The following is a 142,436-nucleotide window of genomic DNA, read 5'->3' on the forward strand; positions in this document are numbered from 1 at the left end:
GAATTGGACCGGGAAATGATGACTTAGCAAGTGACGGGCGCTGGAGAGAGCGGCGGCGGCAGCAACGGGAGGGGCTCCTGCAGCAGCTCGCCGGTCGCCCCCCGCCGGGCTCCGGGTCCCAGCCCACCCTGCCTGGCCCCGAGCCCGCGCGCTCCCCGCTCCCCGACGGGGCATCCGCAGCGCCGCCGCCTCTCGCCAGCCCCAGGGCGCTCTGGCGAACCCCGCCGAGGCTTTCTCCGCCCTCTGGACGTGCGCCGGTGCGTGTAAGTTAGGCGCTCTGCACACGCTCTCTTTCCCAAGCCTACCTTGGAAGCCAAGTCAGTGCCAAAGCTGGGAAATGGGCGTCAATGGAAGGCCCTCCGGGATCCGGGAACAGTAATAACCCACCTTCCAGGGGCGCATCGCAAGTCAGTGCTCCCCTGCTGTGCCACATCTCTTTCTGCCCCGTGCCACATATAAGGAAGACAACATATTATTAAATCATTGGATGCCATTCTTTTAAATGAAATTTAAGTTAAAGAGCAAAATGTTTCGCGGAAAGGAAAACACTCAGAGAGAGAGACCACCTTTACATTTTCACGTGAGATACAATCCTGACGTGTGGTGGAGCAGTGACAGCCCAGCCTGATCCTCAATCCTATGGATTGATACATGTGTACAAGTCTCTAGTTTATGCCCAGGCGTTGTTTGCCTTTTCTCGTTGTTTTTTTAATACCCCAACCCTAATCAGTTCAATCTGAAGTGACACAGTGAAAGGAACTGATTTTTTTATTTTATTTATATATTTTTTTAAAAAATATTGGTTTTCACAACATTATAAACAAACAAACACACAAGAGAAACAAACATAAATCATAGCCTTATTGAAAATTACACTTGTTCACATTGTTAAGTGACTTCCTCACTTCCCCTTGGTTGAATTTCATTGCATGTCCTTATAACGGTTTTCCAAAAGGAACTGATTGACTCTTTATTTACCTCTTCTTTTTGTTTTATTTGGTCAAACCATTCTTGGAAGTCATTGCTTCTCAAAAGACTGTGCCGTCTCTCCATTTCAAATATCCTTCTGAGTAGTATCTCTTTCCCCTTGACTGGGGCTTGAGGCTTGGGGATAATAAATAATAATAATAATAATAATAATAATAATAATAATAATAATAATAATAATAATTTGTACCCCGCCCATCTGGCTGGGTTTCCCCAGCCACTCTGGGCTGCTTCCATAGAAACCAAAAATACACTAAAATATCACAGATTAAAAACTTCCCTGAACCTTAAGATGTCTTCTGAATGACAGCAATTTGGCCTAACAATGATAACTTCGAATTTGTCCATATTTCTAAATCCTTTTTCACTTCAGTCCAACATTTTTCATAATTATCTTTAAATAAATCCACATTTTTGGCTGTCATATTAACCCCTAAATATGTCACTTTCTTAACCAATGTTAATCCTGTCTCCTCCTGAAACCTTTCTGCTCTGATGGTGTTTCCTGCTTGGCAGGGGGTTGGACTCGATGGCCCTTGTGGTCTCTTCCAACTCTATGATTCTATGATTCTATGATTCACAGTTAAATTTTTCTCTAAAACCTTAGTTTTCATCTTGTTCAACTTAAAGCCTGCTACCTGTCCAAATTCTTGAATCAGTTCCAATACCCTTTTAGTACTAGATTCTGGCTCCTGTAAAGTCAACACTAAGTCATCAGCAAATGCTTTCAGTTTGTACTGTTTAACTCCCACTTGTATACCTTTAACCTCTTGGTCCTTTCTAATAATATTTAACAAAACCTCAAGGACCAATATAAAGACCAATGGAGAGATTGGGCAACCTTGTCGTGTCCCTTTCTCAAACTTGAATTCTTCTGTCACCACATTGTTCACAATTAGTTTTGCCTTTTGTTCTGAGTAAATTGCACCTATACCATTTTCAAAACCTTGGCCTACCCCCATCCCCTGTAGATTCTTCTTCATAAAACTCCATGAGATGTTGTCAAAGGCTTTCTCTGCATCCACAAATATCAAAACTGCCTTGGTATTGATATTCACTTGTAATTTTTCTAGAATATTAATTATATTCCTCATGTTGTCAGACAAATGTCTGCCCAGGAGAAAGCCCGCTTGGTCTTTATGAATTTCTTCTACTAGAACCTTTTTTAGTCTTTTAGCCAAGATGTCTGCAAAAATTTTGTAATCCACACTGAGCAGCGATATGGGGCGGTAGTTCTTAAGCTGTGTCTTTTCAGTCTCTGTTTTTGGTATAAGTGTAATATAAGCTTCCTTCCACGACTCTGGTGCCTTTCTCCCTTCCAAAATTTCGTTACAGACTTCCTTCAATGGTTGTATTAGCCATTCTTTCAAAGATCTGTAATATCTTGAAGTCAGACCATCTGGTCCTGGAGATTTACCTAATTGCATATTCTGGATGGCCCCTTCCACCTCCTGATCCGTTATTTTATAATTCAACATTAGCTGTTTTTCCTGAGAAATTTTGTGTAGTCCATTTATTTTCAGAAATTGATCAATGTCTATTTCTTTCTGCTTCTCCTATGTATAGAGTTGTTTGAAATATCTCTGAAAACACTTCCTGATCTCCACTGGGTTCTAGAAATCTAGAAAGATATTTCTAGATTTGTTTGGCAGGGCAAGAAGCCTCGAATAAAATTTAAGATATTAACTGATGCTAAAGAAAGAGGTGGATTTGCCCTGCCAGACCTTAAACTATATTATGAATCAGCTGCTTTTTGCTGGCTGAGAGAATGGCTGCTTCTTGAAAACACTGACGTGTTGGATTTAGAAGGTTTTAATAATGTATTTGGCTGGCATGCATATTTGTGGTATGATAAGGTAAAAGCACATAAAGCGTTTAAAAATCACATTGTTAGAAAAGCATTGTTTAATGTTTGGATAAGATATAAGGATTTGTTAGAAAAGAAAACCCCAAGATGGTTGTCACAAATGGAAGCGAAGGCACAGAAAAAACTCAATATGGAGGCCAAATGGCCGAAATTTTGGGAAATTTTGGAACAAGATGGAGACAGAATAAAATTGCAGAGCTTTGAAAAATTGAAAAATAAAGTGTGAGATTGGCTTCATTATTAACAAATAATGGAGGCATATAATTCAGATAAAAAAGTTGGCTTCCAAGTGGAAAAATCAAAACTGGAAACAGAATTGTTTGATCCAAAAATTAAGCATTTGTCAAGAATGTATAACTTGTTGCTGAGATGGAACACTCAGGATGAAATGGTGAAATCAGTTATGATTAAATGGGCACAAGATGTTGGACATAACATAATGATGGCTGACTGGGAACAGTTATGGACCACAGGTTTGAAATTTACGGCATGTAATGCCCTAAGAGAAAACTTAATGAGATGATTTATAACGAAATGAAAAAGGTATTTAAATATACCTTCCTGAAGAAACCAGAGGCCTTTCTCCTGGGCATGGTCTGCCAACTGGTGCCAAAGAAGAATAGAACATTTTTTATGTATGCAACAACAGCAGCAAGAATACTCATCACAAAATATTGGAAGATACAAGATCTACCCACCCGGGAAGAATGGCAGATGAAGTTGATGGACTACATGGAATTGGCGGAAATGACTGGCAGAATCCGAGACCAGGGAGAAGAGTCGGTGGAAGAAGACTGGAAAAAGTTTAAAGACTATTTACGGAAATATTGTAAAATTAATGAATGTTAGAAAAATGTTGGAATGAAGTTATATGGCTTTAGTAGAAATGTTATAAGGAATTAAGGATAAATAGATTAATAGAGTATTAAAGGGAAAATAAGGTTAGAATGTGTTAAGATAATTATAGGATTAAAAAGAGAGGAAGATGGAAAGGAATTGCTGAAAAAATTGTGGAATACAAAAAGGGAGGTGTGAGGAGTACAATTGTGGAATACAAAAAGGGAGGTGTGAGGAGGTCGCGGAAATAAGGGAATGAAAGATAAGATATTGAAATTATTTGATGTGTTTTAAATTGTGTTTGTTTTGTTTTGTTAGTTTAATGTTAGTGTTTTGTTAGTGTAATGTAAAGGGTTTTTTTGTTCATTTTTTCTATTGTATTGTATTGTATTGTATGGTTTTTATTTTTTGTAGTGTTTAAATTGTTGGAAAAGGTAATAAATATTATTATTTTTTTAAAAAAAGATGTCTTCTGAATGTCAGGTAGTTGTTTATCGCTTTGACATCTGCTGGAAGGGCGTTCCACAGGGCGGGCGCCACTACCAAGAAGGCCCTCTGCCTCGTTCCCGATAGCTTTGCTTCTCGCAATGAGGGAACCGCCAGAAGGCCCTCGGCGCTGGACCTCAGCGTCCGGGCAGAATGATGGGGGTGGAGACGCTCCTTCAGGTATACTGGGCCGAGGCCGTTTAGGGCTTTAAAGGTCAACACCAGCACTTTGAATTGTGCTCGGAAACATACTGGGAGCCAATGTAGGTCTTTCAAGACCGGTGTTATGTGGTTTCGGCTGCCGCCCCCAATCACCAGTCTAGCTGCCGCATTCTGGATTAGTTGTAGTTTCCGAGTCACCTTCAAAGGTAGCCCCACGTAGAGCGCATTGCAGTAGTCCAAGCGGGAGATAACTAGAGCATGCACCACTCTGGCGAGACAGTCCACGAGCAGGTAGGGTCTCAGCCTGCGTACCAGGTGGAGCTGGTAGACAGCTGCCCTGGATACAGAAGTGACCTGCACCTCCATGGACAGCTGTGAGTCCAAAATGACTCCCAGGCTGCGCACCTGGTCCTTCAGGGGCACAGTTACCCTATTCAGGACCAGGGAATCCTCCACACCTGCCCGCCCCCTGTCCCCCCAAAACAGTATTTCTGTCTTGTCAGGATTCAACTTCACTCCATTAGCCGCTATCCATCCTCCAACCGCCTCCAGACACTCACACAGGACCTTCACCGCCTTCACTGGTTCTGATTTGAAAGAGAGGTAGAGCTGGGTGTCATCCACATACTGATGAACACCCAGCCCAAATCCCCTGATGATCTCTCCCAGCAGCTTCATATAGATGTTAAAAAGCATGGGGGAGAGGACGGAACCCTGAGGCACCCCACAAGTGAGAGCCCAGGGGTCTGAACACTCATCCCCCACACCACTTTCTGAACATGGCCCAGGAGGAAGGAGCGAAACCACTGTATGACAGTGCCCCCAGCTCCCAGCCCCTTTAGACGGCCCAGAAGGATGTTATGGTCGATTGTATCAAAGGCCGCTGAGAGATCCAGCAGAACTAGGAAACAACTCTCGCCTTTGTCCCTAGCCCACCGGAGATCATCAACCAGCGCGACCAAGGCAGTTTCAGTCTGTTCACCCAGCCTCCCAGTGGGCCGCCCGTGAAGCAGAAGCCAGCAGCACTGTTGTGTATTGAGTCAAAGGATTTTATATCTGTGTTATTATTGTCTGTATTTGCATTAGGGTAAAGTAACTGCCTTTTGGTTCCAGAGGGTACAGCTACTATTGGTTCATTTAAGCTGCTGTATTTGGATCCTCTGTCTTATTGGTTGCCTCCAAAAGGCAGGACTGTGATTGCCTGATATTGTTCCCTCCAAAATGTATCCTTTATAGCTAGTTCCCTGTCCCTATAAATGTAGCTCTCCCCTCCTCAGGTCTTAGTCTTGTTGCTTTAATAAAGAAGTGTTACTAGAGAACTGTCTCCAGCATATTATGTCAAGAGAGCTGAAATCACAAACCCCACATCACAACAACTGGCGACGAAGGTGGGATCCGGAATGCTGAGGAGCGGTTAAACGCAGCCCTGCCTCAGAGTCCGGATTGTAGCTAAGAACAAGACTCACTGGCCAGCTGAGAAGATGACCCTGCCCACAGGACAATGGAGAGTCTAAGGGTATTGGAGCCCTTCCAGCCATCAGAGCCCCACACGTGGGAAGACTACGTCGAACGCTTCAAGTTCTTCGCAGTGGCTCAAGGGATCACCGATGCCAGCAAAAGAAGGGCCACATTCCTGAGCTACTGTGGGCCTGAGATCTTCAAGCTGGCCAAGGCATTGCTTGCCCCAGCGAAGCTAAGTGAGACACCTCTCAAAGATATTCTTGCCTGCCTAACAAGCCATTTAGCGCCTACTGAGACCAAGATGGCCCGGCGGATGGAGTTTCATAAGAGGCAGCAGCGTGCTGGGGAGTCTGTATCTGCATTTCTAGCTGAACTGCGGAAGCTTGCTCAGCACTGCGACTTCCAAGATCTGGAAGAGACTCTCCTGGATCGGTTTATCGGTGGTCTGAGCAGCAAGAAAGCCAGAAGACGCATCGTGGCTAAAGAAGAGGTTACCCTTGCTTCAGCCTTGAAGGAGGCCACCGCCACGGAGAATTATGAAAGAGAGGAGCTTGATGCCAGTCGCAGGGCCCCTAAGCCACAGATAGAAGTTGCGCATGCCATGGACGAGCTAGAGGCTACTCCGAGCCAGAGCCCAGTCCGTGGGGTCGAGTCAGTGCGTCAGGCCTGCACAGTGCACAAAGATCACAGAGGCAGGTGCCCTGGTTGTGGCGGAAACCATGAGCGGAAGAGTTGTCGTTTCCGGGATGCTATGTGCTGGACGTGCGGAAAGACTGGACACATCGCCAGGGTCTGTAGATCGGCGGCGTTGGGAGCGACAGGAGCACCTAGACTGGAGCATCGCAGATCGCCCACAGCAAACCATGTTCTAAAGGACTGCCACTACGTAACGGAGATCAACGGGAGGGTCGTGCAGTTTCCAGCGCAAGGCAAGGCACACGTCAAGGTGAAGATTGAGGGTCAGCTGTGCGACATGGAGGTGGACTCCGGATCTGGATTCACTATCGTGTCGGACCAGACCGCGAGGACATTTTTCCCCAGGGGTAAGTTGCCCCCTCTGGAGCCCTTCCCGGCAACTTTGCAGTCATACTCAGCGGGCCGCATCCATGTCATGGGAATGTGTGCCGTGAGAGTACAGTTCCGGGACAAACAGGCGGTACTCAAACTGGTGATTGCAAAGGGCAGTCGCCCCAGTCTCCTGGGCACTGACTGGTTCCCCACCCTGGGACTGAGTATATCAAGGCTTAATTCAATCCAAACCTGCCCTGAGATGAGCGAGGCATTATGCAAAGAATTTGCTGGTCTCTTTAATGGAAAACTGGGTTGTTATAAAGGGCCCCCAGTTGACTTCGAATTGGACCCTGGGGTGGCCCCAATCCGACTCAAACCAAGGCGAGTGCCATTTGCACTGCAACCCAAGATCGAAGCAGAGCTGGATAAATTGGTCAAGCAGGGAGTTCTCTCACCCGTGGACTCCGCTAAGTGGGAGACTCCAATCGTCACGCCCCTTAAAGCAAATGGGGAAGTCAGGATCTGTGCTGACTTCCCTGTGTTGTATCCCAAGAATTCAGGGCATTCTTGGCTGATAACTTCATAAGAGGGGTCACATCCGCGCCCTTTCACCCATCCTCCAATGGGCAGGCGGAGCGCATGGTAAGAACAGCCAAAGAATCCATTGCGCGCTTAATGGAGGGTAACTGGTCAGCTCGCATCGCGCGAATGTTATTTTTGCAGCATGCGACACCGTGTACTGCGACGGGCAAGTTGCCAGCTGAGCTGCTCTTGGGTAGAAGATTGGTAATGGTGCTGGATTATGTCCACCCGGATAAAATGCCAAACCGTAATTCAAGAGCAAATCCCCAGGCTGAGACTGACACAACAAGGTATTTCGCCCCTGAAGATCTGGTCTGGGTGAGGAACTATTCACGAGGTTCGCGGTGGGTGGCTGGTGTGGTCACCCGGACTAGTGGACCTGTGTCCTATTATGTGACCTTGGAAAATGGGCAAGTTTGGAAGAGACATATAGATCAGCTGAGGCGCCGGGCGCTCAGCAGGGAGGAGTCTGATAATTCATCCCTGGCTAACGACGCAGAGCTGCAAGACCAGAGTGAAAATGGCCCAGAGGTGCAATCACCAGGGGCTTCAGCAAATGAACCAGGGTCTGCTAGTCCTCAGGAGGACGAGGTACAGGTAGGGGACCCTGAGATGTCTGGGACTCCATCTGTTCCTGACGAAACCCCTATAGCAGCCCCCCTACCACAGGTGACACCCAATCCAGAACCGGCAACACCTGTTGTCAGGAGATCAAGTAGAAGTTGTAGGACCCCACAGTACCTGAGAGATTACGTCTGCTGTGCTCACTAGGGGGGGAGGGGTGTTGTGTATTGAGTCAAAGGATTTTATATCTGTATTATTATTGTCTGTATTTGCATTAGGGTAAAGTAACTGCCTTTTGGTTCCAGAGGGAGCCCACGGAGCGCAACTATGCTCAAATTGACAAAGAGGCGCTTGCAATTGCGGCAGGAATCAAAAAGTTCCATGATTATGTGTATGGTCGTCATTTCTCCATTGAAACGGACCACAAACCACTGTTGGGGTTGTTCAACTCGAACAAACAAACGCCACAAATTCTCTCCCCCAGAATGTTGCGTTGGTCTATATTCCTGAACGGGTTCCAGTACACCTTGACCCATGTGCCGGGGAAATGGTTGTGCCACGCTGATGCACTGAGTCGATTGCCCCTTCCTGGCGGGAGCAATGAGGATCCTGTTCCAGCGGAGCACATAATGATGCTGGAAACACTTCCGGGGGCTCCTGTAACGGCTACTGATATTGCTGAGAAAATGAGGAAAGATGCTGTTCTCTCCCGTGTGCTCACTTGGGTGGGGAGGGGGTGGCCAGGTGGTCCGCATGAAGACAAATTCAGGCCTTATGCGACAAGGCAGCACGAGTTATCCATGCATAAGGGTTGTCTCCTGTGGGGAGATAGGGTGATCATCCCAGCACCACTGAGAAACAGGGTTCTTGAGACGCTTCACATGGGACACCCGGGAATGGTCAGGATGAAGTCGCTAGCCCGATGTTATGTGTGGTGGCCTGGAATGGACCAGAACATAGAGCAATGGGTACGAACATGCAAGGCATGCCAAGAGGTGCGGCCAGAAGTGGCCAGAGCACCAGTTCACTGGTGGGAGCAGTCCAGATCTCCCTGGAGCCGGCTGCACTTAGATTTTGCTGGGCCATTCCAAGGGAAGGTCTTTTTGGTTATCGTCGATGCATATTCCAAATGGTTAGAAGTGGCGATGGTCCCTAGCATGGCATCAGCTGCTGTAATCAAGGTGTTGAGGCAGCTGTTTGCAACCCACGGGTTACCTGAGACCATTGTATCAGATAATGGGGCAGCACCACCACTGCTTTACAGGGCCGAGCTGACACACCCCACATGGCAGCCCCAGCCTGCCTTTCCCAAAATTAGTGTGCACATGGGTGGGGGGTGGAGAGAGCAAAACAAGATGAAGATCAGAAGCAGACATATTTTGTTACTGTGGGGAAGGAAAGCGAGGCACACAGCACAAGACACACAGGCAGACGTGGTCCTTTCTTACAACATTCTCCCTGTCTCCACAAAGCTGGGTGACCATTAAGGAGGAGGGGGATGCCTGCAGGGGGAGGGATGTTGGGGGGAGAAGAGAAACTTTCAGGGTTATTTTTAAATCTCTCCTTATAGAGAACACACACACCCTCAAGCTAGTTTACTATTTTCTTGCATTTCTCAAGCCCTCTGTGTAAAACTGAGGAATTGTTAGTTACTGAAGCTGGGGAGGATTTTTGTTTGTGGGAGGGGGAGAAAAGATTTTAAGAAGACACAGTAAGCAGTTGTGCAAAAGGGTTTTCCCACTTTTCTTCCCAGTATTTTATTTTGGGAAGATAATGAGCTGCAAGTTATAGCTGCCAGCTCCCTTGAATGTTCCTCAGAGAGAGAGAGAGAGAGAGAATGCAGGAAGATATGGGCCGCAAGTTAATGAAAGGATGCCCCCCCCCCAGGTTCTCCTGAACATTTTGAGGAATGGTCACCCCAGGTGCCACAGCACACTGGTTGAAAACCAGTGCTTTGAGAGGAAAGGTGTGCTTCCATTTGTGAATTTCCATCATGCAACTGTGATCACCAATTGGTTTGCAGCTGTGTTTTGCTTTTGAGTCTCAAATAACATGGAAGACTAACTAGGCTCAGTCAGGTAGAAGGTGAACTCAGGAAAAGGGTACGTGTGTTAAACTGGGCTCTTGCAAGTTGTAATTTAAGCCCCCAGGTCACTAATAATAATAATAATAATAATAATAATAATAATAATAATAATAATAATTTATTTGTATCCCGCCCATCTGGCTGGGTTTCCCCAGCCACTCTGGGCGGCTTTCAACAAAGACTAAAAATACACTAAGATGTTACACATTAAAAACTTCCCTGAACAGGGCTGCCTTCAGATGTCTTCTGAATGTCAGGTAGTTGTTTATCTCTTTGACATTTGATGGGAGGGCGTTCCACAGGGCGGGTGCCACTACTGAGAAGGCCCTCTGCCTGGTTCCCTGTAGCTTTGCTTCTCACAATGAAGGAACCGCCAGAAGGCCCTCGGGCTGGACCTCAGTGTCTGGGCAGAATGATGGGGGTGGAGACGCTCCTTCAGGTATACTGGGCTGAGGTCATTTAGGGCTTTAAAGGTCAACACCAGCACTTTGTTGTTGTTTTTTTAATGATATTTATTAAATTTTTAACAGAAAAGAGTTACAAAGTAGTAACACACAAAAGAAAAGACAAAAAATACAAAAACCAAAATCCAACATAAAAAGAAAATATAAAAACAAAAAATCCCTCTTTTATAATATCTTACATTCATTTACCTATTTTCGTGACTTCCTCACACCTCCCTTTCTTGTATTCCATTTAAAAATTTGTTCAGCAAATTCATAGCCTCTTATTTTACCCTTAAATTATTTATCCTCACATATTCAAACTTCAAATTTTCATCTAATAACAATCCCTTCTTGCATATTCTTATTTTATCTTATTACTAGAACCACTTCGTTTCATTCCAACGTCATTAACATTCAATAATTTTATAATGTTTCTGTAGGTAGATTTTAAATTTCTTCCAATCTTCTTCCACCGACTCTTCTCCCTGGTCTCAGATTCTGCCGGTCATTTCAGCCAATTCCATATAGTCCATTACTTGCATCTGCCATTCTTCCAAGGTGGGTAGGTCTTGTGTCTTCCAATGCTTTGCGATGAGTATTCTTGCTGCTGCTGTAGCGTACATAAAGAAAGTTCTATCCTTCTTTGGCACCAATTGGCCGACCATGCCAAGGAGAAAGGCCTCTGGTTTCTTCAAGAAGGTATATTTAAATGCCTTTTTCATTTCATTATAGATCATTTCCCAGAAAGCCTTAATCCTTGGGCACGTCCACCAGAGGTGAAAGAATGTACCTTCAGTCTCTTTACATTTCCAGCATTTAATATTGGGCAAATGATAGATTTTTGCAAGCTTGACTGGAGTCATGTACCACCTGTATATCATTTTCATAATATTCTCTCTTAAGGCATTACATGCCATGAATTTTATACCTGTGGTCCACAACTGTTCCCAGTCAGCAAACATAATGTCATGTCCAATATCTTGTGCCCATTTTATCATAGCAGATTTTACCATTTCATCCTCAGTATTCCATTTCAACAGCAGGTTGTACATTTTTGATAGTGTCTTAGCTTTGGATTCTAACAATTCTGTTTCTAGTTTTGATTTTCCCACCTGGAAACCAATTTTTTTATCTAAATTATAAGCCTCCCTTATTTGAAAATAATGAAGCCAGTCTCGCACTTTATCCTTTAATTTCTCGAAACTCTGCAATTTCAATTTGTCACCTTCCTGTTCCAAAATCTCCCAATATTTTAGCCAATTCATAGAATCATAGAATCATAGAGTTGGAAGAGACCACAAGGGCCATCGAGTCCAACCCCCTGCCAAGCAGGAAACACCATCAGAGCACTCCTGACATATGGTTGTCAAGCCTCTGCTTAAAGACCTCCAAAGAAGGAGAGTCCACCACACTCTTGGCAGCAAATTCCACTGTCGAACAGCTCTTACTGTCAGGAAGTTCTTCCTAATGTTTAGGTGGAATCTTCTTTCTTGTAGTTTGGAACCATTGCTCCGTGTCCGCTTCTCTGGAGCAGCAGAAAACAACCTTTCTCCCTCCTCTATGTGACATCCTTTTATATATTTGAACATGGCTATCATATCACCCCTTAACCTCCTCTTCTCCAGGCTAAACATGCCCAGCTCCCTTAGCCGTTCTTCATAAGGCATCGTTTCCAGGCCTTTGACCATTTTGGTTGCCCTCCTCTGGACACGTTCCAGTTTGTCAGTGTCCTTCTTGAACTGTGGTGCCCAGAACTGGACACAGTACTCCAGGTGAGGTCTGACCAGAGCAGAATACAGTGGCACTATTACTTCCCTTGATCTAGATGCTATACTCCTATTGATGCAGCCCAGAATTGCATTGGCTTTTTTAGCTGCCGCGTCACACTGTTGGCTCATGTCAAGTTTGTGGTCAACCAAGACTCCTAGATCCTTTTCACATGTACTGCTCTCAAGCCAGGTGCCACCCATCTTGTATTTGTGCCTCTCATTATTTTTGCCGAAGTGCAATACTTTACATTTCTCCCTATTAAAATTCATCTTGTTTGTTTTGGCCCAGTTCTCTAATCTGTCAAGGTCGTTTTGAAGTGTGATCCTGTCCTCCAATTGGCCTCCATATTGAGTTTTTTCAGAGCCTTCGCTTCCATAGGTGATAGCCACCTTGAGGTTTTATTTTCAAGTAAGTCTTTATATCTTATCCAGACATTAAACAAAGTTCTTCTGACAATATGATTTTTAAAAGCCTTATGCACTTTGACCTTGTCATACCACAGATATGCATGCCACCCAAAAGCATTATCAAAACCTTCTAAGTCCAAAATGTCTGTGTTCTCAAGAAGCAGCCATTCTTTCAGCCAGCAAAAAGCTGCTGATTCATAATACAACTTAAAGTCCGGCAGGGCAAATTCACCTCTGTCCTTTGCGTCAGTAAGTATTTTAAATTTTATTCTGGGCTTCTTGCCCTGCCAGACAAATCTAGAAATATCTCTGCCACTTCTTGAAACAGTCCATCTTGTCTATTATTTGCAATGTCTATTATTTGCAAAATCATTATTTGCAATGATTGAAACAAAAACAGCATTCTTGGCAGTACATTCATTTTGATAATGGCAATTCGGCCTAACAAGGAAAGCTTCAGGCTTTACCATATTTCAAGATCTTTTTTCACTTCTGACCAACATTTCTCATAATTATCTTTAAATAAATTCACATTCTTAGCAGTCATATTCACCCCTAGGTATTTTACTCCCCCCCCCCCCAATGTTAGACCTGTCTCCTTCTGAAACCTCTCTTTCTCACTTGGTGTTAAGTTTTTCTCCAAAACCTTAGTTTTTAATTTATTCAACTTAAAACCAGCCACCTGACCATATTCCTGGATTAATTCCAAAACCCTTTTAGTACTAGATTCTGGCTCCGGTAATGTCAATACTAAATCATCTGCAAAAGCTTTAAGTTTGTATTGTTTAGCTCCGACCTGGATACCTTTAATCAGATGGTCCCTTCTAATCATGTTTAGCAGGACCTCCAGGACCGAAATAAAAAGCAATGGGGAAATTGGGCAGCCTTGTCGTGTCCCTTTCTCCATCTTGAATTCTTCTGTCACCATGTTATTAACTATCAATTTAGCCTTTTGTTCTGAATAAATTGCACCTATACCGTTTTCAAAACCTTGACCAACCCCCATCCCCTGAAGATTTTTCTTCATGAAACTCCAAGAAATATTGTCAAAAGCTTTCTCCGCGTCTACAAATATCAAAACTGCTTTAGTGTTAATATTTGTTTGAAGCATTTCTAAAATGTTAATTATATTCCTCGTATTGTCAGACAAATGCCTACCCGGGAGAAAGCCAGCTTGATCTTTATGTATCTCCTCCATTAGAACTTTTTTCAGTCTTTTAGCCAAAATGTCAGCAAAAATTTTGTAATCCACATTAAGCAAGGATATGGGGCAGTAATTCTTACATTGTGTCTTTTCAGACTCAGTTTTCGGTATAAGTGTAATGTAGGCTTCTTTCCATGACTCTGGCGCTTTTCCCCCCTCCAAAATTTCATCGCAGACCTCCTTTAGTAGTTGAATTAACCAATCTTTCAAAGATCTATAGTACTTAGAGGTTAAACTGTCCGGCCCTGGAGATTTACCCAACTGCATGTTCTGGATGGCACCTTCCACCTCCTGTTCGGATATTTTGTAATTCAGCAATAACTTATTTTCTTGAGAAATTTTTTGTAATCCATTGATTTTCAAAAATTGGTCTATATCAGTCTCTTTCTGAGGCCCTTGTGTATATAATTGTTTGAAGTATCTCTGGAAGCAATTTCTAATCTCCTGTGGATTCTGTATGTTCTTACCTTCCACTTTGAGGTTTGTAACAGTGTTTAACTTTTCTTCATCTGCCACGCTAGCAGTTTTCCACATTTATTAGCCAATTCAAAAGTCTTTTGTCTCATCTGTTTAATTTTCCATTCTATGTCCTGATTTATCATTTTCATATATTGTACTTGATATAACTTTATTTCTCTCAGAATCTCCTGCGACTTTGGTTTCACTCTAAGTTTCTTCTCACCTTCTCTTATTTTCTCCAAGATCTTTTCTTTTTTCTCATTTTGGGTTCTCCTTTTTATTGCATTCTGTTGAATCAGAAACCCTCTCATTACAGCTTTACTTGCGTCCCAGATTACTCTTTTCTCAACGGTGGTTTTCATATTTATCTCAAAATAGTCTTTCATGATTTTTTGGGCCTTCTTGGTAATTTCCGAATCTCTAAACAAGGTGTCATTCATTCTCCATCTGAAGGAACCAATCAGTATTAGTTTCATCTCCATTATCACAGGATTATGGTCGGAGCAAGTTTTGGGGCAAATTTCCACTTTCCGAATCTTAGGAGCCATTCCCCTGGTTATCCAGATTTGGTCAATTCTTGTCCATGTCATTTTGGCTTCAGAAAAGAAAGTCCCCTCTCTACCTAGGGGTTTTTTAGTTCTCCAAGTATCAATTAAGTCCATATTGTCTGTCATCTCAAAGAAAGTTTTTGGTAGTCTTCCGTCTTTCGTAACTACCTGCCTTTGTGACTTATCCATATTTGTAGACACCACTCCATTCATGTCTCCCATCAAAATAATATTACAGTCCATATAGTCCAACAATGTCTCATGCAGTTTCTTGAAGAATTCAGATTTCCCCTCATTTGGTGCATAAACTCCTACTATCAAAAATTTCTCTCCTTGAATTTGAATTTCAATTGCCACAAATCTTCCTTGATCATCTTTGAATATAAATTTTGGTAGTAAACTCTCTTTTGCATAAATCACAACTCCTCTGTTCTTGACCTTGTCTGATGAAATAAATTCTTGACCTAATCTTTTGTTAATCAGTGCTTTCCTGTGTAATCTAGTTACGTGTAAGCAAATCAAGTCCGATTGTTCCTTTTTCAACAGGTGAAAAAAAAATTCCTCTAATCTGGGGAATTGAGGCCACGAATATTCCAACTTAATACCTGCAGAGACATGGTGTAATTGTTTTGCTTTTCCTCCGACTGCTCCTAGTAATTGTTCTTGTTCTGTCGGTGGTGTCACTTTCTCTGATTTATCCAATCCCAGAGGTGGTCTTGCTGGGTCTAGTATTCCTGGTTTTGGTGCCTTTGGCTCTTCTTCTTTCTCAGCCTCTTTTTGTAGATTTTCTCCTTGATCTCTCAAAAATCTCTCTTTGTCCTCCACTGATCTTATTTTGATCTTTCTCCCTTTGTAAGTAAAAGATAGGCCTTGGGGAAACTCCCACCTGAATAAAATTCTATTACTTCTTAACAGGGCCACTAAGTCTCCGTAGTTGGCCCTAAGATCTAATAAGTGTTTTGGAATATCCTTAAATATTTCTATTCTTGAGTCCTCTATTTCCAAGGATTTCTGGTAATGGAGACTCAGTATTTTATCTCTCGCTTCCTTTGTTCGGAGAGTAATTAAACAGTCTCTCACCCTGTTCTTTCTCCCCCCTTTTCCAAGTCTGAAGGCACTCACTATCTTAAAATCTTGTTTATCTGAGTCAAGGCCCCAGAAGTCTTCGAATTCCTGTGTAAGATAACCACTTAGGTTGTCTTTCTCAAGTTCTGGTACAGCCCTGATCCTCAGATTGTTCTGTTTCTCCCTAAGTTCAATCATAGACAATTGTGACCTATGGTCCTCTAACTGTTTGCTTATTGGCTGTATCTTTTCCTCTACCGCCAATGCCTTCTCTTTCGCTTCTTCTGCGATTTTTTTATTTAATGTAGATTCTTGCAGTAGCCTGTCAATAGCCTCTGTATTAGAATTCACCTTCTGCCCCAGGTTATTAATACTTGTAGTGTTTTGATCAATTTTGGTTGATAATTTTTCCAAAGATTCGAATATTCTGTTTAGTGCTAAGCATAATCCCTCTTCAGATACCATTCCTTTTGGTCCAATCTGTACAAGATCTTCCCTTTCTGGAGCAGAAGGGCCAGATGCTGATTGTCTGTCTTGCTGCAGCCTGGTTTTAATCCTTGTTGTTTTTTCCTGATCTGTCATTGTCTTGTGTCTGAGGATCAAGGTCACTCTCACAGCCCAGACTTGTTTTTGTAATGGAAGTTTCCCTGGCCAGCTGGAATGGAAAATTCCCAGTTGTAACAATTTCAAAGTTCCTCTAGGGGGACACAGTAACAAACTTATTTCAACAGTACTTGTTTCAAAAGAGTATCTTTCCCAGCTTTTCAAATCCCCTTTCAATGGTAGGCAATAGTCTCAAATTTAGTGAAAACCTTCAAAATCTTCACTTGCAGAGTATCTATACAAAGTTACATTGTCCATAAGCAGTGCGACTCTCAGCACAGCAATTCTGTTATCCCTTTGCAGTCCGATACCAAGGATTAAGTGGTGGTCTTATTCCCTTTCCTCTCCTTTTCTTTTTTTCTTTCTTTCTTTTTTTTTTTTTTGCAGGCAAAAGAAATATCTTTCCTCTCCTCCCTCCCCTCTCCTGCAGCTCAGGGAGGGAGTCCTTTTACTTGGCGTCAAAATTTAAATCCTTTCAACACAATTTTTCCAGTTCTTAGTTTAGAAAGTCTTTGCTTTTAGTCTATTTACAAAAAGCGGAAGGCGGACTTCCTGTTTACACCTTCCCGCTTCAGTTCCAAATTCAAGTTTATTCCTTTGATCAAACAATTCCTTTGATCTCCCGATCTTTCAATTGTCCTACTCACGGGTTGTTGTTTAGAAATCGAATTGTCACAGGAAAGAGGACAGCGCTCTCCAGCATCAGCTGTGCAGCTTCGCTCCGCAGAAGTAGCGACTGACTCTCAGCACCGCGCCAAACCCCCGTCCCGCTCTGGAGCCCTTTGCAGGGTTCCTTTGCCGATCGGGAGGGGGCGCAAAAGGTCCCGCCGAGTCCCACGGTCGCAGGCTTCACCCGCCTGCGGTTTTCGAGAGGATCCCCGCTTCGCTGTAGTGGCAGGACCCGATTTCTGCGGAGCTTCTCCCTCTAAGTCAGAGGGGAACCGCCATTGCCGATGGCGCCGCCTCCGGAAGTCCAACACCAGCACTTTGAATTGTGCTCGGAAACGTACTGGGAGCCAATGTAGGTCTTTCAAGACCGGTGTTATGTGGTCTCGGCGGCTGCCCCAGTCACCAGTCTAGCTGCCGCATTCTGGATTAGTTGTAGTTTCCGGGTCACCTTCAAAGGTAGCCCCACGTAGAGCGCATTGCAGTAGTCCAAGCGGGAGATAACTAGAGCATGCACCACTTTGGCGAGACAGCCCGCCAGCAGGTAGGGTCTCAGCCTGCGTACCAGGTGGAGCTGGTAGACAGCTGCCCTGGATACAGAATTGACCTGCGCCTCCATGGACAGCTGTGAGTCCAAAATGACTCCCAGGCTGCGCACCTGGTCCTTCAGGGGCAAAGTTACCCTATTCAGGATCAGGGAGTCCTCCACACCCGCCCGCCCCCTGTCCCCCAAGAACAGTACTTCTGTCTTATCAGGATTCAACCTCACTCCATTAGCCACCATCCATCCTCCAACTGCCTCCAGACACTCACACAGGACCTTCACCGCCTTCACTGGTTCTGATTTGAAAGAGAGGTAGAGCTGGGTATCATCTGCATACTGATGAACACCCAGTCCAAACCCCCTGATGATCTCTCCCAGCAGCTTCATGTAGATGTTAAAAAGCATGGGGGAGAGGACGGAACCCTGAGACACCCCACAAGTGAGGGCCCACGGGTCTGAACACTCATCCCCCCCCACCACATTCTGAACACGGCCCAGGAGGAAGGAGAGGAACCACTGTATAACAGTGCCCCAGCTCCCAGCCGCTCTAGATGGTCCAGAAGGATGTTATGGTCGATTGCCTCAAACACCACTGACAGATCCAGCAGAACTAGGAAACAGCTCTCACCTTTTCCCTAGCCTGCCAGAGATCATCAACCAGCGCAACCAAGGCAGTTTCAGTCCCATGGTGAGGCCTGAATCCCAATTGGAAGGGATCCAAATGGTCTGCATCCTCCAGGCATGCCTGGAGTTGTTCAGCAACCACCCACTCAATCACCTTGCCCAAGAATGGAAGATTTGAGACTGGGCGATAGTTGGCCATACTGGCCGGGTCTAAAAATGTTTTTTTAAGAAGCGGTTTAATGACTGCCTCTTTCAGCAGATCTGGGAATGTTCCCTCAGAGAAGGAAGCATTCACCACCCCGCAGAGCCCATTGCCCATCCCTTCTCCCAGCTTGCTTTTATTAGCCAGAATGGGCAAGGATCAAGGATACAGGTGGTTGGTTTCATGCGTCCAAAGCAGCCTGTCCACATCATTGGAGGTAACAGATTAGAATCGATTCCATGCAACTTGACCAGACAGAGCTCTAGCACTCTCCCACCCCGGCAATGCTCCCACGGTGGTGTCTACCTCCTTCCGAATATGAGCGACTTTATCTGCAAAAAACTTTGCAAAATTGTTGCAGGAGATCTTGGGGTCTTTACAAGGCCCCGGTGGTAAAGGTGGTTCTGTTAAATTGTGAGCCACCTGAAAGAGTCTCCTGCTACTATTTTCTGCAGATGCAATAGAGGCGGTGAAGAAAAGTCTTCTTCATCATCGCTATTGCCACTTGGTAGGTTTGACGTTGAGCTCTAACCCATGTCCAGTCTGATTCAGAAAGAGTTTTCTGCCACCAACGCTCTAGCTGTCTCAGCGATTGTTTCCTCACCCTCAGCTCCGAAGAAAACTATGGGGCTGCCTGGGCTCCATGCAATCGGAGAGGGCGCTTTGGAGCCTGACAGTCGATAGCCCTGGTTAGCTCCGCATTCCAGCTGAAAGGCCATCAACATGGGATAAAGAATCCCCTACCACTCTCTGGAAACCATTTGCATCCATTAAGTGGTGGGGGTGAACCATCCAAATTAGTCCCATCTCCCTGCAGAGGGGAAGGGTCGCGGAGAAGTCCAGTTGCACCAGGAAGTGATCTGACCAACCTATGACAAAGAGGCATTCCGGGGTAGGAATGGACTGGTGTGGGGCTATGTAGACATTAGCAGCTTGAAACACGGCAGGCTCGTTTTCCCCTGCTGCGTTTCAAGTCACAGTTTCACATTGCTTTGCATGCTAAAGAGGGGTGGAGATGTCTTCACCCAATGCACATTGCCTGGCTTGTTTTTCCCCCAGCCCCCAGAACTCCTATTCCACGGAGCCATCATCTGCACATATACAGCGGCTGCCACAGATGTAGGCACCTCAGCTTAACTGAGTCTTAAGTCTTCAAATCAGATGGAAAATGGTTTCAGGGAAGACGCATCAAACAGCAGTGTTTCTCAAGAAACTACAGGGTGCAGATGGATTGTGGCTAACGTCATGTGTATTCAAGCTTTAAACAACAGTGGTGGGAGAACACTGGAGCTGGAGTAAGCAGTATGCAAGAAATGCATGTGCAAGTATCTTTTTATTAAAGTTAACATTTAGAAACCTGAAAAATATTATTCTAAATATTTCTCCCCCTGCCCCCTTAAAATTTTAAAAGTGGTTAAATATCAAGGTCCCTAAGGGGGAAAATAACTAGACAGCCTGAACCCACCATTTATAATTCTCTTTTCACGTGCTTATGCCAGCTGAACTCCATCATGAAGTAGAATCATTCTGGCCATGATCCAGAGAGCTCCTTTAGTAAGAGCATGTAACCAGAAGAAACTTTGTCCTTTTTAAGTAAATGCCCCTCTTACACCATATGCCAAACTGCTGTTGAAGCTCTCCATGATCTACTGCAGCCCCTTACTCTTCCCAGATGTGCAGTTCTTGGCAGTTTCCACCATTCTGAACTTGTTTACATCTCTGTGTGGAGTCCTTTAAATTGTGTAATTTTGCTGTTTGCAGCTCAGTGCTCCAGTGCATCAAGGTTATACATGGAAGAAAGCAGCAATTTGAAAAACAAAAGCTGAGATAATTTGCTATCTCTCCCTTTCAGCACCTGCAACATCACAAAATTGCATCCTGGAAGGGTGCAATTAATTGCATCACAGGACCAAACAATCCTATACATGGAAAAATTGGCTGCTTCCCACAAGCCACTTAAACTGGCTTGGAGCTGCTGAAGTTGATGGGTTTGAAAACAATTTAAGTGCAATGTGGACACTTTAAAAGGCTTGTGGTTTGTAATGATTAGACCCTGTAACAGTTAAGAGTCTGTTAATTAATTAAGGACCAGCATGTGAACCCAGAAATACGCAGCTATGACATGTGTCTCCCTAGTTTAAGACAAGATCACAAACATGGAAGGAGTAGCTTAAGCACTCTCTCCTTGTGCTATTTTTCTATTTGTAGGATTGTTATGCAGGGGACCATTAAAAAGTAGCCTGTCTTGTTCCTTCTACAGGCATTGGTATCAGAGACCAATGTAATTATGTTTAGGATGGTGGTATGAAGTCTGCAAAACTCAGGAGAACTGTTACTAGCACAAAAGTACTTAGGATAACATTTCCCAAGTGCTACACCAGTACAACATCTCTGCAATTGTTCTGTGCTGTCTGCCAGAAGAGCCCAGTGAAGTCAATAATTGTTATTCCTGTTTTCCAGATATGCAATGAAATCTGAGAGCTAGCAACTACAGGACTCTGAAAATCCAAGCAAGCTAATAAGTGCTTCCCACAGCTGTCTTCAAACTGGATGAATGGGCAAGAAAATAACCAATTAGATTTTCAGTTAGTGTAAAATTATTCAACCTCCCCCCACCCAACTTCACATATATACTGATGAGGCATGAACTGGTAGTGAGAAGACTAATCAGGAAGAAGATAACTTTAGTTTAGTTTAGTTTTATTTATATACAGTGGTACCTCTGGTTAAGAACTTAATTTGTTCTGGAGGTCTGTTCTTAACCTGAAACTGTTCTTAACCTGAAGCACCACTTTAGCTAATGGGGCCTCCCACTGCTGCCGTGCCGCTGCCGCACGATTTCTGTTCTCATCCTGAAGCAAAGTTCTTAACCCAGGTAATATTTCTGGGTTAGCGGAGTCTGTAACCTGAAGCGTATGTAACCTGAAGTGTATGTAACCCAAGGTACCACTGTATACCCAGAGGTCTCAGGGCGGTTCACATAAAAGGATCACAGTATATAAAATAAAAATAAAAGCAATAACCCAATAATTCCCCCCCCCCAAAAAAAGAGCCACATTTTAAAAGGGTATAGGATGTTGGTCAGGTCAACCAAAGGCCTGGTTAAAAAGGAATACGGAGCTTGTGTGGATGGCTCAGTGACAATGTCAGCTCCCTGTGTAGTGCAATGAATGAAAAAGGCACCACAGAGGATTAGGAAATTGAAAGTATTAGGGATTAGGGATTGAAAGTATCTTTATATGCTTGGTAATCTATAATACAACCATACTGGCATATTGGGTACTCTCCTGATCGCCTCATTTCAAGGTGGGAGCTAGAAAAGGTGCAGAAAAGAGCAACCAATTTTTCAAGGGACTGGGGCAACTTTTTTTATGAGTAACAGCTAAATTGTCTCAGCCTGAGGCTTTTTAGCTCAGAAACATGTCAACTACAGACCAGGCCTGACAAGAGACCTCTAATGTTAAGTGTAACATAATGTTAAAGTGTGAAGAAAGTAGATCTATGGGTCCCCCGCCTCCTTTCCTCTTGGAAAACAACAAAACTCAAGGTCTTCTAATGAAACCAAATGCCAGTAGACTAAGGGCAGACAAAACAATGAGCTTCTAAACAAATCACATAACTATTTTATGGAATTGGTTGCAACAAGATGTGATAATGATCAATAGCTCAAATGGATATTAAAGATGCTTATAGTGCAATCCCATACATTTACTTGGAAGTTAGGTTTAGTATGTGCAATTTACTTACTCCCAGGTTGCAGTAAAGGGTTGCAGCTGGGAGGCAACATAACAGGTATGTTAGTAGATACGTAACATCAACTGCTGTGGGCCATGATAACTAAACAAGCTTCCATGTTCAGAGGTAGTATACCTATGAATACCAATTGCTAGAGAGAGCCATTGTTTTCATGCTATGCTTGTGGCCTTCCTAAAAACCTCTGGTAACCTACCGTTAGAAACAGGGTGCTGGATTTGACCTCATTCCATACAGGCTGCTCTTATATAGATTTGTTCAAGGCCGTACAATAAATCCATGTTACTTGCCAAGCCTAACCAAAACTTGCTATTCATAGATCCAGAAATACTATTCAATATTATCCTGTCACTGGAAATAGTAACTGCTCCAACAATAATGTTTCAGATCACAGTGCCAGGTTTGGAAATAAATTCCACTGGAATTCATGAGACTTGCACCTCACTTTGAGACCACCAGTGCCAGGACCATTCAGTGGCATCCAAACTGAAAATTCTCAAACTCAATTTTATAGTGCAGAAAAGAATACAACAGAGTTATTGCTGCCGTATCCATGTGGAACCGGGAAGGGTGGGGGGCTTCTGACACGTGAGGTCCGGCTGCTGTTTCAAACGTGCCAAGGCTGAGCCACATGACTGGATGTTATACAGGCACTGTACAAACAAAGGCCAATTCAACTTGCTGAGAAAAATTGCTGCACAGCAAAATACATGTCCTTTAAAACAAAATGAAAGCACCATACATAAAACATAACAATTAGCAAGGAAATGCAAGAGTTTAGCTTAGTCCATAATTATTCAGCAAAGCTATTGAGAATGATACTCTCTCCCCTGCAGCAATCAACTTTGTGGGCTCATTACCACTGAGAATCTAACTAGAAATACTGACATGTAAACTGCACAAAACAAGCACGTACGCGGGAGAAACTTGAGCTCAGTCAGTCAGCAGCAAGAAAGGCTCTTTTAAATTACTTCATCCAGCAAAAATGTATCTTACCTTTGCTTGCTATAAAGAAGCCATTTCAGTAAAATGCAAGTCAGAGCTGCATATATAGCCTTTGAGAAGCAAAGGTTCCACTCCAAAATTTGATTTGTGCTTCCTCCTGTCTGAAATGGCGGGGGCGGGGGGATTGATTAGCGTATTCCTGTGGCAAATAGAATTAGTTTCTGAGCATGGAGCTTCAAAAAGGGCCTGTGTAAATTGACAATCTGAGTGCCCACCTATTGTCCATGTAATCCAGCACTGTTGTTCATTCCAACAGTCACCAGCAAGAAGTTTCTAGGAAACTCATAAGCAGGGACTTGTGGTGGCTGCCCCCAGATTTTGGTAGTTACAGGACTACTCCCTCTACACAGAGAATGAAATACTATTTTTAGCCATCATGCTTAAAAGCCAGAGGGTTGTTTCTCACACACTATAAAACAGCATGCATGAAACTATAATGAGGAGCAGCCCTAATAAAAGTGAATGGGTGCACAGTTTAATGTATTTTTTAATTCTTCTGTATCAATGGCCATCTTAACATCTTGTAGCAATGAATTCCACAGGCTACTTCTGTACTGCATGAAAAAAGTATTTCATTTTGATTTGAACAAATTAAATTCATTGAGAGGTTCTAAATTCTAGTGTTTCTGACATACAGAGAGAAAATTATTTCAGACTGTTTGCAGTCTCCATATAATTAACAATTGTACAGATCTCAAACATAAAATGATTGGCCCATTTTTAAATGCATTGTGCAGAATTTTGGGGCTCAGCAGCTGATATCAATGGTAGAAGAAGTTAAAACATCTAATTTATTTATTTAACAACATTTTACCGCTAGATTGTAACAAAACATTTAAGTGTTGTTTTTTTAAGAAATATGAAAATAATCAGTAAAAATAGTTAAAAGCAAGTGTAATGGTTGTAAGGGGGTTACTTGTGCGTAAATTGCCTTCGGTTTAGTTTGATTGCTTGCCCAACCATGCTTAGGCTCACAGCTCGCCCTCCGTGACCTGCTAGTCACTTGCAGAATCCGTCAGTGGGAGTTTCTTGAATCTTTTCCAGCATAAAAGCTGTTTGACACCAAGTCTCCTCCTATGTTCCCTGCGCGGAACTCGTCTGCGCAAGTAAGGGGAAGGCTGGGGCGTGCCAGCGCTCTCTCCACTAGCTTCTGGTGAAGGGTCTCGGAGCCCTGTGGCCAATTCCTCCATCTCCCTCTCTTCTCTACTGGTGTTACACTGAATTCCTTCCCCCCTGCTGGTCCCTTCTCCGGCATCGCTCTGGAGCTCTGCCTCCGCCTCTCGCTCTGATGTCAGTTCCCTGACAGCAAGGAATAAAAAACCATTCAAATTAGCAGCAAACTAAAAAGAAATTAAAATACATCAGCATTTTTGTGTCTGGATAGGCTTGTCTAAACAAAATGTTTCAAGAAGGCCCTAAAGAGAAGACACCAAAGGCACCTACCAGGTGACAATAGGCACGGAGTGATAGTGCTGCCACACTAAAAGAATGATTCTACACATATTCACAGGGGGTTTCCATAATTTAGCTCACCTAGTGAGAGAATTGGCCCATTTACCTTTGTAGGAAAGCTGCTGAGGGAAAGGGCTTGCTTCTTCCCGTAAAAGAGGGCTGGAGCATCACCAGCGTAGGCACATGACACTTGGCCGAGTGTTGGCAGAGCAACAAATGGCATCAGATCAAGATGCAGAGTATCCAAGGCCAGCCGTAGTATTTTGGAGGGGTGGGGGGAACTCACAAGTGCTTCTCTCCCTTCCAAGCAGTAAAAATGCATGAAGGAACAGATCAAATCGTTAACAATCTGCTGCCCTTTCATAACACTCAAAATGAGCTGTCTAAGGCAGCTGCCTCCCTCTGCCTAACTGCAGGGCTGGCCCTGAAAACTTATGCAGAAGAAAATAGAAACCCAATGAGTGAGAGGACTTCTTTTGACACATTGACCTGAGAAGCCTTGAGAAACAAAAGTTCCACAAATATGCTTTCACAGAGGGCCTGTAAGGGCTGGGGGAAGATGGCACAACGCTTCCTTCATTTTGTAATATACACCATAACAACAAGGGGAAATGAGACAGATTTGGAGGAGCCCCTCCCCCCTCAGCCAGGATGGAACCCTTCTCCCCTTTGCACAGCATCATTCTGGCAGAACTCCCCCTCCCACCAGCCCCCTGCAAGATTCTGGGTGCTGCAAAGGACAGCCAAAGGAGGGGCTGAGCAGACCCTCTCCCTACACCCCTTCTCTTAGATCCCTCTCCAGGCCTTGGCCTTGGCCTGCTCTGGTGAACTGACTCCTGCCTTTAGGGCTCCATCTTCCCCCAGCCCCCCCATTTAATCCCCCAAAAGGGGGGGGACTGGCTGCTCTTCCTGGGAGGGGGTGTTGCGATGGGCTCTCTCTCCCTCCGATTCTTTTCCAGCTCAGCCTTGCCAGCTCAGGGAATGACCAGCAATGCTCCTGCAGATGATCTCAATGACTGAGCTGGAGTGCAAGGGTTGAGGCGATTCCTCTGTTAATACTTAGCATTTCTAGAACATATTTTGCATATTTTTATTACAGCTGTCATCTAATTAAAAATAAACACTGTAATCCTAAAAAGTTAAGGCTATCCTAAACTGACTGATTTTGGGAATTCAGTGAATTCAATGGGATTATTTCTCAGTACACATATATGATCACATTGTTGAATCAATTATTTCATTAAATACAGGTTTGAAGGGGAAACAGCAACATACTTTGTTCTCAGGCAATGTCCCAGGAGACACCATCCTGGATAAGGGATTCCCTCTTGTAGCAGGAGAGCCTTGCAGCAGCTGGATGAGGCCAAAGGGGCTCATCTTGACCAGCATCCTGTTTTCACAGATGCCCCATGGGAGGAAGCTCACTCGCAGGACCTAAGCACAACAGCCACCTTTTCTGTAGCACTAACCCCCCCCCTTCAGTCCCCCAGATGGGAAGAATGCCATCCATGTGTTTTATAAGTAAGAAGGCTCTTTTAAAAATGTTCCACCCAATTAGTCAGAAGCACCTTTTCCTCAAGCAAAAGGCTTTTCTAATCGGTTCAGTGTTGCAGCCTTGCTATCATCTTTAGTTTTCACTTAAGTGTTCAAATGCACCATCCCAGTGATCCTTGCAGCAACCCTGTAATGCAGGCCAGGAGGCTTCCCTAAGGGCACCCTGAGAAGGCTCAGTTTGAGCCACGGACTTCCTGGCTCAGGAAGACTTTTTTATACAAGCATTTCAGTTCTTGTGAGATTAAAACTTCTTTATTCAGACGACTTGCCTTTCAATACAGAATACAGAAAAGAAAGCAAAAGGGTGATTTGTTGCACAAATGAGAATCCTGGCCAGCTTTGGCTTCTAGTGCCAACAGGAAATCTATCCGAGGAGCAACCAAGGTGTCCTCAAATGAAGGGATGGGGACCCTGTGGGCTTTCAGATGCCATTGGATCCCACCAGCTCCAGCCAGTGTGGGCAACAGCCAGGGATGATGGGAACTGCAGTCCAACAATCTATAGGCACGACATGCTTCCTTTCCCTGACCTAATAGGTAATACTGAGGTTGGTCAGTGGAGAACATGGACCCCCCCCCCACACCCGACAACCCTTTCAAAGTTACCTGGTATATACTGTAAATGGCACAGCCTCTCCTATCCGTAAGTGTGGAGTTTTTGCCTCTCTCTCTCAATTAATGGATGGGATGTTTTGTTGACCAGTCACACAAGAAGCCTGTGCCCACCTTCTCTGACCATCTCCTTTCATGTGTCACCTCTGCCTGTGAAGCCCAAGTCGCGATTGGGGAAGGCGAGGGGTTAATATTGCTGAAGTGGAATGAGGGGTAGTTATTAGAGTGGATACCAAAGTTCCTCTTAGTGAAGTGGTTCGGAATATGCTCCATTCACAGACTCTCTCCATGTAGTCCATGTTCCCCTGGAAATTCTTGACCAGCTCAGAAAAAGATTCTCCACTTGCTCAGTTGGCCTCCAGGCTTCTCTGTTGAAGTACACACAAAAGTCCTTTAACATGAGCAGCTCTTTATTCTTTATTTGCACTGAAGCCTTAACGGATTGCTAGGAAAGGGCACAAAACTGCACAATCCAGATGCAGAAGCTCTCTGAGGGAGGAAGTCCCTCACTCGCTCCTTCCTTATCCACTCTCCTTCATCACTAAGAACTCTGGGAGCAGGCAGCCTTCCCTTTGCCCTCTTCTCCCCATTTCACTCAGTCCTCTTGATTGTGCTTTGCAAACATTTTAGGTGGTGATTATTCCCTATGCAGAGCTAATCGCCCTCCTTACTTTTGTTCTTGGGTGTGCTCTGATGAGGGGCAAGACAGAGTCAGCCAGAAGTACACAGCCCCCTCAGCACACATGTGTCAATGGCAAAAGCCGGGAGAGAGCTCTCAGAAACTGATTAACTTTCTTCCAACTGGTCACCCACAGCTTCTGAATTCTCTTGAGCTGAGAGGAGTGTTCCTAGAGCAGAATGTGAAAGGAAGGAGGCTGGGGAACAACCAGGAGGCCATCCAGAAAATGTTAACTCCAGTAGTGCAGGGAATTGGACAATGTCACTGGGATCCCTTGGGGAAAACTGCTCTCCCCCAACACACACAAAAACACACCCCAAGCTTGGTAGCTCTTCCAGGCACTGGGGACTCCCAGACATTCAATATAACCACAACTAAGGATTCAAATAGCCAACACAGGCAATGTAGCTTTCAAAAACAGCTGCTTCCATGCATATAGTTCTGAGATTGCCGCCTGTCTCTTTTAAATCCTGATCATTCAGTACAGGAAGGGGGTGAGGAGAGGAAGCAATCACAATTCTCTGTGCACTACATGCATCCAACTCTCTGCAAGCAGAGTCCTAGGATATTATATACAATCTAATTGCTTTCCATTTTATAAACATGCAATCTGCATTTTCACTCCATGAACAGCTGCTTTTGGTTAAAGTCCTTCAATATGTGTAGCTGGCTTGAGTAGTTTGTGTAAAAGCAGCCGCAGCAGCCGTCTTCCTTGCCCCTCTGTCCTACAAGGAGTGATCTTGCACAGTGAAAAAACAAAAAAACGATCAGAGGAAGTCAGGCCTATTCTCACATCCTTCACCACCACCTACTGGTCATTGGACTCAAATACACACGACTCTCACACAGATAGAGGAAAGACCATCCAAGGAATGACTCTGGGAAGGTGACAGGAGCAAAGAGAGATGCCCCCAAAACCCATGTTCCCTTCCACACTTTAACTATTACTTACCTTGCATAGTTCAGCAGTAGGGTCCTGCCCTGACAACACCTCTAGATAGGGCTGGGAAAGACATTCACGTTGCCCACAATCCTGAGCTGCTTGGACCAATGACCAGACAGCTTCCTATGTCTGAGATAGCCGCTAACCCTTAGCCTGTTTGATAGATGGATGACTTCATGCAATGAATTCTTAACTGGTTGTGAGGTGTTGGTTATCTAGCTCCGTTGGGAAAGCATGAGATGCTTACTCTCAGGGTCATAGGTTTGAGCCCCACACTGGGCAAAGGATTCCTGCATTGCAGGGGGTTGACTAGTGGTTCCTTCCAAATCTACGATTCTATAAACAGTGATTTGCTCCTGTGCCCAGGTGGGCTTGTGTCATCCAGTAGTCTGGTGTCTTTGGAAAGCATGGAGTGTCATGTGAAACAAGGACACATTGGGGGATTAAATTATTGAAAGCTACAGAAGAATCACACACACACACAAAATCAGTATTCTCTGTACAAAGGAAAATCCTGCCTCATTGTATGGCACCAGCATCCTTGTGTAATTGCTAGGGTCCCAGCAGAGCCCACTATTGTTGATGCCTGGCCATCTGAGTCCCCTATAGAAAAACTGAGGTGTCTGGTGCTTTAAGAATACCAGGCCCAGTGGAACTGCATCATGAGGAAATTAAAGTGGGGCAGACCATGGCAAGTTCAGCTGCTCAATCCTGGCCATTCACAGTCACTACTGCAGACTGAAGGCTACTCATTGTTACCTGGTAATCCTTTCGCTGGGCTGTGAGGGCACTTAGGGCCTCCTGAAAACTTGTGCCACCCTTGCCAACCCCTGAGCATTGTGGCAAGACAGCAGGCATCATTTTAATTCTAAAAATCTTCTGACACAGTCCTTTGCACAGCCAGGCATCTGCTGAGGTTCTGTTGGCTAGACCTGAAGCAAGAGGGCCCAGAGGCCCCCCAGAACCTGGAGCCAACACAAAGTCCTCTGATGTATTGGTAATTAGGAAGAGGAAGGCGAGGATTAGCAACATATGGTCCTTACAGTCAAGGGATGTTAGCAGTGGAGTTCCACACAGCTGTAACGCAACTGGTGTTATTTAATATAAAAATGATCTGGAGTTAGGCACATCCCGAGAAGCGGCCAAGGCTGTGGAGATTCAGCAGAATGCTGAGAGCCCAAAGACAATGGGGTCCCTCAGCCCAAGCCACTCTCTATAAACCAGGTGAATGGCCAATTCCATGTTAGGGATCATCAGGAAAATAAAAATGCTTTGACCCATGGTGTGGCCACCTTTGGAGTGCAGTGTTCAGCTCGTGTTGTCCCATCTCAGCTGCAGGAAATGATCAAGGAGTTGGGAGAATTGTTCTGATGGCGTCTGGGGCTTTTGGTTACAAAAAATGGGTTGTAAGCCAATGCTAGTTGTCCTCAATGTAGACCCATTGAAATTAATGGGCCTAAGTTGATCGTGCCCATTAAGTTTGTTTACACTGAGTAAATAACATTAGACACAACCCCAAATCAACATCTAAGAAAGAGGGAGGATAGTGGAGGCTTGTATGATTCTGAATGTTGTACAGAAAGGTGATTTTTTTTCCTTCACATGAGAACTTGAAATCCAGCCACTTAAATCAAGTATGAGAATAGCTAGGCAGTTATCAGTTCTTGGTCTCTGGGCATCTTACCGAAAAGGCCACTCATGTGTCTGAAGCAACTTAGCATCTGATGACACCTTAAGTATTAAGACATTTATTATAGCATAAGCTTTTATGGACACTAGCCTATGTCACCAAATGCATGCAGTGTTGCTGTGAGTTGCTGGTATATGTAAGTACACATAAGTTGTTTTTGGGATGCAGGTAGAATTATAAATACTAAGGTCAAAGGGAAATGAAATGTAGTGAGCAAGGGTTCTTAACCAAGGGTCTATTAATTTGGCACAAACATTTATTTTTCCAACGTAATAAAATCAGTTGTATGCAAATCTTTGTGTTTGTGTGTATGTCCTTTTCTGGGAAGAAGGTCCATAGCCTTCATCAGATGGTGACCCCCAACCAACTGGCATGGACAGTGACAAACATGCTATTAACAGTGGCAGCTGGCAACAGAGCTGGCAATAACACAAATATATTGGCATTGGTAAGCCATTTAACACTTGTCCTTTGTCTTCGTTCAAGTCGCAGCTGACAGAATTTAGTATCTTTAGAATTTGTAGTTAATAGGTTGCAGTAATTTGAAGTTCCTCTATTGCTTGACTCTTCTTTAGGGGTGGGGTGATGTCTGTTCTGGAGTGGATTTTTGTTGTTGTTGTTAAGCAGAAAGCAATACAGATGAATGATATCTGGAACACAAGATACTTTAGAAATAATCGTGGCCTAGCAAACCAAAGCCTGAAAAAACTAAGTAGGATACATAAAATAAAAATAATGCATTCCAAGTACAGATGAGGACTCTAGAGAGAATGAACTCAATTATTCTAATGTGCCACAGGCTTCATGGAACATACTTCATGTAAATCTTCCACACTTATAGGAGATAAAATTAGAGTTTAATCAAGAGAATCAATAAATAAGAGTGTTAAATCACCTCCAGGCCCAGGAAGGAGACACTGCAGAGCACTTCCTACACTCTCACTTTGTGGGGACAATGAACATGATGGTGAAGGCTAACACTTAATGGGCAGATCATAATAACTTCAAACTCATTAGCGCCCCAGGCCCACCTTTCAACTTTGTCACTTGGACATATTAAAAAGGACAAAGCTGCATTGCTCGAGACGGCAAGCATTGCTTTCCTCACCCTCGGCCCAGCAGGCAGCCAGGATGCCTTTGGGACGACTGGGCTGCTTGAGCTCAATCACCAGAGAGGCTGCAGATCCACTGGGATGCGCTGCCGGGCAGAGCGTTCTCTAGAACTGAGCACCAAAACGGCACCTTCATGGATCCCTCATATGACAGGGAATCCGGCTCAAAATGGCACACAAGCCCTTTCCTGAAGGGACTCCATCAAAGGATGCACAACCAACTAAGATTAGGATGCCATTGTGGATCTGGTGCTCATGCCAAGGCAGCTTCTTCTATTATTTCATCACCACCATTATTAATTTATTTAGAGCATTTGTACCTATTATTCAGGCAAAAAGCTCCCAGAGCAGCTCACATACAATAAAGTCTTGCAGGCTTGCAATCTCTGCCTTCTTTGGTGCACAGTCTCTTTCCTGCTCCCTTCACCTGCTAAGTGGCCTCTGTCTCTTTTGCTCCCAAATAAGAGGCAGCGCAGACTGACTCCTGAGCCACACTCACTACAGTAGAGGATGAAAAGAATCAGAGAAGAAGGGAGAGGGGAACCAAATCTCAGAAAGAGGCCAAAAAATGTATTCATATATGATAAAGTGACATAACCCCCCAGCCCCGGCCATAAACACTAATGGATAGCAAAGTTAAGATGGCCAAATTTCACGATCACAGGAACATCTTCCTATAAACGAGCAGCTGAATACTCAGTTTTGCCTGTCCCAGGGCCTTGGTGGCATAATTGGGGTGGGGTGGGGTGGGAGGGACTCTAACCAAACCGTTGCTTTTTCTTAGCCTGTGTGGATATTGCCTTCTTTGAGCATCACATGAGGGCAATTCTAGAAGGACTATTGGCTGCTGCTCTTTGGCTGATAAAATGGCCATTCTGTGAGGCTTCAGGCAAAGCAACCTTCCAGACTGAAGGCTCTGCCTGCCCCTCCCTCTGAACCAGTTCTACGCCCTCCACTGCTTCTAATTCTGCCCTTCTTCACCAGAGCCGAACACAACAGACAAGGAGTATTTTCTGAGCAAATTTATTTAAATGTTCTTAATACAGTTTAGAAACTGCAGAAGTAAACTAAGTTTTACATTCGCTACAAAGTTCCCCCTCTTCATTTATTATGAACCGCCCCCCCCCCAACCAAACCCACACAACTGATGCATTGTGTAACTTGCTGTTTGGGGCAGGTACTGGGGCTCTCCTTTGTATTGGTGGGAGCAGACTCTTGCATGGGAAAAGCCAGCCCTTCGATTATTTTATGAGCAACAAGTCTAGAGGAGCAAGTCTCTTAAAAACAGTATTTATATATTTACAAAGCTAATCATCTGGTGGGGTGATGAAGCAGCACCATAATCCTGGAAAGGTCAGGCTCCAGATGAAAATGCAGCAAGCATCTATTGCACTTTAAGTGCCTCCCCCCGCACAAGCCAGTGGCATGCTTGCCTCATTCAAAAAGAGGGTGAGCTCATCAGACCTCAGCGCCTTTCGACCAAACAAACAAAAGTCCATTAGCTCTCAAACAGAAAGCCAAACCCAAACTCTAAGCTTGCTTGGGGTCCTGGAATATTTGCTGCTGAGCTACTAAGCACTGTGATAGTTATATCCAAGATACAATTCACCTTCCTCAACTGAAAACAGCTTTAAGAAATTTCTATGGAGTGCCAGCTTTATGTGATCATGTGCTTGGTGCAAAACTCCTGAACTTCTGCATAGCTTCCGAACGAAACTGTTGGAAAAGGCAACCTTTCCAGAAAGCAGCCGCTTTGGTTCTTTTTGGGCGCTTTGCTTTTATGGTAATTTATGCTTAAGGACAGAACTGACAAGGTTTCAGTAATGCCTTTACTCCTGATGCTTATGACTTATAAGCATTTTCTTATTTTGCCAATTATAATGAAGAAACACTTGATTTTCCAATGTAGAAAACTCCAATAAGACAGATCCTTTTGCAGCAGACAGATAAAAGTTGTGTTTGTATTTTTCACTCAGTAGAGGGGGAAATGATCCTTACTGCCAATAAAAAGTTCTGATTTGATTCCAAGATAGTGACAATCTAGAAATAAATAGCTATAAATACATTCAGAGTTCCTATTACAAAATCATGAAGGAAACACAAAATGGGGAATTAACTTCTGATCCAAACCTAAGCATAAAAGACAAGGCATGTCCTAGCAGGAAGAGACACTCAAGACAGGCATAAAACAAGAGGGAAAGAATTGGTCCAGCATCAACAGTCTTGAAACATACCAATTAGCATAATTCAACAATCTCTTCCTCTCTTAAATGACACTAGGTGGCTTTATTTGCTTTGGGTATACATAATGAAAGCAGCTTCTGTCTTTTTTGGAAGAGATTCAGTACCTTGGAGAAACTGCAGCGGTCTCTCTGTACAAATGCACACCATATGTGTGTGTGAGCGTGTGCGTGTGCATGCATGACTGCACGTGCAAAAATCATGCACCCACATGCACACACACACAGTTGTATCAACACGCCATGTATGCGACTTGAGCACAGATCAGTCTTCATTCGTCATTGGCAGCACTTGTCCCTCTCACTTCACCTTGGTTACGCAACTGTATGGGGGGAGAGGGAGGGAAAAGAGTCCGTCAGTCAGTGACCAGTTTTCACTGATAGACAGACAGACAGACAGACAGACAGACAGACAGACAGATGCTCTTGAACATTTCTCCAGGGAAGCCATCTTTACATTGTGCAGCTAAACCACCAAGATAAAGGAATGTTGTGAAGCTGATGTGAATGTCAATTTACAATTGAAGCAGCATTCAGCGATTTGCAGGGTGTCCCACTCAGAATAAGAGATCCTGATGTTGTGCATTTAGGTATGAAGGCCAAACTTTGGGGCTCCAGAGGCTGTAGTTCATTCAGTAGGAAGATCTGGCCTTCCTGGAATTCCTCGGGAGCCCAAACATGCTAACTTGAGAGAAACAGCCTAGAGTGTGACTATGGCTCAGATACACCTTGCAAAATGAGGAAAGGCCTGCAGCCTGTTACTTCTTTTCCAGTTTAACCACCACGTTTTTAGCGCCTCTCCTACTTCAGAGCAAAGTCCTGAGCGACCCAGATAGCTCTGTCTAGGGTATATCTAGGGTGTGGCAGGAAAGTATGAGGTTCTGCTACTGGGGTGAGGGTGGGGCTTGTTTGTTTTTTAACATTCTGATATAAAACCACAGCTGTCACGTTCACAAGAAAAGCCACTCACTGTTGGGGTGAAGCAAGGACCCAGAGTGTGTCGCTCTGAGGAGATGCCTTTGCCCTGGAGTGTGTCGCCATGTTGGCTGGCGAAATGCCCTCCCCTGACAGGCCCACCAGATCCCCAAGTGAAAATGCGCCTCCTTACCAAGGCTTTTTAGGTTTTTAGCTTCTTCTTTTCTGCAACTGTTTTCATCACCTTTTGTTTACTGGCATCTTAAAGAATTATTTCTTTGTTTTACTGATCAGTTCTTTATCATTTATATTATGCTGTACCTCATCATCATGAAAGGTGGGCTATAACTCTTTTAAGTAAAGTAAATAACAAATGAAATGCCTGCATTGAGGTGCCAGCGCCTGAGCTGGGAAAGGTGGAAAAGGAGGCTAGAGGAGCACTGTGGCATCATTTGAGTGATACAGTAACTCCCCTTGGCAGGAAATGTCCTTTGGCAGGAGAGGCCTGAGATCCTCAGCACCCAAGTCACTTACACAGCTTCATTTGGCCTCTGACCCTACAGAAGATTCCTCTAGACATCGGCAGCCAACGTACCTCGGACGGAACCCTTCTTACGCATCTAGATGCAAAATAAAACTGTCAGCCACTAGGCAGTTAACAGAGGAGGATTTAGTTGGAAAGGATTACACTGGTCAGAGAAAAGCCTCTGGTAGCCAGTATCAAATAGCCTTGTGCCCTGAAGCAAGTGAGAGGAAGGAAGAGCGCTCCATTTGCAACCAACGGCACACAGTTCAAGCAAACGGCAAACTCCGAGTTGCCCAGGGGAGGAGAAATGGAAAAAGAAGAGGAGGAACTACCACCAAGCAAATATATATTAAAAGGTTAAGAAATGGATCCCCAAATGTATGTTAGGGTTAAAAGTGGTCCCTGGGTCTAAAACAGTTGAAAACACCTGTCCTGCAACATCTCTCCCCTGCTGGGGCCTCCTATGAAGGGCAAACAACCACCAGATGCAAGATGTTAGTCACAACAGACAGAAAGAAGGTGGGATGCAGGAGGTGAGATGAATCAGAGAAGAAGCACACACAAGATGTCAAGAAGAAACAGAAAAGCTGGCTGAAGAAGAGATGAGCCAAGGCAGCCAGAGACCTTCAAGGAAGGAGGAAGGCCAGAAGAGCTCAAGGCAAGAAACCGGGTCCTGAGGGGGCAAGAGGTCCGTAAAGCCCATTCCCCCTCCCTCCAGGCTAGGCAGTCTTGGCACCCCTCAGCACCCCCGTGCCTCTGATCACATGAGGAAGCATCTGTGCAACTGGGCTGCCCAGAGACACAGAGATGCTTGTGAAGAGGGCAGCAGCTTCAAGGAGCACCGCAGCAAGGGCTGGATGGGCTGCTGGAGGTCCCGGTGCAGAGCCCAAGAGCAACCTGCATTTACCTCCATGGAGGGAGCCCCACAAAGCAACATGCAAGAGGAGACAGACAGCAACAACATGACAGGGAAGGACAGAAAGGAAACACAGGACAGTCTCCATGATGTACATGTACTGTAAAATCCTTGTTCGCTGGAGGATTGAACAAATGAGCAGCAGAAGAAGAATGTGGCAGACACCAGGGGGCATGAAACAAGTAGCCCCTTGCTCTCTTGGGGATCTTCCTTCCTGCTCTGACTCTTTCCTCAGGTTTCTCAGCCACTCTGCTCTTTGGGGAGATGTCCCTTGTAGTGTTAGTAGCATTAGCAGTAATTCAGAAGCGTACAGAACAAGCACACATATCCAGCAAAAAGCCAAGGCAAGTTTTAATAGCCAAACTTCATACAGGGGAAAGGAAAGCCCTGCAGACTGGCCAGGATGTCCTGGTCAAAGAGGCAGCTAGCCCATCAATCTGTGGCTTGCCCTTTTAAAAAGGGGGGCTGGCTCAAGTGAGCAGCCTGCCTACAAGCTCTGTTTGCCACTCTTGTCTTTTTTGCTTCAAGAGTGAGCCTCCAGAGGGCTGAGCAGTCTCTCCCACCACAGTAATGCTCCAACAAAGTGCAGTCCTGCATTTCCCAGAAGGCCTGAATGCAGCAGAACATGGCAGCTGCGCCAAGTCAGAAACCTCTGCAAGAGCACTCTTACCGCTTCCAGCTCTCTCTGCGTTTCATCCTCCATCCGCCGGATGTCCTCCATTGTGAGGTCAATCCACCTGTCAATCCAGCAGAAGAGCTGGCGATGGAAGTTGGTAAATATCCTTTTTTCTTGCTTTAGAGAGAAAAAAAAGCAGGCTGAGGCCACAGTCCCTCAGGTTCACTAAGCAACTGCTGTTCTATTTCTCCTGCAGCCTTCATAGCTGCCTCTCTCACAGGACTAAGGGAACAGTCCAGAAGCAGATCTACCCCCAAGAAGGCAATTCTTCCAAAGTCAAACCAAGCAATTCAAATCAACACACGAGAAGCTTGTCTCCTCCAAGCTCTGACAAACACTCCCAGCTTCTCACCTTCTGAATAAAGTTCTCTATTTTGTTCTGCAGTCCCCACCACTTAAACTTGATTGTCACCAGCTTGTAAGCACACATTTTCGGACAGTCTCCATCAGCAGACAACTCCTTCTGTTTGCAGAGAAGCAAAAGAAGAAGGTGAGTGGGGCGTTTCTGTTTGACAGGCATCAGGCAGACTCTGGGAACTGAATTGAAGTGTCTTACCTTGAAGTCATCCCGACTAAAAAATCAAGCCACAATTCTATGGAACAGGACTTCCTCTCCAAGGCTGCTTTGGGCCCTCACTGTCAGTGCTTTTCGATGGCTGATTAAGATGCACCCAGGAGGCCTCTGGCCCAGTGGGCAGTTTTCCTTCCAACATGGCTGTGCAATGCAGTTCTAGCTGGTGCACATTTTCACACACAGGCCAGTCAGCCTCCTCAGAGAAAAGGGCTGATAGGGAGGCTGGGCAATATCCTACCACACAGCAAGAAATGCTGGTGCCCCGGAAGAGGCGAGGGCAGCAAAGAGCCAGAATAAATGAACCAATATTTTATCAATGCTACATTCAGTTCAAGAGCAGGTGTGCCATTTCATATCAAAAGAAGGCTCAAAAGAGATTTAATATTCACAGTACCCCTGTTCTCATAGGAACACAGGAAGCTGCCTTGTGCCAAGTCAGACCCTTCTAGCTCAGTATTGCCTCCACGGAACGGCAGCCATGGTTCTCCAGGGTTTCGGGGAGGGAGTCTCTCCCCCACCCGCCTTGAGATGCCCCTGGGCATCAAACTTCAGACATTCCACATGCAAAGAAGATTCAATGTTTAAATAGTTTAAAGGCAACCAGCATGTTTACCTGCTGTGGTTGCAGATTAATAGGAAGCAGTTAGGATTAATTAGGATGCTGAATGCTTCAAAAATCCGGCACCATGATAGAAAACTAACGTGCCAGTTTTGCCTTGACTCTCACCCATTCACAGGAGAAGGGAGCTTTAAGAGATCTATGCCTACAACCCCCCAATTCAGGCCTCAAGCCACAGCCAGGAGAAAAATCCCTCCCTCCCTCCCTCGCCCAGACACAGACCACAGGCAAACATGCCTCTCACTCAAGGGCAAATGCTTCACCTGTACACCTGTGCCTCACTCTCACAGTCCACCTATTCAGACATACCTCCCCCCACTCCCCTCCCAAACTACCCAGACACTTGCTCTTGACCTTCTCTCACAAACACACCAGACAGATGCACACCTCTCCCTCTCTCACACTCGTGGCCAAAGGGGGTGACTCAGAGGGAGGGGCACAAAGCAAAACACTGAAAAGGTACAGCAGGCTAGATTCTCAACCCCCCAAAACAGTAATAGTCTATATGTTTTATTTCATATATCTGGTTCTAAAAAAGGCTAGAAACTTTTTTAAAACAAAAGCTGGGAATTTACGAATTATGGTTCATCCTGGGGGCACCAAAGGACCACAGCGCTTGTGGGTGCTGGGTTGGCAATCCCTGCTCAAGAGCTATTCCGTGTTGACTTTTTCTGTTGATTAGGACAGAAAAGTCAAATAGTATTACCTTCCAGTTAGGTCCCAAAGGGCCTCTCTTGGTCTTGACTGACTGGAACAAGGCTGGGTCCTCATCAGCTTTGTAGTCCTGTGAAATCAAAAGCCCAATGAGGAATTAGGATGGGTTTTTTTGGGGGGGGCACTCAGGCAGCATTTTTCATTGCCAAAAAACAATCAAGTAGGAGCCACAGAAGCTGTAGAATAAAGAAGAGTATAGCTGTGTTCTGTTCATTTAGTACAGGGGTAGGCAACCTAAGGTCCGGGGGCCAGATGTGGCCCAACTGCCTTCTAAATCCGGCCCGCAGACGGGTCCGGGGAATCAGGGTGTTTTTACATGAGTAGAATGTGTCCTTTTACTTAAAATGCATCTCTGGGTTATTTGTGGGGCATAGGAATTCATTCTCCCCCCCCAAAAAAAAATAGTCCAGCCCCGCACACGGTCTGAGGGACAGCGGATCGGCCCCTTGCTGAAAAAGTTTGCTGACCCCTGGACAACATCATGATGATTTCAAAACTGAGCCCACTTGGTTGGGGCGTAGGGTTAAGCATGCAACCCCCACATCTAATTGGCCACTTTACCAGCCAAGGTGTGAAATCTCGTTAGAACATTAGCACCGCCTTGCCTAACAATAAAAAAATACAGCTGGGGAAATTGTGTTGAACTTGCTAGGGGAAGAGAAGAAGAAAGCCTCACACACTGCTGGGAATCAACACCTTCCTGGTATAACTGTGATGCCACCCCAGAATGGGTCAATTCCAGAGGCCCGCTTTAAGCTACATTTCAGTCCACAGCTGAAAAAGGTTGCTGACCCCTGATTTAGCAGCAGCTAATTCCCCTAAAAAGGGGAATTTAACACAATACTGGCCACTTTTCCAGAAGACTCGCCCTTAAGCTGACTTCCCAATGCGTCTTCCATCATAGAATCATAGAATCATAGAGTTGGAAGAGACCACAAGGGCCATCGAGTCCAACCCCCTGCCAAGCAGGAAACACCATCAGAGCACTCCTGACATATGGTCGTCAAGCCTCTGCTTAAAGACCTCCAAAGAAGGAGACTCCACCACACTCCTTGGCAGCAAATTCCACTGTCGAACAGCTCTTACTCTCAGGAAGTTCTTCCTAATGTTTAGGTGGAATCTTCTTTCTTGTAGTTTGGAACCATTGCTCCGTGTCCACTTCTCTGGAGCAGCAGAAAACAACCTTTCTCCCTCCTCTATGTGACATCCTTTTATATATTTGAACATGGCTATCATATCACCCCTTAACCTCCTCTTCTCCAGGGTAAACATGCCCAGCTCCCTTAGCCGTTCTTCATAAGGCATCGTTTCCAGGCCTTTGACCATTTTGGTTGCCCTCCTCTGGACACGTTCCAGTTTGTCAGTGTCCTTCTTGAACTGTGGTGCCCAGAACTGGACACAGTACTCCAGGTGAGGTCTGACCAGAGCAGAATACAGTGGCACTATTACTTCCCTTGATCTAGATGCTATACTCCTATTGATGCAGCCCAGACTTGCATTGGCTTTTTTAGCTGCCGCGTCACACTGTTGGCTCATGTCAAGTTTGTGGTCAACCAAGACTCCTAGATCCTTTTCACATGTACTGCTCTCAAGCCAGGTGTCACCCATCTTGTATTTGTGCCTCTCATTTTTTTGGCCCAAGTGCAATACTTTACATTTCTCCCTGTTAAAATTCATCTTGTTTGTTTTGGCCCAGTTCTCTAATCTGTCCAGGTCGTTTTGAAGCGTGATCCTGTCCTCTGGGGTGTTAGCCACCCCTCCCAGTTTGGTGTCATCTGCAAATTTGATCAGGATGCCCTTGAGTCCATCATCCAAGTCGTTGATAAAGATGTTGAATAAGACCGGGCCCAAGACAGAACCCTGTGGCACCCCACTAGTCACTCTTCTCCAAAACGAAGAGGAACCATTGATGAGCACCCTTTGGGTTCGGTCAGTCAGCCAGTTACAAATCCACTGAGTGGTAGCATAGTCAAGACCGCATTTTACCAGCTTCTTTACAAGAATATCATGGGGCACCTTGTCAAATGCCTTGCTGAAATCAAGGTAGACTACATCCACTGCGTTCCCTTAATCTACCAGGCTTGTAATTCTGTCAAAAAACGAGATCAGGTTAGTCTGACATGACTTATTTTTCAGAAATCCATGCTGACTATTGGTGATCACAGTATTCCTTTCTAGGTGCTCACAGACTGCTTAATGATCTGCTCCAGAATCTTCCCTGGTATTGATGTCAGATTGACTGGGCGGTAATTATTTGGGTCCTCTCTTTTCCCCTTTTTGAAAATAGGGACAACATTTGCCCTCCTCCAGTCTGCCGGGACTTCGCCTGTTCTCCAGGAATTCTCAAAGATGATTGCCAGTGGTTCTGAGATCACATCTGCCAGTTCTTTTAATACTCTTGGATGCAGTTCATCTGGCCCTGGAGACTTGAATACATCTAAACTAGCCAAGTATTCTTGTACTATCTCCTTAGTTATTCTGGGTTGTGTTTCCTCTGCTGAATCATTTGCTCCAAATTCTTCAGGTCGGGCATTGTTTTCTTTATCGGAGAAGACTGAGGCAAAGAAGGCACTGAGGAGTTCGGCCCTTTCTGTATCCCCTGTTTGCATTTCACCATCTTCTCCTCTGAGTGACCCCACATCAATATCTCTACACACAGGTGTTATTTATTTACGAAGCCTCATTAAGGAATCCTAAGTCCATTTAAAAGTTTGGACATCACTTGATGCCTGAAGGATAGCAAGGATGGCAGCACGTGAACATATTCCAAAAAAAGTCTTGTCCCCCCACCCCCGACACTGCAGAATCACAGATGGTCACATCTGTTGTTGAGGGAGAGCATTTTGGACTTGTTTATGCCAGTGGGTGAGCAGGCTTTAAAAATCCATGTCCAGACATATGACCAACAGAATGGAAGACTGTCCAGCCTCTGGGACCCCCCACCGCCCTGCCCCCATCAGGATGATGAACAGGTATGCAAGAATCAATCCCACGGATAGAAGAAAGCAAAATGCTCCATTAGCAGTTTTGGAAGATGGGAGTTCTGCTGCCCTCCCTCGGCATTTGCTCCCAGCTCTGGGTGCACACGCCAGGCTCTGGCCAGGTGCAAGTTGGGACCTTGGCCTTAAGTCAGTTGAAGCCAAGGGATTCCTGTGCAATTGCCACAATCACTCTTGGTATGTATTTTTTCCTTCTGCGTCCAACAACTACAGCACAGAGCAAACATCACCTCAGCTCTAATTCTGAGTTACAGAGAAGCAACTGACCAGCAGAGCCAACTCGGAGGCTATTGGGGAATGGGAGAGAGATGTGGCTGAGCAGTTGCCTTCTCCTTGCCACCAACTACAGACTCTTCATCTCATTATCAAACCAGTGCAGCCCAGGCAAATCTTCAATGGTTGGTTGCTTCAGATTCCTCTTCCTTTGCCCGGCAACGAGAGGACCATCTTGTGGGCAGGCTTCCCTCCTGGGCAGCAGAGCAGCACTTAAGCCATTTCCAATGGCCCCTAGGAGTTGGCACCTATGCCTGGAGATAACAGAGTAAACGATGCCAGGAGGGAGCTGCAGCCCAAGATAGGAAAAGAGGTGCTAAGGAAACACTAGGCTTCTTTAAATGAACTCAAATCTCCGGGGCCTGATGAGGTGCACCCACAGGTACTAAAAGAGATTGCAGATGTAATCTCAGAGCTTCTGTCTATAATTATTTAGAATTCTTGGAGAACAGGTGAGGTCCCTGTGGACTGGAAATGAGTAAATGTTGCCCCCATCTTCAAAAGGGGGTGGTGGTGGAGGAAGACACAGATAAGTACCAACCAGTCAGCTTGATGCAGATACCAGGAAAGGTCCTAGAACTGATAATTCAACAGTTGATCTGTGAGCCCTGTGATTACTAAGACCCAGCATGGGTTTCTCAAGAACAAATCATGCCAGGCGAATCTCATTTCTTCTTTTGATGAGTTAGAAGCTTGGTGGATCAGGGGAATGCTGAGGACCTAATGCATCTTGATTTTAGTAAAGCTTCTGACAAGTCCCCCATGATACCTCAATTTGTATCTGGTTGGCTGACCAAACCTAAGGAGTGTTCACTAATGGTTCCTCATCATCCTGGAAAAAAGGGACAGGTGGGGTGACACAGGGTTCAATTCTGGGCCCTTTGTTGTTCAACAATTTGGAGAAAGGAATTCAGGGAATGCACATCAAATGTGCAGATGACACCAAGTTGGGAGGGTTAGCTAATGTCGCAGAAATAATAATAATAATAATAATAATAATAATAATAATAATAATAAATTTTATTTATATCCCGCCCTCCCCAGCCGAAGCCGGGCTCAGGGCGGCTAACAACAATCAACAATCAAACCATCAGATATTCACACATTCTAAAAATATTACATTATAAAAATCAATTAAAATCAAATTAATGGCAACTAATTAAGCAAGATTCTAAGCAGGTTGCCAGAGGAGGGAGTCAGGCTGCGCCCTGACCAAAGGCCTGGTGGAACAACTCTGTCTTGCAGGCCCTGCGGAAGGATGTCAGGTCCCGCAGGGCCCTAGTCTCTTGTGACAGAGCGTTCCACCAGATTGGAGCCGCAGCCGAGAAGGCCCTGGCTCTAGTTGAGGCCAGCCTAACCTCTCTGAGGCCTGGGACCTTGAGGATGTTATTATTTGCAGACCGTAGGTTTCTCTGTGGGGCATGCCAGGAGAGGCGGTCCCGTAGGTACGAGGGTCCTAGGCCGTATAGGGCTTTAAAGGTTAAAACCAGCACCTTAAACCTGATCCTGTACTCCACCGGGAGCCAGTGCAGCTGGTATAGTACCGGTTGAATGTGATCTCGCAGCGAAGACCCCATAAGGAGTCTCGCCGCGGCATTCTGCACCCGCTGGAGTTTCTGGGTCAGTCTTAAGGGCAGCCCCACGTAGAGCGAGTTACAATAATCCAGTCTGGAGGTGACCGTCGCATGGATCACAGTGGCTAGGTCAGGGCGAGAGAGATAAGGGGCCAACTGCTTAGCTTGGCGGAGATGAAAAAATGCCGCCTTTGTTATAGCTGTAATCTGCGCCTCCATAGAGAGGGAGGTATCGAAGATTACACCCAAACTCTTAACGGACGGTGCTGGCACTAATTGCACCCCCGCAAGAGATGGGAGTTGCCCCCTCAATCCCATATCATCCCGCCCCAGCCAGAGGACCTCTGTCTTCGAAGGATTTAACTTCAACCGGCTCCCACGTAACCATCCAGCCACAGCTTCCAGGCATCTCGCCAGTGTATCGGGGGCCGAGTCAGGATGGCCATCCATCAACAGATAGAGTTGGGTGTCATCGGCATACTGATGGCAACCCAGCCCAAAACTCCGGACAAGCTGGGCGAGGGGGCGCATAAAGATGTTAAAAAGCATCGGGGAGAGAATCGCACCCTGAGGCACTCCACACACCAAGGAGTGGCGCGATGACAATTCCCCCCCGAGCGCCACCCTCTGTCCCCGACCAGAGAGAAACGAGCGCAGCCATTGAAGGACTGTGCCCTGGATTCCCACATCGGCAAGGCGGTGGTCCAGGAGTTCGTGATCGACCATGTCGAAGGCTGCTGACAGATCTAGAAGAATCAGCAGCCCCGACCCGCCTCGATCCAGCTGCCTACGGAGATCATCTGTTAGGGCGACCAGAGCCGTCTCGGTCCCATGACCAGCACGGAAGCCGGACTGGAATGGATCCAGAGCAGATGTTTCATCCAGAAACCTACCAAGCTGTTCAGCAACCGCTCTCTCAATCACCTTACCCAGGAATGGAAGATTCGAGACCGGGCGGTAATTGGATAGATCTAAAGCAGAATCTGGATTCAATATGACTTTAACAGATTGGAGAACTGGGCCCAAACTAACAAAATTAATTCCAATAGAAACAAATGTAAGGTTTTACACTGAGGTGGGAAGAACTATCTGCACAAATATAAGATGGGGGACACCTGGATTGTCAATAGTATATGTGGAAAGAATCTAGGGGTTTTGGTGGACCACAAGATTAACATGAGCCAACAGTGTGATGCAACAGCGGAAAAAACTAATGCCATTCTTTGGTGTATCAGCCGAAGTATAGTGTCCAAATGAAGAGAACTAATAGTTTGACTCTATTCTGCCTTAGTCAGACCACACCTGGAGGACTGTGTCCAGTTGTGGGCACCACAATTTAAAAAGCCGGAAGGTGTGCTGAGGAGGGTGACCAAGATGATCAAGGGTCTGAAAACCAAGTTTTATGAGGAACACTTGAGGGAATTGGGTATATTTAGCCTGGTAAAGAGGAAACTGAGGAAACATGATAGTCATCTTCAAATATGTCAAGGGCTGTCACATGGAAGAGGGAGCAAGCTTGTTTTCTCCTGCTCTAGAGGGGAGGACTTGAAACAAGAAAGGAGATTCTCACTAAACATCAGGAAAAACTTTCTGAAACTAAGATCTGTTTGACAGTGGAACGGACGTCCACAAGAGGTGGTGGACTCTCCTTCCTTGGAAGTTTTTAATCAGAGGTTGGAGGGTCGTCTGTCATGGATGCTTTAGTTGAGATTCCTGCATTGCAGGGGGTTGGACTAGATGACCCTTGGGGTCCCCTCCAACTCTACAATTCTGATTTGTATTGCAGCTATTTTGAAGGCCATTTTTGTGGCAAAAAAGGCCTTTAACTGTTGTTGTCCCATTCATGGTTCACTGCCTTGCCATGGCGAAGGGGCTTGAATAACTCAGAGAAGCTAAGAGCTATGCCGTGCAGGGCCACCCAAGATGGACAGGTCATAGTGGAGAGTTTTGACCAAATGTGATCCACCTGGAGCAGGAACTGGCAAGCCACTCCAGTATCCCTGCCAAGAAAACTCCATGGACAAAGGCAACAGGCATATAAAAGTTATGACACTGGAAGATGAGCCCCTCAGGTCGGAAGGCGTCCAACATGCTACTGAGGAAGAGCGGAGGACAAGTACAAGTAGATCCAGAGCTGATGAAGTGGCTGGGCCAAAGCCGAAAGGACGCTCAGTTGCGGATATGCCTGGAAGCGAAAGGAAAGTCCAATGCTGTAAAGAAAAATATTGCATAGGAACCTGGAATGTAAGAACCATGAACCCTAGTAAGTTGGATGTGGTCAAAAATGAGATGGCAAGAATAAACATTGACATCCTGGGCATCAGTGAACTAAAATGGACGGGAATGGGAGAATTCAGTTCGGATGACCATCATATCTACTACTGTGGGCAAGAAACCCGTAAAAGAAATGGAGTGGCCCTCATAGTCAACAAAAGAGTGACAAAAGATGTACTGGGATGCAATCTCAAAAATGATAGAATGATCTCGATATGAATCCTTTTAACATCACAGTAATCCAAGTTTATGCACCAACCACTGGTGCTGAAGAAACTGAAATCTCTATGTGGGACAAGAAGCTACAGTTAGAACTGGATATGGAACAACTGATTGGTTCAAAATTGGGAAAGGAGTACAGCAAGGCTGTATATTGTCTCCCTGCTTATTTAACGTATATGCAGAATTCATCATGCGAAAAGCTGGGCTGGATGAATCCCTAGCCGGAATTAAGATTGCCGGAAGAAATATCAAAAAAATCAAATATCTTTAATACGGTCAATGACCAGATAACAGTTTATAAAAATATGACATTATAAGTAGTATTGAGCTACAAATAACAGTAAAAATATAGCCAATTCACAGAATTGGTGCTTACCGTATTTTTCCCTCTATAACACGCAGATTTTTTCTCCTAAAAAGGAAGGGGAAATGTCTGTGCGTGTTATAGAGCGAATGTGTGGTCCCTGGAGCCGAAAAACCAGGCAAAAATCAAATCGCGACGCTTCAAGGAAAAGCGAAACCTGAAAAGAGGAAGCGGCTGCTTTCCTGCATTCTGCCTCAGGGTCTTACTGCCCACCCTCCTCTGTTTCGTTGCTGTGTTTGCTGAAACGGAACAAAGAGCAGGGAAAGCCCCTCCCCTCCAGGCAAGCTCCGGTGCTGCTGGGGGAGAGGGAGAGAGAGGGGGGAAGGGAGAGAGAGGGGGGAGGGGGAGAGAGAGGGGGGAAGGAGGGAGGGGGGAGGGAGGGAGGGAGGGGGAGAGAGAGAGAGAGAGAGAGAGAGAGAGAGAGAGAGAGAGAGATGGCTGGCTGGCTGGCTGGCTGGCTTGGGTGGGGGAAAACTTTTGCCTTTCTTTCCTCCAACCGGTTAAATCCCTCTCCTGCATTCTTAGCCAGCTGCTTCTCTGCACACCCCTCTAATGTCCCTTCTTTGTTTTTCCTTCGCTCCCCACTTAAAATGTGGTTACAAAGCATAGATCCACATAGATCCTCAGGATCCTTGCATTGGGTCACCCCAAATTCACCATCAGATCACATAGCATGTCCATGGCTACAGCCTGCCCCACCAAAATCACGCACCCACTGTTGCCTGGGGCTGCAATGGTGCAAAAACGTGGTTAAAAAGCATGGATCCACAGGGATTCTCAGGATCCTTGCATTGGGTCACCCCAAATTCACCATCAGATCACATAGCATGTCCATGGCTACAGCCTGCACCAAAAAAATCACGCACCCACTGTTGCCTGGGGCTGCAATGGTGCAAAAACGTGGTTACAAAGCATGGATCCACAGGAATTCTCAGGATTTTGGCATTGGGTCACCCCAAATTCACCATCAGATCACATGTCTGTGGCCACAGCATGAAGCCCAAAAATGATACATCCACTGTTTCATTCAGAATGTTTTTTCCCTTGTTTTCCTCCTCTAAAAACAATGTGCGTGTTATGGTCAGGTGCGTGTTATAGAGCGAAAAATACGGTATATTTATGACCAAGTTTCGGCTTTTAAGGTTTTAAAATTCAATTCAAATGTCACTACTGTTTATTATCGTTCCTTCGATGTTTACAATTTAAACTCCGTTGCTGACATCATTGCTCGTCTTACTCTTGTTGCAATGTAACAGTACTTTGCCACAGGCCTGTTGATTTCGGTCTCTTTGTCAGCTAAGAGGTGTCTGATATAGGTGTTGTCTGTACTACGAGGTATTTTCCTTAAAATCGGCTCGATCAGCTCTTTTCTTGAGTCTCGATATAATGGGCAGTATAAGATGACATGCTCGATGGTTTCGATTTCATTGCTGTTACAGGGACATAATCTTTGTTCGATCGGTGTTTTGTTTTATCTTCCCTCTAGAAGAGCTGAAGGGAGAGCATTAAAGCGGGCCCTGGAAAATGCCCATCGGTGTTTAGCGTTGTGTAGTACTTTGAGATAGTTTGCTAGATGGGGCCTTTGGGAATTGAATAGGAGTTTATAAGTTATCGGAGGTTGATTAAAGTCATTTTGGGCTTCAATGTCCCTGAGTCTTTCTTTGATTATGTTCTTGGCCCTTCCTCTTTCTAAACTTAATAAATACTCTGGGGAGAGACCATATGTGGCCAATTTCCTGAGAGTGCCCTTCGACCAACTAGATTGGAATTTGTCAAGAAGCATCAGGGAGAGTAGTCCAACCGGCGAGTTGTTAAGTCTTAGCCAAGTGCATAAGGTTCTTATCCATACTTTGGCTTTGATGCTGTATAAGCCCGCTTCCAGTCGTAGGGCGGCGTTTGGGACGCATTTAGGTGTTTGCAGGAGTGATCTAAGGAAACCTGATTGTATCTTTTCATATGGGTCTAGATTAGAGAGGGAGACGAGTGGTATGACAAGGTTAAGATCAATAAGGCCTTTAAGAACCATATTGTCAGGAAAGCAGTATTTAATGTCTGGACAAAATACAAAGACTTATTGGAAAACAAAACTCCAAGGTGGCTTTCACCTCTGGAAGCTAAGGCCCGAAAAAGACCCAATATGGAGGCCAAATGGCCAAAATATTGGGAAATATTAGAAAAAGATGGAAACAATTGGAAATTGCAGAGTTTGGAGAAAATGAAGGATAAAGTGCGAGACTGGCTACACTATGCTCAGATTAAAGAAGTTTTTAAAAATGATAAAAAGTTAGGATTCCAGGTGGAGAAATCGAAGTTGGAAACAGAACTGTTAGAACCTAAAACTAAGGTACTTTCAAGAATGTATAACTTGCTGTTAAAATGGAATACACAACATGAAATGGTTAAATCGGCTATGATAAAGTGGGCACAGGATATTGGGCATAACATTATGTTTGAGGACTGGGAAAGGTTGTGGACCACTGGGCTGAACTTCACTGCATGTAATGCTTTGAAGGAAAATGTTATGAAAATGATATATAGATGGTACATGACCCCAGTTAAACTTGCCAAGATATACCATTCGTCTGATAATAAATGTTGGAAATGTAAAGAAAATGAAGGAACATTCTTTCACCTCTGGTGGACCTGCCCTAAGGTGAAGGCCTTCTGGGAAATGATATATAATGAACTGAAAAAGGTATTTAAGTATACCTTTACTAAGAAACCAGAGGCCTTCTTTCTGGGTATTGTCGGCCAGAAGGTGTTAAAGAAGGACAGAACATTTTTTTTATATGCAACAACGGCAGCAAGGATACTCATCGCCAAGAACTGGAAAACTCAAGATCTACCCACCCTGGAAGAGTGGCAGATGCAACTGATGGACTATATGGAACTGGCCGAGATGACTGGCAGAATCCGAGACCTGGGAGAGGAGAGGGTTGAAGAAGACTGGAAAAAATTTAAGATTTATTTAAATAAACATTGTAATTTGGTTGAATGTTAAGAAAGGATGCTAGATCATAAATAATTGTGCACCACTAAGTTAGATGGAATTAAGATGATAAGTAAGCTGAGGATAAATTATAAACCTATTGGAGAATTAATAGACTATAGTTAAAGGAGTGTGATACAAGATTGCAAACAAGATGATAAATTGTGGGCAAGAATTGACAGTGATGCAAATGGGAGCGGGAGATGTGAGGGAGTTCTATGAAGTTAAGACAGTATGTTATGATAGATGTTACATTGTTCTTTATCTTTGAATCTATGTTTAAAAACCTCAATAAAATATATATTAAAAAAAAAAATAGAGAGGGAGACGAGTGGTGCGCCGTATAGTATTTGTGCTGTTGGTTTTGCAGCGAATAGTTTAATTGTAGCAGGAATGAAATTTCCTCCCGTTGTACGATAGAATCTTAAAATTGCTGTTGTACTTTTTTGTGCTGTAGAGGAGCTGTAATTTATGTGGGCAGTCTTCTTCCTTGATGCTTGGAATATGACTCCTAGGTATTTAAAGCATGACACTTGTTTGATCTCCTGATTGTCTAATTTCCATCTGTATATTTTTCTTTTGTTAGAGAAAACCATGATTTTTGTCAACAACCTCAGATATGCAGATGACACAACCTTGATGGCAGAAAGTGAGGAGGAATTAAAGAACCTTTTATTGAGGGTGAAAGAGGAGAGCGCAAAACATGGTCTGAAGCTCAACATCAAAAAACCGAAGATCATGGCCACTGGTCCCATCACCTCCTGGCAAATAGAAGGGGAAGAAATGGAGGCAGTGAGAGATTTTACTTTCTTGGGCTCCATGATCACTGCAGATGGTGACAGCAGCCACAAAATTAAAAGACACCTGCTCCTTGGGAGAAAGGCGATGGCAAACTTAAGACAGTATCTTAAAAAACAGAGACATCACCTTGCCAACAAAGGTCCGTATAGTTAAAGCCATGGTTTTCCCAGTAGTGATGTATGGAAGTGAGAGCTGGACCATAAAGAAGACTGATTGCCGAAGAATTGATGCTTTTGAATTATGGTGCTGGAGGAGACTCTTGAGAGTCCCATGGACTGCAAGAAGATCAAACCGATCCATTCTTAAGGAAATCAGCCCTGAGTGCTCACTGGAAGGACAGATCGTGAAGCTGAGGCTCCAATACTTTGGCCACCTCATGAGAAGAGAAGACTCCCTGGAAAAGACCCTGATGTTCATAGAATCATAGAGTTGGAAGAGACCACAAGGGCCATTGAGTCCAACCCCCTGCCAAGCAGGAAACACCATCAGAGCACTCCTGACATATGGTTGTCAAGCCTCTGCTTAAAGACCTCCAAAGAAGGAGACTCCACCACACTCCTTGGCAGCAAATTCCACTGTCGAACAGCTCTTACTCTCAGGAAGTTCTTCCTAATGTTTAGGTGGAATCTTCTTTCTTGTAGTTTGGAACCATTGCTCCGTGTCCGCTTCTCTGGAGCAGCAGAAAACAACCTTTCTCCCTCCTCTATGTGACATCCTTTTATATATTTGAACATGGCTATCATATCACCCCTTAACCTCCTCTTCTCCAGGGTAAACATGCCCAGCTCCCTTAGCCGTTCCTCATAAGGCATCGTTTCCAGGCCTTTGACCATTTTGGTTGCCCTCCTCTGGACACGTTCCAGTTTGTCAGTGTCCTTCTTGAACTGTGGTGCCCAGAACTGGACACAGTACTCCAGGTGAGGTCTGACCAGAGCAGAATACAGTGGAACTATTACTTCCCTTGATCTAGATGCTATACTCCTATTGATGCAGCCCAGACTTGCATTGGCTTTTTTAGCTGCCACGTCACACTGTTGGCTCATGTCAAGTTTGTGGTCAACCAAGACTCCTAGATCCTTTTCACATGTACTGCTCTCAAGCCAGGTGTCACCCATCTTGTATTTGTGCCTCTCATTTTTTTGGCCCAAGTGCAATACTTTACATTTCTCCCTGTTAAAATTCATCTTGTTTGTTTTGGCCCAGTTCTCTAATCTGTCCAGGTCGTTTTGAAGTGTGATCTTGTCCTCTGGGGTGTTAGCCACCCCTCCCAGTTTGGTGTCATCTGCAAATTTGATCAGGATGCCCTTGAGTCCATCATCCAAGTCGTTGATAAAGATGTTGAATAAGAACGGGCCCAAGACAGAACCCTGTGGCACCCCACTAGTCACTCTTCTCCAAAACGAAGAGGAACCATTGATGAGCACCCTTTGGGTTCGGTCAGTCAGCCAGTTACAAATCCACTGAGTGGTAGCATAGTCAAGACCGCATTTTACCAGCTTCTTTACAAGAATATCATGGGGCACCTTGTCAAATGCCTTGCTGAAATCAAGGTAGGCTACATCCACTGTGTTCCCTTAATCTACCAGGCTTGTAATTCTGTCAAAAAACAAGATCAAGTTAGTCTGACATGACTTATTTTTCAGAAATCCATGCTGACTATTGGTGATCACAGCATTCCTTTCTAGGTGCTCACAGACTGTTTGCTTAATGATCTGCTCCAGAATCTTCCCTGGTATTGATGTCAGACTGACTGGGCGGTAATTATTTGGGTCCTCTCTTTTCCCCTTTTTGAAAATAGGGACAACATTTGCCCTCCTCCAGTCTGCCGGGACTTCGCCTGTTCTCCAGGAATTCTCAAAGATGACTGCCAGTGGATCTGAGATCTGCCAGTTCTTTTAATACTCTTAGATGCAGTTCATCTGGCCCTGGAGACTTGAATACATCTAAACTAGCCAAGTATTCTTGTACTATCTCCTTAGTTATTCTGGGCTGTGTTTCCTCTGCTGAATCATTTGCTCCAAATTCTTCAGGTCGGGCATTGTTTTCTTTATCGGAGAAGACTGAGGCAAAGAAGGCATTGAGGAGTTCAGCCCTTTCTGTGTCCCCTGTTTGCATTTCACCATCTTCTCCTCTGAGTGACCCCACTGTTTCTTTGTTCCTCCTTTTGCTACGAACATGCCCATAAAAGCCTTTTTTGTTGCTTTTAACCTCTCTAGCAAGCCTGAGTTAATTCTGTGCTTTAGCTTTTCTGACTTTGTGTCTACACGTGCTGGCTATTTGTTTGAATTCCTCTTTGGTGGTTTCCCCCCTTTCCATTTTTTGTACACATCCTTTTTTAATCTTAACTCAGTTAAAGTTCTTTAGATAGCCACCCTGGCTTCTTTAGGCACCTTCCATGTTTCCGTCTCCCACAATGAGGTCCCTGTTATTCTTCTCTCCCTTAATTTTGACCCAAATGCTCTCACTTTGGCTTTGAGGTTCTAAATCTTGGATCTCTTCACAGGTATACACATCCCTGACATATAACACCACTCCTCCTTTCTTGTCTGGTCTGTTTCTCTGAAATAGATTGTATCCCTCCATTATTACATTCCAATTGTGGGACTTATCCCACCAGGTTTCAGTGATGCCTATTATGTCTTATTTAGTTTGCTGTACCAAGAGCTCAAGCTCATCTTGTTTATTTCCCATGCTTTGCGCATTAGTGTACAGACATTGAAGTCCATTAATCATTCCCCCGTGTCTCTTATTTAAGGATTTTTTCCTCCCTCCACTAGGTCTGTGTGCTGTTTGCTCCATTTGGTCTATGACATTTGGATGATCATCTTCATCAATTGATAGACTCCTACCTTCAGGAGCACTGTCTCCCTCCCCCACATTAGTCAGTTTAAAGCCCTCCTGATGAGGTTTCTGAGATTTTTGGCAAAAACATTCCTCCCAACCGTTATGAGGTGCAGCCCATCGCATGCCAGAAGTCCATCTTCAAGAAACTGCAGTCCGTGATCTAAGAATCCAAACCGTTCCTGTTTACACCATTTGCAAAGCCAGCAGTTCACTTCCACTATTTTTCCCTCTCTCCCTGGGCCACGTCGTTCAACTGGGAGGACAGATGAGATGACAATTTGTGCATTTAATTGCTTCAATTTCCTGCCCAGAGCCTCGTAGTCTCTTTTGATCTTCTGAAGGCTATTGCTTGCAGTGTCATTGGTTCCCACATGAACCAAGAGGAAGGGGTATTTGTCAGTGGGTTTTATGATTCCTTGCAGTCGTTCAGTTACATCTTGGATCTTAGCCCCGGGGAGACAGCACACTTCCCGAGACATCTTGTCAGGCCCACAGATCACTGCTTCTGTTCCCCTCAGTAGGGAATCCCCTATCACCACTACACGCCTCCTCTTAGGTCTGGTCGGGGCTCTTCCGTGAGCTGTCTGTTCCAAGGTCGCCTGCACATTCCCTGAGGACTGACTTTGTTGCTCGTCTTCATATACCTGATCAACAGTAATGAGGGAGAGATCCTCAAATGGAGTCTGCTCTTCGTCTTCCATGCTAGGGGAGAGGACCTCAAAGCGATTGTGTATTTCTAAACAATCAGAGCGAACCCTGGGCCTCCTACTTCTTTGAGTCACGTTTCTCCATATATCTGGCTCCTGTGTTGGTAAACTAGCCTCCTTCTCAGGGGAGTCCCCTGTCTCCTCCTTGGTGGAGACGGTGTGCTCTGTTGCTTCCAAGAAGAGCTCCAGCTCTCTAATTCTTTGGAGGGTAGCTACACGTTCCTCCAGTTGCTGGACTTTGTCTTCTAAGAGGGCAATCAACATGCAATTGCTGCAGGTAAAGCTGCCTGCAACCTTTGGCAACATGGCAAACATTGCGCAGGAACCGCAGGCGACTGCAGCTGTTCCCTCACCCTCCATCTTGAGAACGTGTCGTTGGGGGTGGCTACAGCGGTCCTCCATCTTAAAAAGTGTGAAGACAGGACAAATAACTCCCCCCCCAAAACCCTAGGTCTCCCCCAACAAACGTTTGAGACTAGCTCCCCTAAATCTAAAAGATGGATCAAACTGCCCTGCAAGGGACCTTTGCACAGGGAGAGCAGCTAATCAGCCACAAGAAACACACACACAAGAAAACCCTTTTTCCTCCTTCTTCAGCTGCTGCCCTGCAAGCTCTGATAAGCTCCTCCCACAGCTAATCACCTACCTCAACAGAAACCCTGCCCCCTCTGACCTTTGCACAGGGAGAGCAGCTAATCAGCCACAAGAAACACACACACAAGAAAACCCTTTTTCCTCCTTCTTCAGCTGCTGCCCTGCAAGCTCTGATAAGCTCCTCCCACAGCTGATCACCTGCCTCAACAGAAACCCTGCCCCCTCTGACCTTTGCACAGGGAGAGCAGCTAATCAGCCACAAGAAACACACACCATGTTGGGAAAGATTGAGGGCACAAGGAGAAGGGGAGCAAGGAAGAAAGGGGAAACCCCACCCACAGGCAGCTTTGTGGGGTGTGGGTCTGTAGGCAGGTGGGCAGAATGGGGACACTATCCCCTTTGTGGCGTGACAGGCAGGAACGTGAGTCAATCGGCTGCCCTTTGCTTCTGCTCCCTAGAAAGGGGAGTGGGCTTGACTTGCTGCAGTTTTACAGATCCTTTGGAAGGCTGTCACAGTTGGATTCACCTTTTCTCTAGGATGGTGATTCCCAACTGCTGGCAAAACATTTTTACAACCAAAAGCATACTGAGCAACTCTGGTGAGCCCCAGTGATATTTCAAGGTTATGGGAATGGCTTGTTCTCTCCAATATGTTTTCATTTAATGTGAAAAATCCTGCTCTCCATATTGTTAGAGAGACTGTCAATTCACTCAGAAGCACTTTCCACAACAACTGCTGCATTATGTGTATATATATATATATATATATATATATATATGCTAATGAGCCCTTTCAAGAACAGCATTAAAAAGTGCTGGAACCAGAGTCAGCCGTGGCTTCATGTCAAACCACAATAGGCGCCTCCAGCAAGATTGCAGCTCCTCACTTCTCTTAACCTAATTTCATGTATTAAAACTAAATTAGCAGGAATGTTAAAACAAGAGGAAGCACATTCAAAAGATTCACTCAATATGCAAGTCAGCGTGGAGGGAGGCAGATGGAGGATCCTGTCACAGTGTGTGTCTGCGTGGGGAAAACAGCAGGGGTAGCATGTGGAGGTGGAACAACAGCCAAGGCTCTTGACCGTCCTGCCAAGGGGGTTCCAAGGAGCTGTAGAGACCACCAAAGAAGGAGCCCTGCAGGGATCAAGGTGATCCTTGCTAGCCCTTTAGCTAACTGCCCAGGAAGGAGTTCAAGAAAGGCAGGCAGTGGTTCGTGCTCTGGTGTCTGGGGGTGCTGCTGCTGCTGCTCCTTCTTCCTCTCCAGAAGCCTGTTGCCAAGGGAAGGAAACTGTTGGAAGACGCTCTCCACGTTGTGCATTTCAACCCCCACACCCTGGAAGCTGCAGCAGTAGCTCATGGTTCACATGCAAGACGCAATGAGGCTGGCTTGCTGAATGAAGACCCAAAGGGGTGGTCCAGATAAAAAGGCTAGCTAAGATGACAGTGCCCTGAGGGCAGAGCTTCCTCGGAGGTCCTCCTCCATCCAATCAGGATGGCAGCCCTAGGATGGCGAGGGAAGCCAAGACAACTGACAGGGAGGTGATGCAAGTGACTGAACCATCATGGATGGGCCTGAACTTGTGGCCCAGGTCCCTTGCCAGACGGAAAGCCAAGGAGATGGTGCCGGGAAGCTGGCCTGGGCCTGGACAGCAGAGGGGGCAAGCAAGAGAACCCCCAGCCCCTGGGCACAGAGGAAAGGCAAGAAGCTGATTTCAATTTCTGGGTTTTCACTCTGCTCATTTTCTTCCAAATCACTTCCAAAAGCAGAGGCCTTTCTGTAGTTAATTGTGTGTCTCCTTCTGCTTACACTTTAAAAGATTCCTCCTCTCTTGGGAAGTGACTTTTGTAAACAAATCACGTAAAACTGCTTAGACAAACCTCTGGAGATGATTAGAAGGGGCCAGCTTTCCATTTATACCTTAAGAAAGCAGCAGATGTCAAATGAACCATTTGTATACATTTGGAGAGGCAAAGAGCTGGCATCTGAGTTTCATTAGGACCTTCAAGAGCACACAGAGCTTGGGGCCAGCTGCTCATTGATTAGAGCCTTGGAACAAAAGGCACCGCCTTGCAAAGATGGTTTGGCCAAGGTTCACTCAAGTCGAAGGCCGAATGCTAAGCATAACATGAGCAGCACATGAGCAGCTGGAGAGCAAAAAAAATCCCTGTGCTCCCCTCACAGGGTTATCTGCTCACTTTCCAGCCAAGTCTGCAGCACCAAGAATAGCCAGGCTGCGGCCTGATTCCGAGAGGATAGCAAAGAGCTCTTTCTACTACAAAAACACTCCGGGGCCGGGGATGGGGGGAAGCAACAGGAAGGGCCTTTACTGCTGAGAGATCCCCTTTCCAAACCAACATAGGAACTTGAAAGGCAAAATATGACAAGTGTTGCAAAACATTCCACGGACCGTGCTGAAACAAAAAGAACAAAAAAGTCGCTTCAAAGGTTAAGCCTGATGAAAAGAGGAGAGAGAAGCCCAGCAAAGGGAGGTCTGAGCAGTGGGGTGTGATGGCCCAATTCTGTGCAGGAACTGCAAGCCCTTCCAAGATCAAACGATTCCAGACCTTGAAGTAGAGCTAGGACAGCACAACTGGGATGCACGAGTCCTCCAACTACCAAGTAGGGACAAATTGCAGAGGGAAAATGGGGGCTGTCATCATTCCTCACTTTTGCGAGCGGTTCCTATAATTCATTTGGAGTGTTCAGAAAGGAGTTAACTGTGTTAAATGCAACACAGAGCGAGGAGGAGAGTGGGGAGAGCTGTTCAGGATTACAGTACAGTCGAACCTTGGTTTTCAAAAAGAATGCATTCCTGAAGTCCGTTTGACTTCCGAAATGTTCGGAAACCAAAGTGCGGCTTCCGATTGGGTGCAGGAACGTCCTGCAGCCAATTAGAAGCCGCGCCGGACGTTTGGCTTCCAAGGCAAAGTTTGCAAACCGGAACATCTACTTCCAGGTTTGCGGTGTTTGAATTCCAAGTGGTTTGTGAACTAAGCTGTTCAAAAACTAAGGTACAACTGTACTACGTTGTTCTGCACATGGATCATTCACTCACTCTACAGCTGAAGCAGCTAACCTGCATCCTGGATCCCCTCGCCGAAGAGCTCTTGTGCACTCCCAACATTTCAACAATTAATTTTTTTAAAAAATCTGTTCTGCAGAGGTGTTCCTACCTTTGGTGCTGTGGGTGTCCCAGCAGCCCCCCCCCCAAAAACCTGGCTGCTTCTGCCTCCATTTACCTCGCCTTTAATGGCCTCTCTTCTTCGTCTGCTGTGGTGACATTGCCCTTGGCACTCAGAAAGGAGCACTCCTTCCCCTTCCCTCAGCCCATATTACAATGGGCATGGGGGGGGAGGGAAGAGGCACATTTGCAAGCTAAGAAGGCACCTGAATGCATTCCCCCCCCCCGCCCCTTCAACACAGTGCAAGGACGTGGAGGGAAAATGCTGGAGAATCTCCACCCCCACCCACTGCTGGTCTCTGTGAGGCCTGGGGGAGGAAGGGGCAGAAACAAGGCTAGAGGTGCTTCTGCCCTTCAGATACAGCAGATGCCAAGCCAAGTAGGGCAGGTGGACTAGCACAAAAATAGCAAAAAGTTTCAATGACGGCACTGATCCAGGAAAAAAAGCCTTCCACAGGCCCATGTAATTAACCCCACCAGAAGTGTCTGCAGCACCCTGAGTTGTGTGATCCGCAGCTGCATGTGACCACTTACTCCAGGCTCGACTTGGCTCCTGTCAGCAATGTCAATGTGGACAACTTCCACGTTCTTCCACGTATTTGGATCTAAGTCGTGCACCTGCAGGGAGGAGAGGAAATGGGGTCAACCTGGGCAGCAACTAAGAGTTTCCCCAATAATGCCCTCCTGGCTCAAAGCAGGAAGAGATCCTACAATGTGGCCTTGAGGGTAGAGTCAATGTGAATCCATTTCCCTCTGATTGGGGCCACTGTCAGGCTGCAGCTCACCCACCCTATATGGACCACTGGCTGCAAACACAACAAGGCAAAAGGAGGGCGTGAGACCATTTTGAGAGGAACATGCATGTCTCATTTTAAATGGCATTAGTTTCACATTTAATGTAACTTTCTTTCACCGGAGCATTTAAAAACATTTTAAAAATTAACTTTAGTATTTTAAACTGAATGAGCATTTATCTGCTGGGTTTTTTGCATGTATTTATTGTTGATGTGCTTGTTTTAGAAATTTCTTAACTACCTTGAACTAATTGCTAAACGTCAGTATACATACATGTTTAAAATACAGTGGGGCCTCAGGTTACATACGCTTCAGGTTACAGACTCCGCTAACCCAGAAATAGTGGTTCAGGTTAAGAAATTTGCTTCAGGATGAGAACAGAAATCGTGCTCCGGTGGCGCGGCAGCAGCAGGAGGCCCCATTAGCTAAAGTGGTGCTTCAGGTTAAGAACAGTTTCAGGTTAAGTACGGACCTCTGGAACGAATTAAGAATTTAACCCGAGGTACCACTGTACCAGAGTTGGATGGAGCCAGAGGCTGAAGTACAGTCTGAGCACTCAGGGTAGGGGAGAAACATTTGCTTTGGTATGAACCCCCGTGCCCCCCACCCCTAGCGTTGCTTAGTGGCTGTCAAGTTCTGGAGTCTGCTGTCTGTCAAAGAAGCAGCAGCAGTAAAGGCCTTGCCCAAACAAGGTGGTGGCAAAATGTGGCTCTCCAACTTACATTGTTAGATGTTCCCAAATCTGATTTATGCCAAGTCTCAATTTTGATGAAGAAGTCGTCTTTCATATATTCATTCTATCAAAGATAAATAAGGCAGTAACTAATGTGGTTCATTTGTAAATCCTCTTCCAGTCTTTTGCAATATATCCATCTGGTCTTTAGAGAGGCAATCAGGGATGGGGGGAGGCAAACCTGATTCCCACCCCCAACTCAAAGGCAAGTACATGTGTGGTGGAGGAAGAGAACTGTCAGGAAGCAGGAGAATGCTTGAAGCTTCCAACCAACCAGATTCTTTCCTGCAAATGTCCCCTCCCTATACCCCACAACAGCAGATTCATAGGAGAGCACTGCCCAGAGCAGGTAGGGCAAAGCACCTTTCTCCACCCTCCCTAACCCTCCTGCGTAACAGGGCAGGCAAACATTTGTAGGCAGACCACCAATGGAGTGCTTTGTTTTGAGGTTGGCCTAATTAAATTCCCTGCTTTTTATTTTATTGTTTATCATTTTATATTATTGTTACTGTAAGCTGCCTAACTATTGGGCAATACCTACATAAAATAAACATGGAACTCCATCATGAATGACTCCCCACCCCCCACCCCGAGCAGCAGTCTCTGCACCCTGCCTTACAGACTTACCCTCCACTAAGCAACCCACATGAACTAGACAAGACTCCCCTCCAGCCCATCCTTGTAGGATCCTGGCCACAGCTATCACATCCGTGTTGGGGAGGGGACACCGCAGCAATGCCCAAACAGGCAAGCTCCAGAACGTCACCCCACTTTATTATTTTAGCTGTATTGTGATGGCAAGTGGGGAAATGTTAAACACACCACAGACTAAAACTTTTGTCTGACCCACCACCCCCAGTTTAGCTCTCACAGAGCTGAATGTGGCATGTGTTGCTGATTGAAGGCTGTGAAGGAGGGAAACCATTTTCAGAGAAAGGTAAGAGTGCTGGTTTTTTTTAAAAAAAAATGAGGTGTCTGTACTCATACCTTGATAAAAGCATTGTGGGCACCAGCATAAAATGGCTGTCATGGGGAGGGGTGGTACTTTACTGTTGAGTACTATCATAGAAGCAGGACTGCACCTGAAAGATTGAACCCCTCTTAGAGGGACCTCACACTGAGGACCCAGGTGCCTACATTCAACCGAGAAGAGCTAAAAAGCTTCAAAGGTGCCAACAGTTCAGCCTATTCACAAGCCAAGAGAAACATAGTACTTACCGTTACAACTGAAGCCCACCAAGACATGGAAAGAAAAAGAAAAGGGAGACAAATAGGTATGAATGTATCTCAACATTCTTATTTACAGAACTCAAGGGTGAAATTGCTGGTCTCATAACAAATATAAGTAACTTTTGCCTAAGAACAGCTTCTGTACCTGAAGGCTAGAAAGTACTAGGGGGGTTATTAGGTTGTCTTTGTTTTTATTATGGTTTTTTTTTTTGTATTGCAATTTTATGTTGTGAACCACCCTGCGCTCTACGGGTATAGGGCAGTATACAACCTAAATAAATAAAACTTGATGTGATAGAGATCTAAAATAAAGTCAACATCATAATGCTGTGGATACATTTTCACTTGGGGATAAGAATGGTTGCAGGCGCTGGGTTTTTTTTCCGATGGCTTGGAGCACTGAGTGGGACTGCGGCAGTCAGGGCAGCCACCTACAGGGCTCATGGTTTCCCTCAGAGTGACCAGGATGTCTACTTAAAAGAGCTCTATGAGACAGCCAACAAATATCACTTCCTCCACAGCCTGGTCTCCTGGCTGTGCCCCACAGCCGCTATCCCTTGATGGCTGGCAGCCCCCTATCCCTGGGCATGTTCTCCGGCGCCACAGTGACAGGGGCACTTGGAATTCCCTAAATGCTGAATCCTTTTTTAGAAGTCAAGATCCTTTTCAAAAATTGCAGCCAGATTTGAGTTTGTGATGGAGGAAGAGCTTAGGCCTCAATGAAATGTTGGTGCTTTTTAACTTAATAAATGAGAGTGATTTAACTTAAAAAACAACCACCACAACATCATAATGCTGTTATCCAAATGTATGATGAACTTGGAATACTGTGTTCAATTCTGGTGGCTGCATTGTGAAAAGGCAGGTTGGCCACTCTAAAAAACCGTATTCAAGGTTACTTGTGAAATACTAAAATACAAACAGCATCAAAGCAGGCATCATGAAAAGATATGAGCTAAAAACAAATAAAACAAAGCACTGCAAACTGCAAAAAAGCCCCTCTGGACATCACAGCTTAAGAACCCCTTGTTTGATTGGTGCTTGGTGCGATCTCTCACAGACACATGTGGCTCCTGCAGCATAAGGTCCAGGCTAAGGCACACACTGCATGAGCCACGGTCACAAGCAACCCGCCCCCCACCTGAGAAAGCAGCTCTTTATAACTTCAGACAGGTCAGAACTGAGCCACAACTCCAATGAAAGCAATCCCAGTTGCAGACAACTCTGAAGAGTTTGAGATCGCCCATATCCTTGCAGTTCTATGAAGGGTTCAGGCCTTTGGTGCTTCCCCTTATGAGGACCTGGCATTAGTGACAAGCCCAGTCAAAATCCCTGGAAGTCAGAGGGTGGAGGTGGGGGACTGAAGTGGCAGATTATTTTCCTGCCTGGCCCGGCCCCACAGTGGTGTTTTGCTTGAATACCTTTGAAACCACATAGCCAAAGAATGGGAAAAGGAGACTCACTCGTCCTGCAGTAAGGATAGGCATTCCAGGCCTTTTCATGGAATACCAACGAACCTTCTGGAGCAAACATCCGCACAAACCCAGGAACTTTGCTGCAACAAACCAAAGTGGGATGTCAGATGTGAGCCTTGCCAAGTGAAGTATGGTCCAGGCACCTGCTCCCTTACACAAACACATTCTATGGCATGCACAGCCTCAGCAATGGCAAATACAGTTGTACTAAAGTCAGGGGCTCAGCTCTGCCTCTTTCCAAGAGTGTCGCATTGCCAACAAGGTCAGAGGGAGGGAGGTATGGTGGACAAGGAAAGGTCATCAAGTCCGAAGGAGGATGTCTCTCCAGCCCACCCCAGCTGCTGATATCTGTCGTGCCCTCAAGAGTGGAAGCTGAGGGGGGCACTCAGAAAGGGAAGCTCCTGTAGCCCCTAGGCTGCCTATCAGGGATTAAGGCTGAGTCACCCCACTCTTTCAGGCACACCTCTCTGCAAGCAGCCCCTTCTCTTACCTCTTCAGGTGGTAAATCTTGTGCGTATACTGTCCTTTTTCGCCATCCTTCTCATAAGGCTCGTTGGTTAAGACTTGGATCCCTTCACCACCACCAGTTTCATTTTTACTGGCTTCAGCCACAGAATAAAGTTGTCCAACTTGATACTAAGGGGGGGGGGGGAGGAGAAAGGAATGTTAAGATTCTTTTTTTGTAAAGTGCCTCATAGCTTTCAGCAGCGCACCACACATAACTGTGATATTTATGGAACGGCTGGGAAAGCCCAGCATAAGGGAAACCCCACAAGAGTTCCCCTTGCTGTTGTCCCCACAATGCTCTGTTCTTTGGCCAATAAAACCCCATGCTCCAATACAGCCAGAGGTTCTCCTGGCACCCCACATACAGGACTACCATTCACCAAGAGATCTCTGCTAAGGCTCAAGAGAAAACTGTTTCCCAAGACGGCTTACACTCGTTCTTAAGAACATTTTACAACATGTCTAATTTTTTAAAAAGCAAAACAATTCCCAATAAAGATCAATGAACATGTTAGTTTAAAGCTTCAGCTAAAGGCAGGTTAAAATATCATGTTTAAAGCCCACTTAGAAGCAGTCAGGGAAGAAGTCAGAGACAGACCTCCTCCTGGGAGGGAGGGACATGCACAGATCTGTAGCCTCCACTGAAAAATACTCTGTCTTTTGTATCCACCAATGGTAACCGACCTAGTAGCAGAGCCTCTGTGATGGTGCTTGGCACCTGGGCAGGTGAGCCTTAAGCACTCTGGCCCCAAGGCATTCAGGGAGGAATGGGGGCCTAAGGGTGGCACTGACAGCCAGTCATTTTTTAAAGGGCCACACCCCAGAGGCAGACACAGCCAATATAAATGCATATACACACACAAATATATAAACTCACCAGTCATGCAGGAGCAAAGCACCCACTCCCAACCCTACCGAGCATTTCTAGCCCACCCCAATCCAGCACTTGGGTATGTCTGGAAACGCTGCCTTTTGTTTTGTAAATCATTCTGTACAAATTAAAAAGAAGCCTTTCTCCACACACCCACTTAAGAGATGAGGTGGCTAGCAATACTGCATTTCACTATTAACAAGCAGACAGACTATTTCTACTCTGAGTATAAAGCTGGCATTTGCCAGCCACTTCCTATGATATGGTTGGCTAAATCTGGCCCACAGGCTGCAGGACTGGCACACCTGGCTTGCAGCTTTAATGGTCAATTTATCACAGAAGAAAGCAGGTAGCCAAAGTATCTGACACAGAACCAGTTTCATGTCCTCTGAACACAAACATCCAGGCAGCTGAACCATCTTCAAAGGCAGATAAATGTTTGCCTGCCGAACTGCCTTGCCCATCCAAGCACAGGGCCAGGAAGAACCCCAGCCCCTTTTCACACCCTCATTTTCCTGGGCTGAAGGGGAGTCGAGAGCTGGCTGGAAACTCATATCTTCACCAGTAACCAGAGTCACATAATCCCAAATAACAAGGAAGCAGCTGCCAGGCCCTTGTGAGCAGCAAAGGATTGGTGACACTTCTCTGGGCGGTGACAGCCGATCCATTTTCGGAAGGATGGGGCAACCATTGCCAGGAAAAGCAGCAGGCAGCTTCTAACTTGATTCAATCCAAATAAAAATTTGATCACCAGGGGAACGGGGCAGGGACACACGTACCTCTTGGACAGAGCAGGGCAGGACCACACGGCTGAAAGACAAAAGAGAAGAGGCCATGCATTTAAGGCAACTTTGAAAGGGCTGGCAAGAGGAAGAGTCCACAACAGTACAAGGCTGGCTAAGGATTTATGTTTTCAGATAAAACAGTTTCTTGGTGCAAGGGGTGGGACAGTTTCACTCAACTACAAGAAAGCTCAAATCCTGCCCTGAAAACAAACAAGAATTGGCTAATAAGCTTTGCAGTGTTTTTTGTTCTAGAAAAGGGCTATCCAACTTTTCATACCAAGTGGGCTGCGAGAGGACTTTGACACAGAACCTGTGGGCCATATACTGAATTAAATTTTCATACTGTAAATTAAAGTGTTCAATATATTTAATATATACTATTAATATTGTTAATTAAAGGTAAAGGGACCCATGACTGTTAGGTCCAGTCGCGGACTCTGGGGTTGCGGCGCTCATCTCGCTTTACTGGCCGAGGGAGCCGGCGTTTGTCTGCAGACAGCTTCTGGGTCATGTGGCCAGCAATGACTAAGCCGCTTCTGGCGAACCAGAGTAGCACATGGAAACCCCATTTACCTTCCTGCCGGAGCAGCACCTATTTATCTACTTGCACTTTGACGTGCTTTCGAACTGCTAGGTCGGCAGGAGCAGGGACCGAGCAACGGGAGTTCACCCCGTCATGGGGATTCGAACCGTCAACCTTCTGATTGGCAGGTCCTAGGCTCTGTGGTTTAACCCACAGTGCCACCTGCGTCCCAATACAGTTAATTATATATACAGATATATACCTATAAGTAAATATGCAATTTTATGGGGTGCTGCTTTTCTCACATGTCCGAGAAAGAGATAAGCAGCAGGGTTGTGGGGAAAGACTCCCCGGCTCCTTTTCCCTTCAGCCCTTTTCAGCTTAATCTGCCACTTCAGTCCCCCCACCCTCTGACTTCCAGGGATTTTGACTGGGCTTGTCACTAATGCCAGGTTCTCATAAGGGGAAGCACCAAAGGCAGACACCCCTTCAGAGAACTGCAAGGATATGGGCGATCTTCTTTCCTGGGTTTTTCTCCCTTCCCCTCCGCCAGAGGCAACACTGGATCTGATTGCCTGGGCACCAGGTTATTTTTTCTACAGCTATTTAGTGGCACTTTAATGGTGGGCTTGTGAAAATGTGATACTAAATATCTGGAGGTAGGAGTGGAAACACTATAAACCATGCCCACTCAACCGATCCAGTTTAGGATACCTAGAGATGGGAAGGCCTGGGGGGAAACTGGAAAATATGGGAGAGGAAACCAGTTTCCCCCCGTTTTTCTCCCAAAGCCGTTTTTTTCTTTTTAAACTTTTATTTTTTTGTTGACACACTGAGAAAAAAAAGAAGAAAACTAAAAATACAAATGAAAATAATGAACACAAAATTATTTACAAAACAATAAAGCAAGATTTGGTCTTTGAACTATTGACCCGACCTCCCGTCTATTCCTTACTTCAATTATATATTACTTGTTACTAATACACACTTTTATCATAATTTAACTAATCCTAAGTTTGTCTAAGATCTCATGTCTTTCTTAAAGCAACAGAGTTTAAACTGCTGTAATTATTTTTCAAATATACTTTAAAGACCTCCCATTTTGAGACAAATTCCTGTTTTGGTTTATTCTTTATTTTTCTGATAGACTATCTAACTCTGCATATTCTGCCAATTTTTGAGTCCATTCATGAATAGAGGGGATTTCATCACTCTTCCATTTTGCAGCAATAAGAACTCTTGCTGCAACCATAGCATATAAAAAGACACCCTTCATTTTTGAGAGGATATGCAAATCTGTAATTCCCAGAAGATAGGGTTCTGGTTTTCTGTTAAAGGAGATCTTTAGCATTTTTTGTAATTCTGAATGGATGCTCTCCCAAAATACCGGGATTTTCTTACATAGCCACCACATGGGATAGAGAGTACCTGATTTATCTCCACATCTCCAACAATTGCTTGGGACACCTTTATACATCTTTGAGAGTTTCCAGGGTGTTAAGTATCATCGGTGCTGCATTTTAAAGAAATTCTCTCTTAAGGCATAACAATTTGTAAATTTCCAATTGTTTTCCCATTGGGACATAGTTACTGAGCGCCCAAAGTCTTGTAACCACTTAACCATGGCCATTGTAACCTCCCCCTCCTTGACTTCCCAGTCAAGGGGGAGTTGGTATACTTTTGAAAGGGTTTTTTTGTTTTAGAATTTACTAGCTCAGATTCGAGTCGATAAGTTTCTATTGCAAAGCCCTTTTGTTTATCAGATTTGAATTTTTCATATACCTAATAGTATTGGAAGCAATCTGCAATGAACTCTCTTATTTCCTCAAAACTTTTTAGTTTAATTGGTTATCTGGTGTTTTGTATGTTGGCCAAATTTCCTGGGTATTTTTCCTTTTCACCGCAGAGGTTTCTATTGGGGAAGTCCACCACGGGACTTTGGGCTCCAACAGGTCTCTATATTTCTCCCAGACTGCAAAATTATTATATGATTTGTGAACTTATGGACTTTGGCTTTCCTGTATATCAGGTAAGCGTGCCGTCCCCATCGATTATTGAAGCCCTCCAAATCTAGGAGGTCTGGGTCCTGCAGCATGCACCAGTCTTTCAGCCATGTGAAGCAGGCTGCCTCATAGTATAATTTCAGATTGGGTGGGGGAAAGCCTCCTTTGTCCTTTATATCCATCTATTGGGGAAAAGGGGGGGACTGGTTCCCCCTCATTTTTCCAGGTTTTTTCCAGGCCTTCTCATCTCTAAATACCACACCTGAACCTAGATTGAAATGGATCCCTGCCTACTGATATCAGGCAGGTGCCTTCACTGTACTCTTTTTCAGCACCTGCTAAAACATTTTTGTTTAGGCAAACCTATCCAGACATGTAGAATGTTGATGTGTGTTGAACTCAACACATTTGCAAAGGTGTCAGGCCTACAGGTAAATTTTGCAAAGTCTGAGGCTATGTGCTTCAACGCCGTCCCCCCATACCCAAAAAGAATTCACCAGCATCACCAACATAAAACTTTGCCGCACCAAGTTCAGATACCCAGGGATACAAATAACCAGAAACCTCAACAAATTATACCTCCACAACTACAACCCCTTGTGGTGACAACAAAGCCCTGAAGAGGTGGAACAACACCAGCTTCACTCTCTCACACAAAATAGCCATGATCAAAATTATCACCCTCCCAAAATTAACATACCTATTCCAAACCCTCCCAGTCTGGATTCCCCCAGCCCAACTTTGCAAATGGCAGAGAAAATTACACTCCTTTATCTTCTCTCTCAAAAAAACAAGAATAAGCCCCAAATACCTGCACCTCCCCTCCTCAGAAGATGGGTAACCCCAAACATAGAAGCGTATTACATTGCCAACCAAGTTCACCACATACTCCCTTACATCCTGTAAGACGAGGCAAAACAATGGGTACACCTGGAGAGGAATACAACTGAAAATACCCACACCACAGCATACCCAAACAAACTAAGGGAAATCCCCACAACACTAAACAGGTTCACACAGACCATGCTTAAAGCATGGAAAGTAAACTATCCTCAACCCCATCCCCACTAATTCCCCTGGCACACCACTTGCTATTCCACCATGCAGCACAAAACCTCCAGATAAAAACCTGGCAAACCAAAGCTTATACCACCTAACAGATTTCTACAAAAATAACAAACCCATATCAACACAAGAAATACAAGACAAACTAGGGTACACCCAAATGGCCTGGCTAACACACCACCAATTACATGCCCCCTTAAACAATCCAGTAGTAAAGTCAGCAGCAACTAGGCCCCTGACAACCTTCGAAAACATGGCAAAGGGATGGTATCCACAATATACAAAATACTACTCCAAAATCCCACAAAACCCCTAAATGTAATCAAATAACAATGGGGGGATGACATAGGCTTTGAGATTAACCCCACCCAATGGACCAGAATGTGGTCTAAACCTCCCTTTAAATCTGTATCAGTGAAAAGAAAAGAACTCACTCTGAAACTCACTTACAGGTGGTACCTAAAACCACGAACACTAATACGCCCCAGAGCCTCACCAAAATGCTGCAGAGGATGCACCTCCACAGGCACATACCTCCACATGTGATGGAAACGTCCTAAAATCCAACTCTTATGGACATCAATCATACAAGAAATATGCAAAATAACTAAGCAAGTATTACAAGTCACCCCAGAACTGGCCCTACTAAACATCTTCCAAGACAATGCCCACTCACATCACAAGGAGCTCATAACCCACCTACTCTCAGCAGCCAGAAGCATCAAACCCTGACACTGGAGAGACCTGTCAGGAATAATGGTATCAAAACAGTCTTGTTAGAAAAACTAACCAACAAACTGAAACTGCCACGGGGACAAATCGAAGATGACGTCTTCACCCCAGCATAGTTACCCTTTATCACATACACAACAAGATAACAGCAAGAACCCACCAACAGCATACAAATCAATCTGGCTAACCTGATCCAAAACCACACACACACACCCCACACTCACACACAAAAACAGATTTCACTACAGTCAATCAAAGACAACCACACCCTGGGCCACCCCTAAACTCTCTCACCACAAGCGAATAGTAAAGAGAACCCACACAACTGATGCTGACACAAAACCCCCACATTCACTAAGTAGAATACAGTGGTACATCTGGATACGAATGCGATCCGTTCCGGAGCCCCATTCGCATCCTGAAGCGAATGCAGCCCACGTTTGCTTGGGTCGCGATTCGCTGCTTCCGTGCATGACGTCATTTTGAGTGTCTGCGCATGTGCAAGCGGCAAAACCCGGAAGTAGCGCATTCTGTTACTTCTGGGTCGCTACGGAGCGCAACCCGAAAAAGCTCAACCCAAAGCTACTTCAACCTGAGGTATGACTGTAGAAGCACTACCAACAGAAGAAGAGCAAGCATTGGGTGCAGCTGGAGGAAAATCAGAGTAATCACATCATGGCATTGCAAGTATTAAGTTGGAATGTTAATGGACTGAACTCCCCGGAAAAAAGGCGGAGAGTCTTTCATTTATTGAAAAAAGAACAATTGGACTTGATATGTCTACAAGAAACACATGTGATAAGGCTACACAGGAAGATATTGAGTAATAAAAGATTGGGCCATGAATTTATCTCATTGGATAAAGTTAAAAAAAGAGGAGTAGTACTTTATGCAAAGGAGAGCCTATCACCGAAATTTATATTTAAAGATGATCAAGGAAGATTTGTCGCAATTGAAATCCAATCACAAGGAGAGAAATTTTTGATAGTAGGCATTTACGCACCAAATGAAGGAAAATCGGAATTTTTTAAGAAGCTACATGAGACTGTTGGACTATATGGGTTACAATATGATCTTGATGGGAGATATGAATGGAGTGGTGTCCACAAATATGGAGAAGGCTCAGAGACAGATAGTTACCAAAGATGGTAGACTACCAAAAACCTTTTTTGACATGACTGAAAATATGGATTTAGCTGATATTTGGAGAACGAAGAACCCTCTGGGAAGAGGGGAACTTTCTTCTCTGAGGCCAAAATGACATGGACAAGAATTGACCAAATTTGGGTAACTAGAGGACTGGTTCCGAAGACCAGCAAAGTGGAAATTTGCCCCAAGACTTGTTCTGATCATAATGCTGTGAAGATGGAAATGAAATTGACGCCAATTGGTGCCTTCAGATGGAGGATGAATGATACTTTGTTTAGGAATGAAGAAATGACTAAGAAGGCCCAAAAAACCTTGAGAGACTATTTTGAGATAAATATGAATACTACAGTGGAAAAAAGAGTGATCTGGGATGCAAGTAAAACGGTTATGAGAGGATTTCTGATACAACAGAATGCAATTAAGAAGAAAACCCCCAAATGAAAAAAAAAATCCTGGAGAAAATAAAGGAAGGAGAGAAGAAACTGAGAGCAAAACCAAAATCACAGGAGATCCTGAAGGAGATAAAGTTATATCAAGTACAATATATAAAAATGATGAATCAGGAAATAGAATGGAAGATCAAACAAATGAGACAAAAGACATTTGAATCGGCAAATAAGTGCGGAAAATTGTTGGCTTGGCAATTTAAAAAAGACAAAAACTTAACACTATTACAAATTTGGAAGTGGAAGGAAAGAATATACAGAACCCAGTTGAGATCAGAAAGTGCTTCCAGAGGTACTTTAAACAACTATACACACAGGAGAAGCAGAAAGAAATGGACATTGATCGATTTCTGAAAATAAATGGACTACAGAAAATCTCTCAGGAAAACAAGTTAATGTTGAATTATAAAATAATGGATCAGGAAGTGGAAGGGGCCATACAGAACATGCAACTGGGTAAATCTCCAGGACCGGATGGTTTGACTTCAAGATACTACAGATCCTTGAAAGAATGGCTAATACAACCATTGAAGGAAGTCTGTAATGAAATATTGGAAGGGAAAAAGGCACCAGAGTCGTGGAAGGAAGCTTACATCACACTTATACCGAAAACAGAGACTGAAAAGACACAACTTAAGAATTACCGCCCCATATCGCTGCTTAATGTGGATTACAAAATTTTTGCAGATATTTTGGCTAAGAGATTAAAAAAGGTGCTTGTAGAAGAAATTCATAAAGACCAAGCGGGCTTTCTCCCGGGCAGACATTTGTCTGACAACACGAGGAGCATAATTAATATTTTAGAAAAATTACAAGTGAATATTAATACTAAAGCAGTTCTGATATTTGACAATATTTCTTGGAGTTTTATGAAGAAGAACTTACAGGGGATGGGGGTAGGTCAAGGTTTTGAAAATGGTATAGGTGCAATTTATTCAGAACAAAAGGCAAAATTAATTGTGAACAATGTAGTGACAGAAGAGTTCAAGATTGAGAAAGGGACACAACAAGGTTGCCCAATCTCTCCATTGCTTTTTATATCGGTCCTGGAGGTGCTCTTAAATATGATTAGAAAGGACCAATTGGTTAAAGGTATACAAGTCGGAGCCAAACAGTACAAACTGAAAGCTTTTGCTGACGATTTGGTATTGACTTTACAGGAGCCAGAATCTAGTACTAAAAGTGTATTGGAGTTGATTCAAGAATTTGGTCAGGTATCAGGTTTTAAGTTGAACAAGATGAAAACTAAGGTTTTAGAGAAAAATCTAACTGTGATTGAGAGAGATAAGTTTCAGAAGGAGACAGGATTAACATTGGTTAAGAAAGTGAAATACTTAGGGGTAAACATGACTGCTAAGAATGTGAATCTATTTAAGGATAACTATGAAAAATGTTGGATTGAAGTGAAAAAGGATTTAGAAATATGGACAAATTTGAAGTTATCATTGTTAGGCCGAATTGCAGTGATAAAAATGAATGTATTGCCAAGGATGCTGTTTTTGTTTCAAACATTGCAAATTCTAGACAAAATGTTTCAAGAGGTGGCAGAGAGATATTTCTAAATTTGTCTGGCAGGGCAAGAAGCCTCGAATAAAATTTAAGATATTAACTGATGCTAAAGAAAGAGGTGGATTTGCCTTGCCAGACCTTAAGCTTTATTATGAATCAGCTGCATTTTGCTGGCTGAAAGAATGGCTGCTTCTTGAAAACACTGATGTGCTGGATCTGGAAGGTTTTAACAATGTATTTGGTTGGCATGCATATTTGTGGTACGACAAGGTCAAAGCACACAAAGCGTTTAAATACCATATTGTTAGAAAAGCACTGTTTAATGTTTGGATGAGATACAAGGATCTGTTAGAACAGTGTTTCCCAACCGGCGAGGCATTGCCTGGTGTGCCGTGGGAGGGAGGCGGGCGAGTCGGGCGGCGAGAGGCGGGGCGGCGGTGGCGAGCACACGCGGGGCGGGGAGCGAGCTCCCTCCCACATCCCATCGCCCCGTGCTCCGCGCTGTTGTAGGCCAGCCCTGCGCACCCGGGGGACCTCCCCCCAAGAGCGCAAGGCTTGCGGGCGTCAGCTGGCAGCGCGGAGCATGGGGCGCCCTTCTGAGGACGCCCCGTGCTCCACGCAGGTGTCCGCAAGCCTTGCGCACCCGGGGGATCTCCCCCCGGGAGCGCAAGGCTTGCGGGCAGCAGCTGGCAGCGCGGAGCACGGGGCGCCCTTCGGAGGACGCCCCGTGCTCCGCGCTGGTGTCGGCCAGCCTTGCGCACCCGGGGGATCTCCCCCCGGGAGCGCAAGGCTTGCGGGCAGCAGCCTGCAGCGCGGAGCACGGGGCGCCCTCCAGAGGACGCCCCGTTCTCCGCGCTGGTGTTGGCCAGCCTTGCGCACCCGGGGGATCTCCCCCCGGGAGCGCAAGGCTTGCGGGCGGCAGCTGGCAGCGCGGAGCACGGGGCGCCCTTCGGAGGACGCCCCGTGCTCCGCGCTCGTGTTGGCAAGCCTTGCGCACCCGGGGGGCGCATGGGGCTCCCTGAAACAGAGGGTTCCCCATGCTGCGGACTGTAGCCTGCCGCCGGACGCGCGGGGCGCCCTGAAGCAGAGCGCCCCTCGCGCCAGGCAGACATGGGCCAGCCCCACAAGCTCGGGGGACAGCGGGGAGGCGCAGCACCGCCATCCCACTGTTCCCCAACCTGGTTTTTTGGGGGGGAAATAAAGGAAAAAAAATTTTCCTTTATTTCCCCCCTCAAAAAAGTAGGTGCGTCCTATGGGACGGAGCGTCCTATGGGACGAAAAATACGGCACTTACTATTTCATAATAAAGTAATTATAAAATACTTTCTTTGTGTTTATTTGATTCCTATTAAAGAGAGTTACTTTATATATAGTCAATATAGGCACAGAGTTAATTTTTTAAACATTTTCTAATGGTGGTGTGCCTCGAGATTTTTTTCATGAAACAAGTGTGCCTTTGCCCAAAAAAGGTTGGGAAACACTGTGTTAGAAAGTAAAACCCCAAGATGGTTGTCACCAATGGAAGCGAAGGCTCAGAAAAAACTCAATATGGAGGCCAAATGGCCGAAATATTGGGAAATTTTGGAACAAGATGGAGACAGAATAAAATTGCAGAGTTCCGAAAAATTAAAAAATAGAGTGAGAGATTGGCTCCATTACTACCAAATAATGGAGGTATATAACACAGATAAAAAACTGGGCTTCCAGGTGGAAAAATCAAAATTGGAAACAGAATTGTTAGATCCCAAAACTAAGAACTTGTCAAGAATGTATAACTTGCTGTTGAAATGGAACACTCAGCATGAAACAGTAAAGTCAGCTATGATTAAATGGGCACAAGATGTTGGACATAACATTATGATGGCTGACTGGGAACAGTTATGGACCACATTCAGGTACATTACAGGAATTCTATAACGCAAGTGCTGCCCAGTCAATAACACAAGATGCTCACTGGATCCCGTATTCCCTGAAATAAAATAGGAACAACCCAAAGCAGCTCACTCTACAGGATAATGTGTTCAGGAAGGCTCAGAAGGATTTAAATTCTGCTTAACTTTATGTATCCCACTCAACATACATTTCAAAATGGGTCTTAAACGCCCTCCCCAAGTTCCTTATGAGTGAGCAAAGCTCCACATGGATAGGAAAGTAATATTCCTGCCTCCGGACAGAAAGTTCGCGTTTCTTCTAGTTAAATACCATCTGACATTGTCTGGAATCGAAGCTGTTGCTTTTCTTAGGGGAACTGGCATCAAGCCGCCCCTGGGCTCGCCCGGGGTGGAGGCGCCTTGCCTTCCCAGCGATCTTCCCCTTCTGCTCGACCGAGGTTCTCTCTCACGGAGAAGCCCATACGAAACCCGCCCAGCCAGCAAAATACCAGCCGGCCCGGCCTGGACTTCAAGACTGGCGCTCCCCCCCCCCGCCCCACCCCGCGCAGAAGCCACCGAGAAGCGCAGGAGGCGCCCCAGGGCCGGCCGCCGCCGCCTCCCTCCGCCCCTCCGCCTGGCTCCCGGGGCGCCTCGGGGCTTCGGCGGGGGGAGTCGGGCGGGGGGGGCGAGGCCGGAGGAAGGACCCCTCCCCTCCCTCCCCCCCCCCCGCTCCGGCCACTCACAATTCCTTGATGAGCACCATCTTCCCCCGCAGACAGGAGGCCAACGCGCAGGCGCGACCGGCGCCTCCTGCCCATAGCGCACCGCGCACCTTCCGGGAGCTGCTCCCCGCCCCGAACGAAGAGAGCAGCCAATCGCCGTCGTGACCTTGCCGAGCTGACCCACCAATAGGAGCGGGACTTGGGAAGGCACGACGGCCGGGAGTGTCCGCCCGCCCCACAGCGTCCCGACGCATTCGCTCATTGGCGGAGCGCGCGAGCGGACGGGCCGTAGTCTCCAGCCAATGACAATGGCGCCCCGGGTCTAGCCAACCAGCGCCACCCGGCGCCCGGAGGCCGGGCGGGGAGCGGAGCGCGGCCGGAAGTGACTCGCAGCAAGCCGAGGCGGACATCCGGCCGCCCAACGCAGCGGCTTCCGGGCCCCGTCGGCGGAGGCCGCTTCTGGCTGAGAACACGCCGCTTGTCGGTCGCCTCCTGGGCCGGCTGCCTAGTCCTGCACTGCAGGAGGCTGGCCTAGAAGATCCTTGGGTCCCTTCCAGCTCCACCGTTCTTTGCTTCTATGCCGCGAGTCCCTTCAGAGACGCTTCCTAAAGACCTTTGCCAAGCCAAGGGGCGCTGAGCCTCGCCCCAGAAACCAGCGACACACACCGGGAATATATAGGCCACTCACGCCAAAGGTGAAAGAATGTGCCTTCGGTCAATTTACATTTCCAAAATTTATTATCGGGCAAATGGTAAATTTTTGCAAGCTTGACTGGTGTCATGTACCACCTGTAAATCATTTTCATTGTATTCTCTCTCAAGGCATTACATGCCGTAAATTTCATACCTGTGGTCCATAACTGTTCCCAGTCAGCGAGCATAATGTTGTGTCCAACATCTTGTGCCCATTTAATCATAGCTGACTTTACTGTTTCATCCTGAGTGTTCCATTTCAACAGCAAGTTATACATTCTTGACAAGTTCTTACTTTTGGGATCTAACAGCTCTATTTCCAATTTTGATTTTTCCACCTGGAAGCCATTTTTTTTTGTCCAAATTATATGCCTCCATTATTTGATATTAATGGAGCCAATCCTGCACTCTATTTTTTAGTTTTTCAAAACTCTGTAGTTTTAATCTGTCTCCCTCTTGTTCCAGAATTTCCCAATATTTCAACCATTTGGCTTCCATATTGAGCTTTTTCTGAGCCTTCGCTTCCATTGGTGACAACCACCTTGGGGTTTTATTTTTGAGCAAGTCCTTATATCTTATCCAGACATTAAACAGTGCTTTTCTGACAATATGATTTTTAAACGCTTTATGTGCTTTGACCTTATCATATCACAAATATGCATGCCAGCCAAATACGTTGTTAAAACCTTCTAGATCCAACACGTCAGTGTTTTCAAGAAGCAGCCATTCTCTCAGCCAGCAAAATGCAGCTGATTCATAATAAAGTTTAAGGTCTGGCAGGGCAAATCCACCTCTTTCTTTAGCATCAGTTAGTATCTTAAATTTTATTCGAGGTTTCTTGCCCTGCCAGACAAATTTAGAAATATCTCTCTGCCACCTCTTGAAACATTTTGTCTAGAATTTGCAATGTTTGCAAACAGCATCCTAGGCAATACATTCATTTTTATAGCAGCAATTCGACCTAGCAATGATAGCTTCAGATCGGGCCATATTTCTAAGTCCTTTTTCACTTCCATCCAACATTTTTTATAGTTATCCTTAAATAAGTTCACATTCTTGGCAGTCATATTAACCCCTAGGTATTTCATTTTCTTAACCAGTGTTAATCCTGTCTCCTTCTGAAACCTCTCTCTCTCAATCACAGTTAGGTTTTTCTCTAACACCTCAGTTTTCATTTTGTTCAGCTTAAAACCCGCTACCTGATCAAATACTTGAATTAGTTTCAGTACTTTTTTAGTACTAGACTCTGGCTCCTGTAATGTCAATACCAAATCATTAGCAAATGCTTTCAATTTGTTAACCAATTGGTCCCTTCTAATCATGTTTAAAAGAACCTCCAGGACTGATATAAAAAGTAATGGAGAGATTGGGGAACCTTGTCGTGTTCCTTTCTCTATCTTAAATTCTTCCGTCACTACATTATTCACAATTAATTTAGCCTTTTGTTCTGAATAAATTGCACCTATACCATTTCCAAACCCTTGACCAACCCCCATCCCTTGTAAGTTTTTCTTCATGAAACTCCAAGAAATATTGTTGAAGGCTTTCTCCGCGTCCACAAATATCAGAACTGCTTTAGTATTAATATTCACTTGTAATTTCTCTAAGATATTAATTATGCTCCTCGTATTGTCAGACAAATGTTTGCCCGGGAGAAAGCCCGCTTGATCTTTATGAATTTCTTCTACCAACACCTTTTTTAATCTTTTAGCCAAAATATCTGCAAAAATTTTATAATCCACATTAAGCAAAGATATGGGGCGGTAATTCTTAAGCTGCGTCTTCTCAGACTGTTTTCGGTATAAGTGTAATATAAGCTTCCTTCCACGACTCTGGTGCCTTTTTCCCTTCCAATATTTCATTACAGACTTCCTTCAATGGTTGTATTAACCATTCTTTCAAGGATCTGTAGTATCTTGAAGTCAAACCATCCGGTCCTGGAGATTTACCCAATTGCATGTTCTGTATGGCCCCTTCCACTTCCTGATCCGTTATTTTGTAATTCAACATTAACTTATTTTCCTGAGAGATTTTCTGTAGTCCATTTATTTTCAAAAATCAATCAATGTCCATTTCTTTCTGCTTCTCCTGTGTGTATAGTTGTTTAAAGTACCTCTGGAAGCACTTTCTGATCTCAACTGGGTTCTGTATATTCTTTCCTTCCACTTCCAAATTCGTAATAGTGTTAAGTTTTTGTCTTTTTTTTAATTGCCAAGCCAACAATTTTCCACACTTATTTGCCGATTCAAATGTCTTTTGTCTCATTTGTTTGATCTTCCATTCTATTTCCTGATTCATCATTTTCATATATTGTACTTGATGTAACTTTATCTCTTTCAGGATCTCCTGTGATTTTGGTTTTGCTCTCAGTTTCTTCTCTCCTTCCTTTATTTTCTCCAGGATTTTATCTTTTTTTTCATTCAGGGTTCTCTTCTTAATTGCATTCTGTTGTATCAGAAATTCTCTCATGACCGCTTTGCTTGCGTCCCAGATCACTCTTTTTTCAACAGTGGTGTTCATATTTATCTCGAAATAATCTCTCAAGGTTTTTTGGGCCTTCTTAGTCACTTCTTCATTCCTAAACAAGGTGTCGTTCATTCTCCATTTAAAGGAACCAATTGGTGTTAGTTTCATTTCCATCTTCACAGCATTATGGTCGGAGCAAGTTTTAGAATAAATTTCCACTTTTCTGATCTTCGGAGCCAGCCCTCTAGTTGCCCAAATTTGGTCAATTCTTGTCCATGTCATTTTGGCTTCAGAGAAGAACGTTCCCTCTCTTCCCAGAGGGTTCTTCATTCTCCAAGTGTCAACTAAATCCATATTGTCAGTCATATCAAAGAAAGTTTTTGGTAGTCTACCATCTTTGGTAACTACCTGTCTCTGTGCCTTATCCATATTTGTAGATACCACTCCATTCATGTCCCCCATCAGAATCATATTGTAGTCCATGTAATCCAACAGAGTCTCGTGTAACTTCTTAAAAAATTCCGATTTTCCCTCATTTGGTGCATAGATGCCTACTATCAAAAATTTCTCTCCTTGTGATTGGATTTCAATTGCAACAAATCTTACTTGATCATCTTTAAATATAAATTTCGGTGATAGGCTCTCCTTTGCATAAAGTACTAATCCTCTTTTTTTAACTATGTCTGATGAAATAAATTCATGGCCCAATCTTTTATTACTCAGTATTTTCCTATGTAGCCTTGTCACATGTGTTTCTTGTAGACAAATCAAGTCCAATTGTTCTTTTTTCAATAAATGATAGACTCTGCGCCTTTTTGGGGGGAATTCAGTCCATTAATATTCCAACTTAATACTTGCAATGCCATGATGTGATTACTCTGATTTTCCTCCAACTGCACTGTAATGGTTGTGTGGGGTTACTTGTGCGTAAATTGCCTTCGGTTTAGTTAGATTGCTTGCCCAACCATGCTTAGGGTCAGAGCTCGCCCTCCATGACCTGTTAGTCACTTGCAGAATCCGTCAGTGGGCGTTTCTTGAACCTCTTCCAGCATAAAAGCTGTTTGACGCCAAGTCTCCTCCTATGTTCCCTGCGCGGAACGCGTCTGCGCAAGTAAGGGGAAGGCAGGGGCGTGCCAGCGCGCTCTCCACTAGATTCGGGTGAAGGGTCTTGGAGCCCTGTCACCAATTCCTCCATCTCCCTCTCTTCTCTATTGTTGTTACACTGAATTCCTTCCCCCCTGCTGGTCCCCTCTCCTGCATCGCTCTGGAGCCCTGCCTCCGCCTCTCGCTCTGATGTCAGTTCCCTGACATCCACCTCCCTCCCAGGACCCCCTCCACCCCCGGCCTGATCCTGTGATGTGACCTTGTCCCCTTCTTCAGCCGACGATGCAGGGAACCCCCGAAAGGAGCTGCCGTCGTCGTCCGAGGACTCAAACCCCGCTTCCCACCCGCTCCGATTTCTCACGGGGGGGCTTCCCAATCTGATTCCTCCTCTCCTGACGATTCTCCTCCTTCCTCTTGGGAAGCGGGAAAACCCACGAAATCCTCCTCCTCCTCATCGGTGGTGGCAAATTGCTCCTCCCAGAATCTCTCCAGGGGTTTGGGCTTCCTCGGATACCTGTTGTGGAACTCTTCCACCAGATATCCATCCTCTATTTTCCCCGCGGGAACCCACGTGTTTTCTGACTCGGGTTCCCCCTCCCAAGCTACTAGGTACTCCACCTGCCGCCCCCGCCAGCGCGAATCCAGGATCTCCATTACCTGGTGGTGGTGTTCCCTCTCTTCCAGTTGTGGGTGTGTGAGCCCTTCCCCTCCTACCCCCCGGACCCTCCTCTCCCCTCTGTACGGTGAGAGCAGTGACCTATGAAATACCAGGTGGATTTTCATGCTGTCTGGCAACTTGAGCCGGAATGCCACCGGGTTCACTTGGTGTGTCACCTCAAATGGTCCCAGCCGTTTTGGCCTCAGTTTCTTACACCCGCCCTTGAAGGGTAAGCCTTGTGTGGATAACCATACCCGGTCCCCCACCCTAATGGTCTCCCCTTCACGGTGGCGTTTGTCTGCTTGCCTCTTGTACGACTCCTCGGCCCTTTCCAGATTCATCTTAAGCTGCTGGTGCAGGGCTTCCATTTCTTCCACGAACTGCTCTGCGGCGGGCACGCTCCACCCTTCCTCCCCCCTCCCGGGAAAGGCCCTGGGGTGACACCCATAATTAGCCAAGAACGGGCTCGTCCCCGTGGACACATGCTCTGCATTGTTGTATGGAAACTCTGCCAGTGCTAGCTTTTCTACCCAATCGTTCTGTCTCTCGGTGACGTAACAGCGTAGATATTGCTGTAAAATGCTGTTCACCCTCTCTGCTTGTCCGTTGGTTTCCGGGTGCCTCGCCGTCGAGAATCCCACCTCCACCTGCAATAAGTTCATAAGCCTCCTCCAAAACCTCGAGGTAAATTGTTTCCCTCGGTCAGAGATAACCCTCGAAGGAGCCCCATGCAACCTGAAGATGTGATTCACGAACAACTGGGCGGTTTCCTCTGCTGTCACTGCATGAGAGCACGCTATAAAATGGCACATTTTGGTTAGCAGATCTACTAATACCATGACTGCTGTCTTCCCTCTGGATTTGGGTAAATCTGTCATGAAATCGATAGACACCACCTCCCAGGGTCTTCCCGGTGTGGGTAAGGGTTCCAGTAGCCCTGCCGGGGCTGCCCTCTCTCCCTTGGCCCTTTGGCAGCGGTCACACCCCCGTACGTACTCTCGTACATCTTCCCTCACCCTTGGCCACCAAAACTCCCTGGTGACCAGTAACATAGTCTTGTGTTGCCCAAAGTGCCCTGCCGTTGGGTTTTCGTGAAGCTGTTTGAGCACCCTTTCCCGCAAGGCCTCCCCGGGCACATACATTGCTCCCTTGTAAAACAGCAGTCCTTCCCTTTCCTCAAAGCCTCCCCGGTCTCCCCCAGTTCCCCTGAGTTCCCTGATTCTGGTTTGGGCGAATTCGTCCTGGCGAATCAGCTCGGTTAGTTCTCGTTTCCCAACCAACGTTCCCCCACACACCCATCGTTCCTCAGGGAACACATGTTGAGCCTCCGGCGGTCCTTCTCCTTCCGTGTACTCCGGCTTCCGGGAAAGCGCGTCTGCCCTCACGTTCTCTTCTCCCGGCACGTACTTGATCTCAAAGAAGAACTTGGAGAACTCCTGTGCCCATCGAATCTGTCTCTGGTTGAGGACTCGAGCCGTTCTCCAATATTCCAAGTTCTTGTGATCCGTGCAAACTTGAATCTTGTGCTGAGCCCCTATGAGGTGATGTCGCCACTGCCGAAATGCTGCATAAATAGCTAACAGTTCGCGATCATACACTGTGTAGTTCTGTTCCGATTTGTTCAGTTTCCGTGAGAAGGCGGCGCACGGCCTCCAGGAGTGTTGGCTCCGTTCCGGCTGCAGCAACACCGCTCCTATCGCTCTGTCTGATGCGTCAGTTTCCAGCCTCATCGGCTTCTGCAGATCCACGTGCAGGAGCTGTTCCTCCGAGGCGAACGCCTTCTTTAGCCTTTCGAAGGACCGTTGGGCACTTTCCGTCCAGACGAACTTCTTTTTGCTGCTGAGACAATCCGTGATGGGTGCGGTCAAGTGGGCGAAGTTCTTGATGAACTTCCGGTAGAAGTTGCTGAACCTGAGGAACCTCTGCACATCCTTCTGGGTTTTGGGGGCCTTCCATTCCAGCACCGCCAGGCCTATGTCCGACAACCTGTATCCCAGAAATTCCACTTCTCTGGCGTGAAATTGGCACTTTTCCAGCTTGACCCACAACTGATGCTCTTGTAGCCTCTTCAGCACTTCCCTGACGTCCCGGACATGCTGTTTTTCATTGTCCGAATAGATCAGGACATCGTCCAGAAATGCTACGCAGTTTTTGTACAGCAGGGGGCCCAGCGCATGGTGCATGAAGCTTTAGAAACAGGCTGAGCCCGATTGTAATCCAAATGGCATGACTAGGTACTCAAAGGCCCCTAGGGGGGCGAACATGGTGGTTTTCCATTCGTCCCCCTTCCTCATTCTAATCAGATTGTATGCTCCCCGGAGGTCCAGCTTGGTAAAGATCTTGCCCTTCCTTACCCTAGTTAGAATATCATCAATTCTGGGCATTGGGAAGGTTACGGGTTCCGATACAAGGTTCAATTTTCTATAGTCTACGACCAAACTAAGCTGATCCGTGTTTTTCTTCTCCACAAAAAACACAGGACTGCCCCCCACTGCCTTAGATTCCCTTATGAACCCCCTCTTTAGGTTCTTGTCAATAAAGTCTCGCAACTCCTGCATCTCCCGGTCCGACATGGCATACAGCTTACCCACTGGCAGCTGCGCCCCAGGGAGTAGGTTGATTTGGCAGTCAAAAGGCCTATGTGGCGGCAGCCTGTCCGCTTCCCTCTCACTGAAGACCTCCTGTAAGTCCGCATACTGTGGCGGCACCTCTGCCCTCTGCTTCAGTGCAGTTGCTGCCACTCTGGCCAACCTCACCTTGGGCTTCTCCCCCCCTAGACAGTGTTCCAAACAGTGCGCTGACCCGAAGGTAATTGTCCGTTGATGCCAAGCCACCACTGAATCATGTTGCACCAGCCAGCTCATGCCCAGTATTATCGGGGGTCCTGCCAGAGTGGCCACATGAAAGGCAATGGTTTCCGTGTGCCTGGACACCCTCATTCTCATTGGTGGGGTTTGATGTGTCACCTCCCCTCCCAGCAGCTCCCTGCCATCTATCATCATAACTTGGAGAGGAAAATCCAGTGGTATCACGTGGAGTTGGTACTCTAGTGCAAACTCCTTACTAAAAAAATTACAGGAGCTGCCTGAGTCCAGCATTGCCTTCACCTTGACTGGGTGTCCATTTGGGAGTTCTAGCACCACCTCTATCGCGATAGAAGCCTTGGGTGGATCTGGTTGGGGCACTTCTGTTAGTTGTTCGCTTGGCTGCTGCGCCCCCCTGTGGGCAGTCAAGCGCTGGCGTTTCCCTGCACCTTTTCCTCCGCCCCCTCCTCCTCGCTTCCAGCGGCTCCCACCATCCCTTGCCAAGCCTTTCTTTGTGGACAGACCCTGGCAAAGTGTCCTGGCCGTTGGCAGAGGAAACACTTCTTGGTGCTTTTCCCAGCCTTCCCCTCCCTTTTGACTCCTTGGTTGGCGCTCGAAACCTCGCGCGCATGCGCTCCATCAATTTCCATTGGCACCACGTCATCGGAAGGCTGCTTTGGCATCTCAGGAATGCGGTAGTCAGGACAACGCTCTCCTCTCCCTTCCCGCCTTTCCAAAGTGCGCGCTTCCTGGCGAGCGCCTATAGCAAGTGCAGCTTTGGTCAGTTCATCCATAGACTGTGGGCGGGGAGCGCGGGAGAGCTCGTCTTTAATGGTTGGGGACAACCCCTCCTCAAACAGCATCCGTATGGGCGGGCTATCTTGATCCCATTCGAGCCTGTGTATTAGCATCGCAAAGCGGGACCAGTAGTCTCTAACGGAAAGATCCCCCTGCTTGCATCTCATCAGCTCCCTCTGGGTTACACTCTCCCCCAATTGGCTTGAATACATTGCGTCCATCGCCTGAAAAAACTTCCGGACGTCCCTCATGGCGGGGTTCTGCGCAGCCATTAGGGGTCTAACCCATTCCCTCGCGCCGCCCTCAAGGTGCCCCACGATATACGCCACCCTCGCTGCCTCGTCAGCAAAGTCATCATGCTGCAGCTCCAAAATGTACTCTATTTCTGTTCGGAATCCATTATATTCCTGGGGCTTCCCCCCAAATTTGTGTACAGGTCCGGGCACCTTCTTTCCCACTGGGGTGGGTCTAACCTGCGCGTCCTGGGTGCGCCTCTCATCCAGCCGCGCCGTCAGCAGGGCTATGTGCCGTTCCAGCTCCTGGTTCCTCTTCACCAGGTGCTGCACCCCCGCAGCTTGCTCCGCTGCCCCGGCGCCTCCAGTCTGGCTCATGTTTCCCCTTCTTGCGCACAAGTAACAGCAGGGACTGACGGATTGCTGTAATGGTTGTGTGGGGTTACTTGTGCGTAAATTGCCTTCGGTTTAGTTAGATTGCTTGCCCAACCATGCTTAGGGTCAGAGCTCGCCCTCCGTGACCTGTTAGTCACTTGCAGAATCCGTCAGTGGGCGTTTCTTGAACCTCTTCCAGCATAAAAGCTGTTTGATGCCAAGTCTCCTCCTATGTTCCCTGCGCGGAACGCGTCTGCACAAGTAAGGGGAAGGCAGGGGCGTGCCAGCGCTCTCTCCACTAGATTCAGGTGAAGGGTCTTGGAGCCCTGTCACCAATTCCTCCATCTCCCTCTCTTCTCTACTGGTGTTACGCTGAATTCCTTCCCCCCTGCTGGTCCCCTCTCCGGCATCGCTCTGGAGCCCTGCCTCCGCCTCTCGCTCTGATGTCAGTTCCCTGACATGTACCCAATGCTTGCTCTTCTTATGTTGGTATCTCTGAATTGTCCAATCCGAAGTGTAGTTTTGCTATGTCCAGTATTCCTTTTTTTGGTGATCTTCTGTTCAATGCTTTTTGTTCTGGTCCTCTATCAGGTGATCTTCTGTCCGATGGTCTTGACTCTTTTCCAAGCTCCTTCTGCAGATCTTCTTCGTAGTTATTCAAAAATTTAACTTTATCTTCTACTGATTTTATTTTTATTTTCCTTCCTTTGAAACTCAAGGATAGGCCTTGGGGAAATTCCCACCTAAAGTTGATTTTGTTCTTTCTCAGCAGGGCAACCAAATCACTGTAATTGGACCTAAGATCCAAAAGGTATTTCGGGATATCTTTAAAAATCTCCATTCTTGACTGTATTACTTCCAAAGGATTCTTGTAGTGCCAACCCAAAATTTTATCTCTCTCTTCTTTAGTTCGGAGGGTAATCAAACAGTCTCTTTTTCTATTCTTCTCTTTCCCTCCTCTTCCAAGTCTAAAGGCAGTCACGATTTTAAATTCGTCCTGTTCCAAATCCAAATCCCAAAAGTCTACGAATTCCTGCGTGAGAAAATCTATCAGACTGTCCTTCTCCACTTCAGGTACAGCTCTGATCCTCAAATTCGTCTGTTTTCCCTTAAGCTCATTCATAGAAAATTTCAACTTGTGGTCTTCAAGTTGTCTCTGCACGTCTGGGACTCTCTCTGTTTCAAGTTGTGTTACCTTAACTTCCACAGCAGCAACTTTTTCCCTAGCTTCCTCTGCGGTCTGTCATATCGTGGTAGATTCCTGTATCAATTTCTCGATGGTTTCTGTATTCGTATTCACCTTTTGTCCCAAGTTATTTAAGCTTTCTGTGTTTAGCTTAATTGTAGTAGTTGCGTCCTTGACTTTCTTATTAAGTTGTTCCAGTGAGGCATTTATCTTAATGCAAGCGCCAAAGCTTCCTCCGATGACATTCCTCTTGGTTTAGATTTAGATTTAGACCGCCGCCGATGAAGCAGAAGGGCCAGATGCTGACGCTCTTCGCTGCCAGGACTTCCCAGACCTTGTTGTTCTGTCTTGGAGTGGCAAATCTACTTTTTCTTTCCCATCTGCCATAACAAGATTTCCAAGGTCAGTCACACAGTGGAAAATTCCCCAGATCCAACTCTTATAACAGTTTCAGAAACTTCCTCTAGGGGGAAATAGTTGCTATCTGTACAAATAATTGCTATCTGTACTCGTGTTACTCCAAAATAACATCTTTTAAAACACAGCTCAAGGAAGAAAGTTAGTTTCAATTTTCAGTTACTTTTCCTCCTTTTTAAGATCAGAAGAAGACAGCCAAAAACAATGCGTCTCTCTATTCACAGTCAGAGCACGTTCCAAGGCGCAACAGTCTTACTCTGCTATTTATAGCCCGTTCCCAGGTTCTGAGCAGTGGAAATTTAACTGCCTCCCATGTCTCTTGCAGGTATATATAGTCCAAGCTTCCCCCCCTCTTCTCCTGCTTCCAAGGGGGGGGGAATTCACTGTTATTAAAGAGCTGGAAAAATTAGTCCTTTCCGATCGGCTTTCCGAGACTTTAGCTTGCAGCCTCTTTGCTTTGATCTATTTACAAAAACGGAAGGCGGACTTCCTGTTTGAGCCTCCCCACTTCGATGCCAAATTAAATCTTTTTTCTTTAAAAGCTTCCAATTTATTCTACTCATGGGTAGTTGCGTTTAAGATCAAATTGTCCAAAGGAAAAAGTTAGCGCTCTCCGGCAACAACTGTGCGGCTTCACTCCGTGGAAAAAGCAGTCGATTCACAGCACCGCGCCGCTCACCCCACTTCGCTCCGGAGCCCCGAAATCGGGTTTCCCCGCGAGTAGGGGAGGCGCGAAAGGTGCCCGCCGAATCCCACATTCACAGGCTTCAGCCACCTGTAATTTTTGAGAGGTCTCCGCCTTCGCCGTGGCGGCCAGACCCGGTTCCCACAGAGCAAATTCCTCCTAAGGATTAAGTATAATAGATTGTAATTGGATTAAAGGAAAAAATAATGTTAGAATTCGTTAAGTTAAATGATAGGACAGAAGTTTGAGGAAGATGGAAAGGATTTGCTGAAACATAGAATCATAGAATCATAGAGTTGGAAGAGACCACAAGGGTCATCGAGTCCAACCCCCTGCCAAGCAGGAAACACCATCAGAGCACTCCTGACATATGGTTGTCAAGCCTCTGCTTAAAGACCTCCAAAGAAGGAGACTCCACCACACTCCTTGGCAGCAAATTCCACTGTCGAACAGCTCTTACTGTCAGGAAGTTCTTCCTAATGTTTAGGTGGAATCTTCTTTCTTGTAGTTTGGAACCATTGCTCCGTGTCCGCTTCTCTGGAGCAGCAGAAAACAACCTTTCTCCCTCCTCTATGTGACATCCTTTTATATATTTGAACATGGCTATCATATCACCCCTTAACCTCCTCTTCTCCAGACTAAACATGCCCAGCTCCCTTAGCTGTTCTTCAGAAGGCATCGTTTCCAGGCCTTTGACCATTTTGGTTGCCCTCCTCTGGACACGTTCCAGTTTGTCCGTGTCCTTCTTGAACTGTGGTGCCCAGAACTGGACACAGTACTCCAGGTGAGGTCTGACCAGAGCAGAATACAGCGGCACTATTACTTCCCTTGATCTAGATGCAATACTCCTATTGATGCAGCCCAGAATTGCATTGGCTTTTTTAGCTGCCGCGCCACACTGTTGGCTCATGTCAAGTTTGTGGTCAACCAAGACTCCTAGATCCTTTTCACATGTACTGCTCTCAAGCCAGGTGTCACCCATCTTGTATTTGTGCCTCTCATTTTTTTGGCCCAAGTGCAATACTTTACATTTCTCCCTGTTAAAATTCATCTTGTTTGTTTTGGCCCAGTTCTCTAATCTGTCCAGGTCGTTTTGAAGTGTGATCCTGTCCTCTGGGGTGTTAGCCACCCCTCCCAGTTTGGTGTCATCTGCAAATTTGATCAGGATGCCCTTGAGTCCATCATCCAAGTCGTTGATAAAGATGTTGAATAAGACCGGGCCCAAGACAGAACCCTGTGGCACCCCACTAGTCACTCTTCTCCAGGACGAAGAGGAACCATTGATGAGCACCCTTTGAGACTAGCTCCCCTAAATCTAAAAGATGGATCAAACTACCCTGCAAGGGACCTTTGCACAGGGAGAGCAGCTAATCAGCCACAAGAAACACACACACAAGAGAACCCTTTTTCCTCCTTCTTCAGCTGCTGCCCTGCAAGCTCTGATAAGCTCCTCCCACAGCTGATCACCTGCCTCAACAGAAACCCTGCCCCCTCTGACCTTTGCACAGGGAGAGCAGCTAATCAGCCACAAGAAACACACACCATGTTGGGAAAGATTGAGGGCACAAGGAGAAGGGGAGCAAGGAAGAAAGGGGAAACCCCACCCACAGGCAGCTTTGTGGGGTGTGGGTCTGTAGGCAGGTGGGCAGAATGGGGACACTATCCCCTTTGTGGCGTGACAGGCAGGAACGTGAGTCAATCGGCTGCCCTTTGTTTCTGCTCCCTAGAAAGGGGAGTGGGCTTGACTTGCTGCAGTTTTACAGATCCTTTGGAAGGCTGTCACAGTTGGATTCACCTTTTCTCTAGGATGGTGATTCCCAACTGCTGGCAAAACATTTTTACAACCAAAAGCATACTGAGCAACTCTGGTGAGCCCCAGTGATATTTCAAGGTTATGGGAATGGCTTGTTCTCTCCAATATGTTTTCATTTAATGTGAAAAATCCTGCTCTCCATATTGTTAGAGAGACTGTCAATTCACTCAGAAGCACTTTCCACAACAACTGCTGCATTATGTGTATATATATATATATATATATATATATATATATGCTAATGAGCCCTTTCAAGAACAGCATTAAAAAGTGCTGGAACCAGAGTCAGCCGTGGCTTCATGTCAAACCACAATAGGCGCCTCCAGCAAGATTGCAGCTCCTCACTTCTCTTAACCTAATTTCATGTATTAAAACTAAATTAGCAGGAATGTTAAAACAAGAGGAAGCACATTCAAAAGATTCACTCAATATGCAAGTCAGCGTGGAGGGAGGCAGATGGAGGATCCTGTCACAGTGTGTGTCTGCGTGGGGAAAACAGCAGGGGTAGCATGTGGAGGTGGAACAACAGCCAGGGCTCTTGTCCGTCCTGCCAAGGGGGTTCCAAGGAGCTGTAGAGACCACCAAGGAAGGAGCCCTGCAGGGATCAAGGTGATCCTTGCTAGCCCTTTAGCTAACTACCCAGGAAGGAGTTCAGGAAAGGCAGGCAGTGGTTCGTGCTCTGGTGTCTGGGGGTGCTGCTGCTGCTGCTCCTTCTTCCTCTCCACAGGCCTGTTGCCAAGGGAAGGAAACTGTTGGAAGACGCTCCCCACTTTGCTCCCCACTTTGCTCCCCACTTTGTGCATCATCCCCCCGTGTCTCTTATTTAAGGATTTTTTCCTCCCACCACTAGGTCTGCGTGCTGTTTGCTCCATTTGGTCTATGACATTTGGATGATCATCTTCATCAATTGATAGACTCCTACCTTCAGGAGCACGGTCTCCCTCCTCCACATTAGTCAGTTTAAAGCCCTCCTGATGAGGTTTCTGAGATTTTTGGCAAAAACATTCCTCCCAACCGTTGTGAGGTGCAGCCCATCGCATGCCAGAAGTCAATCTTCAAGAAACTGCAGTCCGTGATCTAAGAATCCAAACCGTTCCTGTTTACACCATTTGCAAAGCCAGCAGTTCACTTCCACTATTTTTCCCTCTCTCCCTGGGCCACGTCGTTCAACTGGGAGGACAGATGAGATGACAATTTGTGCATTTAATTGCTTCAATTTCCTGCCCAGAGCCTCGTAGTCTCTTTTGATCTTCTGGAGGCTATTGCTTGCAGTGTCATTGGTTCCCACATGAACCAAGAGGAAGGGGTATTTGTCAGTGGGTTTTATGATTCCTTGCAGTCGTTCAGTTACATCTTGGATCTTAGCCCCGGGGGAGACAGCACACTTCCCGAGACATCTTGTCAGGCCCACAGATCACTGCTTCTATTCCCCTCAGTAGGGAATCCCCTATCACCACTACACGCCTCCTCTTAGGTCTGGTCGGGGTTCTTCCGTGATCTGTCCGTTCCAAGGTCGCCTGCACATTCCCAGTCGATTCGAAGCACCTCACGTCGCTCTGCTACCCCAAAGCAGTTTCCCCCTGAAGGGCTTGTTATTCCCTGATGCTGCCTGAATTTTTTTTAGTTACGGGAAAAACACAAAGTGGTTTTGTTTGCATGTTCAAGTGGGGAAACGGTTCCTCCATTAGTGCAAAAGGGGACCCCTCCCTCCTTCCCTCTCTCTAGCACCCTTTCCGCCGCTCCAATAATTCTCTTTAAAGTTATTGGGAAGTGTATGCTTAATTATATTTGCATATGAAAAGTAGGGTCTAATTAGTGTGATTGATTATTATTTTAACCTTAAAACATTTTGAGTATCTGTCCCTCCCTAATAGCAAAAGTATCACTAATAAATCATGGTCTTTGTATGGCGATGGTCTATTGAGCTTCCTTATGAAATATATTTTATTAATATTCCAGAATGTATTGAATCTGAAACAAGTCAAACAACTGCTCATTTATTAAACCGTTTAAATGTCAGCTTTATACAGGCATAATATTACAGGAAATATGTTCCTGTGAAAGACATCTGCAGGCCAAGCCGACTCAAAATATTAGTTATTTCACTCAAATATATGAAGGAAATAAAAATTCAATTATGTAATTTATGGCACTAAATAAATTTATATCGGCTAACATAAATGTTTTGAATTAGCAGGCATACTTTTCTCGCAAAGTTTCCTGCCTTCCCTGAGAAGCTCAGCAGCTGAGACCCATTTGCACATTCCCCGCCCCCTCCCAAGACAAGCGGCAAGCAAGGAGCGAAAGGAAGGAAGCGGCCAGAGGGGGCTGCTTGCACCATCAGCACGCAAATACACCTTGCCAGAGAGGAACGTGGCCGGCAAAAGAGGATCCTCGGCCGTTGCCTTAAGACGGTTGCCTGCAGTTCATATGCAGCATTGGCATTTCAGCCCTAATTAGAAATTAGCATAGTCACATTGAGATGAATTGAATCAGACTAAAGATGATTAGCAAAGTAATGCAAGAAATCATTAAATTAAGCCAGTGTGCCAAGTCCACTGCTGATCTATCACAAATTTGGGCTCCTAATGAGCTATTAATTAATGGGTTGGGTCAAAATCATGTCATTCAGCCCAGGGAAGATACACACCCCCTCACTCCCCCCCCCCATGAGTGCTGAAGACAAATTTATCAGGGGTGAGTAAACAGACTGCGAAACTAACAGAATGCCAAGGTGGCAGGTTGCATTGCAGCAGTGATGAAGAGGAGGATTTGTCCTGAAATGTTTGTGGGATTGTTGGGGAAACAGCATAGAATCACAGAATTGTAGAGCTGGAAGGGACCACAAGAGTCATCTAGTCCACCTCCTGCAATGCAGGAATCTCGGCTAAAGCATCCGTGACAGATGGCTGTCCAACCTCTGCTTAAAAACCTCCAAGGAAGGAGGACCATTGCAAGATTGGAACTGGGAGCTTCCTGGCTCACAGCTTGGCTTTTTAACCTCAACTGGTCCTTCCCCTACATGACTGGCCTTTTGCATCTGTAGAGATTCTTCCACCATTCTCTCCCCACCCTGCAACTCTTTTGCCTCCCACAACTTTTGTCCCCAAAATCACTTGTGGAAGGCTAGAAGTAAGGCAATTGCATGGTGAAAGAATCCTTAGCTGATTAATCCCATGAGCTGGACTAATCAAGCAAATATATTTTATTACTATATTTAATAAAATCAAATTTGTACGTATCAAATTTGTACGTATGGGCAGAAACCATAGTTCTGAAGTCGCCATCATAGTTTCTGTGCTTGTAGCTGCTGCTGATAATAATAATAATAATAATAATAATAATAATAATAATAATAATAATAATTTATTATTTATACCCCGCCCATCTGGCTGGGCCTCCACAGCCACTCTGGGCGGCTTCCATGGAAACCAAAAATACAGTAAAATATCACACATTAAAAACTTCCCTGAACAGGACTGCCTTAAGATATCTTGTGAATGTCAGGTAGTTGTTTATCGCTTTGACATCTGCTGGAAGGGCGTTCCACAGGGCGGGCGCCACTACCGAGAAGGCCCTCTGCCTGGTTCCCTGTAGCTTTGCTTCTCGCAATGAGGGAACCGCCAGAAGGCCCTCAGCACTGGACCTCAGCGTCCGGGCAGAACGATGGGGGTGGAGACGCTCCTTCAGGTATACTGGACCGAGGCCGTTTAGGGCTTTAAAGGTCAGCACCAACACTTTGAATTGTGCTCGGAAACGTACTGGGAGCCAATGTAGGTCTTTCAAGACCGGTGTTATGTCTGCATCACAAGCGTTGAGCCAAGCTAGAAGTGAGCAGCACACTGTTGGTAAGAGCTCTACATCCACCCCCCTTTAAACCTTACCCAACACCCCCAAAGAGAAAAGGATGACAGAGAACCTTGGAACATCAAAGCCCTCCAGCACTGGACCACACATGTGCACTTGAGGGCATAAAGCTTGATGATTTAAAAAGAAACCAAATGTCAGGCTTACTGGAGGGACAGTGCTTTAAAATGTATAATAGCACATGGGGAGGACTTCCGGGTTAGCGCCATCGGCTCCGCAGGATCGGGTCTTGTCCGCGGCGGCAACGCAGGGACCCTTAAAAATCACAGGCGCGGATGCCTGTGAGCATGGTGACTCGGCGGGCACCATTTGCGCCCTCCCAATCTGCGAAGAAGCCTTTTTAAAGGCTCCGGAATGGGGACGGGGTGCGGCGTGGTGCTGTGAGTAGACTGCTCCTTCTGCGGAGTGAAGCCGCAAGCCATTGTCGGAGAGCGCTGACTTTTTCCTTGGAACAATTGGATTTTAAAGTAACAACCCATGAGTAATACGGAATTTGGAATTTAAAGAAAAATTTTGGTGAATCAGGAACGAGCGGGGAAGGGTTAAAAAGGAAGTCCGCCCCCCCCCCTTGTAAATACTCTAAAGCAAAGAACCTGCTATCTAAGGTCGAGAGAATCATTTCTTTCTTTTTTTAAAAGACTTTAACCTTCATGGTTTGAAACTATAAGAAACTTTACTGGAGGATAAAAGATTAACTGTGGGAGCTGAAGTTTCACCCCCCCCAGACCCGGGAGCGTCCCGCGAGAGAGCCTGTTGATGAAGTATTGAAGAGTTTGACAGCTGTCAAATTGGCTGTCAGAAGGAAAAAGAGAACTTTGTTTCTGTCGCTTCTGCTGGTTATATTTTGTTACAATTTGTTGAAAACAAGGAAGGGCTGATACAAACTAACTTGATTATTGGACTTGAGCTGAAAGACATTAAGGAACCAAAATCCCCCTAGAGGGGGTTTAGGGACATTACAAGAATGTCTAGAGGAGGGAAAATTCAGACTGAATTGGATAGAACATTTATTCTCTTGGGAAAGTTACAAGGTCAAATTGATGTTTTGGCTAGAAGCGTCACAACTCTGGTCTTAGCAGCAAATAATATTGTTGAAGCTGATAAGGACTTGAAGCAGGAAACCTATACAATTGGACAAACAGAGAAACTTGAGAGCTATGAGAATATGGAGAATGAGACATATGTTGCCCCTGAAGAAAAGGAAGGAGGAGCTGCAATTCTGCAGATGTTAAAGGAGAGCTGTAATTTGCGGCCTGACATGAAGAAAACAAAGGAGAAAAACCTGAGGTGGAAAGTCTGGCCTGAATTGGAGAGAGCAAAATTGAGAGATCTCCTTATGTGGGGATCTGAAGACTGAAGGATTACAAATTTGACCAAGGTGGAAGTTGGAGCTATGGGGACACTTGGACTTGAAAGGAGTATGAAACAAGATTTGGAGTACCCCATAGGCTTTACCTTTAAGTATGGAGGGCTGGCTGGAAAAAATATGGATCCTGTTGGGCCAGAGCCTCTCCGAGATTTGGGGTCTAACATTAAGGACTATCAAAAAGGCCGGCAGAGAGGAATTGAAAGAGATTTAAGAGCCTCGGACGTGAGATCTCCAGGCTAAACAGTATATTAGACTGATGAACATTTGTTGGGGACTGTAACCGGGAGAGGGGTGGGTGGAGTCTGGGAATCCAAAGGGTATATAACTATAACATGCCTTGTTTTTATTATGCTTTGCTATTTGTATAGAATTTGGGAAAGCCGTGGAAGGGAAATTTCGGTCGACTTTAGGAAAAATGTTTAAGAATGAGCAATGATGTATAAGTATTGATGTTTAAGTCTGGATATAAGGATTTGTTGAATTAATAATCTAAATTGGAATACAAGAAGGGGAGGTGTGAGGAGGTCTGAGAAACAAGTTAAATGAAAACAAGTAATTGAAATTTTATGTGTTCTTTTTTAATTGTTTTTTTAAGTTTTGGATTTTTATACTTTTGTCTTTTTTGTGCTTTTTTGTTTTTTGTTGGTTTTTTGTATTAAATTGGAAACTCTAATAAATATATTTAAAAAATAAATAAAATAAAATGTATAATAGCACATGGGTGTGTTACCCTCAAAAAATGTATTGTAGAGCTGGAAAAGGTTCAGAAAAAGGTAGCTGATATGCTCGAGGAACTAGAGCAGATCCCTTGTATGGCAAGGTTACATTTGTATGGCAAGGTTAGTTTAGAAAAAGTAAATTGTGGGCATGACAGAGGTGTAAAATGATGCACAGAGTGGAGAATGTGAGCAGAGAAAAACCTTTCTCCACTTACTTGTAATGCTAGAACCCCAAGGAGTCATCCAATGGAGCAGAATCTTGGACAATTCAGGACAGGCAAGAAGAAGGACTTCTTCACACATGGCATCAATGAACTGTGGAATCCACTCCCACCAGAGGTCAGGGTGACTAGCAACTTGCACAGTGCAGGGAGCTGTCGGCAGCAGACTCCAAGTCTTCAGCCCCCTCTGGCCTCATCATGGCCAAGTATAGTCACAGTCCAGCTGGAAATCGGCCGGTGTGGTTATGGGATGGGGGTGGGCATGTTGGCCTCGCCCTTATCGGAGGGGACCAGCAGCTATATCATTGGGAAGCTCGACAGCCCACAAAGGCTAGCAGATGGAAGCGTTTGCCACCTGGGAAGAAAGCGTTTGCCACCTGGGAAGTTCCTAAGGTTGGTCCCCAGCAGCAGCTCCAGGTAGAACAAGGAGAGACTCTTCCCTGAAACCCTGGAGAGCCATTGTTGCCGGCCAGTGTCGGCAACACTAAGCTAAATGGACCTGTTTTCTGACTGGGCTGCCCACACTCTGCAAGCTGGCAGGTGGAAGATCAGGTGCCTCCAAGGTCTGAAGAAGCACCTCAATTCAGGAGTGGCTGGAGGGGCCTGGACTCAAGATGGGTGGCAACAGAACTCCCCAGCAGCCTTTGTGAAATCTCTTGCTGCTGGCTTAAAAGGCACCAACTGCCGTTGATCAGTACGGGTCATAAGGAGGAGATCTTAGTGGAGAAGAAGGATAGGCATAGAGGTGGAGCTATGAAAGGGGAGGAGAGGTGGGATTTGGATTGTTGTTTTGTTTTGTTTTGTATATATCAGTGGACACAAAAGGCCTTCCCAGTGGGAATCCTAAGAAGAGTTCCACAGCTGAGTTTGTAGAATTTCAGTGATAAAGAGGAACATATTGCCAAAAACATTGTTTTTGTTTCAATCAATCCTGGTGGTAAGCAGTGTGAGCTGCTTCAAAGAATGGCAAAAAGACATATCAAGAGTTATCTGGAGAGAGGGAAAACCAAGAATTAAACACAAATTATTAATAGATGTTAAAGATAGAAGAGGTTTCTCTCTACTGGATTTAAGATTATATTATGAAGCATCTTGCATTTGCTGGATCCTGGGTTGGATAAATTTAACAAATGCTGATTTCTTAGATTTGGAAGGTGATGATAATAGATTTGGTTGTCATGCGTATCTATGGTATCATAAGGCCACAACAGTTTTTATAATCATATAATAATAAACTTGATTCTTTAAGTCTGGGAGAAATACAAAGATCTCTTAGAACAGAAAACACCATGGTGGCTTTCCCCATTAGAAGTAATATCTATGAAAAAAGTGAATATGAGGACAACCAATTAAAATTAAAAGATTTTGAAGACGTTAGAGAAAAAGTAACAGATGGTTACAATATTTTAAATTAAATGAAACACTTTCAAATGATAAAAAGAAAGAATTTAGTTATGAAGTGTCAAGACTTCAAAGAGAAATAGTAGAAGGTGGTACAAAAGTGCTGTCAAAAATTTACAATCTGCTCTTGGGAGTTGGACACCAAAGAGGAACAGGTCAAATGTGTTATGATAAAATGGGCGAATGATGTGGGACATAATATATTAATGGCGGATTGGGAAAGGTTTTGGAAGACAGATATGAAATTTACTGCATGTACTCTGCTGAAAGAGAATTATATGAAAATTATGTATCGATGGTATCTAACCCCGGTTAAATTAGCAAAAAGATCTAATGTGTTAATGTAAAGAAACAGAGGGTATGTTATATATGTGGTGGGAATGTAGGAAGGTTAAAAACTTGGGAAATGATTTATAATGAAATGAAATAAATGTTTAGAGTAACCTTTGTTAAAAAAAACCAGAAGTCTTTTTATTAGGTATTGTAGGAGCAGAGATTCCAAAAGATCAGAAAAAAAGTGTATGCTGCGACGGCTGGCCGGATACTGTTAGCCCAAAGATGGAAAGAGGAAGCAGTCCCAACCAAAGAAGATTGGCAAACTAAGTTACTGGACTAGAAACTAACTGGAAAGCTCAGAAATCAAGATGACAAGAAATTTTAAAAAGAATGGGAAATGTTTATTATGCTTTTGCAAAAGTATTGTAAACAGGTTAATACATTGGCAGGATTTTAAAAACACTTGTAATTTTAGAAATAGTACAGAAAATCTGAGGTAAATAATAATAATTTGGAGTAGAAATGATATGCAGTGGGTGGGGGGAGAGGGGAGTCACGGGATTCGGAGAATCCCATTTTATCGATTTGATATTGTTTTGTATATATTTTGGTTGTTATTGTATTTGTTATTGTGTGCTTTTTGTTTTTGTTATTTTTCTTGAAAATTTAATAAAAATGTTATAATAAAAAAAGTCCCGCAGCTGGATCAAGACAATGGGAGATCCTATTTCCTGCTGTGTCCCCTCCCAAGCAGGTATGGTGTGTAGTATGCCCATGCTGTTCTTCACAGGTAGACTGCCTCTGAACACATTCAGGCCTCACGCTCAGGACCCTCCCTTCTCTTGTACAAGCACCCCATTCCAATCCATCCATGCTTGTGGCAGCAATAAGTTTTGAGGTCAATGTATTGAGACAGTCGTTAATATGGTGACTTTATTAGCAGTTTCAGCCAACACTCATTTCCTGATGGAGTTCCCTCAGCCATTCCCCAGGGATCATCTCCAACTCCCACCCCAATCTCTCTTGTAAGGAAATGTCTCCTGATTACTGCAGTGGAATCCGACCTTAAAGCAGTGAAGTTCATGCACAAACCAAGCAATTTCACTGTGCAAAATTTCTCTCCCACGCACCCCTTTCCTACCCCCCACGCCACCCCAAAGAGTGAAACTCTTTATCAGCACAATGCTTCTCCCACCCCTTTGCGAATATTTGACAGTTGTCTGAGTTGAGGGAGCAGCCCTATAATTGCTTCAGAGCCATTGCTGGCTGGCATCTCTCTGGCTTATATGTGAAACTTTCCTTGGCCTGGTGATGGAATAGGGGTGGGAAGGGAGGGAGAAGTGCTCCCTAGGGAAGATGCCACACCACTGACATGAAAGAGAGACTGCAGCCTCCTGAGAGTTGTGGTGTTCATGGGTTTGGGGGAGGTGGGAGTAGGCAATGCCTTCTGAGAGCCTTCCAGATGCCTTGGGTTACAACATTAGATGGGTAGAGATCCTTGGCTTTTTCTCTCTGCCTGTGACAGCCAGATATTCAGAAGAGTTTAAACAAATGCACTTGACAACACACCATCGGAGGAATTCCTTGGTGTGGCCTGGCAGTTAATTATTCCACTGTGCCAGCGCATGGCAAGGGGAGCACAGGATGAAGTAACCCTCGGCTGGGCAGACCCACCCAAAGGCCAGGCAAGTGGCAGACGCTGCATGGGGCTTGCTCAGTGCTGCACTCGGCGAATGGACTGCACCTGGGAGGTCTGAGCATGAGATCCCAGTTCCCGGACATGCTTGTATTCGCCCCCATGGCAATCGCTCTCCACGACGTACTGGAAGCCCCGGTACCCAGGGAACTGGAAGCATACCCATCTGAGGAGACAGAAAGGAGGGGGGAGAAATCAGCTGAGATGTGGGGAGATCAAGCCAGCACAGAGCAGGGCAGCCAGGGGCTCAGGACTCCCTCAAAGTGCTCAGAGGGCAGGGGGTGTTTGGAGGCTGCAAGAAAACTCTGATTTTGCAAGGCCACACACCATCCTCATCCGCATAGAATTCCCTGCTGGTTGTTTATTCTTAGGGAGCAGAGGCCCCTAAGAATGGCAAGGCCTCCGCTCTGCTGGGTTCAGGGAGCTACCTTCTTCAGACCAGAGGGCCCACAGAAACACCAGAAGGTAATGTCACAGGCCAGGCCACCAGGCCTTGTTGTGCAAAGTCGTATTGGCTCCATCCTATTGCTATCAATCAATCCCTTGCAGAAAGGAGGAGGAAGCCCTTTCTCTACCAAAGACAAGTCCAGGGACATGAAAATGTTGCAATATGCTAGCTCAGCTCTCCTTTGAAACTCGCCCTGAGAAATGTGACCCTCAGTTCCAGCCCTGAGAAACAAATGGAAGAGGGCAGGGCCCCAAAAAAGTACTTACGCTCCAGAACTCGCACGGAGGGACCCCACCTCATTGCTGCCCCAGCCCATTGCCTTGAGAGATGGGTAGTCATCACTCAGCTCCCCTTTGCGTCCCATAAAATTTTCCTGCTCAAATATGGTCATCTTGCTCTCCCGGTGATTCTGTGCAGGGCAAAAACATCAGTTTATGCACTGGCCTGGACTCCTCATTATTAATAAATGCAAATAACAACAATATCAATATCAATAATAATACCAGCCACCATGTCTGTCCTGCAGCTCTTGGACCTCTACAGCCAAGTAGCCAAATCTGTTAAGGCGCAGGTGAGCAACCTACAGTCCTTCAGATGCTGGATGTGAACAATTCCTGCCAGGCCAGTGTGGCCCTTAGTCAGGAATGACGAAAGCCCGGCAGCCCACTTACACCCCAAGGGCTGCGTTCCTGTGTCAAGGAGATGCTGGCTGCTTCCTCCTACTGACGCTTCTCCTGGAGGGATGAGAGGCTTGGCTGAGCTACCTCCTGCCTCTCCAGATGTCAGTAGTGCAGGGCTTGGTTTCTAAAGCCACCAGACAAACTTGGTCGGTTTTGACTTTCCCTGTGACCTCTAAGGCAGTGTGGCTGACAGCTGGGTTCTAGTGGGCTTGCTGGCACAAAGCTATGAAGTTCTTTGGCAGACCACAGGAGGGACTTCTCAGTGATTTACTTCAACCATTAGCTCCTGTCTGAGACATAGTGATGCCTGCTGGTCCAGAAGGCTTTCAAAGGGAATGAAGGAAATTCATGGAGAAGCAACACTCTTAACCCCCAGGTTTAGAAGCAGTCTATCTCTGAGTAACAGCTGCTGGGACTAAACAAGATGAGGAGGATGCTACCTTCAGGGCTGCTGGGTAGGCTCCTTGGCTCAGCCACTGCGGGATGTAGGATGCTCAGCTAGATGGACCCATCTGAGTCTGATTCCGCCTGGCTCATCTTAAGTTAGTTAGCAAAATAAAAAAGCTGAGCTTAGCAAGTCAGAGGGGAGGACTTGGACCCCTGGCTTCAGGTTCCAAGAAAGGAGATTCTGACTAAACACCAGGAATAACTTTTTGACTGTAAGAGCTGGTTGACAGTGGGACAGTCTCCCTGGGAAGGTGGTGGACTCTCCTTTCTTTGCGGTTTCTAAGCAAAGGATGTATGGCCACCTGTCATGGAGGCTTTAGCTGAGATTCTTGCATTCCAGGGGGTTGGACTAGATGGCCCTTGGGGCCCCTTCCAACTCTACATTTCTATGATTCCTCAGCAGAGCAACCCTACTCTCACCGAGGAACATAATTTGGAGTCTAAACCTTGGTCCGCCTGCTCAGTATTGCGTGTGCAGGCAGGCAGAGGCTCTGCAGGATTCAGGCAGGGTCTTTCGCAGGCCCTCCCTAGAGATGCTGCCAGGGACTGAGCCTGGGACCGTCTGCATGCAAGGCCAGCACCCTGCCACCCTCAGGCAGCCTGGGCTACAACTCCCTCCAGGCAGCCTCCTGCTGGCCCACCCCAGTTGCTCACCGCACAGGAGACGGGCCGGAAGGAGCTCAGCCGGTGGGCATGGTAGGCGTTGCTTCCGCTCCAGGCTTCCCAGCAGGGGTAGTCGCCTTGCTCCAGCACAAACTGCTGCCCCTGGAAACCGGGGTGCTCAAAGCCGACCCACCTGTAGGGAGAAAGGAGGTGGGCCTCTGTAGCCAGGAAGGTGCAGGCTTAGCTTGGGGGATGAGGGGGGAAGGAACATTCTGCAAACAAAGCTCGGCCCCAGCAGGCTAGAAAAGCATCATCCGGCTGTGCCCTGCATGGTGCCGGAATGTTTGTGTGCAGACATTGGCGTGAATGCACAAGACAGGCCAGGCGCACTCTCTCCCCGCTGCACACAGCATAGTCCTGTGCACATTCACTCTCCAAGGCAGCTGGAGCTATTTTATTGATTCACTACATTTATATCCCTCCTTCTTTCCTCCAAAGCGCTCCCCATACCATCCTCACAACAACCCTGTGAGGTAGGTTAGGCCGAGAGACTGTGATGGACCCATGGTCACCCAGCGGAGCCTTGTGGCTGAGCAGAGACTTGAACCCTGGTCTCCCAACATCCCAGCTCAGCACTAACCACTGCACAACACTCCCCATCTGAGCAGGTCTAGGGTTGCAAGCCTCAGGGATTTACCTGCTAGGAACTCTGAGGAAAGGAGTCAGGCTCTGAAGCTCAGCAAGGTCCACTCACGACGTGTGAGTGAGGCATTCACCACCAGAGCGAAGGTGAGGACAAGGCAGGGGAGGGGGGTGAAGGGGTCCCAGGAAAAGCAAGAAAGTGGGCGGAGTTCTGGGCAGCAGTAGGGAGCCAACTCACGTGCCGCTCTCAACGCGGGCTGAGCAGACATTGTCGAAGCCACACAATGTGATGTCGTAGCACTCAGAGGTGAACTCATGCTTCCGGCCCTGGAAGGCGGGCTCGTCCCAGGCCACAATCTGAGAAGAGACGAGGGTGGGGGCTCAGGGTGGGGGGTCCTGGGGAGGGGGGAGCAGGGAGGAAAGCCCACCAGAGAACCTGCTGTCGCTGCTCAGACCGGCAGGATTGAAGGGGCACTGGTGGGTGAGGGTCTCTCATTCCTCACTGGAGGGTTGCAGGCTTGGTCGAGAGAAGGGTCAGGAGCAGCCAGAAGTGACCCTGACCCCTTTTCCAGAGTGCAGGGGTGAGAGGAAGAAGCCACACACTCAATGCCCGCCACAGTCGTATATAAAGGCATGCGTCCGCAGTCAACCCCACAAGCAGCCCCTCTGGGGAGAAGCACCTGCCTGCGTGAGCAAACACGAGGAAGCACATGAATGCAAATGACCTCATCTTATCCCCAGAAGAGCCAGTGAAGTAGGAGGGAGGGGAAGGGAGATTTTGAGGGGATTTGAACACAGGCCTGAGCCAAGTGCTCCCAAATCACTACACCATATGATCCCTCCTTAGTGCAGAAACATCTGAGCTCAAGTCCTTCCCTGTCCTGGACTCCTTGTTTAGCCTTGAAGAATTCACTCACTCTAAGCCTCAGCTCTCCATCTGCAAAATGGGACGGCTGTAAGCCTAACTGACAGGGTACTTGGGGGGAGAGCACAATGAATGCAGTGAAGCACCTGTCAGATCAGAAGTGTAAGATAAATAACATGATTTGCTTCTGTTAATTGGTTTCAAGCAACCTGCCCCCAAATTTCTGTTCTCTGCCTTCACAGTTTCTTGATACGCCCCCCCCCCTTTGCAAAAAAGTTTGTTCCCTGGGACTCCACTACAACCCTGCTATACACATGGCTCATTGCTCCATACCTTCCAAAGTCCAGAGACTTTTCCGCTGTGATGACTCATGGTAGACTCTGCTTCCCTGTAGGGGAGAAAAGCGCAGGGCCAAAGGTGTTACAGGACGTCTTGGGGAGCTAAGGTTGGAAACCTCTTTTCCAGGCCACACCACTCATCCTTCCAATACGGAAAAGCTGGGATAAAGGAGAAACATGTGGAAAGGGCAAGAGTAGCGATTACTCAAGGGACCTGCCTTCAGCCAGGACTAGGGCAGGGAAGACACTCAATTCAGGACGCATTTAAACCACATTTTATCACATTTACACTTTCCTTAACAAGATGAGAACCAAACGCAGACCTACCCTTTGAAATTGCACATATATGAATTTTTGCAATGAAGTTTTCCAACCAACCAAAGTTTTCAAACATTCAAATATTAGGGTGAAATGTGCATTAAAAATGGATATATTTGTGAAAATAGCATACACAGTTGTATTCTATTAGAGCAAACTGCTTGCAAAATGTGTACGTTGGTCAAAATTGTTCACATAAATATCTTTAGCAGAAGAAATTTGCACTAAAATGCTAAGAATGCACATGAAGATTTTAAAAAGGACAACCTTCAAATTGTTATAGAAATGTGAAGAACCAAATTTAAGGTTGGAAAAAATGAGGAACTAAGAGAACCGACATTGACAGATTCTTTCACCACTAGACAGCACTTACGGATGAGTTTGCCACAGAGCATGTGCAGAGTATGGTTCCCCTTTCTTGCCACTAAGACACCTATCAGGGCATGTTGCCCTCGGAAAATGACATCCAATCCTTTCTCGAGTCAATAGTTCACACCCATTGCCTGGGGTTGCTAGTTCCAGGATTGTACCCAAGTCTGCCTGAACCTGTTCTAGGGTTGGAGCGAACGGAGCCATGCCTGCCTGCCCCCCATGGAACTTCCGACGGAACTTACCTGGTGAGCTCCAGCCAGACTCTCCCCATCAGCTCTTCTCCAGAGGGATTTTTATATCCGCTGTGCATCCCCAAATGCCCTGACTCAGCACAGGCCGGAACAAAAGTCTGTCTCCCAGAGGATCAAGCTGGCCTCATCCAGAGCCCGACCCCTCACAGTCACTCTCCCTCTCTTCCTCTCAGCGCAGGAACTGGAGACAGGGAAAAAGTCACTGGGCACATGGTGGGGTTCAGAGCAGCCCCTGTGTGCAGAACTACTATTTCCCTGATGCTAAGCTTGGCCCAGAAACAAGGGGATGAGGAGTGCCTCAGAGCATAAGCAGAATGCCTACGAAATGGTGTGCGAGGTGGAGGAAGAGGATAGAGAGAAAGCCACCTATATCATGCTAGAAGCCAGCAGGGCGGTCTGGTGAAGCTGAATGTTGGAAGGTGCAAGACGGAGTAGCGCCTGGTTAAACTTTGGGTCTCCTTCCCACAGGAAGTAGCAACGGCCACCAGCTCTTATGAAGGAGGCAAGACAAATTCATGGAGGAAATGGCTGTCAATGGCTACCAGCCACGATGGCTTGTCCTGCCTCCACTGTTGGCGGCAGGGCACCTTTTCCAGTGCCAGTTGCCATCAGCCCCCGCCTTGTGGATGTCTGACTGACCGTAGGCAGGAGCGGATTGTGGACTAGATAGGCCTGTGGCCTGATCCAGCAGGACTCTTCCTATGTTCTTCTGTGGATGCATCCCTCATGGCACTGACAAGCCACAACAACCCTGTGGGACAAAGGGGAGACTGGGATGGAGATCTGCTCAGAACCACCCAGGGTGCCAATGAAGGTTTGAACCTGGGTCTCCCTCGCTGCGTGGCTCTCTTGACTGGTCCAGGAGGCCTGGAGGTTGGGTAGGTGGTCTTGGGGCTGCGTGCCCTGCTTGGGATGCTATTTATAGCCTGGCATACAGACTGAGTTGCAAAATATTCCTCAGCCCAGGAAGGCCTTTTCACAAGCTCCACAATGGAAGCTGCTTCATCAGCAACTGCTCTGCTTGGGAGGGAGAACCAGTCTGGTGGTGGCGGCGGCGGGGGGGGGGGGGTGGCGGGTATTGTGGAGCAGAGGGCAGGGCTGGGGTGGATATCTGGTGGTTTTCCAGCTGAGTGCCCTCATTGCAAGATGTGATGACTGTGGCCTTTGAGGAGGACTCCGATGACCAAGCATCTCCATTGTGTCCTCCTGGGCTTTGCCCTGGCTAGGGCATAAAACGAGAGTGTATAAAATGCAGGGGAGTCACGATACCAGCCCAATCACTCCACCACGAAGCACCAGCAACCCAGGTAAGAGGTGGAGGGAAGGTGCCCTGCATCCTGGAGACATCTGGGGGCTTCTGGCTACTACGTGTGTGTGTGTGTGTGTGTGTGTGTGTGTGTGTGTGTGTGTGTCCCCCACCCCATCAAGGCATGAGATCTGCCTTCATTTCCCGGGGAGAGCCCTTTTCTTGCTCACTTCCTTCACCATGGAAACCTTCTCGTCAGTCCCTCAAGCAGCTGGAAAGATGGCTCAGGATCTGAGCAGCAGGAAGATGGACCAGGTCAAAGAAATGTTATCAGGACAGGGAGCAGAAAGTCGTTCTTTCTGCAGGAGGCAGTGATGGCCACCAACCTCGATGGCTTTGAAAGAGTGCGGGGCAGATTCATGGAGGCGGGGAAGGCTATCAATGGCTGCACCCATCATGGCTGTGTCCCCAGCTGCAGACAGCTGTGCTTCAGAATGCCAGTTGCTAGAAACCACAGGAGGGCAGAGGGCTCTGGGACTCCATTGCTTGTGGGTTTCCCAATGACGCCTCTGGTTGGCCACTGCAAGAACAGGAGGCTGCGTGAGGTGGTCCCCCATTGCCCTGATCCAGCAGGCCCTTCCTAGGTTCTTTCCTCTGAGCATTGATGAAAAGCACACACTGCCCTGAAGAAAGGGCAGAAAGGAACTGGCAGCAAAAGGCAGGGGTGGAAAACAGAATAGTACCAAAAGGGCAAGATGAATTTTGGGAAGCGACAAACTCTGCCCCACAAGTTAGATATTGGAAGGAGAAGTAACAGCATATTTCACCAGAATGCTCCTGCAGTAAGGAAGTGTGTCCCAGGACGATAGCAGTCGTATTTTAATTTGCAGCTTATGATTAGTTGTGTGGAAAAGTATGCAAAAAGTGCTTTTCTTTTGAGAAACCAGAGGGAATCAGCAGGAAAGGGCAGGAGGTGGCATGAGACTGCTCCAGATATGTAGGGTAGGCACCTGAAAAGGTGCTTTCTAACTGAACAGGTGTTACAATTTCAGGTCTTACCCAGACACGGCCATGTCCGAAAGCACAAGAACCACCCCTCCCAGCCATGACATGGACAGGACGGAAAAAGACAGTCCCACCCCATCCACCAACTCATCCCCCGATTCCAGCAGTCAGGGTGAAGAGTCCTCTGCAGAACCTTTCCGGGTGAGTTGGGAGAAGGTACCAGTTCTGAGCAGAGAGGCAGGACATGGGGAGGAGGCCCTGATCCCTTAGAGCGCATGGCTGTCCCTTTGGTGCTGCATCCAGTCTGGGCCTGTCTTGGGAGGGGAAGAGAAGAGAGCCCTGTTGGAAGCCCAGTCCCTATCCTTTGGTTAGGTCAGTGGCTGGAAGACCAGAACTGGAAAGAATGGTCTCTTTCTCTCTGCTGCAATGGAATGGCCACCAGAGCTTCAGGAAAGTGATAACAACAACAACTATTGATTTGTACTCCCTCCCATCCGACTGGGCTGCCCCAGCCACTCCGGGCAGCTTCCAGCATATATCAAAACATAGTAAAACATGAAACCTTAAAAAGCTTCCCTATGCAGGGCTGCTCACTCTCTCCACCCAGACAAACACACCTGACCTCCTGAAAGAAACAGCAGGCGGCCGTGGGGAAGAGCCCATGACATGCCCCCCTCGGACTGGGGAGGCCACGGGGGACCCAGGTTCCACCCCTGGGGACCCCTCTAGATATCCTTCCTATGGGGCATGCAGGGTGATTTGTATTCACAATGCTCAGGGGGAGCCATGGGCAATCCCATTTCCAATACTGTTTGCACCCTCACAAGATTTGGGCTGGTCACACTGTTTCACTTTCATTCAGTGCCTAGCCCACAATTCCTGCTGAAATCCTGTAACTTCTTGTACCACAAAGATACTGGTTGGCTTCGCCTCGCTCTTGTCATCCTTTATCCCCCCTCAGACAGAAATAGTGGGCTGGCATCACAGAACAAACCAGGGCAGAATCAACCCACTGCTAAGGCTCTGCTTCTGTGCCCAGAACGTCTTCCTCCTACCCAATGCCTGCCAGGAGGGGGTTTGGCTCTCAGCCTAGCCTGGCCCACTAGGTTCTTGTGAGGATCAAGGTGTATAGGGGGGGAATGCAACCTATCTTGAGGTCCGTGGAGAAAAAGTGGGATGTAAAGAAAAGCAAAAAATCATCAAGAGCTGCATCTTTCTCCAGGGTCTGCTGTCTTATCAGAGGGGTTGGCATTCACCTCCCCGTATGCTCTGCTTGCTTTTTCTGTATAGAAACCTTACAAAATAGCTTCACCATACTAGTCTTTCCTCTGTAAGGCAAAGGCACCAACCCTGGACATGGCGCCCTGAAACATCTTACCAGAATCTGAATTAAATGGGAAATTGAAAGGGGGCTCTGGCAACTGACAGGAATAAAAGAAGATAAGGCAGCTGGGTGGCGGAAACACAGGAAGAACAGAGGGTGGCAGAGAAAGTTCACTACATGGCCATTTCCTCACCAAGCACACCAGGGATATATGTGTTTGGGTGTGCATGCATGTGTGCAAACACGCATGTGTTCTTGTATTAACCCAGCAGGGAGTTTGTGAGCTACAAAGTATGAAAATTGGATTTATGCTGTTCCTTAATCCCTGCTGAAGGATTTGAATCTGGTACATGTGGCTCCAGAGCTCACCTCTGCCGCATCCCTGGACATTCAAGCCACCCTCCCTGAGCGCTCATTCCTTAAGGTGTCAATGGAGCAGTAAGTAGCCCTCTGGCAGCTGGCCCCGTCTGACGTGGCACAGACTTCTCAGGGTTCATATTTTGATTTGGGGCAGCAAAATGACCTATTCTGGCTGGATCTTCTTGTAATCGCATCTGTGCTGTTGATGCATTTTGTTCTGGTGTCACATTGCCAAACTGGGGCTTTAATCTATATGTGCTGCCTGCCCTGGAACCTTTCAGGGAATGAAAGACTATAAATGTCCATAGCAAATAAAGAAACAAATCGTCTAATAACTGCTGCTTGTGCTTCTCCCCCAACGCCCCCAGGAGACGTTTCATATTGCTTCTTTCAGATCATTGTGTTTGACCAGGAGAACTTCCAGGGCAAGCAGATGGAGTTCACCAGTGCATGCCTGAACCTGGGGGACCATGGATTTGACCGGGTGCGCAGTGTCCTGGCAACCTCTGGACCGTAAGTGATCTCAGCCAAACAGGGTTATCGAGAGGCAGGTGCTGGAGATGGGGATGTGCTAGGCTCCATAGCCAATAGGAGTCCCAGGTGATTCGCTTTCTTCCTTCTTTTTAAAAAAGTAAATCTCTACCCTCCTAGAAAGAAAACAAGGAAGCAACATAAGACCTCTCCCCTATCTTATGTGAGATGAGCCAGGCAGGCTGCTATGTTTTCGTGTTTCTAGTCAATGAATGAAATCAGAGTTGGGGTTGACAAATGAGCTCTTTGGATACACCCCCCTTCCCTTTCTTGTTAGGGTCTCCTTGAAATCTCAGCTTGAGATAAAGTACTCCATGTAAGCTATTTTCTGCAGATTTTACTACTCAGCAGACATGTTTGCTCAAAAGTAAGTCTCTTTGTGGTTTATAGGGCTTACTCCCAGGTAAGTGGGTGCCAGATTGCAGCAACCTAGGCTTTTTTTGTGAGGAAGCGGCAGAGAAGAGCTCATGGTGAGAGGGTCCATTGTGCACACTAACCTCGAAGTAAACTCACTTGAATGCAATTGGGAATTATGCATCTAAATACACAGTAATCATGCAAAATTGGATGAAGCCTTGGAGGCATGCTAATCTACAGGTGGGAGTGAAAGGGAGAACAAAATGAATGCCTTTGGTTAAAGCAAGCAAAAATTGATGCCCCCAAAGCAAGCACTAAATCCCCTTTTACAGCCATTTTATACCTCCAAACATAAGCCCAGAAGAAGAGCCTGCTGGATCAGGCCATGGCCCATCTGGTCCAACATCCTGTTTTCATAGTAGCAAGCCAGATGCTTATTATGGGAAGCCCACAAGCAGAGCCCAAGTGCAAGACCAGTCTCCTTCCAACAGTTTCCAGTGACTGGTGATATTCAGAAGTGTTACTGCCTCCGACAGACCGAGCCCTGGGGCCCAGAAGCCCTTGACAGCTCTCTCCTCCATCCATCTCTCCAGTACTCTTTCCAAGACATCAGAGTTGCTGGCCATCGCTTCCTCTGGTGGGAGTGAGGATGCTCCACTTCGCCATGCTTTAAAGGCATTATTATTATTATTATTATTATTATTATTATTATTATTATTTACTTATACCCTGACCATCTGACTGGGTTGCCCCAGCCACACTGGGAAGCTTCTAACATAATATATGAAACAAAATTTTAAAAAATTCCTTCCAGTAGCACCTTAGAGACCAACTAAGTTTGTTATTGGTATGAGCTTTTGTGTATCTGAAGAAGTGTGCATGCACACAAAAGCTCATACCAATAACAAACTTAGTTGGTCTCTAAGGTGCTACTGGAAGGAATTTTTAAATTTTGTTACAACTACGGCAGACCAACACGGCTACCTACCTGTAACTATAAGAACACATTCTCATTCTAATCTAGGCTACTCTGCTTCCTTAGGCATATCACAGTTCAAGGAATGGGAGCTATGACCTGACAAGTAGTTCTGCTTGCAGTAAATCTAGTCACGTTTTGAGCTGAGCTGATTTGCAAAGATGCTTTGCTTTCAGCCAGCAGCCTTGACTTTCAACTGTATACTAGTCGTCCAGAGTGGCTGGGGAGGCCTGCCCAGATGGGTGGGGTATAAGTAATAAATTACAGTGGTACCTCGGGTTACATACGCTTCAGGTTACAGATGCTTCAGGTTACACACTCCGCTAACCCAGAAATAGTGCTTCAGGTTAAGAACTTTGCTTCAGGTTGAGAACAGAAATCGTGCTCCGGTGGCGCGGCAGCAGCAGGAGGCCCCATTAGCTAAAAGTGGTGCTTCAGGTTAAGAACAGTTTCAGGTTAAGTACAGACCTCCAGAACGAATTAAGTACTTAACCCGAGGTACTACTGTATTATTATTACAAATTATTATTACTTTTGCCGGTAATGCTTAAGGAATCCCAGCAAAGCTAAAATGAGTCACAGCAAATGTAACATCAGGAAGATGGACTCCAGAGCAGAAGAAATGGACCTTTAAATCTGGAGAGGGTCAACTGAAATGGAAGTTAAATCCGCTAATAGGAGGGACAGACGGTGGTATTCCTGCTGGTGTGTGGCACATGCCACAAAGTTGCCCCACCACCCACTTGTGGTCCCCATCAGCATCTAATCATAGAAATGCAGTTGGAAGGGACCCCAAGAGTCATCTAGTCCAACTCCCTGCAATGCAGGAATCTCAACTCAAGCACCTAAGAAGAGCCCTCTAGCTGGATGAGGCCAGGGGAGGGGATCTAGCCCACCATCTTGCTCTTACAGTACCCAGCCAGAAACCTCTTCTGGGAAACCCACAAGCAGGACACAAGGGCAATAGCAGCAGTACTCTCCCCCACAGGAATCAACTCCCAGGGGCCAAGGGGTCTTTGGGCCCCCCCATAAAATATCTGAGGGGGCTAGGCCCACCCAAAGTTGATGATCTTCGCCATCAGGTCGCAAATCGGGGGCGGGGGGTGATCTAAAGCCTTGGAAGACAGTGCTGCCCTCTGCCTCCCAAGCAGAGCCCTTGCCCTCTGGAGTGCTGAAGGAAGATTTAGCTGCCACACCAGCTGGGTTCTACATGTGGGAGGGGAGGAGCCCCCCCCCCCCCCGCCCAGGACCTTGCTGTCTTGAAATGCTGACTGCCAAGTCACAGGTGCTCTGCTGCATCCAGTCACCCTCCATCTTTCTGTCTTGTGGCTGCCAATGTCCTCCGACCTTCCTTTGCACGCTGCCCTCAGCTGGGTGGCCTTTGAGCAGTGCAACCTGCGTGGCGAAATGTTCATCCTGGAGAAGGGCGAGTACCCGCGATGGGACACCTGGTCCAGCAGCTGCCGCAGCGACTGCTTCCGCTCCCTGCGCCCCGTGAGAATGGTGAGTCCAGGCCTAGCCAGGGTAGTGCCTTTGGGCATCTGCTGAGGGCCCCCACTCCCTCCCAGACCTCTTCCTCCCTCGCAATCTCATTCTGCCACCTCTTGCTGTGGCCTGGGAACCTGTGGGGGTGAGGAAGAGGAGCAGTTGATGCCCCCACCCTCTCTCTCGCAGCAGGAGGCCCAAGAGCAGAAGATCCTCCTCTTTGAAAGTGCCAACTTCAGGGGAAACAAGATGGAGATCCAGGAAGACGACGTGCCAACCCTCTGGGCCCACGGTTTCTGTGGGCGTCTGGGCAGCGTGAAGGTGCCCAGTGGAATGTAAGTCAGAGCCTGGATCTGACCGCTTCCCTCTAAATCAATGGGTGCCATTTCTCTTTGGGAAAGCTCCGTAGCTCATGCAGAAGACCCCAGGTTCAATTCCTGGCAGCATCTCCAGGCAGGGCTGGGAGAGTCTTCCTCTGTGGGGGGCCTCTGCCAGTCAGTGTAGGCCATACTGAGCTTGAAGGACCAATGCTCTGACTTGGTCTAAGGTAGCTTCGTATATTCCTCCTGGAGAAGAAAGGGTTTGGGCTGCAGCCCCTGGCATGAACCGCAGATCCTGTCAGGGAATAGTGAGTTCCGAATGCTAAGCACTCCACTTCTTAGTGGCAAGGAAGAAACAGATATAAAAAGAATTTCCTGGGTGCCAAGATCCAGGATTGGGGCAAGTACTCTTTGGTGAGAGAACCCCAGCAGAGATTTAAAATCATAATATATGCAGTGCAAATATACCGTAGGCTGTTAGACCTTTAAAAAATACCCTTGCGAGTTCCCAAATAGCCCCCTCTTACCCCAACATAGAAAAAGACCACATGCTTGGTAAGTTTAAAACAGTTTGTAAGTAAAAACAAACTTACTTACCAACTCTTCAATGGTCAGATTTATGTGCTTTTCCATATAGCATTCAGGAAAAATTGCAGAGGCAGTAAAACTTGGTTTAGTTACAGTGGTGAAAGTTCCTAAATAATTATCGGTATAGGAATTGAGGAGTGGTTTGTAAGAGCCATGAGGTCTGAGCTTGGAGCAAGCCGCTCAGATCTCTTTACATGCTGAGCGTCTCAGGTAGACTGAGGGTGAACAATAGGCTTGATTACCTTTTCCCCAAGGTGAGGGGGAGTGACCTAGCTAAGCCTGGCAAGACAGCTTACTCTATGGCATTAACCCCTTCATGCATTAATTAAGATAAGCATGTTTGTTATATGAAGCTGGTTATCCTACAGTAAAGGTAAAGGTACCCCTGCCCATACGGGCCAGTCGTGTCCAACTCTAGGGTTGTGCGCCCATCTCATTTAAGAGGCCGGGGGCCAGCGCTGTCCGGAGACACTTCCGGGTCACGTGGCCAGCGTGACGAAGCTGCTCTGGCGAGCCAGCACCAGCGCAGCACACGGAAACGCCGTTTACCTTCCCGCTATAAAGCGGTACCTATTTATCTACTTGCACTTAAGAGTGCTTTCAAACTGCTAGGTGGGCAGAAGCTGGGACCGAACGACAGGAGCTCACCCCGCCGTGGGGATTTGAACCGCTGACCATACGATCGGCAAGTCCTAGGCGCTGAGGTTTTACCCACAGCGCCACCCACGTCCCTATCCTACATTACTGGTGTTCAAATGAGCTTTGGGTGGTGTATTTCCCTAAGGAGAGGAATCTGCCTCTGTTGCTCCCACAAAGGGGATTTTTCCTCCCTCTCTCATCATGCTAGGATTTTGGGATCAGCCAGTGAAATTGATGGGCAGGAGATTTGGGCGAAACCATGGAAATCCTTCCCACACAACATTAATTTTTGGAACTGCAAGATAAGAGGGATTGTCAATAGCTGAAGTAGCTATATAATGGGGACTTGGGAAAAGAGAAGGGGGAGTCCTTATGTCAGTTAGTCTTAGTCATCATGATGGTGAGATGGAGCCTCCATGTGCAGAGGCAGTTTATTTCTGAATATCAGTTCCTGGGTACAAGCAGGGGAGAGCTTTGGCTTCTGGGCTTCCCAGGGGCATCTGGCTGGCAGTTGCAGGAAGCAGGATGTTGCCTTTGGCCTGATTCTCTTGCAGGGCTTTCCTTGTGGGTAAAACAGCAGCACTAGCATCCCCACCACCACACAAATAGGCAGCACAAAACTAAGAAGTGGATCCTCCCAAATGCATGTTTGGGCTGAAGGTGGTTCTCTGTTTTGAAAAGTCTGAATCACAGAATCATAGAATGGTAGAGTTGGAAGGGACCCCAAGGGTCCTCTAGTCCAACCCCCTGCAAGGCAGGAATCTCATCTAAAGCATCCATGACAGACGACCATCCAACCTCTGATTAAAAACTCCCAAGGAAGGAGAGTCCACAGCCTTCCAAAGCTCTCTGTTCTGCAGTCGGACAGTTCTTACCCTCAGAAAGTTCTTCCTGAAGACCGCAGCCTCCCATAACTGCACTGGATCCCTATGATCCGTGTTGCTTTGGGATGATTTTTTAACCACTGGCTTTTATGAAAGCCAGGTCGCCCTACCTTGGCTGCCCTGTGGCTTTGGCTTTGGGCAGCTGAGCCCTGGGCGAGAGATAGCTGGGCACCTTCTCCTCCCTGTGTTTACTGATGCCAGCCTTCTCTTTGTTCCCCCCACAGCTGGGTGGGCTACCAGTACCCTGGCTATCGGGGTTACCAGTATCTCTTTGAGAGAGGAGACTTTGCACACTGGAATGAGTGGGCCGCCTCCCAGCCGCAGATCCAGTCCATCCGGCGCATCCGTGACATGCTGTGGGCCCCCCAAGGCTGCTTCCTTCCAGCCAGGAGCCCCTCAAACTGAGTGAGCCCCTCGGGTAGCCGGCAGAGAACATGAGAAGTTTGGTGGAGCAGGTGGAGGAGAAGACGCTGCCTCCCCCCGAGGGACCTGCTACAAGCAAGAGCAGCGCTCCCCTTTTGTGTTCACTGAACCTTCCCCTTGTACATTGCACTTTGGTGGACAAAATTTGTGTAGTTATCCAAACTAAAATATAGTCAAGAAGAGGATTAAAAATTGTGTGTGTGTGTTTCTACCATGTCCCATTGGGATTTAGCTCTGGGATTGTGATGGTTCCCCACAGGGGCGAATCTTCTATGAAACAAATGAAGCTTCAGCTTCAGAGCCCCCATCCTGGAGGGGACCCAAAAGACTGGAGTTCACTTTGCTTTAAAAATTGCTTTAAAAAGTGCATCACGCATGTACAATGGTACCTCAGGTTACACATGCTTCAGGTTATATACGCTTTAGGTTACAGACTCCGCTAACCCAGAAATAGTACCTCGGGTTAAGAACTTTGCTTCAGAACAGAAATCTCGTGGTGGCGGCACGGCAGCAGCAGGAGGCCCCATTAGCTAAAGTGGTGCTTCAGGTTAAGAACAGTTTCAGGTTAAGAACGGACCTCCGGAACAAATTAAGTACGTAACCAGAGGTACCACTGTATATAACATTTCCCTGATTTTCACCCCCCATATTATTTAATTAATTAATTTATATACCATACCATTTTAATCAAAATCTGTAATGCAGTAGTAGTGTGTGTGTGTGTGTGTGTGTGTGTGTGTGTGTGTGTAATGTCAGGAGCCCAGGTTGCCATCTTGGTAACACAGCACACGTCATAATTAGCTTGAATATTTATTGCAAAACAAACAATCAGCCTCAGATGCTCTATCGGAGCTTCCGTACCCTACAATTCAGTTGACCCTTCTGAGGAGTTCTTCCTGCTTCTACAGAATATCCTGAACCTATGGCTCTTACGTTTCTGGGTTTGTTTCCTGTCAAATACCTTTCCCATATGTCTACTCCTTGGGCTCATAGGATTAATTGCCTCCTCTTCCGGTGAGGAAATGCTCCCCCGCCTTTCTGAGCCTGCCTGTGCTTAATAATAATAATAATAATAATTTTTTATTTGTACCCCGCCCATCTGGCTGGGTTTCCCCAGCCACTCTGGGCGGCTTCCATAAAAACCAGAAATACACTAAAATATCACAGATTAAAAACTTCCCTGAACAGGGCTGCCTTAAGATGTCTTCTGAATGTCAGGTAGTTATTTATCGCTTTGACATCTGATGGGAGGGCGTTCCACAGGGCGGGTGCCACTACCGAGAAGGCCCTCTGCCTGGTTCCCTGTAGCTTTACTTCTCGTAATGAGGGAACCGCCAGAAGGCCCTCGGCGCTGGACCTCAGCGTCCGGGCAGAACGATGGGGGTGGAGACGCTTCTTCAGCGAGTTGGCTTCTCTCCATCCCGCCCTCTGCTAGCCTCTTATCTGCATTCCTTTCAGTGTCAGGGGGAGTAGGCAGCTGACTGCTCCCAGGTGTCTGAGAGGAAGGCAAGCTTTCCTGCTGCTGGCTGCTTCCTAACTCAAGCTGTGCCTCTCTACTTGGGGCAGATGTGTTCATGACAATATATACCATATTAAAAAGGGCTGATCTGTCGTAGAACAGATGAAGATGATGACAGGGGTTACCCAGACCATTGCTGGTTGTGAAGGGGCTCCCATGACAGTTCAAGCTTCAGGGCCTCCACCATGTAGGTCCACCACTGTTTCCATGAGATTCCTGTGGGTGGGTGTTTATTGGGGTGCGTGGAGACGGGTAGGTTTTTTTGATGGAGAAATACCATAACTTTATCTGTGCACTTACTTTGTGTGCGTGTGTGGCTTGCAATAAAAATACAATAGCAATTAAAATTGCAAACAAATTCAATAACCAATACCTAACAAATGAGTTACAAGAAGATAAAAACACAACTGTATATCACAAATGAAACCAAGTAGTCTACAGAATTAAAATTAAAAATCAAAGTGTCGTGAATCTAGGATCACATAAGTTCTTAAGAGCCGTGTCTGTCTCCTCCTTGTGAATGGCCAGAGGGAAGAGGGCATCCCAGTGGGGGTGTGTGCTGTCTTGGAGAAGGCCTGCTTTCGTGACAATTGTGGAAGGCCCAGCTAAGTCTCCCGGTTCTCTTTGGAAGATCTGGTGGGGTCTCTGCACCAGGGGAGGTGGTCTGCTGGGCATTGCCCTGCTCTCACCTGCAGGCACTGGAGTCCAAACAAAGGGCCAGGTGAGAGGCAGGATTAGAGGAGTCCCTGGTCAGGCATGGCCGAGAGAGGCCATCCAAGGCATGCAGAGTGCAGAGCTGCAACAGAGACCCTGTTCCAGCAGCTTTTCTTTTTTTCTCTCCCCCCCCTTTTTTTAAAAAAAGCCAGACAGCGCCCACAGAGTATCGAACTGCTGTTAAGCAATTAGTGATTCTGCAAATGTAAAGTCGAAGTAACCGCTAGGCTAAGCTGGCCCATTCCAGCAGCTTTTCCAGGCCAGAACTGCAGGTGCCTGAGCTGGAACCCAAGAAGACCTTGATTCCTGAGGAGTCCTTGCTTGAGGAGTCAAGCATTTCTCTATGTGGGCCAGGTTTGCATCAAGTGTTTAAGGTGCTGCCTGTCCAACCTCAGTGTCAGAAACCCTGGGAACTTTTAGCAGGGGAGTGCAGTGATCGTAAAGCCTTGACTAAAGACTCTCCTTCTGTCTGGAATGGTTGTCCTCTTCCATCGAACAACACACAGCTTCAGGAGGGATGCACATGGAGCAGGGAGGGAGGGGACACCCGCCTAGCCAACCAGCCCAGCCCAATCAACTGTTACGGTAAAATCTGGGTGCGAGGCTGCTCTGCCACCCAGCTCGTCGGACTAAGTCCGTGGGTCCCTGCGGAGGAAAATGAGCTCAGCCGGAGACAGGAGCAAGCTGCAGAAGATCCAAGTTTATTGCGCAACAGGTTCAAGGCGAGATTGAACAGCGAGAAAGGGGTGACATGAACTTTTGAAACTTCCCTCCATGTCCCAGAATACAGTGCAAAATACATCCCAGTTACATCATGAATACATTAAGAAGACGTTGGGTTACACAGGATTAACATATGAAGGAGGGAGGGGGGAATATGCAGAGCTGGAGATATGTGCAGATAAGCACATCCTGAGTACCGGTGATGAGAAGACAATGGTCCATGTATTGGCATTGCCCGGAGGAAAGGCTTGGCAGAGTGATTTGACAGGATTAGGGTCTTGACACCTTGCTTGAGGGATTATGGAGGACAGGGGAGGTGTCATGGAGTCCTAGAGAAATTGAGCAAATTGGCAGGTTGAGTTTCTATGAATTTTATCGATTTTAGTCCCTTTTGACATTGACAATTGTATTGTAGTGAAGAGGAAGGTGAAGAAGACATGCCCCCCCCTTCCGTATCAGTCCCCCATTCGGAGATAGGTTTGCATTAAAGTTCTGTAAGAACTTGCAAATCTTTTCTCCGCACCCTAAATCTCGGTGAAGGTAGGGGTGCCCTGTGAGTGGGAATAGGCTCTAATGGAAAAGGAGGTGGGTTGAGCAGGGCAGCAAAGGAGGGAGCAACACAGACCAATACAATGTACGTGTATGTTATATAGATATGCACTAAATAATCCACCGTACCAGATGTGTGGGGACTTGCAAGCCATGCCTCTTAAGGTCATTTGCAAGTATAGTAGTGCAGATAGCTGGATATAGGATATCACATAAAAGAACACCTGTTGTATTTTGTTCAGTAGTGGTCTATGCTTTACATTTAGCAGGAAGGTCCACTACTGACTGAAAAAAATGCAGTTTGGGTTTTTTAGCTCCACCGTTTTTGTGTTCTCAGGTGCGAAGCTAGCTCTTCTGTGGTCTCACACCGACATAGTGATACAGCAACACATCCTGTTGAATCCCCTCAGGGCTTTCATTTAACCATGTCGCCTGGCACTCACCATAGCTGGCACAGGTTTGGACATCTCATGAGAGAGATGTCTTTGCCTTGGCCTTTCTATGGGATTTTATTATAGCCTTTTGTCTTACACTCATGGGAAGTTGCTCACTTGCACTTAAAGGACCAAAAAGCTAATTGCAGCCTGGATACACTTGCCCAATTCAAACTGAGTCCAATTTGAATTTATCTTGCCCCATGGTTCTCAACTTTTCAAACCAATCTGTTAAAAGAAAACCATTCTTAAAAAGGGCACTTGTCCAAATAAGTCAATTTAAATCTATAAGGGATCATTCCTGCTAAACCAAAGCATGTTACCTCCGAGGATGTGGACAGGCTGCTTGGACGAGTGAAGCCAACCACCTGCCTCCTGGATCCTTGCCCATCCTGGCTTATAAAAGCTAGCCGGGAAGGACTGGGCGATGGGCTTCGTGGGGTGGTGAATGCTTCCCTCCGTGAGGGAGCCTTCCCAGACCCGCTGAAAGAGGCGGTTATTAAACCGCTTCTTAAAAAACCATCTTTAGATGCGGCCACGATGGCCAATTATCGCCCAGTCTCAAACCTTCCATTCTTGGGCAAGGTGATTGAGCGAGTGGTTGCTGAACAACTCCAGGCACACCTGGAAGAAGCGGACCATTTGGATCCCTTCCAGTCGGGATTCAGGCCTCATCATGGGACTGAAACTGCCTTGGTCGCACTGGTTGATGATCTCCGGCGGGCTAGGGACAAAGGTGAGAGCTGTTTCCTAGTTCTGCTGGATCTCTCAGCGGCCTTTGATACAATCGACCATAACATCCTTCTGGACTGTCTAGAGGGGCTGGGAGCTGGGGGCACTGTTATACAGTGGTTCCGCTCCTTCCTCCTGGGCCGTGTTCAGAAAGTGGTGGTGGGGGATGAGTGTTCAGACCCCTGGGCCCTCACTTGTGGGGTGCCTCAGGGTTCCATCCTCTCCCCCATGCTTTTTAACATCTATATGAAGCCGCTGGGAGAGATCATCAGGAGGTTTGGACTGGGTGTCCATCAATATGCAGATGATACCCAGCTCTTCCTCTCTTTCAAATCAGAACCAGTGAAGGCGGTGAAGGTCCTGTGTGAGTGCCTGGAAGCGGTTGGAGGATGGATGGCGGCTAACAGATTGAGGTTGAATCCTGACAAGACAGAAGTACTGTTTTTGGGGGACAGGAGGCGGGCAGGTGCGGAGGATTCCCTGGTCCTGAATGGGGTAACTGTGCCCCTGAAGGACCAGGTGCGCAGCCTGGGAGTCATTTTGGACTCACAGCTGTCCATGGAGGCACAGGTCAAATCTGTGTCCAGGGCAGCTGTTTACCAGCTCCATCTGGTACGTAGGCTGAGACCCTATCTGCCTGCAGACTGTCTCGCCAGAGTGGTACATGCTCTGGTTATCTCCCGCTTGGACTACTGCAATGCGCTCTACGTGGGGCTACCTTTGAAGGTGACCCAGAAACTACAACTAATCCAGAATGCGGCAGCTAGACTGGTGACTGGGAGCGGCCGCCGAGACCATATAACACCGGTCTTGAAAGACCTACATTGGCTCCCAGTACGTTTCTGAGCACAATTCAAAGTGTTGGTGCTGACCTTTAAAGCCCTAAATGGCCTCGGTCCAGTATATCTGAAGGAGCGTCTCCTCCTCCCCCATCGTGCTGCCTGGACACTGAGGTCCAGCTCCGAGGGCCTTCTGGCGGTTCCCTCACTGCGAGAGGCCAAGTTACAGGGAACCAGGCAGAGGGCCTTCTCGGTAGTGGCGCCCGCCCTGTGGAATGCCCTCCCATCAGATGTCAAAGCGATAAACAACTACCTGACATTCAGAAGACATCTGAAGGCAGCCCTGTTCAGGGAAGTTTTTAATTTGTGACATTTTAGTGTATTTTTCATCTTTGTTGGAAGCCGCCCAGAGTGGCTGGGGAAACCCAGCCAGATGGGCGGGGTACAAATAATAAATTATTATTATTATTATTATTATTATTATTATTATTATTATTATATCCACCTTCATGTATCTTAGAATCCTCTCCTTGGTAAAGCAAGTTTTAGCACATTTTAAAATGGGTAGAGAAGGTTGGCATAGTGCCAGGTGGGACAATCTAAACATTGGACTACGCAATAGCGTGAGCTATTAGAAAGTATAAAATGCATGAGAATTCTCCATTGGTGCGCAAGCAATAAGACATTAAACATAAAAACAATTACACACAAAAAATAGCCCCTCCCCTTTGTGGAAATAACACACTGTCAGACACTTTTCAACATTCCTACGTAATAACACATAATACCAAAAAAAAAACAAAAAAAAAAACCTAATTAAATATCAGTTGCATATCTTGAGACAATTGTGATCTTCTCAATCCTGGAGCACAGTCTTAAGGTTCAAAAGTGGGAAAATGTCCTTGCAATTCAACTCCTCCCTGCTTTGTCAGCCCCACTCCCCCGTCAGTCTATATCCTTTGAAAGAGATAGCTGTGGGCACTTTGAAAACTTTGGTGTCTGTTGTTGCTGCAGGTGGTGGCGGAGCTTTTTCATCATAGGTCTGTAGTAACACATCTGTAGAAGTGACATCCTGTAAGGGGGCAGGGTTTTTTAGGGACTTAAAAGACAGAGTTAGAAAAGGAAGGGGCAAAAGCCCCCCCCCCAATCTCCTTGAGTTATCTTAGCACGTTAAGCATTTTACCCATTTTAATATTATTATCACATTTTCATATAATTACTGTTATTATCTGCTAAGTTTGTTTGCTTTCCTTCACTTAGTTTTTGTTGTTGTTGTTTTCATATTATTAAATAAAAAATTACTCCACATGTATAGAAAGAGAACTGTAAAAAATACAACAAAGGTTAAAAAATAAAAAAGAAAGCAAAAAATTAGATTACCAGTCAGATGAAAACAGACTTGACACAAAGACATCAGATTTAGAAAAGAATTATTATTAAATGATACAAAGATATTATCAAAACCACACAGACTACTGGACTGAAAAAATGGGAAAACAATGGAAAAGGGCTTAAAATGACTTTCAATGTGATGGACATGTCCCCAAAGTAAAACACACACACACAAAAAATGACCTATGAGGAACCAAAAATAATAATACTCAGGCAAAAAGGTAAACAAATACCATTCCACAAACAATGTTTGGTTGTGCTTCGATTAATTTCATAGACATCATGGAAAAAATAAATGAAAACAGATTATTTGTAACTTAAAGTGTCAAAGCCACAAAGAGATGGAAGTCACTAATACAGCAGGGATTCAGACTTGTTTCACAGAACAGAAAGAAAGTTGCTGTGGGAGAAAAGAAGGGACAAACACTTTGTTAGTGGGGTTCACATATCCTGTTAAAAGGGAAAATTATTTCATGTGAGAAGTCAGTGGGAGTGCTTTGATATTTACCTGTGAAAAGAATTTGGCATGTTAAGATTTGAAACTTGGCAACCTCTTGACTTTTGATGGTCCAGCACTTAACCCTTTTGTCTTAAGTAGCCCCTGGAGCAAAGGACACATTATGGGTGGTTTCCCTCAATGGTTCCAAGTTTTACATAAGGAAATTTGGATAAGTTTCTCCCTGCAGCACACGCTCTCCAAACCTCCCCCCTCTCTCTTTTTAAGCTGATCTAGCCTCTGTGCATGTGCAGAGTTCATGTCTCAGCAAACCTTTTATACTATTGAAAATGTTGCATCTTTTGGCTAAATTAGAATTTGAATAAGGGAAGGGAAGGGTAAGGAGTAGATTTTAAAAATAGGGTTAGATTTTAAAACAAAAAAGAGAACTCAGCAATTCAAGTATTCACCAAAGCTAGCAATTGCAGCAAAGGGACTGCTTCCTTTATGTACAGGAAAGGGCTAATATCCCTCTGCCCATTTGCGGAACAATATGCCACGCCCTTATATATGGGAAAAAATGGCCAGAGAGTCAGAATTCATAAGATTTTTAACATTCTCAGTCATTTCAGCCTTACCATTTGCAGACAAAATTTTCCTGCCCTTTATTTACAGGATGGTCAAGGCTCATTCTACTTGATTATATGAATTTGTATGTGCTTAAACTTTGAGTAGACTTTTAAGTCTGATTTTTGTAAATAATAGACAAAATGATAAACACTGTAATCACTCAAATGCCTGATATCACCAGTTCTGCTTCAAAACATCATGGCTTTCACCTCTCACCTTTAAAAAGAAAGAGCAAATCTGGGCTGAATTTCAACTCATCAGCCACAAATTGGAAAAGTTGAAAGGGACCTGGGGTCATCTAGTCCAACCCTAAAATACAGGGTTCATAGCAAGATTTGTACTACCAGAAACACACACATACTTATGTACACAGACACAACTGGGGAAGAGACCACAAGCCATGCGCCTATCACAAGCCATGCGCCTATCATGTACTAAGGAAGAGGAAAATAAAAGTACCCAACTTTATACAGAACCCTTTTAGCGGATCTTGAGATACTTTGAGTGAGTTTACTTCCTTAGACTAAAGAGTGCAAGTTCCTAGAGAAATGATCTTTAAAGAAAGATTGAAGTGAACATTTTTCCTAAGATAGGGAGAGGATCTCTTATAAAGCATAGTTAAAACAGCCATAGATTTGATTTGAAAGGAATACGCAATTGAACAATTTTTCCTCAATTTTCCTGAACTTGCAGAGGAATAGTAAAACCTAATTTAGATTATTATTTTTTAATAACTACACATAGGAAAGTGAGATGCAGGGTACCTTAGGAAATATTGCCCCCCCCCCTTGCAAGTTTCCTTTACAGGAAGCTTACTCGGGAGTAAATTTACTTGGCACGGAAGTAAGAAGGGGGGGAACCTGAAAGAGACTGAAACAAGTGGGGGAGGCATTTTCCAATAAGAAGCCAGGAAACCCTGGTTGATCTTAGAGACTGATAACAGGACTGGACTCTATGGATAGACAGTTGTTGTCTATCGAAGCTTCTACCTTTTATTAACAATTTTCTTAGAAGGAACACCTATTTTCATAGGCATGTGCTTAATGAAATACAGACACTGCATTTTAGCTTGAGAGAGCAGTTGTGCTCAACTACGCTTTTGCAGCAGAAACATTAGGTTATCAGCACATTCCAAAATAAGACTGTAGACTCACAAACTCAAAAGTTGCGGCAAAGCAAGAGGTGGGGTAAACATTTGCACACTTAAGAAAGGCAGTCTGTCAGAGACAGAAGGAACAGACAACACACATAACAGACAACATGTAAACATATATATTCTCATCCTTTAGTTGGTTATTGCAAGGAGTTGGGCCGCTTCCTTTGGCTTCATTAAGTGAAATTAGTAGGAAGGTCCCACATGGTTTTATGAGCCTCCTTGCCTCTTCAAACACACCACCAGTTAATCAAACTGGCAGGGCTCACAACGCTTGATTGACTGGGTACCATCTATATATGCATGCGTTGCTGTTGTTGCTTTTTTGTTGTTTTTCCTTTTTTGGGGGTGTCTGGGATAGAGAAGGGAGAAAGAGAGAGGTTGATTAGGATTTGGGTAACTTGTACAGGGGGCTATTTAGGGCTTTCCTTTTCCTTGTTGCTTGGCAGCTTCCTAGTGGTTTATTGAGCTCTAGCTATCCGGTTACCTCTCGTTCCTTTCCTTATTTCCTATTCCAAATCTTGAGGTTCCTTTCCACTCTGCCAAATCCTGCCCAATTCCTCCTGGGCTATCCCTCCTGGCAACCTCCTACCTATTGTCACAATCTCAGGAAAAGGGGCCCTACTGAACGCCCGCGCCGTGCGGTGCTAGATCGGGTGATCCCTGGATAGAGTTTTGAACTGAAAATCCCCCTTGCTTTTGGAAGCGGGCTCACGCACGATACATGTGTTACGTAGCACCGACCAGTGCGGCTGGGATTAATGATAGAAAGCCAGACCCCTTCCTGCCCCCTTGCCGGGCGCTAGGGAAGTTCGGAAAGAGAGCTCCAACCCCTTGCTTTCAACTGAGATACCCGTTGCGGAGAGTCGGCTGTCTTTCAAGTCGGCTCTCTCCGTCTTACTTTCGGGCTCCCAATTGGTGCGGTTGGCTGGAGGTTTTTAAGAGAAAGAGATAGAGCTCAGAACCCCCCTTTTGGGTTGAGCGGCGGTCCACGGTCTCTCTCACTAACCGGACCAAGAGAAAGGTAAGAAGGTGCGATAGAGAGGAGGGCAGAAAATTCAGTTGCCAGGAGATTTCCACCCCTTTCCTACCAGTGCACTGGATTTTTCCCTTTCCTTATACTCACGCGTCTTCTATGATGATCCCGGGATCGATGAATAAGCCGGCTGGATCCCTCTTTGCTCCCCGGCTGAATTCCTGGGGCTTTCGATTACCGCCCGGAAGATGGCCGGGGGTCCAAAGGATCTTCCCAGGCAAAATGGCCCGGTGCTGGCTGAAGATTTCAGGGGCCCCGGTCAGCAACACAGGAGAACCGTCAAGCACCACGTTGGGCGCCATCTGTTACGGTAAAATCTGGGTGCGAGGCTGCTCTGCCACCCAGCTCATCGGACTAAGTTTGCGGGTCCCTGTGGAGGAAAATGAGCTCAGCCGGAGACAGGAGCAAGCTGCAGAAGATCCAAGTTTATTGCGCAACAGGTTCAAGGCGAGATTGAACAGCGAGAAAGGGGTGACATGAACTTTTGAAACTTCCCTCCATGTCCCAGACTACAGTGCAAAATACACCCCAGTTACATCATGAATACATTAAGAAGAGGTTGGGTTACACAGGATTACATCATGAATACATTAAGAAGAGGTTGGGTTACACAGGATTAACATATGGAGGAGGGAGGGGGAAATATGCAGAGCTGGAGATATGTGCAGATAAGCACATCCTGATTATGAGAAGACAATGGTCCATGTACTGGCATTGCCCGGAGGAAAGGCTTGGCAGAGTGATTTGACAGGATTAGGGTCTTGACACCTTGCTTGAGGGATTATGGAGGACAGGGGAGGTGTCATGGAGTCCTAGAGAAATTGAGCAAATTGGCAGGTTGAGTTTCTATGAATTTTATAGATTTTAGTCCCTTTTGACATTGACAATTGTATTGTAGCGAAGAGGAAGGTGAAGAAGACATGCCCCCCCCCTTCCGTATCACAACCCTGGCAATCTATGGGGTGACAGATGTCACAGCCAGATCGCTCTCACCTCCCAATTCACCCTGGGTGCAAAGTGGCTCCTCCTTGGGTTCATCGCAAGGTGCTGGCTCTACGCCCTCAGAGGGATGAGCCTCTGATGATGATTCCGTGGCTGAGCCATGGCAGAGATCTGGGTCTCCAGTTGTTTAGGGATTTAAATGTCCACAAACAAAGCTTGAATTCGGCTCAGGAGCTAAAAGGAAGTTTGTTTATTTCTTCTTCTTCTTCTTCTTCCCATGCAATTTCTCAATTTAAAACAACACAGAAAAGCACAGAGTGGAAAGATGCCTACAACTTGTTTGCTTTATCCCTGCCCCTTTTGTGTGCAAAGGAAAGCAAGAGGGAGCACAGGAAAACATGGAAAACAGAGTGAAACCCTGGCAAACCTCACCCAGGAGACTGGGAAGAAGACAAGGAGAACAGGCTCTGGCATGTTTTGGGGTGAAAAAGCCTCCATCTCTAGGAGCTTGAAAGATTAGTAGTATGCCCTCAGTTATTCTTTGCAGATGTTCCACATAGATGTGGAGAAATATTTCTTCGTCGTTCTTGTTGCTCTGCTGCTTTTTCAAGCTGTTTCTTTACCTGGAATGAGGCCTTTTTGCCTTTTAAGCACTCTCAAGAGTTCTTGCATCTGTGGGTGTCGCCAGCGCCTGCTCTCCTCTGGCTCTTGTTCATTGCAGGGGCCTCTTGAAAAGCCCGGGGACCATAACTGATAGGGCTGTGAACTGCCCAATGGAGTCAACTCCTGGGGGCTGAGGGGTCTTTGGCCCCCATAATAAAATATTTGAGCCCCCCCCTTGATGGGAATTGCCATTTAAGTGCTGTGTGCACACCGCATCATGTGGTCGGTTATGCAGGGCGGGGATTACCTGAAACCTCCCCTCATCTTCACCCCCTGCAAAGATAGGGTCAGGTTCAGGCAAGCTGTAGGGATGCCCACCAGCGTAAATGGGTTCATAAGAGAAATAGACCAATCCATGGAATAGATGCTGGTGAATGGCAATCACCACAAGGCTGTGCACTCTTCGCAGTACAGGAGGCAGTCAGACCCTGAATACCAGTTGCCTTGGGGGGCCCCTCTGAAGACCACTTTTCTTCTTTGTCCAGCATTGAGGTCAACGGCCTTTCACCCTCCTTCAAGGAAAAGAGAGTACAGTACCTGATCATTTAAAGTCCTTGGGGATCAGCCTGAGATGCAAACCATTTACTTACTTACTTACTTACTTACTTACTTACTTACTTACTTACTTACGTATTTACCCTTCAGGTCAGATTGTGATGCTACAACTCAGGGCTCATCTACACTGACTTTTTGCCCTGCTCTTTCCAGCCACAAGTCTGTGTCTTAAAGCTCTGTTTCCAAGCACCCTGCTCCCCCTTTTTCTCTTGCTCCAGAGCTTTCCCTGTGAAAACCTGCTTTTTAAAGCTCAAGTGAAGCAAACAGCAATATTGGTTTTCTGCAGATTGCTATTTGTTCCAGTTCAGAGCTAAAGAGTAGGTTTTTGCTGGGAAAGGCGTGGGGCAAGGGGGAAACTGCTCTGATTCGTGCCTAGGAAGCACCAGGCAAGCCAAAAACCACTCGTACAGCTGCTTTCTAGGCCCAGCAGAAGTGTTTTTGGGCCCTTAATCCACAAACTTGTGTCTCAGCAAACAACCCAGTGAGTCTCTTTTCTCTCACACACACAGAATCAAGGCCTCCAAGTTCAAGGGTATGCCCCCAGCTAGACTTTTAGCCTCCTGTGTCCTTTTGAAAAGAGAAATTAAACTCTGTTGGGCACAGCATACTTTCTGTTAACTCTGCGTAGCTGAAGGCGGCTTGGGACTGGAAGGGCTATGTCTGCAAGGCTGTGGGTGCCAGTGGGTCCTCTGCAGCAGCCTGAAGGCAATTCAGATGGGGCTGGGCTGGGCTGCAGCCTCCCACAGAAGCTCCCGGGTTTGACACCCACACCAAGCTACAATCCTTCCTCATCCAAGCAAGTCACAGCTCTGGGAAGGAAAAGAGGGCTTCTGAAGCATGAACTCCCAGGCAGATGCTTCCATGCAAGGAGGACCATACACACCACCTTGAGCTCCATGGAGAAAAAATATGGGGTATAAATGCAATCATTCAATCATTCATTCATTCAATCAATCAATCAATCAATCAATCAAGTCCTAACTTTTGTGCTATCAAGGCAACACTGAGAGGGAAGGCAGAGGAAGCTGGCAGGCAGCACCTAACTTGCCCCACAGGATTGCTGTGGTGGGGATAAAACAAGGCCCAGGAGAACTTCTACAGACACCCTGCTTAGGGCTGTGCAATAAATAGTTGAAGACTGGTATTGAAATAACATGTGATAAGTGTTTCAACAAGGCAATATGCCAGTAAACAAAAGGAGGTGGAGAATTAATAGCTTCCCAGCTGAACAATGCTTTGCAGATACTTTGCAGGCAGTGTAAACAAAGAACTGGAAAGCTCTTCTTTCTTTCATCACACTCACACACACTGCTGGAAAAAAAGGAAGAGTTTTTATTTTCATTTTCTGGTGGTGTTTATGTTGTTGGTTCCCCTAAGTAGCTTTTCTCCATATTAATAAGGAATGGTGGGTTTTTTATTTATTTAAAGAAGCCTAAGTCTTTGCTTGCTTGCCCTCCCTCCCTCATAAAGGTAAAGGTAAAGGGACCCCTGACCATTAGGTCCAGTTGCGGACGACTCTGAGGTTGTGGCGCTCATCTCGCTTTATTGGCCGAGAGAGCCAGCGTGCAGCTTCTGGGTCATGTGGCCAGCTTGACTGGCGAACCAGAGCGGCACACAGAAACACTATTTACCTTCCCGCCAGAGCGGTACCTATTTATCTACTTGCACTTTGACGTGCTTTCGAACTGCTAGGTTGGCAGGAGCAGGAACCCCGTCACAGGGATTTGAACTGCCGAACTTCTGATTGGCAAGCCGAAGAGGCTCAGTGGTTTAACCCACAGCGCCACTCACGTCCCATCCCTCCCTCATACCCTTTGATAAAAAGGGAGAGATTGATGGAATGAAGTCTTGGGTGGGGGGGAATGGAAGGGAGAAGATTTGGCTGGCAGCCTTATGCTTAACTGGAAGGTTGGGTACCTTGTGAGAATGGTGGGGAGGGCGTTTTTCAGTGAGCAACGCAAGCAAATGTGTGTCTGCTCACAAGCAAGCCCTACTGAATTCAATGAAGCTTACTCTCAGGAAAGTAGAAGTAAGTTTAGTAGAACTCAATGGGGCTTCTTATGCATGCACAGATTCCACTTAGACCTCTGAGTGTGGAAGCAGATGCCACTTTACTAGTAAATCACTGAAATAAGTTGAAAATATATAAATGGAAGTTTATTTAAGATTTTTTTATTAAATCTACTACTTCCTTATATTTTAAGGCCCTCCACCACTGTGGCGAAGTATGGTGGGACCGTCTGCCGCCATGGGGAGGCGTGACAAGGTCCTCCTCCGCTGCAGATATATATCGGGATATTTAGCGGTGATATATCGCAATGTTGACAACCAGGTATCTCCCCGCCCTAATCCCGCTGAGCTGCTGGGAGTAGGCGGGTTGCCATCTTTCGAAGAGCGACAAAGAGGAGCCCTTTGCCGACTCCTCCTTTCGGCAAGAAGAGGCCCGGGGGCCCCACGCGGCAGGCGGGGGCGGCGGGCGCGTTCCTGCTCCCGGTTGCGCGTGACGCGGTCTCGGGGCGGGCCGCGGGAGGAGCGAAGGAGGCGCCGCCGAAGCCGCCCGCCCGCCGCCCGCGCTCCTCTCTCTGCTGCCCGCCGGCGCCCATCCAGGCGGTGAGTGCTCGGGGGTCCCGCAGAAGGGAGATGGGGAGGGGTCGCCCCCGGCCCGGCCCGCGGCTTCGGGCCCCGCAGGGTCAGAGCATGGCGGGGCGGGGGGGGGGGCGGGGAGACAGGACTCCCCCGTCCCGCGAGCTCCGTCTGCTTCGCCAGGCACATGGCGGCCCTGATGGGGGAACTGTCCAGCCTGGTGCGCGGAGAGATGCGCGGCCCTTTGGGAAAAGCTGCGGGAGAAGTTGAGTCGAGAGCAGAGGCCTTTTGCTGCTCAGGCCGGCCAAAGCGGCGCCCCCCCCCCCGTCTTAGGCCGTTTGGCATCTCCGACCTGGGGCGCGGGGGGGGGGGCAGACACGACTGGGCTGCGCTTGAGCTGCTCCTACCCTCCAGGCTGTTGGTTTCTGCACTGGTGGGGATGCGAGGCGGGGGGGGGAGGACCCTGGTACCTGGTACTCAGCCACCCAGGGGTGTGGCTCCAGGCCCCCCTCCCCACCCCACGGGTGCCCCCAGCCCGGACACCTTCCCTCTCTCCTGTCTGGCCTTTGGCTTCCTGCTGAGCCCGCCAGCCTTGAGGAGAGTGGCTTGTGGAGCCAGGGGGGTGGCTTGGGCAGCTTTCAGGCCCTGCTCTCATCCTGGGGAGTCTTTTCTGGGCCTTGTCAATAAAGGATTGTCCAGCTTGAAGAAAAGGGTTTTTCTCGGGCTACACAAGTTGTGGGCTAGGAACTTGTGTGGCCTTATGTAGGCGACTTCCTCTCTCTTCCCCTGCAGTTGGGCAGGAACAGGGTGTGCTGCTGACATCCGCCTTCCTGTGTGAGAGCAAGCGGCTCAAGTCCCTTGTGGCGTGACAGCTGAAGGTGGTCACCAATGCGCCGAGGGAGCGAAGGTTGCTTGTGCGCATGACCCCGAGGCCACTGCATGCTCCTGTCTCCCCGCCAACTGATCAGCAGAGGGTGAGGAAAGTCACAGGACAATGGCCTGGGGCTAAAGGAGGAGCTGTGGCTGGAGCAAAGGTTCCTGTAGCCCACCATGGCCAGCCAGGTGCCCCAGGGAGAAGCCCACCCAGAGGGCGGCCCCACCTGCTGGTCCCCCAGCACCTGCTCTTCCCAGCTAGGCTGCTTCTGACCCCTGAGGTTCCATGCAACCATTGTGGGTGGCAGGTGTGGATAGACCTCTCCTTTTCAGAAGCCACCCAAGGCAGAGCCACCAACACATCAAGTGACAGGGAGGCTCTGTTAGGTAATTCTGTGTTTCAAGGGCTAGGATACATTTTTAAGCAGGGTGCTGAGAGTTGTGAGGAGACCCCCATTCCCCTCCCAAAGCTACAATTTGCAGAGTACTGTATTTTTTTGCTCTATAAGACTCACTTTTTCCCTCCTAAAAAGTAAGGGGAAATGTGTGTGCGTCTTATGGAGCAAATGCAGGCTGTGCAGCTACCCCAGAAGCCAGAACAGCAAGATGGATTGCTGGTTTCACTGCACAGCGATCCCTCTTGCTGTTCTGGCTTCTGAGATTCAGAATATTTTTTTTCTTGTTTTCCTCCTCCAAAAACTAGGTGCGTCTTGTGGTCTGGTGCGTCTTATAGAGCGAAAAATACGGTAGTTTAACAGCCTCTCCCTCTTCATAGGGAATTTTAGATGGCAACATAGTGCTTTAAGTAGCGTTTTTGTAGTGGTATCCTAGTGCTTCAAATGTATGGCATGAAAGTGGCTCTCCTCTATCTTGAATTTGCCATCCGTTTCTTAGGATGACTGCATAGTATTGTGAGAGGGAGATAAACTCTCTCTCTCTCTCTCTCTCTCTCTCTCCATAGCTGCACTACAGGCAACACCATCTTTCTCTTTGCTAAGAAGCCCCAAATTCTTTTGCTTTCCCTTGAAGTCAAGGAACTCTTTCAATGTTTCTTCCACCTTTGCAACATCCTCTGTTAGACTCTGGGATTCTCTCTCTCTCTCCTCTGTTTCTTAAAACTATTTTCCATAACATACTGTATATTGGAGGATCTGATTTCATAGCCAGTATGCTTACAATTAACAATGTGCACTATGAGAATTTGAAGGAGAAAAACATTTTCCTTTTTATTCCGTATCTCCAAATGATTTTCATTGTTTGGGACAATCCCATTAAACAAGAGCAGGTTGAATCTTACTTCCCTCCAATGATTATTATTTTTTCAACTTAAGAGTCATGATCCTAGTCCTCATGGGTTCAGGGCTACCCAAGTGGCTGTGGTGGTGAAAATAAGTGCCTGACAGGCTGCTGTTGGTGAGCTGAGGGTGCTGGTGGGAGAAAATGGGGTACAGTATAGATAAGTGGAGAGGAAGCAAATCCTGTGCCAGGATTGTACTTTCCTGATGAAAGATGCCTGGGACCTTTGCCGTGATGCTGTTCCCCAGTTCTGTGGCTGCCTTGTTCCAGGCCATGCTCTTGGCCTAGCCAGCCAATACAGCTTACAGGGTCTCGGGTATCAGCCATTTCTGATGGAAACACTGTTTGCCCTGGTAGCTCCCAAAGCCTTCTGCTCCTTTTGTCTTTCAAAGAAGATGAGACTGTGACCTCAGCCCTACAGCGTGCAGGACACCCATCACTTTCGTTTTAATTGCTGCTCTGAAACTTGCATCCTTTGGGAAACAGCCCTGTGCAGCCCAGAAGCTTCCTCGCAGGATTTTGACGGCTTGCTGTGCAAAAAGGGGTAGTGATGGGGGAGGAGCTGATGCTTTAGCTTCACGATGCTGCACTTCCTCTGCCTTGCGGATATGCTGTTTGGGCTTGGCTGGCCTCCAGAGGAAGCCTATCTGAAGCTGAGTGTGCAGCGGCTGCCTTGCTGCTCTTCTGCAGGAGGCCATTTAGCAAAAGCAGTGTCTTGGATGGAGTGAGCTCCATGAAGCCAGGGGGCTTGTGGAGAGTGAGTGAGCAGCTGGCTGCCAGGGGGCTGTGGTAGGGCAAGCCACTTACACAGCAGACGTGCCCGGGGCCTCCCTGGCATCATCTCAAGCTGTTCCACATTGTCACTTGTGTGCCCAGGTGAGCAGTCAGGTGATGCATTGCTGGGCTGGCACACTTGATAACAGCAGTTCAGCTTGCAACATTTCTATTGCTCTTTTGTGAGGCCAGGCGTCATGGAAATTCTAATAGCAAACTCAACACAACCATTTCCAACTGATGTAAATTTATATTGCCCCAACTCTCTTGATAATGGGGGATTTAAATTCAATTGAGCCTCTGTTTGCATTTCTGCAATTTGCTCTAGTGATTTCAAAGCCTGATTTTTGTTTGTTTGCCCCCGTCATAGATGGATACGGGCCTGAGGAGGTGGGGTGTCTTTGTATGCTGTGCTGCATTTTCCCAAACCTTCATAATCAGCAGTTGCACCAAATCCGAACTGTACCATTAATGAAACACTGTGAGCTTTGGAAAGCAACTCTTAGTTCACAAGGGATTTGGAATAACCACTGTACTGTGGGTGGATTAAATGCTGCTGCATCAGCAGGTTATCTCCTGAGCTTGTGTGATTTTTGGTCTTTTTGCAGTGGAAGAGACATGGGTTCCAGCGGAGACTCTTGGCTGTTGGACAGGAAGACTTCTTTGCCAAACAATAAGAAAAAAGGGAATGATCTGCACACAGCAAGCAGGACTTTCAGCTTGTGTTTTTATTTTTTAAATAATGTAGCTTATTTGCAGGTGGATATTTTGAAACATGGGCACGCACTCATGAACACTTTCTGATGTCTCTTGGGAAGTCACTGATAGCCATGCGCCAGTGTTTTAATTGCCTGGGATAGTGATGGCCAATCTTGGTATTGTTCACCTGACCTGTTTTGTTGGGGGTTGGGACGCCTCCATAATGAAATCAGAGCAATCCATCAGTGAATGCTTCGTAAATATGGAGCATGTGTATTTGAGTTTGGATTTGATATCCCGCCTTTCACTCCCCTTCAGGAGTCTCAAAGCGGCTAACATTCTCCTTTCCCTTCCTCCCCCACAACAAACACTCTGTGAGGTGAGTGGGGCTGAGAGACTTCAAAGAAGTGCGACTGGCCCAAGGTCACCCAGCAGCTGCAGGTGGAGGAGCGGGGAAGCGAACCCGGTTCCCCAGATTAGGAGACCACCACTCTTAACCACTACACCACACTGGCTTGCAGATGTGCATCAACTTATGGCAAACCCAGAGCAAGAGAGAGCTGCAATACTTGCAAGCGTGGACTCTCTCACACAGACTTACAAACAAAACCTGAAAATATTTTTGAGGAGGCCAGCAGGTGCCACATAAAATTGCTCTGGGGGCCAAACCCAGCCCCTTTCCTGGTCCACGTCTCCTGTTTCTATGTCAGATTGGGTTCATGCCCATCCTCTGGCCAGCTCCATCACCAGCAAAGTGCCCCGATAGTGGGTTGTCCCAGTTCCACTGCAGCTGTGTTGGCATCCCGTCACCCTCATGCTCCTCCTGGTGTTCCCTAATTTAGAGTCAGGAGGCAAGCAGCAGGTGTTCCTGCACTCTCTGTCTCTGTCTGGCAGCAGCAGGGATGGAGGCATCAAAGAAAGGGCTGCTCAACCGGTCACGGCGTAGCCTGCCCCATCCAAGGGTTGCAGCCCTGAAAATTAGCAGATACTGAGGGCTTCTCCACATTTACCTTTCCTCCACACTTTCCAGGCACAGCCCACGCTTTGAGGCTCCAGGTCTGTTCTTTTTTTGCCCCAGAGCTTTCCACATGAAAAACACAGAAGTGGAGGAAATGGCAATCTTTGGAAAACTTGAATTGCTCTTTGTTGTGCTTCAGCTTCAGACAGTAGGTTTCTGAGGGGAAGGCTCCAAGGCAAAAGCGAGAGAGCACTGGGACACAAAACTTCAAAGTGCGGACCATGCAGGAAATGGTGAACTGAGTGAGGAGCTCACCAGGTAGCCCAGAGATGGAGAAGACGTTGGCCCTCCATATGCGGTGAGACTTTTAACTCCCATCAGGCCCAGTCCACAGGGCCAGGGTAGAGGATGATGAGTGTTGTAGCCCCTCAAGATCTGGAGAGCCACAATTGCTCAGCCCATCTGTAGGCCAATTCCCATGGGGGTGTCCACTATGGGAGTTCATTGCCACCTGTTTTTTCCCTACCCTCTTTGGGGGTAGGTAACTCTCACTGTTTGGTTTCTGCTCTGTGAAGGAGGACACTTGGAATATGCTGGGGGGGGGGCTCTGGTGGGCTTGGATTAGACTCTTTAACTGTCCTCTCACTTTGTAAGCCAAGAGGCCTTAACTTGGACCTTGTGTGGCAAACACCTTGCCTGCATCGTGGATGGTTCTCCTGTGGGCAGAGAGCAATTTCTCATCAGCAGATGATCTGGGTTGCTGCCCACCTTCTACTGCTGTCAGTAGTTTGGACTGCCTTGCATGTTGTTGGATGGAGGGTGCAGCCTGGAACTCGGAGGGAAAGCTGTGCCCACAAAAAGTTCCAATCTTGATTTCCAGGCAGGGCTGGAAACGTCTCCCGTCTGAAACACTGGAGCCCCGGCCTCTGTCCTTGTAGACAATATGGGGAGCTAGGCAACTCCAGGGCACAATTGGTTATAAGGCAGTGGGGGCCTTTGGCCCTTTCCTGCTTGTGGGATCTCTGCCTTCCCTCAGCAATCCCAGAGTGCCTGGCCTCGTCTCATGGGTGGCAGAGCAAGTGGCATATTCCACCTTGGCAGGCTTGGTGGTGTGCAGAACACCTGCAATCGAAGACAAGCTTCCTGCTGTCGTTTCCCTCCCCACCATCTCACTCGCTCCTTCTGGAACAGGAGACTTTTTATTAAAGGGGAAAAGCATTGCACCAATTTATTACTTCCAAAATGCCCTGGAGTTTAAGCCGGATAATGAAATGCCCTTCCGATCACAAAAACTCCCCAAGGCAGTCCACAACTGAGTGCATTTGCACTCAGCAGCATCTGTTGAATCATTGCTGATTTTATTTAAACCTTGCTGAAGAAGAAGCTGGCATTTGTTCTGCCATCCCTGGTGAGGCGCTTTGTAGGAGTGCATGGAGAACGTCCAAAGGGTCCTCTCCTATGAATATCTCTCTTGGCAGTGAGCTGCACGGCTCAGAATTTCCTTAGCAACAAGCACATGTGACGGTTCTAGAGTATCTCCATCCATTTGAACTACTTTTTGAAAAGTCTGTAAGGCCACAAGAACACGTGGCCACAAGAACATAACCCTTTAGTACCTTGTTTGCAAGTAGGACACCAGGGTTTAAGCAGATAGATTTGGAGACTTGCTGGACTGCACAGTCAGCCCTCCAGCTCTTGGTAAAGGAGCCTAGTTTACAAGTTGGGATGGATCTTGCGTTAATGTTCTCTCTTTCTGGGGGGGGGGGGGGAGTGCAATTGCAGGAGAGATTCAGCAAGAGCGAGCTTATGCTTTCCCACTTTCCCTAGTCTGCATCTTCTCCCAAGGAACGTGCCCACCTGCCATTCTCCCCAGCCAAGCTCCGTGATCAGAACCAAGGCCCGCTTGCAGGGCATGAGGGACTCAGAAACAGCAATTATGGGGGAGAATTGGTGGCAGGATGTAAGGTGACACACCTCTCCCTTTCTACCCTCTGAGTCTCCCCTGAGTTGGGAACATAGTTCAGGGGCAAAAGTTCCCAGGTTCATTTGGTTAGTAGCTTTAAGACTGCAGCCTCAGTTTATTTTTGTTTCTCTCTGTGTGTAACCAAGAAAGTGAAGTTGAATCACTCCTGAGTGTGCATCAACTAAACACGTGAACTATCCCCTTAGAAAAGCCTTGTGATCTGAGTTTCTGGGAGGAAATGAAATGCATAGTAAATAAATTGATATGTCTTCTGCTTTTTAACTTTTCTTAAGTTTCTTCCAGTGGTGGTGCAGTGCTGAATACTGCTCCCTGTGTAGCATTTGATCAGTGATGGCTGTTGCAAATACACAAGTCCTGTTTGATATTGCGGCCATATATGTATACGTGTGTTTAGGTGTAGTGAGTGCGTGAACTCTCCCCAAATAATGCCTTAGGTCCAAACTAGGTTCCGTGTCAAATGTTTCTTTGCAGAATGCAGGTTTAAATCGCTCCCCTGACACTGCTGTTTGTATTGGGAAGAAAGCTCCCATGGGCACCAATTTTGTGTTTTTATATTTTAAACCACCCTGTGATCCTCGGATGAAGGGCAGTATAGAAATAACAACAACAACAACAACAACAACACCCCAGTCGCATCTCCAGTTAAAGGGAGGAGCAAGGAAGCAGCAAGTGATGGGGAACTGGGAGTAGGGGATAGAGGGGTACACGACAGAAGGTGTTCAAAGATGTGTTTATGAAACCTTTGGGCAACTCCCCCCCCCCGATCTTCCAGATGGCTCCCACCACTGTCCACCTGTGCCCTTTGTGCTGTTCTATGCGTTGTGGTTCTTGCCATCTTTGTCTGCGGAGCCTGTGCAGGTACCTTGTGAGCGAGGCTGTTAGCCAAAGCTTCCCTCCTTCTGAGCTAAACACATGCTCAGTTGCTGTAGCATTGGGACGACCTCCTGTGCTTCAGAGAGAGTTTGTTATCATCAAGATGCTGATGCTGCCTTGATGATTGCCAGACAGGCCATCAGGGTGCGAGCCTGGCCTTCGCCAAAATGGTGCCCTCCAGACACTTACTAGTTGGTTCAATGTACCTTTAGGAAATTAATATTAAACCTCTGTTGAGCATTCCGCTTTTGATTATTTTATTTTTATTTATTAAATTTGTGTACACCCCATACCCTTAGATCTCAGGGTGATTCACAACATAAAATGACAATAAAAAACCCACTTTTGATGATATTCCACATGTATTCCCAACATTTAGCAAAACAAACAACACCAAATGTAGCTGCTTTGTGCTATTCTAAACACAATGGCTAAGTGGATGAGAGCAGATTTCTCTGAGATTGCAAAGAGGAAGTTTCTTCTTTGAACTGCTGACAGGCCTTTCCCCCCTTAAGTCATATTATACATATTTGTGCGTGTGCGAATCTATAAATAAGAGGAGGGAAGGCTGCTCATGGCTGAAGCCCTTTAAGGGATGTTTATGTCCCCTGCTTTGCTTCACTTTGTACAACATGGCTGCCCCAGGTTGCCATGGTGACAGGCTTATTCTGTGGGCTGCGCATTTGAAGGGTCCTTTTTTTAAGATGGGGACAAGTCAGTGCCTGCCGACACCACACTTTAACCTGGTGTAGCTTCCACCAAAAACATTTAGATTGCCTTGGGCCATTTGGAGTGAATCTGTAGTTGTAAAGAAGCCCCAATGATGAGCCATTTAGACAATAGTTGTTCGCCTCCCGTTCTAACTCAAGTGGAAATTTTATGTGTTTTTTAAAAAATTGCCTCTTGTAGGATAAATACACTTTTTGCTACATTTTCCACACATTGCTACTCCTTGGCTGGCCGTCTAGCATGTGGTAACATTGCCAAGCGACCGAGGGCATCATGGAAAATCTGGCCTTCAGAATGACCTCTAGCGAGATGAGGGCTCTTATCATGTGTCCTCCTTCCAGTTTGGGATGGAAATGATCACATAAACAGCAGCAGGGTATTTATGTCTGTTCAACTGGATGCATAATTTTGTGGAACTGGGATGTGGAACCTCTGTAGCTCTCAGGATGTTGGGAGCTGCAGTCCTGCAACCTCTGACGTCCTCCATCCCTGAATTACAGTGTTAAGCTATGTATAAATGGTTCAACAACACGGCTGCTTGTTTGCACACCCAGCGCTCGGTTTGGTGTTGCAGATGCAACCTGCTTTTGTGTGGGCTTGTGTCATAACTGCGTGTCTTGGGGTGGGTGGAGGAGGAGCCCAGCTGACAAACAGCACCCATGCTGCCGAGAAGGGGAATCTCTTGCTCCTTGTGGCTCCGAGCCCCCCCCCCGCCTCCCTGCTCAGCATCTGACTGACCTTGTCCTTCTTCCCTCCCTCCCTCCCCACCACAGAGAATCTCTCTCCCGCTTGGGTGTTTTTGGAGAGCAAGGAGCAGCAAGCCAGCCAGCCAGCCAGCTACAAAAATGAACTTCTCAGACCGAGGTGAGCGCCTGGCTGCCGTAATGGATGTGCTGCCATGTGCCGGCAGTGGGCGCATGAATCCTTGATGGCTCTGCCGGTGTGTTCCCCCTGTTCTACCCCCCATTTTGTGAGATTAATATTTGATCACGCTCAAAAGCTACCAGAAGCCATTTGGAGCCGGCTTGGTTATTGGCACGGAGGCCCAGCGGAGCATTGAGAGGGAGGCTGCTGTGCCGGGGGCGGGAGGGGGGGACTGTGAGCCAGAGGGTCTGGCTGGGCAGAGGTATTTGAGTGGGGGTCCCACTTTCTCACGGAGGCTCAGACGGGGGCTCCAGGAGTGGTTCCTTCCAAGAGTTCAAGGGGTCTATCGGCAGTCAGCCTTGGGGGAGTGTTAGAACTGGATGAAGAGAAGGTCCAGAAGGTTCAAAGTGGTTGAGCACCTGCTTTGCATGCAAAACATCCCAGGTTCAATTCTGGCATCTTCTGGTAGTACTGGAGGAAAATGCTGTTCTGAAAATTTGGATGGCCATTGCCAGTCAGTGTAGACAAAACTAAAATAGATGGACCGCTACTAAGCAGTTTGGCTCCCTTGTTCTCCCCATAAAGGAATAGAATGCAATGAAAATATTAAGCTAAATGCCCAAAGAACAAGTATCCATCCCTGTCTTGAATGGTTGGCTTCTGTCCTTTCCAGGGAGTCTGTGGCTTGGTCTTCCATCCTCCGAATGCTGAAAGTGGGGAGAGCACCTCCAGATCCTGGGCCCATGTGGATGGGGAGAGGATGCGGGTGACCATGAGGCGGGTTCTTATGGGGGTGGGCTTTGCCATTGCCCTGATGGTCTCTGCCCACCTAGGCCAACAGATGCTGCAATGCCAGCACATACTGGGCCAAGGCGCCAACCGGGGACTGATGCGCCCGGAGAACGAGGAGCTGGTGATGTTGGACTCCAACCGGGTGGAATACCGTTACAGCAAGGAGATGCCTCTGATCTTCATCGGTGGCGTCCCCCGGAGCGGGACTACACTGATGCGTGCCATGCTGGATGCTCACCCGGAAGTACGCTGTGGGGAGGAGACGCGCATCATCCCGCGCGTGCTAGCCATGCGCCAAGCCTGGTCCAAATCTGGCCGGGAGAAGATGCGCTTGGACGAGGCTGGGGTGACTGACCAAGTCTTGGATGCCGCCATGCAGGCCTTCATCCTGGAGGTGATTGCCAAGCACGGAGAGCCAGCCAGGTACCTCTGCAACAAAGACCCCTTCACGCTCAAGTCCTCCCTGTACCTCTCCCGCATCTTCCCAAACTCCAAGTTTCTCCTGATGGTGCGTGACGGCCGGGCTTCCGTCCACTCCATGATCACCAGGAAAGTCACCATTGCCGGCTTTGACCTCCGCAGCTACCGGGACTGCTTGATCAAGTGGAACAAAGCCATTGAGGTGATGCACTCCCAGTGCTTGGAGATTGGGCTTTCGCGATGCCTCCCCATCTACTATGAGCAGCTTGTCCTGCACCCCCAAAAAACGATGCAGGCCATCATGGAATTTCTGGACATCGCCTGGAGCGATGCCGTCCTGCACCACGAGGAGCTGATTGGGAAGCCAGGTGGAGTCTCCCTTTCCAAGTGAGTGTCTGTGCTGCAGCCTCGCTGCAGCGCTTGAGATGTGTGCATTCCTAGCACACTGGCCGTCATCTCTGGAATTGTCATGCCTTAGTTCATACACAATATGGGATAGGGTGCAGCTGAGTCTTAAGAGCATCTCCTTGGGTGCAGAAGATCCTAGGTTCCGTCTCTGCTGCTGGCATCTCCAGAGAGGGCAGAGAAAGTCCCCCATGTGGAACCCTGGAGAGCCACCGCCAGCCAGCAGAGACAGCACTGAGTTAGATTTTGCAAGGGATCATTAAAACGTGATTGGCCGGCTCTCCTGTCCATTGAGAATCTGGCATGGGAGGGACGAAGAGCTCCATCTGTCTTCCAGGTAGGGCCCAGGGAAGCTGCTTTGCTACAGCTGCAGGAGGGGGCTGCAAATTTAGCTCTGGAGACTAGCAAGGAAAGTCATAGGGGAAACTCATTTCTTAAAACTCGCACACAAGGAGCTGTGGGAGGCAAAGTCCCCCTCAAAGCCTCCCTGTATTGACTTGCTTAATTTATATCCTACTTTTCCTCCAGCCCTGCTGCTTTTCTAGCTTCATAGCTGTTTCCCCTCCCTCCAGGCTCAGTGTGGAGTTTCTGATCTGACCTCCTTGTCTGTTGCTAAACTCACACAAGCGCTTAATTCACCTGGCCATTGTTAGTGTTTTCCTGGGTGCTTCCCTGCCTGGGACAGCCTCTTGCTTTGTAGAGCTGGGCTTCCTTGCAAACTACCTTTAAACTTATATAGCCGTGGGGACTGAGAGCCTTGTTGTAACAAGGGCACGTGGTTCAGCTGTGGACCAGAGACAGTGGTGATGACAGGAGGGTTCGGATAGTTAAGCACCTCCTATGAATGCAAGCTTGTTAAAATTAGGTAAAGGTAAAGGGACCCCTGACTGTTAGGTCCAATCGCGTACGACTCTGGGTTGCGGTGCTCATTTCGCTTTATTGGCTGAGGGAGCTGGCGTACAGCTTCCGGGTCATGTGGCCAGCATGACTAAGCCTCTTCTGGTGAACCAGAGCAGCGCACGGAAACACCGTTTACCTTCCCGCCGGAGCGGTACCTATTTATCTACTTGCACTTTGACGTGCTTTCGAACTGCTAGGTTGGCAGGAGCTGGGACAGAGGAACGGGAGCTCACGCCGTCGCGGGGATTTGAACCGCCAACCTTCTGATCGGCAAGCCCTAGGCTCTGTCCCACAGTGCCACCCTTGTCCTGGTTTCTTAAAATTAGCTCTTGCCTAAACCTATGCTATAATAATAATAATAATAATTTATTATTTATACCCCGCCCATCTGGCTGGGCCTCCCCAGCCACTCTGGGCGGCTTCCATAAAAACCAAAAATACAGTAAAATCACACGTTAAAAACTTCCCTGAACAGGGCTGCCTTAAGATGTCTTCTGAATGTCAGGTAGTTGTTTATCGCTTTGACATCTGCTGGAAGGGCGTTCCACAGGGCGGGCGCCACTACCGAAAAGGCCCTCTGCCTGGTTCCCTGTCACTTTGCTTCTCGCAATGAGGGAACCGCCAGAAGGCCCTTGGCGCTGGACCTCAGCGTCCAGGCAGAATGATGGGGGTGGAGACGCTCCTTCAGGTATACTGGACCGAGGCCGTTTAGGGCTTTAAAGGTCAGCACCAACACTTTGAATTGTGCTCGGAAACATACTGGGAGCCAATGTAGGTCTTTCAAGACCGGTGTTATATGGTCTCTGCGGCCGCTCCCAGTCACCAGTCTAGCTGCCGCATTCTGGATTAGTTGTAGTTTCCGAGTCACCTTCAAAGGTAGCCCCACGTAGAGTGCATTGCAGTAGTCCAAGCGGGAGATAACCAGAGCATGCACCACTCTGGCGAGACAGTCAGCAGGCAGATAAGGTCTCAGCCAACGTACCAGATGGAGCTGGTAGACAGCTGCTCTGGACACAGAATTGACCTGTGCTTCCATGGACAGCTGTGAGTCCAAAATGACTCCCAGGCTGCGCACCTGGTCCTTCAGGGGCACAGTTACCCCATTCAGGACCAGGGAATCCTCCACAGCTGCCCGCCTCCTGTCCCCCCAAAACAGTACTTCTGTCTTGTCAGGATTCAACCTCAATCTGTTAGCCGCCATCCATCCTCCAACTGCCTCCAGACACTCACACAGGACCTTCACCGCCCTCACTGGTTCTGATTTAAAAGAGAGGTAGAGCTGGGTATCATCCGCATACTGATGAACACCCAGCCCAAACCTCCTGATGATCTCTCCCAGTGGCTGCATGTAAATGTTGAAAAGCATGGGGGAGAGGACAGAACCCTGAGGCACCCCACAAGTGAGAGCCCAGGGGTCTGAACACTCATCCCCCCCACCACTTTCTGAACACGGCCCAGGAGGAAGGAGCGGAACCACTGTATGACAGTGCTCCCAGCTCCCAGCCCCTCAAGACGGTCCAGAAGGATGTTATGGTCGATGGTATCAAAGGCCGCTGAAAGATCCAGCAGAACTAGGAAACAGCTCTCACCTTTGTCCCTAGCCCGCCGGAGATCATCAACCAGTGCGACCAAGGCAGTTTCAGTCCCATGATGAGGCCTGAATCCCGACTGGAAGGGATCCAAATGGTCCGCTTCTTCCAGGCGTGCCTGGAGTTGTTCGGCAACCGCTCGCTCAATCACCTTGCCCAAGAATGGAAGATTTGAGACTGGGCGATAGTTGGCCATCGTGGCCGCATCTAAAGATGGTTTTTTAAGAAGCGGTTTAATAACCGCCTCTTTCAGCGGGTCTGGGAAGGCTCCCTCACGGAGGGAAGCATTCACCACCCCACGAAGCCCATCGCCCAGTCCTTCCCGGCTAGCTTTTATAAGCCAGGATGGGCAAGGATCCAGGAGACAGGTGGTTGGTTTCACTCGTCCAAGCAGCCTGTCCACATCCTCAGAGGTAACAGATTGGAATTGATCCCACTCAACTTGACTTGACAGAACTCTAGCACTCTCCCGCCCCGGTCCTGCTCCCACGGTGGAGTCTACTTCTTCCCGAATCTGAGCGATTTTATCTGCAAAACTTTGCAAAGTCATTGCAGGAGAACATGTGGCCCGTACTGGGCCCCGATGTTGCAGGTGGTTCCGCTAAATTGTGAACCACCTGAAAAAGTCTCCTGCTGCTGTTTTCTGCAGATGCAATAGAGGCGGTGAAGAAATTCTTCTTCGCCATCGCTATCGCCACTTGGTAGGCTCGACGTTGAGCTCTAACCTGTGTCCGGTCAGATTTGGAATGAGTTATCCGCCACCGGCGCTCTAGCCGTCTCAACGATTGTTACATTGCCCTCAGATCCGTGGAAAACCACGGGGCTGTCCGGGCTCCATGCAATCGGAGAGGGCGCTTCGGAGCCAAACAGTCGATAGCCCTGGTTAACTCCACATTCCAGCGGGCCACCAGGGAATCAGCTGAAAGGCCATCAACATGGGATAAAGCATCCCCTACCACTCTCTGGAAACCATTTGGATCCATTAAGTGGCGGGGGCGGACCATCCGAATTGGTCCCACCTCCCTGCAGAGGGGAAGGGTCGCAGAGAAGTCCAGTTGCACCAGGAAGTGATCTGACCATGGCACTTCTTTCGTTTCGCTTTTAGTTAGTGTCAGATCACCAACATCCATAGAGGTAAACACCAGGTCCAAGGCATGTCCGCGGCTATGGGTTGGGCCAGACTTATTCAGGGACAGCCCCATGGAGGCCATGCTTTCCACGAAGTCCCGAGCGGCCCCTTGTAAGGTCGTGTCGGCATGGATGTTAAAATCCCCTAGGACAACCAAGCTAGGTGTCTCCAGGAGAAAATCCGCCACGACCTGAAGCAGCTCGGGCAGGGAATCCTTGGTGCAGCGGGGAGGTCGGTACACCAAAAGGAATCCTGTACTGCCCCTATTGCCCAACTTCCAGAACATGCACTCAGAAAACTGGGTCTTCCCAATAGGACGCCTGGTGCAGACTAATCACTTCCTAAAAATCACTGCAACCCCCCCTCCCCGCCCACATGACCTGGGTTGCTGTGCGTAAGAGAAACCTGGTGGGCAAGCAGCGGCAAGGACAGGCCCATCTCCTTCATCCAACCAAGTCTCTGTTACACATGCCAGGTCAAGTCCTCCATCCATGATAAAGTCATGGATGGCAGTGGTCTTATGAATCATTGACCTGGCATTGCACAGCAGCACCTTCAGGTCATGTGGGTATCCCTTGCTGATTCCAGTATCCATCCGATCAGGACCAGACCCGGAGGCAGGAATAGTCCTCAGTTAACGACTAAACCTGCCCCCTCTGTAATGACATGGTCTAGTCTTAGCGTAACTCCTCCTCCTACCCGTGATCACTGAGATCGGTTGTCCCAGTGCATCCCCCCCTGTGGAATATGCACCAGCCATTTTGTGGGCTGGGGCCCACTCCCCGGCAGCCCTGACCCCTCCCCCTAAGAACAAAATAACACCTTAAACAAACTAACAAAACCAATAAAACAAAACAACAACAACAACAAAATGTAAAAATTACAAAAACATCAAAATAAAAAAAATAATAATTCCCCAAACCCAACCAAACATCCATCCCACCCCCACCCCCCACATACAAAAAATCCAAAAGAAAATTTTAAAAAACATTTTAAAACCACTCTGTGCCCCTCTTGCAGTAACAACTGTCCTAGTGAGGCCTGTCAGGCCCCGCCCTGGGCCAGGTGGTAAGTGGCAGGAAGGAGCAGGGCCCTCGGCACTCACTCAGGGGAGTCCTCCTGGGCAGCAGGCAGCAAGCAGCACGCAGCATGCTAAAAACTTTTAAATTGAAGCGATGAACTGCATTTAAAGCTTAAACTGAGCACTAGGCTTAAACTTCTGTTTGTACACTGAATTTTGTCCTGGCTCAATTGCTGTGGCCTTCTACGGTCATTAACAATGGCTACAGTAAAGAGAAGCCAATTAAGGGCCTCACAGCGAAAACTAGGGACTGTGGAAGGTTGAAGAAATCAAGAGAGAACGTGAGCAGGTGCCACCCCTTGCCTCTCTGCTCTAGCCGGTTCTTACTGTTTTCTTGCTATTGTGCAGGATTGAGCGATCCACGGACCAGGTGATCAAGCCAGTGAACACAGAGGCCTTGACGAAGTGGCTGGGACACATCCCGGCAGATGTGCTGCAGGACATGGCTCAGATTGCTCCCATGCTGGCCAGGCTGGGCTATGACCCCTATGCAAATCCACCCAACTATGGGAATCCAGACCCTCTGGTGATCAACAACACACACA

At 46.8% G+C, this 142,436-nt stretch overlaps 4 protein-coding genes and 1 long non-coding RNA gene across 8 annotated transcripts in view; 2 read left to right on the plus strand and 3 right to left on the minus strand.

Moving 5' to 3' along the window:
• Positions 1-32,387: 32,387 nt before the first annotated feature.
• PITPNB (phosphatidylinositol transfer protein beta) lies at positions 32,388-73,913 on the minus strand. Its single transcript, XM_081842628.1, is given in 13 exon segments — positions 32,388-33,943; positions 35,070-35,155; positions 36,648-36,770; positions 37,006-37,116; positions 38,553-38,630; positions 57,921-58,004; positions 58,904-58,978; positions 60,133-60,140; positions 61,608-61,699; positions 62,110-62,255; positions 63,777-63,807; positions 73,824-73,849; positions 73,851-73,913. Coding segments are annotated over 12 exon segments (870 nt in total). The 5' UTR covers positions 73,899-73,913; the 3' UTR covers positions 32,388-33,943; positions 35,070-35,107.
• Positions 73,914-96,048: 22,135 nt separating this feature from the next.
• CRYBA4 (crystallin beta A4) lies at positions 96,049-109,830 on the minus strand. Of its 2 annotated transcripts, none has more exons than XM_081842625.1 (6): positions 109,749-109,830; positions 100,602-100,656; positions 99,642-99,760; positions 98,813-98,954; positions 97,298-97,440; positions 96,049-96,749 (listed from the first exon to the last, which is right to left on the minus strand). In XM_081842625.1, exons 2-6 carry the CDS (start codon positions 100,638-100,640, stop codon positions 96,602-96,604), a joined length of 591 nt encoding a protein of 196 aa, XP_081698751.1. In that variant the 5' UTR covers positions 100,641-100,656; positions 109,749-109,830; the 3' UTR covers positions 96,049-96,601. The 2 variants fall into 2 exon arrangements, with proteins under 2 accessions (XP_081698751.1, XP_081698750.1); XM_081842624.1 differs by lacking the exon at positions 109,749-109,830 and adding an exon at positions 101,539-102,568.
• CRYBB1 (crystallin beta B1) lies at positions 102,672-111,857 on the plus strand. 2 transcript variants are annotated; one of them, XM_081842621.1, is made up of 6 exons: positions 102,672-102,854; positions 103,846-103,999; positions 105,877-105,995; positions 108,717-108,849; positions 109,021-109,166; positions 111,487-111,857. In XM_081842621.1, exons 2-6 carry the CDS (start codon positions 103,865-103,867, stop codon positions 111,665-111,667), a joined length of 714 nt encoding a protein of 237 aa, XP_081698747.1. In that variant the 5' UTR covers positions 102,672-102,854; positions 103,846-103,864; the 3' UTR covers positions 111,668-111,857. The 2 variants fall into 2 exon arrangements, with proteins under 2 accessions (XP_081698747.1, XP_081698748.1); XM_081842622.1 differs by having other exon boundaries at positions 109,024-109,166.
• Positions 111,858-119,243: 7,386 nt separating this feature from the next.
• On the minus strand, positions 119,244-120,263 carry LOC309331050. The gene is made up of 2 exons (XR_014151705.1): positions 119,810-120,263; positions 119,244-119,779 (listed from the first exon to the last, which is right to left on the minus strand). It is a non-coding gene; the product is annotated as an uncharacterized lncRNA (long non-coding RNA).
• A 15,367-nt stretch (positions 120,264-135,630) lies between these two features.
• Positions 135,631-142,436, plus strand: part of TPST2 (tyrosylprotein sulfotransferase 2) — a gene marked incomplete at its 3' end in the record, with an annotated part of 9,274 nt that continues 2,468 nt past the window's right edge. The window contains exons 1-2 of one of the 2 annotated variants that reach the window (XM_081842613.1): positions 135,631-135,651; positions 136,249-137,178. In XM_081842613.1, coding sequence (XP_081698739.1) covers positions 135,640-135,651; positions 136,249-137,178 — 942 coding nt within the window. In that variant the 5' untranslated portion in view covers positions 135,631-135,639. Of the gene's footprint in view, positions 135,652-136,248; positions 137,179-142,239 lie in introns of those variants that run through there. The other variant, XM_081842612.1, reaches the window with a different exon arrangement.

This window comes from Podarcis erhardii (genome assembly GCF_964252035.2).
Source record: "Podarcis erhardii genome assembly, chromosome: 15".
In the NCBI taxonomy this organism is placed as follows: Eukaryota; Metazoa; Chordata; class Lepidosauria; order Squamata; family Lacertidae; genus Podarcis; species Podarcis erhardii.

Coding starts and splice junctions, on each gene's coding strand:
- CRYBA4 (XM_081842624.1), bottom strand. CDS start 101,606: ATGCACAGCGGATATAAAAATCCCTCTGGAGAAGAGCTGATGGGGAGA. Junction 99,761..100,601: donor AAGTCTCTGGACTTTGGAAG/GTATGGAGCAAT, acceptor GTCTCTTCTCAG/ATTGTGGCCTGGGACGAGCC. Junction 96,750..97,297: donor CTCCGTGCGAGTTCTGGAGC/GTAAGTACTTTT, acceptor CTGTCTCCTCAG/ATGGGTATGCTTCCAGTTCC.
- CRYBB1 (XM_081842621.1), top strand. CDS start 103,865: ATGTCCGAAAGCACAAGAACCACCCCTCCCAGCCATGACATGGACAGG. Junction 105,996..108,716: donor GTCCTGGCAACCTCTGGACC/GTAAGTGATCTC, acceptor CGCTGCCCTCAG/CTGGGTGGCCTTTGAGCAGT. Junction 108,850..109,020: donor CCCTGCGCCCCGTGAGAATG/GTGAGTCCAGGC, acceptor TCTCTCTCGCAG/CAGGAGGCCCAAGAGCAGAA.